General features: G+C 32.9%; 2 protein-coding genes and 1 long non-coding RNA gene across 12 annotated transcripts; 1 reads left to right on the plus strand and 2 right to left on the minus strand.

Annotated features, from left to right (window-relative positions):
- Positions 1-4,154: 4,154 nt before the first annotated feature.
- LOC121115227 (uncharacterized) lies at positions 4,155-78,848 on the minus strand. Of its 10 annotated transcripts, none has more exons than XR_011779449.1 (7): positions 78,787-78,848; positions 77,971-78,422; positions 77,452-77,723; positions 77,114-77,388; positions 76,733-77,062; positions 4,357-26,112; positions 4,155-4,299 (listed from the first exon to the last, which is right to left on the minus strand). It is a non-coding gene; the product is annotated as an uncharacterized lncRNA (long non-coding RNA). The 10 variants fall into 10 exon arrangements; XR_011779450.1 differs by having other exon boundaries at positions 78,777-78,844; XR_011779452.1 differs by lacking the exon at positions 78,787-78,848 and having other exon boundaries at positions 4,357-19,579; positions 19,636-26,112; positions 77,971-78,730.
- A 17,319-nt stretch (positions 78,849-96,167) lies between these two features.
- Cluap1 (clusterin associated protein 1) lies at positions 96,168-98,398 on the plus strand. Its single transcript, XM_040709426.2, is given in 7 exon segments — positions 96,168-96,389; positions 96,457-96,633; positions 96,693-96,923; positions 96,984-97,067; positions 97,069-97,318; positions 97,869-98,086; positions 98,141-98,398. Coding segments are annotated over 7 exon segments (1,287 nt in total). The 5' UTR covers positions 96,168-96,209; the 3' UTR covers positions 98,288-98,398.
- A 1,678-nt stretch (positions 98,399-100,076) lies between these two features.
- LOC121115231 (uncharacterized) lies at positions 100,077-102,670 on the minus strand. Its single transcript, XM_040709427.2, has 3 exons — positions 101,825-102,670; positions 101,019-101,578; positions 100,077-100,869 (listed from the first exon to the last, which is right to left on the minus strand). The coding sequence occupies exons 1-3, from the start codon at positions 102,365-102,367 to the stop codon at positions 100,305-100,307; spliced, it is 1,668 nt and encodes a 555-aa protein (XP_040565361.1). The 5' UTR covers positions 102,368-102,670; the 3' UTR covers positions 100,077-100,304.
- Positions 102,671-104,561: the final 1,891 nt, after the last annotated feature.

The following is a 104,561-nucleotide window of genomic DNA, read 5'->3' on the forward strand; positions in this document are numbered from 1 at the left end:
ATTATTATATCAATCATCCAAGAAAAAAACAATTATTGCATTATCTCATCTTCTTTTAAAATTAGTCATCTCATTTTTTGATTGCATCTTGTATAGTTTACTTAAACAGGTTACAACTTGTACATAACATAACGAGTGGTGCATTAAAATCTGAGCGCTTTGAATTTTAAACTTAAATAAGAGATAATTTATTAATTAACAATAAAATTATAACAAAATTAATTATGTAAAGAGATGTGTGTTTCAGCTCTCTTTATCATTAATGTAGCTGCAATTATGGGTTCTAGGGGCGGCGGAAGACCTGGCAACCACTGCAGATGTAGTCATCCATCATGGCGTCTCAGTGCTGGCGGACAGTCACTTTGAGGGCCTCTGTGTTTGGATGATGGACACTACAAGGCTTTCACTCGACATGCACCCAGAAGGTGTAGTCGAGGGGTCGGTATCAGGGCTGTATGGGAACCAAAAGTGTCAAAAAAGAGTTCAAAAGAATTCAAGAAACAAATTCAAAACTCATTTAAATGAGGTTTGTAACGGAGGAGATGAGTTTCTTTCATAGTTGGTGTCATAAGTGCCCCTTCAATCCTCAGAAGACACTTTTTGATAGCTCTCTGGACAGTCAGGTGTTAAACTCCGAGATATGTCGGATGGGGCCTCATGGACTTGAGGGGTTGTCATTGGTTGTTTTCTTTAACTCCTACGGACCAGTTTGACCTCTTCGATAGAGCCCTTCTACTTTTCTGACGTTCCAAACTTGCTGACGGCTTAGACTGTGGTCCTGGAGACGCCAGTGTCTATGAGTACGCGAATAGTAATTCGTCAATCACGTTTAAGTGTCATTTTCTCGACTTCTTCGTAATCTAGAGAGCTCACATTTATTTTTCTTTGTAACTTATTGCTTATGCTTTAATATATCGAAATATGAATTAATTTATATTACTCAATCTTTATTAAATATTGAATTAATTAGTGATCATATTTCAATGGACCACCCGGTATACACCAGAAATTATTCCTCTTTGAATACACTGATATTTCTCTTGTCAATGAATCAACTTGTATATTTTTTCTTCTCCGTTGTATCCTTTATTGTACAGATGACATTTAAATACACTCAATTGAATTAAATATAAATAATCAATTATATTGTCAAATTAATGGTAGTCTTACAACAACTTTACAATTAACCCGGACGTGTGTATTGTGCAAGAAAAGATAAATTTAAAAATAAATTTTGTTGTATACATGGCTTGGGATGTTCTTTTATGCTTACTTCCAGAAATATATCCGGTAAAAGTTGTCAATAATACATTGAGATGTATATTGGGAAAATAGTAAAAATATTTTGTTTTTTATGTCAAATGACTACGAATTGTATACAAACATATCATTGTTTTGTTAATAAGAATTTGAAATAAAAGTACTCCAATACATAAGCTATATTAATAAAGCAAAGTGTGTCTGTTTATAGGTATTAAAGTAAATAAAATAGTCACGAGGTGCACTGTGTATATTGATCTTTGATGTATGTCATTAAAATATTTTGAAAAAAATATATATATAAGGTGTAGTTGTATTAATAAATTGTTACAGGCATGTGCAAATATAATCAAACGTGTATAAAGAGTGCACTGTGTATCTCTGGCATATATCATATACATACTTTTTTATGTAAAAAATAACAACAACGTATTAATTTATTATTATTAACATTGTAAAGTATAAATTAGTGATTTTAGATCCTTATCTTCGTTATATCGTCTTTACTCTTTCCTACGGAAGTCTCCTTTGAGGAATACAAACTCTGGTATATAAAAAAGGATTAACTCTCGTAGGCGTTTTGTATTTAACTTACAGGGATCATTGGTTTGTTTGTTTTTGTTAGTGAGATTTAAGTACTCGTCAGTCATCCCATCATATAAAAAAAGCTTTCCCAGACTCTTATTATTAGTGATGGGGAAAATAAATTGAAATCGGAAATCGGAGAATCAAGTGCTCTTTCTAGAATCGGAATCGGTCGATTCAAATTCTTATTTACTATTTGACGAAGTTATTAAAACAAAAAAATAACCCCTCCAAAATTTAGTATTTTTGGTTTTTACAAGAAAGTAAAAAATTTGAAATTTGATGAAATTTTTCTAATTTTTTCCCAAAAACTAACTTTTTGTGAATAACTATAAATTTTTCATATTTTTCACCCATAAATTTAATATTTCAATTATTTTCTTCAATAAATGTAATATTAGAATTTTTTTTTTCTTTTAATTAACATTTTGTGAATAGGTATGTATCTTTTAAATTTTTCTCGTAAAAATATAAATCTTTTTTTTCAAAAAATAGAATATTAGAAAGTAAATTTTTTCCAATTTTTTTTTTTTTTTTTGTGAACAGTTGTGGATTTTGGAAATTTTTCTCCAAAAATTTAATTTTTTTTTAGATCTGTAATAGGTTTTAAAATTTTTTTTTGCAAAAATTAATTTAAAGTGAATTGTTGAAGATTTTTGGAGAAATTTTAGAATCAAATTATATAGTAAAAAAAAATTTCAAAAAAATTTCCACAAAATTCCAAAAACATAGCCCTTCCACCTAAATTATCATCCTGTTGACACCCCTTATAACAATATTGAATTTGTTAATTATTTATTATCATCCTTTCACTCATGAGGACAGAACACGTCAAAGGAATTGAGTAATTATTTGTGAGTGTGCTCACAAAAAACAGAAAGTAACACTGTATTTCTTGAAAAAATATCTTCAAATTTATTAAAGCAAAATTTGTATTTTAACTGAGGCCTAATTACTCCGGGAAAATCTGGGCATTATTTTATATCTGTAATCCCTACAGTCATTTTTGATCAAGAAATAAAAATGTAATTATATTAATGAAATCTTGCCGGCGTTTTGAATGTACCATTGAGCGTTTGTGTCATATTAAAAAAGAAAATTATGTCTAGATATAATAAAATTTATACTCTAATCACTCATCAGTACACTTAAGATTTTTGAGTGATTTTTTTGGCCGGAATGAGCAAAAAAAGAGCGGTTATTTTTGAAAAATGAGCACCCAAAATATCTAATTGAGCAATTTGTATTGAAAGAAAATAACAAGTTTTAAAAGAATATTTTTGATTAATTAGTGTTGCTTTATAATTTTCATAATTTATTCATAAAGTTAGCTATGTTATACATATTGACCATTCTAGATTTTTAAAAGATTTTCTTCCGTTAATTTTGGACTTCGATCAGTATTGGTAGTTTTAAGCATAATATCAGTAGTTGAGGGAAATTATCAGTTGGCGAGTTCTTCAGGAGTCTTGTTAGATGCAGGTATCTCATCATCACCACCACGTGCAACCTTTTGCATAAATGGAAGATCAGGGTTTTGCAACTTGGCGTGAAGTATTTCTCCTTTGTTGTAAGATTCAAAAGGGATTATTCAATAGTCAATTTTGGGCCAAATCCTCCCTTCCTCTAATTGGCTGTTGTCGGAATCTGGCTCCCTCGCCTATATCAGATCATATATTCACAGCCCTGATTTAATTTTATGCATATTTTACCTCCAAAAAGAAAGCCTAATGAAGGAGGGGGTTGTCTGGTAGATTCTCCCTCCAAGAATATCATCAAAAGCTGTTGTGTAATTTTAACTGTTGTTGTAACTACGATTGTAATAAATAATAATGGTCTTCAATTATATTTATCTAACTATAACCAGTTCCTACCAGGTGTAGGTCACAGTAACATTGGAGGCTTTCAGGTGAACTCATTTAAAAAAAAAAAAAAACTCTATGCTGTATAAAATATATATTAGGGATATTAGTAGTATTGATAATAAAAATTTATTCACTAATTTCTTTGTTAAATCTAATTTAATTTTTTCCACAAGCATCATTATAAGAAATAGAAGCAGGGACCATTCTTGTAGGCTAACTTATTAACTATGGAAGTTTGTTCAAGTTTCGCCAATGACTTGACTTGCAGATATCACCAGATCTAAAGGCAGTAGATTTCCCCTTACGTTCATTTCTCTACAACGGTGAAGATGAGTGCAAACGAGTATTTCTCTGGATTAGGATTATATCCCAATCAGATACTTTGACACAGTACTTCTTCTAATGATGGTAAAGGGATGTGCCAAATAATCGTAAGCAATTATTGCTGTTTGCCAAAGTATATTTACATTTTGCATTTAATCCACAATTATACGTATGTATAATTTAATATTGTCATTGTGAACTCATATATATATTCGGGTCTGTTGCAGTAACAGTTAGATGAGGATCATCACATCATTTTTTAGGCCTGGAATGTAACATTAGTACAGTTATGATAACATATACTAAAAAATTTCAAACAAACCTCGTCCCAGCTTCTTAGCAACTTCGAGCTTTCAGTCATATAACTTTTCTGGGAAATTGAAAAGTATGTAGTTATTTTTTGTAGGAATTTGAAATGACAAAATTCTTATAGAAAACAAAAATGTACACTAACTAGAGGGCAGAGACCATATATTTACAGGTACCATGTGAACCAATTTTTTCCACACATTCACAATGGCTATTAAAAAAACCTCTTATGATGTGGCAATGACAAACTTACCCTTATTAATATTTTTTTTCATTTCCGCTTAAACGCTGCTAGAAAATATTTTGTTCAATTTTTCCTTATATGATTCAACAAAGACTCAAGGCCAGGACTGATTTTTTCATTCTTTTCTCTTGGCGCATGGATTCATTGTTAAAAATTTCAATATTGCCCACAACCTGGAAATATATAACATAATTCTCAATGTAAACCCTCAGAGGAGGAACAGTCATCCTGTTAGATTCAATAATAGTTTTAAAATCCCCATAATCCAGTGAAATTGGTATTAGAACCTTGTCTAGTATCTGAACATGGCAACCTTTGAAGTGAGCGTTTCATTAATACGAAACCAAACCCTCTGTTGGAAATGACTTACTTGCACGTCGTTTGAAAATTTATCTCCTCAGCTCCAATAAAATCCAGTTTTATTACTTATGATTCATAGATTATAACACTTTTTTTGCCTAATGGCCAAGTGATCTTTATTACCAAATTAGTTGTGTAGAAAAATGCCGAAATGAGAAGAAATTTCACTATGCCCTCTATGTGAGCAACACATTAACATATATTAAATAATATTATCATTCTTATAGTTGTATAATTAGCCGCAAGATGACGCCACTCTCGATCATTCTATAAACAAGCTAATATAAGTAAACAATTATCATGCCCCATTATAACTTTTAATTGGTTTGAAAAACGTACCAGGAGGACACATTCAAGGCCAATCCTCTTAGAATCAATTTTAACATCAATCTTAAGATAAAATGTATTAGAAAACCTGTATTGAGTCAAAGATATTTCTCTAACCATGAGTTAGTTTCTTTGATTAAGTTTTTATCTAAAAAAAAATTACAGACAGATTAACTGGCATACTCTTCAAAAATATGATTTTTTTTTTCTTCATTTTAACCCTTAAAGAATGGAACATTCTTCATTATTCATTGAATCAATACATAAGTAATTTTCAGAATTGAGTTTCTAACAAAATTAAAAAACCTATACAGTCTCAATTATGTGAATCTTGAAAATCTGTAAGATTGGCGAAGCTATTTGAAAAGCCGGATATGAGGTGTTGAAGATTTGCTCGTAATATTTTATAGTAAAATTAGATAATGAAATACTCTAGATGTGTACGTCGAGAATTCATTTAATTTCCGGTTTTTCTTTTTCAAATACTCATTTTTAAGTTCCAGAATGTAAAAAAATTATAATAATTTAAGATTACTGGAATTGATTTACTTCTTTAATCAGTATTTTTTTCTGTCGCAAAAAGTTATTAAGAGTTCAAAAAATAATTACATCTGAAAGTTAACTGAATTGTCGAAAGTTGTTGGAACAGATGATATATTTACAAAAAATCTCATCAGTTCCACGAGGTACAAGAGTTTCATTGATTTTCATTGGTCAATTATGATTTTTTTGTAAAAATTTCATAATATGTGTTTGTGAATTGAAATAGGATTTCGTTCTCCTATTCTTTCTATCAATCATGATTTAGTATTTCGACGTTACACTGCAAAATTTATTAATTACTTCAATAAATCTTACTATACCACACCAAATTGGATTTTTTTGAATTACATATACTTTTAAAGTCCATAGATTATGTATGTTAAAACGTAGTGTTCTAGCACAAAAATATTTATACGAGGATTAAGTAGTTCCAACAAACGAATAACAAAAAAGGAATCGAAAATCAAATTATACACAAAGAATTTTAAGTGTATGAAGTATATTCGTATATGTTTTTTAAGTAGCAACCAAAAAAAAAGAGATGATTCATTTGAAGTGAAAGATTTAAGAGTGCATGGGATGAGGATAGTACAAAATTGAATATCCCATGGATAGGGGCATCTGCAGAGGAGGGATGTTGCCCTCCTCTGCAGATGCCACCCAATTAAGGAATGCCTGATTTTAACAAGAAAATTGAATTTTTCAAGTTTTTTTCCAAAAACCAAATTAATAATTTTAATTTTTTTTTTTCTAAAAGTTTAATTTTTTGTGAATAGCTATTGCTTTTTGAAATTTTTCTCGAAAAATTATAATATTTTAATTTTTTGCCAAAAAATCAAAAGAAGTGTCACTCTTAGAATTTAGTTTTTGAAATGCTTTCCCAAATGTTTAATTTTTCTAATAAATTTCCATAAAATATCAATTTTTTTTAATTTTGTAAAAATATTCCAAAAACAAAGCCCCCAGCCTAAAATATATATATAATCCTGTGGAACTCCCTGATGGTTGATGTAATTTTTGACTTTTTTAACAAAAATTACTAAAATATAAATATTATATTGACCAGTATAAATTTCAAATGCCCACAGTTAAATTACTTATAGATGCATAATAATTTTATCAAAACAACTCGACTTGTTGCATTTTAAGACAAAGAAATTGCAACTAGTACATATATCGCAATTTGTACACAACATATCGTGGGGCTGGAACAAGGTTATTACATATGACATTTTTTAATTTTTTGTTTGAATATGAAGGAGTGTTTTTATTTATCATATTTGACATACTTTTAACATTTTTCAAATAACAGCATTCCAACAATTCCATTTCCAAAACCAAGATGTTAGAAGTATGTCAGATATGATGTATAAAAACAATCTTTCATATATTAAAACAAAGAATTAAAAAATGTCACTTGTAACACTTTTGATCCAGGCCCACCATATATAAGAAGAATGATCTATGACTCAAGTTGGGAAAAAGAAAACATTAATGACGTCGACAGACTTCTATGGTATATTTTAATAATTATGTTCCAATTAATCAAGCCAACTCAACTTTTCCTTCTAAAAATCTAAATGTTGTGGGTAATCTTCAAGGGATTTGAATGTTTAATTTTTGACAAGTATGGGTAAAACCTGGGTCCCTCATGTATGTTGTGCATCTGTGCAAGAAATCTCACCAAATTGGCGGATAATGGTTCTCAGTATCCCCCAAGTAATTATAATAAATTAAAATGAAATTATTGCATTACGTATTTAATTAATGCATTTTAAGACGAAAAAATTGCAACTTGTAGAGGGTTGATCTTATCTAATGGTATGTACTTTATTATTTTTCAATTTGTCAAGAGAAAATTTAAACAAGAGGTTTTGTGAAGACATTTATTCAGCAAAATCATCTAAAAATAGTACTTGTCACAACTTTTAATTATTATGTGAGCCCTCAGCTCTATAATTGAATCAAAATGAGTCCTAAATCTCTTGCAGGCATGAACTACGTAGTCAGACTCGTGATTGGTCAACTTCTTGTCCATGGGAGCCTCCTTTGAGGAGTAGCACACACCCTCTCCTCCAAAGTGTCTAGATAGAGTAGTTCAAGGGGTTTTTGTATCTGGAGAGGAGGGAGGCCCCATGTTAAGGTACCAAAAGTGTAGAAAGTTTTCTTTCATGAAGGCTGGGTCTTAGCGAGGCGATAACACGGAGCTCCGCCTTGAATGCACAAAGTTGTCTACGATATTTTCTCTGGGTCTAAGTAGTACTTCCTTATCCATAATTTTGAATACGTCCCTGAGACGGTAAACAGTGGTACGGCTACATCCGAGCTTCTTGAATATGGCCATGAGGGACATGCCGCGTCAGAAAATCTTCAAAATTTCACTCCTTTGTCACTCCATTTTACTGGTTCTCGTTCGTTTCATATTTGATATAATCAAAACTTTATATGCGAAATTTTGAGTCACAAACCCTATCTTTCAGAGAGTTTGACAGCAATCGACGAATAAATTTCCAATTTATTAAAATTTAAATTAAGTGTAGAACTAAACAAGATAAACACTGTACAATTTGCATATACAAGTTGCAACCTGTACAGGATTGCCGAGTTAAATCGGACAAAATTCAAAAGTGCCTTTCTAAAATTGTAGACTAGATAGAAAGCTAAGCAATAAAACAACAATTATTTATCTGACCTTAATGTATTACTTTATTCAATATGACTGCCCTCAGTGGCAATTACTTTCTTGATCATAGCGCTGAAACACTTGATGTTCATTCTCCCCATGTGCAGCCGAGATCCTCACTCACTCCTTCTTTATGGCTGCATTCAGGTTATCCAGGCTGTTGTGGTACTATGAGCAGACCTACCTCTCCAACTTTCCCTAGAAGAAGTAATCCAACAGATTTCAATGGGGAGAGTTGGACAGCCACAGGTATTGGGAGCCAGAAATCGTACTAGTGGGTCCTGATAAACTCTTGGCTGATCTTGGACGTGTGGCGAAGGGCAGAGTCCTGTTGCCTCACGCAGGGCTCAGGGACGTTTGCCTGAACCCAAAGAAGCACAGCGGACCTCAAACACTCCACATACACAGTAGAATTGACCTTTTCTTCCTTATTGAAGAAGAATGGTGGCATGACCTTCCTTGTGCTAGTGATGATGCCTAAGACCATCAATTCTGGCACCATGTAGGGATCTTTCCTCATTTTTGAAAGTGGTGTAGATGTCAAAACCAGTGATTCTGGCATTTCCTGAGAGCTTGATGATAGCTACTGCTCCATGGTCTGCACGAGCGAGTTCGTTGCCAGTGGAGCCTTTGGTTTGCCCCATGACTCTAAGTCTTTATTTTGATAAAAAATCAGAAGAATGTTGACCTCTTAATTGAGTCACTCTGATGTGAACTCAGTGCAAGGATACAAGTGTTATTATCAATTGAATTTTGTCTGGATTTATCTGGGGAACCCTGTATATACATCGTAATTTGTACACAATAACCTACAAGTATATAAGAAGAAGGATCAATAACTCAAGTTGGGAGCCTAGGACCCTCATGTATGTTGTGTATCCATTGCAAAAATCTCAATATATTGCCAGATAATGGGTCTCCTAATTTTCCTTTTGCATACCCATTATATTGAAATAGCCTGCAATCCATATTTCCGATATTTACCTTTGTTGGCCAAAAATATCAGGAATTACAAAGAACTCAATACACTTTCCAAATTTGCGATAGGCTTACTTGTACCTCAGAATCAAATTATTTGAACATAACTATATACAATTTTAGCTTCAAGATTGAAGGGAAAGAATCTTCAGAAAAAAAGAAACTAAAATTACTTTGTACTTTCATTAAGATCAACGTGCATTTTTTAATTATCATCCTTTGTAATAGAGAAGATAATAAGCCCTATGAAGCCAAAATCCTTGACATAGGAATACAACAAACGGTTTCATTTTCTAAGGAAGAAATAAGGCAAAAGTCTTTTTGTTTTTGTTTTTCTCTCTCTTCCAAATTTATTCCTACCGAACGAGTCTTAACTCGTTGAGCGTCCTCCATTTCATATATATAAAATCTCTTGTAACTTACCCCGCACTTTATTGTCATTTGTGATTTGATTTTCATTTATTTAATTTTCTAAATGGAATCGAGTCCTACGGATCCCCCTCCATATAAAGATTCAAATGAATTATTTGTCAAAAATCGTAACAAGGTTAAAAGGGTTTACACTAAAGCATTGGCTATGAGGGAAAAAACATCAATGATATTTGAAAAAAAAAAAAAAAAATTGAATTAAACTTTTAAATGGGAAACTTTTGTCATCACTTTGACTGAAGTTAATAATGAAAGAGTTTATAACAACATAAACTTAAAACATGTAACGGTCTATGATGCAGCATTGTATTTTGGTTTTAATGAAGACAAAATCGCTGGAGGATAAGAACAGTATGGTTATGGATATGCCTCCATATTTCTTAATGAGTCTACTGATATTCGACCTTGGTTGATAGAATTGAATAAAGAATTCGCCACTGATGTGGAAGGACCGAATAAAAACTATATGTATGAAAATTAAAGGGATAGAAAATTTTGAAATTGACAGGAGAAAAAAAATGAAAATTAAGGCAATCAATCCATTTAAAAGATTTAAGGAAAGTGATTTGAAAGCATTGATAATTAAATTTGCAAACGTCCTGGACTCTTACTCTGAAGTAAATTCAGATGATCATGAAGCTGAAGAGATATACAAAAGTTATAAATCTGTTTGGAAAACTTCAAAATATATATTTGAAGTCCATGCCGACTCCTATAGCCTTCCTCAAATAATACCAGTTAATGAAAGCCGGATGAATTTAAGGTTTCCTGGTGTACGGCTCCAATGTCAAAATTGCTTTCAGTTTTATTATGTATTTCATATTTCCTTTTCCCTTGTTCTTACCTTCTTGTATTTTCTTTTATGTAATAAAGTACTGTATTTTACATAGTATAAATAGTCGTGTATTTTGTAAATAAATTAGAGTAGGGTTTTGTATTATAAAGAATACATATGATCAAATAAATATTGTAGTCTTATTCCTCCACGCCATTTCATCTTCTCATTTGTCTCTCGGTCATCCTGGACCTCTTCAACTATAAATAAGTTCGTGTCTCTCCCTCGTCAAGACACAACATTGGCGACGAGGATGGGATAACTAATTAGTGGTTTATCATCATTCTTAAATAGGTAAATACACCTCCTCTGGCGACGAGGATGGGATCAGGATCACGTGACCTCCCTGCTGTGGGATCGTCGGCGAAGCTAGCCCTGTTGGAGTTGGGTAGCCCTTTTTCGTCGATAGGGAGAACGCTCGTTCGTCTGTGGAAGACGGAGCAATATGGACTGTGCCTCAGTTTGGGCCTCGTGGAGGAAGGAAGAGAACCGTGGTCACTTACAACGAGTGAAGTGTGTGTCTGTGTCAGGGACCACATCATTAACAGTGGACTTAATCCTATGAAGTTTTGGTTTTCTGTTATTCTTACTCTCCTGTTCACATCATTGGTTAATGGATGTACAACGGTCTCTCCTCTGGATCATCCCGAGTTGGATGAGGGTACATCGAGCAAGATCGATATGTCTCCCAGGGACAAGCAGGGTGCTCGTGTCCCTAAAACCTCTATAAGGGTGAAGGTTATGTCTCTTTGGGACGAGCAGGGTGCTCGGGTCCTTAAAACCTCTATGAGGAGTATTGTTCTCCTTTCTCCGGTGCGCGTGCTGAGAGCACATCTATAGAGATAAAAATTTGATTTACAAGAACGAATGGTTTGTCCGCGCCTGGGCATGGATGGAGCGGATCTATAAGCTGCTATTCATGGAGCGGAACCTGTGTAAGCACCATCATGGATTTGGTGCTTGGGGGGTGATGTTATGTATTTCATATTTCCTTTCCCCTTGCTCTTATCTTCTTGTATTTTCTTTTATGTAATAAAGTACTGTATTTTACATAGTATAAATAGTCGTGTATTTTGTAAATAAATTAGAGTAGGGTTTTGTATTATAAAGAATACACATGATCTTATAAAAAGTGTAGTCTTATTCCTCCACGCCATTTCTTCTTCTCGTTTGTCTCTTGGTTATCCTGGATCTCTCCAACTATAAATAAGTTTGTGTCTCTCCCTCATCAAGACACAACAAGTTTGGACATGTAATGTCAACTGCAGCGAAAAAAGACTATAAATTAAAGAAAATGAAGCTGTATTAAACCAGAAAATTAAAGAAACCAATGATAATGAATGACGAGTCAAAAAAAAGGGAATACAACCGAAAAACCACAGGGAAATAATGGAACCATAATGGTTGAAAACGAAAACGATTTATGTTCCATGGAAAATAATCTTCCGAGCAAAGATTCAAAAAATAATGTCCAACCAAAAACAAAAAACCGAAGGAAACTATAAATAAAAGCACAACCAGGAAATAATATCTTTAGAGGATATAAACTACGCCGCTTCAACATCTGCAACGGATTGTGGAGAAGGAAATATAAATATAGGAGAGGAATCAGCCACAACCGAAGAAGATAAATCGAAGGAGCAGTATAAAAATGAAGAAAAGCTCCTGACTCCTGTCACTAAGACTGGAGTGGACCAAAGTAGAGAACAACTGATAAATTCCTAAAAAAAAAAATAGAAATTATCTTATTAATAAAACAAAAACAATATACTGCCGTTTAGAAAAAGACGAAAAGAACTATATCTGAATCCCAACCTTCCCCGAACCTTCCTCCAAGACAGCCACATAGAAAAGCATGACCATATCTATTTTATTTCACACAGACCAAGAATAATGTGGGGAGATTTCAACGTAAAGTTGAGAATGAAAAGAGATACAACTGGTAAGTTTGAAGCATCACCCCCACGCAACAAAAATATTATCCTCAATTATTAGATCTTTTGACTTTATGGATGTAGGATGTGAGATGAACAACGTAGGGCATACTTTCTTCCCCATTGACAAAAATTCTAAGCGGTTTCTTCTATAATAGATTTATTCCTGACGAAAGGATTCTTAAGCGAGGCGATAACATCATATAATGTAATCGACGTCAAGGTGTCTGACTACAAAGCTATCCAATTAACATTAACCCCTCAATCGAAGGAAACAAGAAATGTTAAACAATGGATACTTAATTCAAGTATTATGGATGATCCTGAAGTCAACAAAAACACTATTAACATAATTCATGACGTATCTTCAAAGATACAACACGGCAAGGATATATTTCTGCTTTTACAATCAACGCTGCAAAAAATCAAGAATATGTGCAGAAGGAAGGGATCTATTTTGTCTATAAGAAAGTGTGAGTGTATCAACAATATTGAAATAATTTCTAGAAGCCACATCAGCGATGAAGAGAAAAAGGTTAAGTTGGACCAAATATATAGAAAGAGGGATGTTATGCATAGAAAGAAATTAAGCAAGATAGACTATCTATCACATTCAAGATTGCAGTGTGTGTGACAAGAAAGAATCAGAAGTAAGGTTTAAAATATTTATCTAATGGATAAGAATGGCATAGCATTTAATGACCCGGAGTACATATGTAGAGAATTTTTCACTCCAAATTATACTCATTTTAAGAAAGAACGAAAGAAGTCAAATGCAGAAGATGCATGACGTGCACTGCCTCTTTTTGTGAGAGAATTAAGATGTGAACATGATGATGATTTAAGAATAGGAGAAGAAGATAAAAACCAAGTAGAGAAATGTTTAAAATGCGAAGAAATTAAGAATACCATAAAAAATGCCCAGCTTAATAAACCCCCTGGCCGTCTGACTTTAAGTTTGAATTTTATTCAAGGTACGTGGACCTTTTAACTCCAGTTCTGCTCTTTTTTTATGAAAAGGTGATGTCGTTCCAGAATTTGCATCGGAAAGACGGATAGTTTTAATTCCGAAGATAAGCAAGAACCTTGGACGGGTGAAAAATGACCGCCAATTAACCGAGCAAAATTGCATATAAAGATATTTTCATATGTATTGGCAAATAGAATAAAGAGTATTAATAACTCGTTTCTATATCCCTCTCAATATAATATTTCATTAATGGCATTAAACTTCGCTAAAGGGTTCGACACAGTGTCCCATGAATACATCATTCGAAGACTATAGGAAGGAATTGGGAGATCTAATTATTAGAATTGTGGGAATTACACTTACAAGGTCTCGCACACTGGTTGGGTTTGGAAATCAGGAAGCTTACTTTATGAATAAGGGAAGAGTAAGACAAGGTGACCCTGTGTCTGCCATTTTGTTAATCATAGGTATTTACAAAATTATACAAGAGAGATAAACAAGAAATTGTTGGACGAAATGGACGGGCTGGCTCCTTTTTCATTGACATGAACCTAAATATGTGGGACAAGATTAAAGCATGGAACATTTACGGCATCCCAACAATAATCCACCTAGTGAAGGTCACTAGGTGGTTTATTTATGTTCTTCAAGAAGAAGTCAAATGCACAAGATGCATGACGTGCACTGTCTCTTTTTGTGAGAGAATTAAGATGTGAACAACATATGACAAGAGAACAGCAAAAAAATTATATGAGATAGGGTTTTCCTTATTCCAGCTAAAGAAAAGAAGAGTATTTCATATGAGAGGCTGCACGGACCAATAAATACGGGAGGTTTATCTGTATTGAGTATCTCAGAGATGTGGAAGGTTTTGAATTTTTATTGGATAAGGAAAATGTAGGACAGTGAAGAGTGTTGGTGCAAACCCCTCAAATTTCCTTAGAGGAAAATTATTCTTATTTGTTAGAAAATCCTTGTGCCAGTTATGGGAGAATTATAAATTACTCGCTTCCTATTCTAAGCGCATGAAAGATCTATGCAAAGGAGCTAGAGATGTGACCCAGTTGCTTGAGTTATGTCTTGGTTGGGTCCCACCAATCAAAGGACGTCTGAGCCTCACGGAAGTGTAAACAATCACTGTAGAAATCGCAGCAGATGTTCTGGGTTCTAACCCACTAATAAATGAGATGGTGGAACATAATTTTCGCAAAATTAGGGAAATTTAGAGGTTTCCAAACACCTTTAGTACCTTTCCGGATGAAAGCTTCTATGATGTCTACTTTTGAAATTAATAGATGTTTTAAAAAGCCATCATGTCCCCTTTTCTTGGAAACCTGGAAAGGATATATATAAGTAAAGATGCAGCCGGTAGCATTAAACCTATAAAAAAAATATTTGCCAAGGGCTGAAAAATGGTTTAAGTATCACCTATTTTCAGAAACACTGGAGGTGGGTTCAAAGTTTTAGAAAGATCGGAGGGGTTTTTGTCATTTTTTGCAATTTAGTTAGTGAAACGACGGACCATCTCTTTTGCCAGTGTGAGATATTGAAGTATCTGTATGGGAGAGTTACACAGTTCTTGTTGGATACATTTAAGATCAAGACCGGGGATTATGAGTTTTTAGGTTATTATACTGGAAAAGAAGAATATTTTATTAACGCCATCATAACAAAGGAACAGTAAATTATGTATACGAACAGGGCCCAAGGAGGCATAACCCACTGAGGTGTTATCGCCTCTATCGAATTATATAGCAAGGTGTTAAAGGGGCTTAGATGGCTTATTTTCGTTTTGTTTTCAATAATTTATTTTTCAATCACTTTTTTTTATTTGGAAGTCTCAACATTCCGGTTAATAATGAAACACCATTTTATTCATATGGCCGCCGTCACTGGCCTTACAGTAGCCCATTCTGTCGACCCAATTTTTCAATACATTTTCGATTGTGTGAGCTTCAATAGCTGCAATGGCGAATCCAATTTCGTGTTTCAGATCGTCTCTGGATGGTTGGCGTAACATTTATCCTTGACGGTTCCCCACAAAAAATAGTCCAACGGAGTTAAATCGTAGCTACGAGGTGGCCAGTTGACGTTGCCGTTTCGGCTTATGATGCGATTGTCGAAGACAGTGCGCAAAATATCCACTGTAACTTTGGCTGTGTTGCACGTAGCGCCATCCTGTTGGAACCAAATGTCGTGGATGTATTCCTTTCCATTTGGGAAAACAAAAAATCTTCCAACATTGCCCGATAGCGCTCACCATTGACTGTAACGGCAGCTCCTTGCTCGTTTTCTCGTTTTTTCACTTTCGGCAAAAGCAGCAATGTTTTCGATTGAGCGTACTGGACGAACACCGGAACCAGTTTCACGCACACGCTTCAGAAATTTATCCACAAACTGCCTGGAAGGCGCTTTATTTCGACCAACGTAATTTTCTTGCAGTTTCGTTTGAAGACTCTGGAAGTAAGTCTTCAGTATTTCCCAATTTTCTTCGATCGTAAACTTAACCATTTCGTCAGCCAGATACCTTTTACAAAATATTAGGCACAATGAGAATGTTATTACAGCTGTCAGACGTCAAAAAAGTGGTAGTTCAAATGCAACCGCTAGATGGGCCACCCGTTATATTGGTCTAATTTCAAATATGTAACGTTACATGCTCTTAAAATTATTTTATAAATTATAACCTATATTAGTGTATAAAATGTGTTGTAAATAAAGCTATGCCGTTAGGCCAAGAAAAAAAAAGTTATAAAGGAGATCATCTTAAATATGACGGAAATGAGTAGGGTATATTTATTGGCTCTTCCTACACAAGCCTCAAAATTGTGTCAATGCACAACGGTTCAAAAATTGTCGGCGCTTAATATTGTGTCGTTTAAAATTTCGAGTAAATTAAATACAAAAAATCTTACTTTTTAATATCAGGTTGTTGTTGAAATAATATCAAGTACAACCTCATTCCAGACCCAATCATAAGTAAAATGTTGTTGATCGGTGCTGTTAAACCATCATAGCTTTAAAATTGGAGATAATATAAAAACACCCATTAAAGAGGTCAATTTTTATCAAAAAAGTATATATTATCATCTTTAACATTTATCATACAACGAGCAAAAAAAACAAAAAACCTTTAAGGTTAAGTATGTTTAAATCTATTTGAGCATAGAAAATCTCGTCTCTGTGGAGGCAACTGTACCAAGCAGAGTGTAGGCTATTCTGAGAGCTACCCAAAGATATATATTTAGCTCACATAGTATCTCATTTTTGACAAATAAGCAGTAACGAGGCAGTGAACATTTAACTGGTTCTCTAAACATCGGCCGTTGATGACATAATTAAGTAGAAATGCCCACTACTTATATTTGCATATACCTTAATAGAAAAGTGATCCCCAAGGTTCTAAGATAAAGTCCCTTTATATATTTTGCTGAGCCTTTCTAGCAAAAGGGGACCTCAAAACTGGAATCTATATGATTTCACAATTACATGAAAATATTTATGGAACATTTTTGCGTCTTGTAACTGATCATCTTATTCTAACTCAAAAGTAACAGTTAAAATTCACGAGAAAATAAGTATAAATACCTGTTGGAATCAAAACGAGAATTAAAGACAAACTTTGCAGTAATTTCTATCTTAGATATCATTGCTAGATACGGAGTGGGATTTGTGTTTATTTCCTCCCTCCACGGCTGATCATAGCTAATTCAATATAGCGTCATGGCAGCTAAGCTATTCTCATCCAGAACATTCTTCAAATAGTAAGAGAGAACCACGTGATTTAACCGTTTCTTTTATTTTTACATATCGGAAAGTCATATTTTATACAACTCTAATGATATACTCCATTGTCCTGAGGAATTATATCTGAAGGTTTACAAGAGTACACATAAACTACTCTTAAACGTTTCCAACAGTTGTTGATCGGTGCAATTGGCAGATAGCTTTAAAATTGGTAACATTTTAATGATATATAAAAAAGATCTTTTTTTACCCAAAAATGTTCTCATATCTGTTCATATTAAATCTGTAAAGCCAAAAGTGACATATATGACCTTAAATGTAGTAGATAACTGTTTTTAGGCCCTTCAGTAAAAGACAATAGAGCAATCACAACTAATATTTAACCAAAAAATAGGACCCTTTGATAATTTAATCTCCTTGTGCATTCTTTTTTGCAACATCCATTAAAAGCTAATAAGAAATTAATTTATTGATTAATTATAATAACCCTAGAGCAATTAATTAGAATCCCAATCATTAGTAATAGATAGTATGTGATGGAAAGCTTTTAAATAGATTAAACGTCTAGAAACGTCCTTGTTGTTGTTGAAGATGATGAGCATTTGATGCTTACATTTATATAACACTAAGTTGTATATAACTTTTTCTTTTTTGATTAGGATTTTTGATCATTTCAAGATAAACTGGTTTTTGTTTTGCTTTGACCAATTTCAGAAATATAAAACGTAATCATAGTCAATCGAACCATTTCTATCATATTTAAATCAATCTAGAGCTGAATTTTAGGTTTTTAGGTAGGGTATATCCAAATTTGAGGGCAATAACAGAAATTTAAAGGTTTAAAGATTAGAAAGCTCCAGTCTAGGATCAAAGTAAAATCCTCACCAGAAAACGTACTCTGACTTCAAATCCGTGTAAAATCCTGATTTTTTAATGCAGAATCTTTAAATTGGAATTACTTGAATATTACTAATGAAGAAATTAGTAATTGAAAAAAAAAAAAATTCCATTGAATTTGGATAATTAATATTGTCGTATGCATATTTAAAAAATGTCTGACGACACCTTCTAAATGCAAAATATAACTATCTCTCTCTCTCTGTACGTAATTTAACATATTAACATATATTGAAAAGAACACACTTTTAGCCATCAGAAAATTTTAGTTGGGTGTTTTGTTCCGAGTGTAACGTTAAAAGTTGTGGTAAGTATTAATTTATATATTTGGATTCTGGGTAACAAAAGGGACAATACGCAACTAGATATCGCCCTTACTTGAGCGGATTGGTGCGTCTTTTCAATGGCAACGCATCTGAAGGTCACCTGTAAGACCATTTATCGGATTTAAAAACTTATTGAGGATAGGGATACTTTCATCGAAAGCATGAATTGGGTGGAAAGTCAAAAATCTAAATCGTGCTATTAGGCCTTATATATCCAGATGCAAGCATCAAAGTTGGGATTGGCACCCTCCACAGTCACTAGGTATATACAAGAGAAGGGAAGTAAGTCCTTTGTGAAGCCGAAAAAGCCACTTATGACTCCAGCCATAAAAGAGATACCTCTCTGACGTTTTCCAGGACTACTTAACAGCCTTAATTAATATGCATGAGACCGGTAACATCGCACATTTAAAAAAATATATAACAATTTTTAAAAAATAAGCGGATATTTTTTGATGAGTGCCCACAACAAAATAAAACTTAAAAGGTCATAATCAAAAGAAACTAAATATTTAACTAATTTAGATCAAAGATATATTAATGAAGACAATATATACATAGTATATGATAACGAACAAAACCATCACAAAGGCATCATGCGAAAGTGTGTTAGTTACTTTAATATTTAATTGTAGCGTTATTAGCGTTGTCATACGCAAATTTTGTAAAAAAAATTACAGATTCTGTGTTCAAGCTAAAATTCAATCATTTCATTGGAATAAATCCTGTTGTACTCTGCCCACAATAGTTATCTATTTTATAAAGAATTGATCTACTGAAGGAAGAGTCATTAAATATTGATTCAGAAGTTTATTCAACCGCAAAAACTTTTATTCAACCTCCAATGAAGAAAAATAAACTTTGATTATCTTAATGATGGATAGAGAAGATGTTCGTAGAGATCATATTACCAGTAAAGAGGTTGGATACTTAAATCACCCACGCTTGTTATGAATGATGATCCTGCCGAGTTTGAGAGGAAAAAACTGCGTAAAATATTATCAAACTTTGAAACTTACAAAGGAATTATTAGTTTAAAGACTTTTTAGCGTTGTTAAAAAAGGTATTAGGACATGAAATATGTCAACTCACCCACACTAGGTTTGAATAATTGATTTTTGCAAGAAGTAACAACTGCTTAATTGTAGTAATAAATACTATAATATATTTTTCCAATTGTTGTTTTATTATCCAATGATGAGACAAAAACATATGTTGATATTACCCAAGATAAAAATAATATTATAAAGGAAGAGGCCCTGCCTTTTTGTAGTTGGCTATCTGAGTATATATATTTGATTTTCCCAAAGCTGTTACCATTACTATTTCATTGCTGAAGAATCGCTAGTGCATGGAAGACAAAAAGTAATACTGAGGATTTATTGTGAAGTGCAGTTCCTTGTTGTACTCGGAGAGGAACTAAGGATCAACATCGTAGTAATGCCTGTCTTTATCATTGTTAGATACTGAGTGGAATTTTTGTTAATTTTCTCTACCTCATAGATGCTTGCAGGCAATTTAATGAAACGCCATGAGAGCTAAGCTGCTCTCCTCTCATACATTCTTCAAATTGTCAGGTTGACCACATTAAATTTTAGTTGTTTTTTAACATATCGGCTGATAATATTATTTTCATCCATGTATATTACTTAATCAGTTCCTGCATTATTTTTTTATTATTTATTTTTTTAAGTTGGTTACCTCATACTTTAAATGAATGATTGCTTCATACGTTAAAATCAAGCAATTTAAAAAAAACGTTGGTATTTATAATATACTAGCGGGAGTACCTGACATTACTCACAGAGTACTAAGGCGTCTACAACAGAAAGACAGACAGACATTGATATATCAATATACAGGATAAGGATTTTATATCTGGAAAATTTAATTTGTATTAAAATGACTTTAATTTGGGCCTTTTAAGTTTTATTTTATTGAGTGCATTGATGAAAAAATATCCTATTATTTAGGTGGTACAGTACAATCATGAACAAACTTCGACTTCATTCAGATTCCTTATGAGTGTATAAAGGTAGAGTGTTTCTCTGCTCACAGAAGAGGATAAGTGACTATTAAAATAAATTTTCGTTTCTTTCCTTTTTGAGTCAGTTGTCGAGTTGGAGCACCTTGGAAGAAATACGATCGACGAATTATTCCACGCGTGCCACAAAGCAAAAGCCACCGCCAAACTCTCAGACTACCCCAGAAACACAGTCTGGAAGGTCTTTAAGAAGACAAAGACGGAAACACTGGGGCTGGATGGCAACCAACACCAAAGGTGATGTATCAATTTGTCATTCAATGGCTTCATTGAATAAAGAGGCTTCTGTATTTTAAGCAGAGATTTTCGCCATAGTACAAGGTGTAGAAGCTCTTCTAAAGTACGAAAAAAATACTGAACAAAGTAATAATCAGATCAGACTCCCAATCCGTAATTCCTGCAATCTTTAAAACACTTACTACTATGAATGAAGCTTTAAAATATAAAGAAACCATCATCAAAGGAATGAGTGAGAAAAATATACATCTAGAATTGTGCGGAAGACATTCTGACATTACAAGAAGTGAATTTGCAGACCATCTTGCGAAGATGGGTACTGAGAGCCAAAACTGGCATTATTTATAAGACCGTATCGTAGATTTTATTTTCAGCGAGCACCAATGGGCTTTATTTCTACTGATGATGAATATAATTGTAGATGCGATCAGGTTGTAGAAGGAATTCATCATGATCATAAAGTTGTTGATGACGTCCTTGTGGATGATGAAAATTTCGAATCACATGTTGAAAGTGCACGTAAAATATTATTAAGATGCAGAGAATATGGTATTAAGCTGAGTAAGGAGAATCTTCATTCGCACGTGAAGAAATATATTTTGTCGGGTATAAAATTTGTAAAGATGGGATAGCTTCGGATTGAAAGAAAAAAACTTAGTTCATATATTGGTTTAGCAAATCAACTTGCAGGCTTTTCATCAAAATTTAGCAAAGCAAGAAATGAATTTGCAGACCATCTTGCAAAAGAGAGGTATTGAGATCCACAACCAGTTTGCTATTAGGATGCCTCCAAGCTGAATAAAGAAGGTAATTCATAACTTCTTCTTTCAATATTGGTGTAACTAATATAAAAAAGATCAAAGTATGAAAAATACACATACTATGCTTTATAAGCTAAAGTCGAAGTGTACGTAGCGAGTCAATTCTACAAAGATAGACTCTGCGTGTTTATATAATGTACATATCTCTGAATAAAATAAACAATCTTAAGTATAAACTTAGATAGAGAACATCACGGCTTCATTGCAGACCCGACGTGATTCAATGACAAAAACACGTAATAGTTCCAAGATATCGCCGCAGGGAATTTCAAACTCAGCGACAATTTATTATCGCCCTTCACCATTCATAATTTCCAATCCTAAACGATGGTTTCGTCGAATTGAAATCCAATTTGAGCTCAGAGAAATAACGTCTACGATGACAAAATTTGCACTTTTGGCCTCAGCAATTCCCCTTGAAGCATTTGATCTTATTGCAGATCTCGAGACTAAGAACGATTACGTCGAAGCAAAAAATTTACTCTTCAAAAATTATGGATCGTCGGAAGAAGAAAGTATTCAAAGACTCAGTGATTTGTTTTCAGGAGAAGCTCAGGGTCTCTCTGCCATACAATTAGCGTCATTGGTGAGGGCATTATTGGATAATAAAGTTATCAAGGATACAATTAGATCGAGTATTCGTGAAATTACGGTCCGCACTGTTCATCCTTCTAAAAGAGCTCTAGCTAGGGCGAGTCATATTCAAGATCACAATGAGTTCACTAAGTTTTGTGACAGACTCATTTCATCTTCCCCAAATCTTCCTGTCTCGTCAGTGGAGGACACTTGAGAAGATTCCGAAGTCAATGGAGTGGCCAAAACATCTAATGATCACAGTATTAATAAGAAAAACACCTTTATTTATAAAAATCATCGCACATTTGGATCGAGGGCAAAAAATTGTATCTCCACCAGCACTTTCTTTAGCACGATGCCAAAAAAACTTGTAATTCCTCAGCTCTTTACGGCTGAGATAATTATTATTAGGAAAAAGCTGCTTTATGTGACAGACTATTTGAATTGGATTAATTTCTTGGTTGATTCAGGAACTCAAGTATCTGTACTACCTATAAGCCAATTTAAGACCATGTATGACAAATTACCCCAAGCTCCTTCATTGATAGGTTTAGGAGGAAAGTAAGTGAAAACCTTCGAAAAAATAAACCAGACCATTGATATATTGAAGAGTTATTTCAGAAAAAGGCATTCTACCTAACCCAGATCGTATTGAGACTCTCCAAAATACTACGGTCCCTACATCTGTCAAGTCTTAAGCATTTTTGTCAAAAACATACTCAATGTAAATACTCTACATTTGATAGAGAGGTCACTCCAATTCAAAAAGTAATTAAACATTTTCAGTGGGGGGTTGAAAGGTTTCATGTTTTATACTGACCATTAACCACTAACAACAGAACTATTTGTCCAAATTCCATCATCAACTCCAAGACAAGCTCGAGCATTTTTATTTATCTCTTAATTTACCTCTGATATGCAACACAATTAAGGTAAATGTAACGTCTCCGCAGACTTCCTATCACGAGAAGTATTTAGCATTTACGAAGAAAATAATCTCTAAAAAAATAGTAGAGCATCAATCCATACGTCATTTCCTTTCACATTTTACAAATCAGCCAATCAAGTCAAATCTTTTGGAAAATATGAAATTTTAGGCTTTGTCTACATATATTTAAGGTTGATAATTTTGGTAAGAATACAAAAGAGTGCGAGGAGAAGGAAAGAAATACTTATGGCATCATTGATTAAATAATATACATCTTCTTCTATCAAGAACGTTATCATTCCCGCCTTTATTATTCAATATTAATATAATATTAGATGCTGATAGTCGACAGAGAACTGAATAAAATGCCTAAATTAACGTCGTCTTCTCTCTGGATTTATGAAAATGGAGGCCCAGGAATTTGGAAAATACTAACCGGATGAGATACAGATGGCTTGTCGAATTTGTCGATATAAATGTGCTTTAGTCCTCTGTCTAGAATTACACGACATTCATTATCCTCATCTCATATCAAGAGTATGGATATTCATCTATAAAATCAAGTTAACGATGAATACATCAAGTCAGACTTTAACTTTGATCTAACAAAGATGCGTATTGCATGTAATATAACCTTATCCATTGCTAATCATTCCACGTTCAAAGAATTTATGGAGAAAGACACGGGTAAATTCTTCCCTTCCCGAGGAACCATCATTAATTAATGGAGGAAGTTGGTAATTATGTCATTTATAGAAATACCCCCATTGTAAATTGTGAAGTTCAGATAATTTTCAGCATGTTAAGAGTCATCCACGCCAAATTACGAAATAGAACTCTGAATTTTGTACCATCTAACAGTAAGTATTCATTTTTTTTTTAAATCTAATCATAAAATATGATTCTATTTTAGCTAAAATTATCAAGAATTATGATACACAACTCATTAAATGGCAAAAACAAGTGCTTATATGGTCACGACAACGTGAGTAGTAGCTTTGGATGGTTCGCAACTAGTTTGTCTGACATTAGTTTATTCACTTTAAGACTTGGGTATGATCATTAGGTTTTTCAATATTACATAGTCAATAAATATTACTTTTTTATCTCTTAAGGATTAGCTATAGTTGATAAGCCCCAAGAAATGGTGTTCAAAAAACTAATAAAAGGCAAAAACAACTGCTTAAATGGTCACAACAACGGGGGGGGAAATCTTTTTTGAATAAGGAGTAATATCGCCGGACATTACTACATAATTAGCTTTTGCTCTAAATCTTTAAGATGCATTTATTTCTAACTTTTTTCTATTTGTATATTTATTGTCTAATTTTATGATTTTGACATTTACTTTATTATTAATAATTAGTTAGATCTCATTTGTAGAGATATATCTATCCTGTGCAGAATTGTATATAGCAACTTCCACATGAAGAAGAGGTGTGATTATCTTTTTAATTAAACTCCACGTCTCGTTTGTGTTTTTCAACCTAAAGTTACGACATATTTAACTGGATTCCGGTGTTAGAACAAGAAAACATTATTTGGATCAGTCTATTATTTCAATATTCTGTATGTATATATAATTTATTGTTATTAGTTATATGATTTCAATTGTTTAATTTTGTATATTTAACATAAATGTATGATGGTTTATTTTTTATTATGTAGATTATATTTAATTAAAGCCTTCTTTTTTAAACTTGGAACTTCAAATATGGAGTGTGACGTTTTTAAATCTACTGTAACGGATAAAAACGTCTAAGTCAATTATACGTAGTATATCGTCATTAATCATTTTGCTAATAAATACTTTCGTTATACCCTTAAAAATCATAATAAAGTAGACAGCTGATAATCACATCAGTATTTTAAAAAATGATACCATAAGTCTTTCTCCCCCCTTCTCCTTGCACGCGTTTTTCTCTACAGAATTATCAACTTTACATATATTGTATATATATGCAATAGAGTTAGTGTGTGTGTGTATTTTATTATGTGAGCCCAAACTGGTAAACCTAGGAGGCTCAAATTTTTCATAGGTGCCTCTTTCGAACCTGGTTAGTGTTTTTGTAAAAATGGACAAAATCGAGTATGTAGCTGTCAATAAACCCTTTAAATATATTCAAACTATAGCAGACATATAAAGGCTTATTGTGTAAAATTTGACACGTAAAGTTAATCTCTTTGAGTGAAAAACTAAAACTTCTTCGTGAACAATTATTTTACAAGGAACAAAAACACAAAAACCGAGACTGATAAGCAATATATTGCGGTCTCGGTTCAACTTTGTCTGTTCCAGTTCTAGCGGTTCAAGAACCGGAACCGCTAGAATCATGGTAAATCACATTCATATTGAACCTAATGTTATTCCTAAGATACATCAACAAAACCAAATTTTAAAAATTTTATCCATAGCAATCAGATATTCTTGTTCAAATATTTGATTTATATTACATTTGGCTTCGATGTTAGTATATTTCTTCAATCCTATATCGACTTTCTCTTCCTTAATTGGTCATTATTGTCTCTCAAGAACTTTTAAAAGTAAGAAAAATAATCTATTTGAATATTCTCAATCTAAACTAAATTATCTTAACCAGACATGAGCAGATGTCAAAATATTGTACAAGTAAAATCCCTGAAAGCGGGGCGTCCGCAGGGGGTAGCCTAGCGGGGCGTTCGCAGGGGTAGTTTAGTGGTGCGTCCGGATAGAGTGGCCTAACAGGGTGTCCGCATGGGGTGGCCTGGAGGGGTTGTAGCCCCCCCCAAAAAAAAAAGGAATTTTGGTATTTTACTTGATTTTTTTTCTTTTTGTCCAATCTCTAAATTCGATTTAAGCACTCGCATGTATCCAGCCTCTCTTTCTTGGTCCCAATTAATGGAGAGCCTACTAAATAATATTATTTGTTTAAGTCATTTCAAACTTATTAGGCTATTTTAATAAAAATTACTATTGGTAAAATAAGAATGAGTGTTTTCGGAGGAAAATATAATAGAATATATAAGCCAATATTTCAAGGCAAATAAAGCTAGTGGACAACATGATATTAGCGGAAAGATTCTTATTTTGGCAAAAAAAGAAATAGTCCTATTGATAAAGAGCACATGTGAGAAAACAGTTTCTTTTGCCAAGACTGCATCCTCTAAAATTGATCAAACGATATTTTAAGGGCCTTTGAATATTTAATATAACTAAGTAAATTGTTTGGAAAATAGTTTCAAAAATCCACGCAGATCAAAGATGGAAGACAGTCATGATGGTTCATGAAGGCACTGAAAACAAATCGTTGACCTTTAGCTTTTATTCATCTGAGAAAGGCCTTAAGCTAACTTTTCTCTAACATGACACACAACCCTTGCCACTATTTATCTGATTTGGAACTTTATTTCAATGAGCCATCTTTCTCTTTCAGTTTCCTCGTGGAAGATAATTATATATTTTCATTGAATAGTTCACCAACGTAGGCAGTTTTTCTTTTTATTTAGAATCATAGCAAAGAACATAAGTATCCATTCCCATTTTTTTTTCTGAATAGTAACCTCATTATAAATGAAAAATCAGGTTCATATATTAGTTTATTTCGTTTTAGAAACATGCATCCAAAACCCTGTTTTTACGTTAAATTGGTTCCTTTAGTTCGTTAAGTGCAGCAATGAAAAATAGAGGTGACATGGGTCAGCCCTGACGACAACTTCTCTTTATTTTGATCTTCATCTTGGGGGGTCAAAGTTGATATTTTTAACACATGAAATGGTAAAACATCTAATTAAACTTGATAGAACTCCCTCAATTGGCTTTAAAAATTAAATAATTAATAGCTGCATTGAATACTAATTGATCCCAATGATACTTTCACTGAGTCAAAGTTTTCATGCTCAAAAAAAAATCAATTAAAATATTATTAAAATCAAATGGGACGTCTTTTCGTTCAGCGTACCGCTTTTGTTAGTAAGAGTATATTGCTCAATCATTCGTGAGTCATGTTGTAAATAAAATTCCAGGCCTTTTTATTTTAGACAAAATTAATATTATTATTTTTAGAAAAGGTCAATTCTTTTGTATCCTTTCAAATAAATTGTGTCCATATTTTGTCTTCATGTACTTATTTAAATTTTTTAAATATTTATATTCAGTGCGGAGCCTCAAATCTACATTCGAATTTGGGGCAAGATTGACTGTAAAACTCTTGAATACTGAAAAAATGCTTAGCTCTCAACAAGGGACTTCTGAAAAATGGAGTGACACGGAGAGATTCGTGGATCCAGTTTCACACCCAAAATAGTGCTTAGGAGCACATGAGAAAGTAAAAATGATTCTGACAGAGATAATGCAAAAAATAAGTTCTGAAACTTTCAATCAGTGTTACTAAACAAAGTTCTAGTAACATTGCTTTCAATCTCCTCAAGACTTTCACTTACAGTCCTCACTCAATGATAAATAAAATTTAATCTGGGAGGGCATAATTTTTTTGTCATACTTTACAGTTAGAAAAGTCTAATTTATCACTTGTTATTAAATGACTATTAATCAGTGATGAGATTAATTATGATTATGGTTTTAGCTAAAGAGTATTAATTATGTAACCGTAGTTCGCTCCAAACAGAGTGGGTCTAAAAACAGCATTTTAGAAATTGCTAATAGGAGGTAATGATAAATTTGTAATAAAAAATTTGTTAAAAAAATCAAAAAATTAAAATATGAAATTTTTTCAAACAAATTTTAACAAGTTACTTGCACACAAAGTGAAGCTGTATTTGATCCTTTAGCCATTAAAATTTTTCCACAATAGGGGGGACACTCCTCTAACTAAATTATTATTGTTACAATTTAAAATGAATTATATTAATTGTTGTCTAGCCATTCTTTAAATATGAGGTGAATAAACAAAAAATAAAACTTGAAAAAAATAATAAAAAAGAAAATCCCAAGTAATTTTTTGACTTCATTATCAAACAAATTAAATTTTTTAATTTTTTTTTGAAAAAATTTAATTTTAAAAAAATCAAAAAACCAAGCCCCACCTCAAAAAAATATAAAATAATAATAATTTATAATTATGTGGACGCCCTTCCTATGCCCTCTTAATTTTTTTTCATGGCTTTAAGTTTAATCAATAGCCAAAAATATTTTGTAATTGTTGGAACTAATGTTTCGTAAGAAAAATTTAGCAGTTTGTTCACCTAGCCTGCTATCGTTCGGCATCCTCAACCAGGAGCCTCCATAAAGATACAAGGTGTTTATATATATATACTTTTTTTTTAATTGGGATTTTATTAAAATTTAATACAATAATATAAGGATTAAAATATATGAAAAGGGATTGCGATAAAATTAATCATGAATAAACGTTATAGTTTAAAATTAACACCCTAGATCAAAGTACAACCCTTCAATATTAACATCTTATGTTTTTTACAGACTATATAAGATTATGCTAAGGTCTTCCACTACAAAATATGAGTACATAAAATATGCAACAACTATGTCTTAAATTTTCTTGTCCTCATCATCTTCTTCCTAAACATTTAAGGGTTGAGTAGAACTATCATGACCATTGTGGGAAAAATCGAGTAATGTCTGCAGCGTATTTCCATTCTCTATCCCTGTAATGGGGGATCCTTAAGGAAAAGGCTGCGTATCTTGCTGTAGGTGAAATGAAAATTTTCCTAAGAGAGTGAAAACTAATTGAACACTCGGAACTGAGGCACCCATCTATATATGCTTTAGCACTAACTAAAGCAAAGCAGACAGCCCTAGTTTCTGGGATCGCCTTTTCCTGCCCTTTGGACATTCCAAAACGAATGCAGGCAAACTAGTACTGGGGAAGGTAATCACTCAAATTAAAAAGATGAATATTCAAATCGAAGAAATATCGAAGACCAGATAATGCCGGGCATCTTGCAAATGCATGGAGGACTGGGTTAAAAAAATTTCCACAGTCTTTAGTTGAAGTAAATACAGGCCGTCGAAATTTGGAACTGAGATGTAAATTTATTATCTTCCTTGACAAAATTGAGGGACTTCATTATTACCTTTTCCCATTTTTGCGGCAGGTCAAGAAGATCAATATATGTTGATCTATTTTCTTTGCATATGTTCTAAGGGAGTCTAAAGTAACATCTTTAAATGCCAAGGTATAGGGGACGAAAGTAAAATTTCAATCCTCTTCTTCAACTGTCATTCCGAATTCCCTTCCACATGAATAGTTACATCATCGGTAAATATGTCTAAAATATGTTTTTTCTTTCCAAAATTAACTCCAAATACAGAGTACATGCGCCTAATATCCTGCGCAAATTCCTCAAATGCAGCACTTAAAAGAAGGGGACCCACCGGCCATCCCTGTCTGCAGCTCCTTTTAAGAAGAATTGGAGCACTTTCAAGACCATCCAATGTGATTGTTGAGGTCCCATTTAATAACAGTTCCCTCACTGGATTAAAAAACGAGTCGCAGTAATTGTTTTACAGAATGAAGGATTTGTCGATAATAAATAAAATCAAACGCCTTACTGAAATCAATTGCAATAATAGCACCGAACATATTATTCAAACCCAATTATTATATCGTACATTGAACATTGCGTGATATATCTGAAATCTTCCTATTTTTCAAAAGCCTTTCTGATGCGATCCTTTTGCTGAGAATCGGCTCTATTTGCATGGAAATAACACCCGAAAGGACCCTATATGATTCGTTTAACATCCCTTTCTTTGGTATTAATACAAATCGACCTTTAGAGACTGACTTTGACAATTCCCCGAATGTTTCCATAGATCTGCCCACTTTCAATAAGAAGGGAGTTATTTCTTCTCCAAAAGATTTAAAAAATACACCACCCCCACTCTATCGGGACCGGAGGCTTTATTAACTTTGAAAAATTTCTTAATATATTCATTTATATTAACGGATGTGAAAACTGGAGTATATATTCACTTTTTTCTGACTGAAATCTTCGTACCCCTTATACAAACTAAGGATTGGAAAGAATCGTGAAATGCACAATTATGTCCGCCGTTTTACATAAAGTATTTTCATTAGGTATAATTATGATTTTACTGTTATGTTTTCTTTTCTCTTCAAGTTTTTTATATGCTAAGCGTGGCTATTTTCTTTTAACACCTTTTTCTTGATATCATCTTCCGAAACTTCTGATATTCGATAAGTATTAACTAAATATGAAACGTAGCTTCCTAAAAAAGGGACCCATTACCTAAAATATAATCCACATCTTTTTGAAACTGCAATACTGCAGCCCTTGTATCTCTAAAATATTTAAATGATGATAATTTAATAATCCTATTAAACTTTTTAGTAGCATGTTAGGTAGAAACATTTGAATCAAAATAGTCGACTTTGTTGCAAGTGAGTGCAGGCAGATCAAACTTTTCCAGAATCTCACCCTGATAGAAACTGTTGACTGTTGATCTTCTTGTTACAGTCCACCACATTAACTTCACTGACTCCCGGAGCACCAAATGCAGCCCCCACCATTATCTTCAGCGGATGCTTGACAACTAAGATAAGGGGAACATCTAGCTTTTAGTTTTTAGTAGAATTTAGTACTATATCAATCAATTCTTCTACAAAAGTTGTAACTCCGCCATGTTTCCACTTTTGAGACTGGGAGTTTAACTTTTGCTACAAAGTATTTTGCATGATAGAGCAAGATATAAGCCGTAAGATGTCTTGAGTCTATTTTTTAGTTGTAGTTTATATTCTTCTAGATCCATGATCTACTTAGGGATCCTAAGACTTCTATTTACAGGAGTTGTGAAGAATTCTAAATTTATCATTTTATGATGGGAAGAAGGTTCAAATACATATAAAGCTTTCTCGGTCAAAAATAGAAAACGACTAGAGACCAGTGCAAGATCTATCCTCGACGACAGTATATTACTTCTCCATGAATATGAATCCCTTTCCTCATTCGATATCCTCATCACATCATACAGTTTTATCTCATGAATTAATTTCATTTATACAGAGATATTCGGATGTGGATGTGTGAAAGGTTTCTTATAAATATCAACATTAGGATTACAAATCAAAATTAAAGGGAGGTAATCATTTTTTCGGTTATTAATAATAGACTGAAAAAGGAGGTTGATTTCCTATTAGGTACATATACGTTGATAATTATAAAATCCGAGATATTAAAAGACATTTTAATCTTGTGCCACTCACTTTTATTGGAATAATGCTTTAAACATACCCAATTTCTGATTGACTTAGCCACAAATGTGATGATTCCTCTAAAGGGACTGAATCCAGTATACAAACAAATATAATTGGCAGAAAGGGATAAAGGACAGGAGTTAGTGCAAGTAGATTCTACTTTAGATCTGATATATGTCTGGTTTTAAAGAGATACTCTCTTCATCACTGCAGGTCTCCCGCCCCCATAGTATTAAGAGAGACCATTCTTCTCATATTTCGTTTAATATTATCTGACCTCCTTTTCTCGAAGAAGTGGTATAATTTGATCTGATCCTCCCTATCATTCAAAATACTTTTAGTCGACATGTTATGGGTTTTGAAAAGCCACTATGATACTGATAAACATAATTTTTTTTGCAGTTCAAGCGGAGTTTCCTTGCGATCAGGTGACAGCCCCGAGTCTGGAGTGGATCTCCTAGAAGAAGATCCTGACCTGCTTCTGGTAGCTATAGTCACTTATTTTAAAAGTTTTTTTTCTTTATTGGTGGTTTTGTCAGTTCCTCGGACACATCTTTCACCTTATTAGAAGGCAGAGTTTCAGATTCAATATCAGTCAAAGGGATATCCTTCTCACCCATTAGTGAAATAGAACATCCAGGAGACACATTTGCCGAAGACTCTTCGTCTATATTAGACACATCCTTTATCCATAATATCTTGTCCTTCTCCATTATTGTTCTCAGTTGTTTCAACCAAATGAACACAATTGCTCTCGGTATCCTTCATATTTAAATGTGCCCCTGGGATTTAGCATAAAATTTTAGATATTTTGAGGGGGGAAATGAAGGGTACGTGCATATATAAGTACATTGTCATTGCAATGTTTTCTCTTCAAGAATTTTCTCTACAGAATTATCATCTTAAGCATCTTGGAGTGCTGTCTTTTGATAGAGATGGATTTTTAAAAAAAGTTACGATTACTCTCCTTCTTATGATCAAGTCTTTGGCCGATGGTTGCACTGGTACGTGGACTTAGCGAATCCTGGAAAATGCATGTTTACTTTGATTTCGATACTGCCATGTCTATTGAAAATCTATTCAGTATCATAAAAGAAATAAAAAAAAGAGGAGTTTGTGGGTAGGGGGTATGGTCTCCGTTATGGGTCCATCAAATGTGGGACTGCGTAACACATTAGGAATCAATGAGGTTCTCCGTAGTTTTTGAATCCATCAGACACATCAAAGAAGATTTAAGTTTTTCATGATGTGCCCCACCTAATCAAACTCTTGAGAAACCATCTTTTGGATAAAGGGAACCAGTTACCTGATGGACCCCAAACCACAAAGAATGATTTTATAAAATTGACGGCATGAGATTACCAAGACCTAAAAATCACACACAAGATCAAGGATATCCATCTGCAATGTCATGGTAGTCAAAGACAGCGTGTTTTTCTGGGCACACAATTGTTATTTTTTTTTCTAGCAAAGAAGTCACAAACTGAGTTTATAAAAAACTGTAGATTCCTGGTGTGATGTCTTCAATAGTAGGAAGCCCATTAACGTTAAAACAAATTCCTGTTGATTTGGCGTCCATTTGGATAAACAAAAAGAGGTCTTCAATAAGATGAAGAAAACCATAAAGAATATCCGGGAATTTGTAAAGAAAAATCCTTTTTTTCATTTCCAGTATGGAATTTTGATTACCATATCATCTTTGAAAAAATTATTCGAAGATTTGACGATTATCATCTGGAATAAATTACATCTTTACTTTGAAGTTGAATCCGGATTATTTGGAAAACTTTTTATCATGTTTGAGGGACCTTGGAGTCTCCAATAATCCTCTAACTAGTGTGGATTGTATAAATCGATCCCGATTAGTTATCCTTGGCCAAACTGACAGGATCCATATAGAATCATCAGCAGTTCAAATTGAAGATAAAGAAAACGATAACTTCCTTGGTTGTTTCATTAAGGACTTGAAACAAGAAATGAGTAAGCCAACTATAGATTAGGAAGAATATGATGATGTTTTACTCTTAGCAGCTGAATTAGCCTTACATCATAATTTGAAACACAAAGTATCAACCGATTTTTTGTTCTCTGCCTTGGACTGTGGTATTAAAGGACTTGGTTACATAGCAGGATACCTGGCTAAAAAGTTTGAAGCTAAACACCCTAAATATGGATGCAGTACACGAGACCCTACCTTCTTGTAGATTTAACACCATGGATATCAACTTTATCCAGACGAGGGTTGACTAAGCTAGGCCCCTCATTTTTTACTAAAATAGAACAATTCGAGGCAATCTTTGAGACTTATCATGGACCAAAAATTTCAAATTAACCTAAAGTTATTGAGTCATGCATATCTATTCTCCAAATGTCACCTCCAAATTTCCTTAAGGATGTCATTATAAAATATGTTCGATCAAAAACCTTTATTAGAATTAAGGAACTAAATAATAGTCTAAATGTGTAAAGTCCCCGTTTTCAAGCCCAACCTTCTGATCCAAGGTTGTTAAGGAAAGCAGCATATACTTTAAAGAATACATGAAAAAATCCATTTGGCCCATTGCAATGAATGTGATAAAATCATTACCAATTTGGAAGGGGCATATCAAACTTTGTAAGGCATATCAAACTTTGTAAGGCATATCAAACATGCACAATTAACAGGGAGACCTTTATATCAATTATTTTGTATGTTAGTAACTATTTCAATTATTATATAAATGTATATTTTATAGATTTATAATATTAAAAAATTATAAAGTAACAGCTGCACAACGAACAAGTACCAAGATACGGATGAACGAAGTTATATGTCTAATCATTCGTCACAAAGGGCAATTTTCAAATCAATCTGCATAATTGAAAATATCAGTTTTCGATACTTTTTATCCGTTATGGAGAGTAAATACAGGGTGTCCACAATAAATTGGAACTACTTTAAACTTCATCCAGTTCCATAATGTGGATATTCGGGGTTAAATCATACTAATATAAAAGGTTGCATGAACAATAAACTATAACTTCCACCACAATTGTTTTGACAACAAACAATAGTCATCATGGAACAAGCAAGGAGAGAAGCCATGCTCGAATTGGCTCGCGCGAGACACAAGCCCTTTGCTATCTACAAGCTTCTTAACCACCCCAAGACCACGGTGTACCGGGTCTTCAATGCCTGGGAGGTTGAGGGGGAGGTTGAGGGGAAGGTCTGCCGCAAGGCCCACAACATGAGAAGTGACCGAATCCGCACTCCTCGCTTCCTTGAAGGCCTCCGGAAGTCCATCAAGGCTTCGCCGGGGACTTCCTTGTCCAGGTTGGCCAAGAACTGTGGAGTGAGCAAGCCGCTGGTCTCCAAGGCTGTGAATGAGGACCTCGGGTACAGGTAATACCGAATGGCCAAATAACACATCCTCACGGCATCCATGAAGGCCACCAGGCTCACCAACGGTAAGCGTCTCCTCAATGACCTGAAGAACCATGGAGAAAGAATAATCTTCTTCTCCGACGAGAAGAACTGGACTGTCGACAGAAGCTACAACGTCCAGAATGACAGGTGGCTTGCCAAGGAGAGAGAAGAGGTCCCTGCGATCTTCACCACAAAGTTCCCAGCCTCCGTGATGACCCAGGGTGTCATCTGCAGCACCGGTGAGGTGATGCATCCTTTCTTCTTCAATCCCAAGGAAAGGGTAAACGCGATAAGATACTGCTAAGTCATGGAGGAGTTTGTCATCCCCTGGATGAAAGATACGGCCACTGGGAGGGAGTTCATATTCCAACAAGACTCAGCGCCCGCACACATCGCCATGAGGACCACAAACCTCTTCAACTCCCACGACATCACTTTCTGGGATCGCAACACCTGGCCCTCCAACTCACCCGACCTCAATCTGTGTGATTACTACTGGTAGGGGAAGTTGGAGAGGGAGGTGTGCAAGGTCAGCCACAAGAGCATCACAGCCCTGAAGGGATCCATTACGAGGGAGTGAAATGCTGTCCATTCCGCGGAAGTCATCAGAGTATGCAAATCCTTTAGGGGCAGGATGGAGAAGATGGTGGGTGCTGAGGGAGGACATGTTGAATAAATTTATTGTTTAATATCATGTCTAACTTTTTCATATTAACAAATACACTACAAATTCCATTTTTATCAAGCAGGTTGAATTTTAAGATAGTTCCAATTTATCGTGATATGATCAAAAATGGAATTTGAGACTAATTTGAGTCAAACCAAAGCTGTTTCTATAACGATTGATGTGTGCTCTGACCGAAAGTTGAGTGGATATATTGGGGGAAAGAGTCTGAAGTAGGTTGCATAACGTAGTCACTCAAAGGGACTCAAAGTTTTATATCTAGAACTTTGAGTTAGTAACTCCAATGGATCTCAATCCAACTTTTGAGAACCATAACAAGTGAATTATAAGCTCCTTCAAAGAATAATATTTTTCAAAGAATATGATTATTACAACTCTAAGTATTATTTCAATCTAATTTAGAATGAGAATCCGGCTATAACTTCATTAATTTGTAAAACTAATATTAATATTAATTCCCTAGTCACAGTTAAACAATTTTGTCAATTAATTTATTGAATAAATGCAAGATTTTCAAATTGAAAATTTCAAGAAATTTTGAACAATTTCCTGGTATACTGCAAGATATATATAGTAGCCTTTTAATACTTTGACCACCCTTCACTAAAACCTAAATCCAAATACCTACATGATTGACTTCGAAAAGACTACCATCAAAGCATTCAACGAATTTTCCCCGTCAGGACAGGAACAGGATGCCTATTTCATATAGTGAAGAATTTGCACCGCCATATTGTCGATCTTGGTTTTAAAAAACAGTGTAACACTGATGCCGACTTCAACTCCAAGATTAAATGTTTTACATTATTAACCTTTCTTCCAATAGAGGCTGGCATCGATGGGTTCATCGATATATCAGATGACGATAGTTTGCCCCAGGATTAAATCTCCTACTTTGAGAATAACTACATTGGAGCTGAACAAGGTCGTCGGGATACTCTTCCAAGGATGCAACCCAATTTCCCATTTTATTGTGGAATGTATATGAAAGAAAATTAAATAATAATATTAGAAAAAACGTACAACAGCATAGATGTGATCCATCATTCTATTCAAAGTTCGTTTACCAATATGACGCTTAATTTGTGGAAAATAATTAATTGGTTACAAAACGAAGAATGTTTATCATAGAGAAAAAAAAGGATCTCGATCAGAGTCATGGGACGTAGAGAAAAATACATAAACTAATCATATAAAAAGATTACAAAATCCAAGTTCAAAATTATAATCCAGCCGAGAAGCTTAAATATTTAGAGAGCATTGCTTGGAATTTACATAACTTATAATTTGATGAAATATGATCGTATGTTTCAAAAGATATTTTAACTGCTGAATATGTGTGAATTCGTGTGCATCGTGTCAAAGGTCCATTAGAAGTCCCTTATACCGTTCCAGCGAAAGTCCTGTCCAGAAGTAGCCATACTTTCAAGATTGAATATTTATCTGGAAAAGTATGTGTCTATAGAAAGACTTAAAGCAGCTAACTCTGCTCCAAATACATTTATATTTAGCACCATGCTCGGCGCAAAGTACGCTAATTAATCCGAGCACGCTCCATATTTACCAGAATTAGGGCCGTGAGAGTGGGGTCAGAACATCCTTACTGACATTTTTCACAATAATATCTTTCCCGCTGTTTACTAAAGCTCATAAGTCGAGCTTTTCCTGGAAAGGGAATGTTGTAAAACAGGACCACCAACATCGAATTTCAATTTTTTAAATACAGATTCTGAATCAACACGCCAAAAAAACATAGAATCACAAGTTTTCATAAAAATACACGTTTGAAATCCCCGTGATAATCCCTAACTATGGCATTTATAAATAATTATTTATGAGAACAGGGTCAAGATCCTCTCTTCTTGGCTGTTTTAATCGCGTGGTAGTTTTATTCCCTCCTCCCTTATTTGACATTTCGTTTTGTCGATGTCGTTATTGAACTTATTTCTTCATTATTAGTTAGATAAAATGTAGGATAAGTTCTTCAATAATTAATATACGAGTATATCAAGTTATAGGTATATTTGAAGAGGGGAAAATTGTTGGGAAAACAATAATAATTATACGCAAACTCAACCTTTCATCTATTTATATATATATTGAACGTTAATGATTGTTTTTGTTTGTGTTATGTTATCTTCTCAAGTATTTTTAACCCTATTACCAAAAATTTCATGAACTCCTGTTTCAAAGAATAAATAGCTAGATAAAAAAGATAATAAAAGAAAAAGATGTGCAGACGAAGGATGCCAAAAAAACACCAAAGTAAGTGTTTAAAATGGGATATATGCCTATTTTTAAGCATGTAATTTTTAATTTCATACCAAACAGCTATTCTAAAATGTTCAAAATTATAAAATAAATCCTCATTAAAAGAATAAAATATTTTTTCTGATATGAAGTTGCTGTTATTCAAAGTACATATATGGTACATAATGTTTTAGCAAAACTACTGCATATATTTGTGAGATAATTAATTTTCCTTGTCCTTTGGGAAGATATAACACCAAAAATAAGATAAAAATTCAAATACTAAAAAAAAAAAAAAAAAAAAAAAATCGCCAAAAATGATTAAATAAATAAATTTCTTTGTGAAGGCCCCAAAATTGTAAAAAATACGTACTAAAAAATCACATTGATAATTTATTAATATATTGAGATCATTGACCTTTAAGGGGATATATGTTTTTTTTTATCTTATGAAGGTGATTTGTGGCATTTTTAGATAAAATACCATTTGTTGGCACTATAGGAAATCAATTGCAGAAAAGAAAGTAAAAAAGTCATTACACTAATCATGGAATAAAATCTGGAATAATCTCACATAATTTTTATTTCCACATGAGGGGACTATGAAAGGAATGGTTGGTTGAAAAAAAAAAGGAAAAGCTCAACCTCATTTTTTACTCCATTCCTTCAAGAGAGTAAGGAAAGAAAAACAAGTGTAAGATATGCCACTTTTACCTAGCGTATTCCTAGTAGAAATTCCTTGGATTGGGACTTTACCTCGGATTGGGTTCGATATTTTCCTTCTTGGTCGGTTAGATATTATCATTAACTAAAGACTATAATAGATAGATTCTGGAAAAGTAAAGAATGAGATGAGCAACGTCTTTTGATATTATTATTATGAACGTTGTTTAGATCTGTTTTTGTTGTGGCTGAGTTGTGTATGTTACTTGGTTGTACGTGTATTTTAGATTTTACTAAGTAATTTTAATCAATACATTTTGGTTTTAGCTCTTTTAATGTTTGAATACAATTTTTCATGAGATTTTTTTTTTGTGTGTTTTATGTTTCAAAGGAATACAAATAATATAAAACTAGAATGTTTATTTATTTTTTATTTACGCATTCCCTCTTAATTTATTTTTTCATGATGTTATGTATGTTTGATATATATTTTTCTGAAATATAATAACAAGCTAAGCCGCATCCATGATTTATCTCAAATCCCATACCCCAATGTAGGTATTATGCTTTCACATTTCCCAAGTACAATCTCCTTCTACAAATTGTAACTTAAGAAGAGTTAATTTTTACCAGCCAAATTCCCTCATTTTTCTTTTTCGAATAATAAGATTCCACAAGGACTCAAGGGAGAGCATATTTTTACTTCTTTCGTTCTTGATTGGCTTAAAATCGTCAACTGCCATATAAGCCTATTTGAAAAGTCTTGGAGATGTTCTAAGTACTTAATTTAATTATTCACAATAATTATACATAATGGTCATATGTTGTGGAGTGTATTGTAAAAATTAATCAGCCACAAATAAAAATTATGGATACCTTCAGGAAAAACATAAATAGAATGAAGCTGTGAATCAACGTCTCACCCCATTCTCAGACGTATCAATAACGAATCTGTCAGATTCTATACAATCAGGTGAAAATAAAAATAAATGGAAATTGTTGACAAACTCCATTGAAGGTAGAAATGCACAAAAAAACGTTTGCAGGTCTACACCTAGTGTTAGGAACTCTTTGAGAGGGAGTATTTCCGAATATCCATATGGTGTATAAAAAACTATAATCAAGGAAGATATACTACGAAAAAAATCATGGATACACTCTGAAAGAAAGCCAGAGCTCACATCCAACGTAGACACTCAATATGGAAGAACTAAAAACCTTAGACAATCAAAATTTGCTACGACAGAGCGAGAAAACAATCCTCAAATTGCTTTCGTTTTAACCATACAACTAAGATATGTAATAGGGAAAAGGTATCGATAAGAGAATATAAGGAATATTTATTAAATCAACTTAAAGGGGGCGACAAAATAAAGTGATCTACGACATCATACACCTAGGCTCTAAGTTAAAAAAATACAGACAATATTATCACTACTTCTGAAAATACAGGAATTTTCAAAAGACTAAGATTATCTGATCCGGAAGACACTCTTGTTCCCGTTTTGACACAAACAAAAAAAATGCAGACTTATGACTTAAGTACTCAAAAAAATATTTTAAGGAAATCAAAAACCAATAATGATGAAGAGACTAATATAGAGAGAAGTGCTCCTAAAACCATTACAATGTCTCATCCTACTGGGGAACCCAAACGATGTCTATAATACTGTAGAGGATTCCTCCTTAAGGTCTTTATCAATTTCGCTTTTTATCATGCGTGTTGTGATTATATTTTTAATTAGATATTTATTTACTAATTTGTAAGATACTATTTTTACTATTATGTATTATAGGTGAGGTTTTTTTTTTTGTTTTTCGTTTTCTTTTTAAGATAGTTTTACTCTAATATGAAGTGTTGTATTTTTATCTTGACCCTGAATCTGATGACAGGTTTATTCTTTTCCCTACAGCACCCCTGGTTGTGGTTGTTGGGGGTGAGAAAAATTTGATACTAGTGATAGATTGTTATATAAAATTGTAACCTATTATTTTAATTATATATTGGTATGTACACAACTCTTATGTTTGTGTCTGTGTTTATAAGTACGAGTAATAGTCTCCTTAAGCTAATTATTAAATCAATTTTTTTTATTATATATATGGAAAAAAATAATGATGAAGAGACTAATACAGAGAGAATGTGCTCCTGAAACTATTACAATTTACAGTGTCTCATCCTAGTAGGTACCCAAAACGATGTCTGTACTACTGTGAGGATTCCTCTTTAAGGTCTACAACTACAGAAGCTAATGAAAAAGTAGCTTCTGACTCAACAATAACTGATCCCTTTAATGAATCATCAACTCTCTCAAACTCAGAATCTAGTTACAATACGAACACCGAAACTGATTCCTTAGAAGACCCGGAGATGGCTCAAAAAAGAAATAATAAGGCCATAAATGAAGTGTTGATGACACCTTCTTGGCCAATAATTGTCAAAACACCTACAAGGAGTAACTCTTTACCTACGAGGAGAAAGAAAGCTCTAAAAAACTAAACTTAATAAGAAAAACCACAACAACCCCCTCTTAGTCCAATATGAAACTGTTATGTGTAGGTTATAATGAAGACTCGTTTACTTCTCGGAAAAGGGCGTCTTCGATATTCAATTATTTGAAATCTACAAGCTTTCCTGACATTGTAGCCTTACTGGATAACAGTAAGGGATTCAAAATAAAATTCTCATTTTTTTCCTCAGTCTTATTCTTTTTTTTTATCAGGTGCTATATCAAAAGCATCTCATCCATATCGAGGAGTTTTACTTTGAGTGAAAAAAATCTTTTTCACTTGTGTTTATAGTCAGATAGCAATGGTAATTACATAAAGGTAGACATTGACCTTTCAGCGAAGTCTTGAGAATTTTTGCAATATATGGCTCAAATAGGGACGAAGTTGACAAAATATAGTCTCTGGAATAAAAGAGTGAAACATCTTAATTTTAGTAGATCTAAATGGTATTCGACAAATTGAAAGGGAAACGTTTCATTATAACGGTTCACGAAATTTTAAAAATAAACACAACCTAGGGGGAGTTGTTTCCAAGTATTCTCTTGAAGACTCCTGTCTTTTTGATAAAAGAAATAATTCCTATACGACGTATTACAAGAAAAATAAATTAGGCGAACTAATGGGAAGCAGACTAGATTATATTCTTATCTCATCAAACTTAGTAAAGTTCCTCACGGAATTCAGAGCTCTTCCACCTTAAATCTTCGACCACTCAACAATTACGGCAAACTTTCATCTCTCTAAGCTAAAACTTAAAACATATTGGAAATTAAATGTATCACTCCTCGATGATAGCTCCACTCGTTACGAAATAGAAAAAGTTATTAACGAATGCAGGTACTTGCTTGACAATAAAATACTTTCCCGGGGTCAACCCTCCAACTTATAGAAGAAAAGTCAAAAAACATTTTCGTCGGCAAGGGTATAATCGCTGCATTCGAACAACGAAAGGAAATAAACCGTCTTCAAGAGTTAAAAAAGATGAGTGATGGTGGATTCGATATTCAAGAGGATATGGATAACATTATTCGAAATAAAAACGAAGGCAGAGCAATAAGATTTAAATCAGAGCTGATTTAAAAAAAAACATTAAGGGTCTAGTGCCCTTCTCTACCAAAGAAAAAAATATTCAATGTTCAAGGAAAATTATTGCTTAAAGACAGACGAATGGAGAGGTAACTCAAGACTCCACAAAAATGACTTAAGACATTTTGTCGTTTTACTCGAATCGTTATAGATGTAGCGACTGTAAAACAAGGTACCTCCCTCCTTTTGTTCAGATGGAGACAGTACCAAGAAGAGTTATCACTTGAGGATTTAGATGATGTTGGTAAGGATCAGCAGAAAAAAAATGATTGTAACGGGCTCGATTCCCCCATCTCATCCAAAAAATACAAAAATATTTAAAGAATTGTAAGAATAAATTTAAATACCAGGGTTATTGGGCTTGCAATTTAAATTTTATAACATTTTTGTTAAAAAAATATGCCCCATCTCAGAAGCTTCTCACCAAGAGATTTGGAACTTAGGTTCTATTCCAAAGTTTAGGAGTGAAGGGGTTTTAACTCCGGTACTACAGAAAGACAAAGACAACCTAATATAGCAAATTATAGACCGATAACGCTTCTTAATAACTCGTAGAAAAATTCTAACGGGAATTATCAACAATAAAATAGTCCAGGCACTTCCTTCAATTATACCAGAATCATGAAAGGAAGACGAGTAGAAGACATTCCAAGATGGATCCAAGACGATATCGATACAGATAAGGTGAATGGGAAGGACTTTTCAGTGATGCTGGTGCACTTTCAGAAGGTCTTTAACTCCGCCTCCCATAAATATATACTGTCGCAGCTAAAAAGATTAGGATTCTCCCTGAAAATGATTTATATGTTAGCAGCTATATTAAGATACTCTCCTACTAAACTTAGCTCATTGTGTGGGGAAGATTATTTCAATATAACTCGAGGATGTAAGCTAGGAGATCCTTTGTCTTTATCCCTTTTCCTTATAGCAATAGACTATTTACATGAAACTCTACGTTCTATCTCTAAAAATGAAATGCCAAATATGGCTCTATTTTACGCGAGTGACTTAACTTTTTACTGCACGGGATCTTTGAAGGAGATCACTTTGTATATGTGAGGAGTGTTTGGGACCCTGGAATCATTTTCAGAACCCTCGAATCTAGTGTTCAACACCAGCAAGACCGAATTTTTATCTTCACTGGAAGAACCTTTGAAGAGATGGTTTCCGTTATTGAAATTTTCTTGGAGTCTCAATAACAAAAGACGATGGAGCTATCAACATCAACGCAGAGAGATTCCTAGAATATATTAGATAGGGTTAAATATGGAATGCAGTCGCAATACCCCGAGTACTCCACTTACTTAGGACTTATTCAGAGAAAATTAAAGACAAAATACAGATCATCCAGGAACATTTATATGGGGTTCAAAACGTGCTCAAATTTCATCGTAGGCATGGGTCTAATAAATATAGAAACCGTGTGGAAATCTTTAAACTATACGTGGCTGATTAGTCTCCGAAGCTGTTCGGATTTTTTGGGCAAAATGCTTGAAAGACATTTATAAAAGGAATACGGGGTTTCCATTCAACGAAAGAATTTTCAGGGGTCCTGCTATACTGTTCAAGTCTTCAAGTATGATTTGTGCTTGCTGGAAGAAAATGACCTATTCATGGAAATCAATTGTGGACTCCGTTCTTCCTATGCTGGCTGTAGACGAACCATTGAACTGCAACTACAGGTTGAACACTAGAGATGAACTCTTCAAGGCATCAGGACTTTCAGCAATTAGACAATTATGGAACAAGTCCATATATCCCACACCAACGACCCTATTACATATTTAAAAAAATTAAGAAAATGATTAAGCTGCATTATACAAAGTTTCATTGCCCTCCCCCCCAATCCCGTTCTACATGGCGTTAGAAACCATAGGTATTTCAAGTGTCTGCAAGAAAGCCATCGAAAGCCAAATTGTGGCTTCTCCGGCTGATTTGGTGCGTAAACGCTTCCTTGGATTATGTTGTAAACTGTCGGAAGATGTTCTGAAAAACTCAATAAAAATATCATTTGCAACCCTTTCACGAACTCAAAGGAAAAGTGATACCGCTACAGGATGGCTACTTCTAGCCTTTTTACAAATAAATCGAGAGTCGAAGAAACAGAGAGAGACTGCATATTTTGTAAGTCCAGTTTAGAGACTACAAGATATCTGTTTTTGTGGTTAACATTGAGCACATGACCACTGAGTTTTGAGGAAATACTACAATTCTCAAATAAAAATTGGGGATTGGCTCGTAATGTCACCATCTAACATAGAATTCACTTCAAAATAGAATGCTTAATAACAAAGGTGTTATTTATCCTCTACACCGTAACAAGTAAGAACTCTTGCATACCTACTAGTCTGGACAGACTCCTCTTAAGATCCCACGAAGTGCTGGAGAGGTTCGAAAGGAATGGAATTGTCTTATAGTTTTTGTTTTTTGTTTTATTGTTGACCAGTTTTTCGTTAACATGTTATTATCTTTTTTCATTTACCTATGCTCTTTTTTTTTGTTTGTTTGTTTGTTTGAACGATGAACAACAAATGATTGTCACTAGTGTTAAATTAATTAATTAACATTATTTTGTAAGAAATTGCTAGGTGTTCCTTGGAATGTATAAATATATGAAATTGACGATTGCTGCTGGATTCAGAGTTTGTTTGGACTGTGTCGGAAGTTCTTGCATACTTTACACACAAAGTAACACTGACATTCCTTTATTTTGTTGAAGTAAATTCACAACAAGAACTTCTGAAAACATTCCCTCAACTATATACAGATCTTCTTATAAGAAAACTGGAGACTTTGAAAGACTATGTCATCCATTATCCTCCTATCCCAGTCGTCAACCCAACATCAGCTTTGTCAAAGAAGATATTGCAAAAGATGTGTATTGATGCTGCTGAGGTATTTGATAAGACAGGCTGGTAGAGAATATGCTTCGGAAAGTATCGTCTTGGGAAACAATCTCGTGCAAAAGAACTCAACTTATTGACCACAGAACAACTAAGTTACCAACTAATAATCTTGAAGCTGAAAGGCACTTGGCTGGCAAGCGAGTAGCAGTTGCCAAATACAGAAACAAGAATTTCACTGCCAAAGGAATTAGAAATGACTGTACTCTTCTGTTATCTAATTATTTGCGTAAAGATACAGGCAAAGGCTTCAAAGTTGTTTTTAAAGTACTAAATGATATGGAAAACAAATGGTAAAAATGAACAGAAGCAGCTTATTAATATCAGGATTGCTGAAAAAATCGAAATGGGTAATAAAAAGAGTCAGTACACACTAAAGTGTCTCCGGCTTTGCAAAGGATGGGGTGGCCCTGCAACTAGTGTTGAGCTTCACTAAATTCTCCACTCCTATCCTGACATGAAAGAGAAGAATGTACGAAATGAAATGATACACTATCGCGATACGCACAAGTCTGATGTTTTGGACAATCCAACTATGTTCAAGGTCAACAAGAACTTACAAAATTGTCTTATTCTAGTGCCCTATTACCAACAAACAGAGATGCTGAGGTAGCTATTGAATGTAATGTGGCAGAAGTTTGAACTTCAGATGATATGGTAATTGAAATTGGAAAGTACACTGTTACTCTTATCACTGAGGGTGAATGAACCACTGGTATATTGCTTCTTGTGAGAACAGGAATGATGATGACACATTCCAAATGGACCATCTTGTAAGAGTGAAAAAGGGTAACAATTTGACATGGAAACACCCTAGAAAACCAGACACTATAGATTTGCACTCAGCTTCTATTCTGGACTGTGATGTAGATGGTGAATGGGATGTTTCGAACAACCGATTTAATACATTTTAACTATGAAGTCATAATGGCATCAATTCTATGGTTGAGAAGGCATCACTTCAAGTGCTTGAATAAAAGTTCTTGATCAATCCAATTTTTCTACAAGTATTATGAACATTATTTTGTATTATTAGATATTATATACAACATAGTAACACTGATTCACATGTTATTTTCACAATAGCTATGCCTAATGACCAGTAATACTTGCAATTTGTGCTTATATAAATGCTAAAAAACATATTTAGAGCTGCAACTAGCTTACATCAGTCATACAAGTAATGAATTTTTAAACTGGGGGATGATTATTTTCGCAAACAGATCAAAAACTAACCGGTAATTAGTGGAAACATGGGTTGTAGTTGAACATTTTCCCAAAAATTTCTAAATATACAAGAGTTAGGACAAAACTAATGCTATATTTGGAATCCTTGGTTTATAATTAGTAGGAATAGTCATTTAACAACTTTTTAAGAGGTTTACAGCCGATTTCATCGAGGAATATAGTGACACGGTGAATTTTAGGGGAAATTATGGCTCGTTTCAGTTTTTTAGGGAGCAAACCGCCAAAAATGAAAAAATTTCATTATTTTTTTTTCACATTTGGCTCAATTGGACTAAAATACAACCAAAAAAAAAAAAAGACAGGCAGGCTGGTTTTGAAAATATGACCCAAAATTCACACAGTACTGCCTACCCCTAGTATAAGACATATTTTCGAAATATGTATGTTAATAAAAAGTATTTACTTCATTAATCATTAACATGATTCAGTAACTTTTAATCAAAATTGATTATTCCTGAAAAAGAAACTGCATATATTTCCCAGAAAAAATCATTCAAATCTTATAGGAGTCGATTTTGTTTCCGTCCTTATTATATACTGAAGACTGCAATTCCTTCCAGTTTAGTCTCGGTAAGGTATAGTTCAGTACGAAAAACTTATGAAGTTCGATCCTTGATGACTTAACTCAACTTTATTTCTTCTTTGAGGTATCAGCTCTAGTACTGACAGTCCTACGGATCGACAGTCTTAAGGAACAGCCGCAAAGACCGATAGGATCGGTTCTAAGACTGGACTGAACTTGACCGAACAAATAAGGACCAACACAACACTTCTTGTTAATATGTGATGTCTGTTATATGATTGGGGGAGGGGGATGGCTTATTGCTATAAAAAAGAGAACCTTCTACTATTAAAATAGCTTTAGTAAAAGGGAAACATTATAATTATATTTAACTTCATACATAATATTTATTTTATTATGCACTTTTTCAACAATTTACAACATAGATAGGCGTTTAGTTCAGAGGGGAAAGTTAACATCATGATAAATAATGAACAAAATAGAAAGAGCACTCGTAACAACCATTTTTCCTTTCTAATCCCTATGTTAATTTTTTTTAACAAGACTCGATCCTTAACTGTGACGGTCGCTATTCTTTAGCTCCTGATATTCTTTTTTGAACTATGAAATATTTACATCGTACAAGCCATTTTTGGTTTATATTTGTGCAGATTCTGGTTCAAGCCTTTATTCCAATGAGTACTCTAACTATTACATATATCAACATTCTTAATTGGCTAAGACTAAGCAGATTTCTTTCTCGTGTGGATGCAAAACTTTTTGAATCCAAATAAAAGAGATCCATGATCATATTGATAACGTTGCCGTGTGAACGGGTGCTAAATGTATGTATCATTACAGGATATATATTTGGCTAGAAAATTGCGCAGAGTATGTAAAAATCAGCACCATGTAAATTTAGAACAAACAACAACAACGGGTTTGTATACTATATTAGGGAAGACTGTATACAGTCGCAACAAAGAGCGGTTGGAACAATTCTCCCCTATTCTCGAACATCTTAAAAGCTACAACAATAAATTTACATTACAATTTTATATTACAATGCAAATTATTGTGGGGGGAAAAGCAACAGCTTTATGAACTTTAGTTCGAGATATTGAAACTAAAACGTCTTTTTAAGAGGGTAAAAATATTTTTTAATTTTAATTATTCTTCATTAGTTATCCTGTAAGTTAAATCTTTTGAATTATTGATTAACACAGGGGAACAATTAGGGGGGAAGGGGATTTTGTACAAATGAATTGAAGACAATAATCGAATTTATCTATAAGCGCCGAAAATGATCTCAGTTATTCTCTGTATGAATTCTGAAATATCTGGGATTACAGTAGTTCGAGACTATTATCGTTCATGGTCATTTTTTACCCTTAAAACAATCCCAAAACTAAAAGAATGGTAAAAAAAATTATGTAAAAGGGTTTTTTATAATAATAAATTGATTTTATTGATTATGTATCTTGTTCTGATCCCGATTTTTTTCCATTTTTGGGCTGAAAATGATGAAAAACGACGCTCTTCTTAACACCTTTTTAACTTCTAAATAACTAATATCATAGTTTATATTATAGAAAAACATTTAATGTATAATCTAAAAAAATATCTATTCCAAAATATGCATGTCCAAGGATTTTTGTTCCGTTTTGTTGTCATCCCATTTTTGAGAGGGCCTTTAGTCAACATTTTTCATAATATTCTTTTCGATTTCAATGCCAATTTTATGAGGGCATGCCTCGTAAAAGGAAGAACGAGGCAATCGAAGGAAGATACTTCTAACTTGATCATCCATCTCAAGTGATGTTCGAATTCGGATTCCGAATTCCAGGAGGGACGATGAAAGGACCAACAGACGAACGTTGCTTTAATACTATAGAAGATAACTCTCCAAAGAATCATCAGTGATACTCCCCATTTTTCATGAGCACACTCACACGTAGTTACTCAATGGATAGATGTCCACTCCTCAAGAATTAAAAAATAATAATAACAGATCGAGAAAAAGATAAAATATGAGGTCATGAGGAAGGGCGTACTTTAGTCTTTAGAGCTATACTTGTGTGAGCCTTTGCCCCACACACTCGATGCCTGCTAGATTATATTAATATGATTACTTTAAAAATCTTTTGATCATAACGAAAGTTTTACATTCAAACATACATACATAGATGAAGACAGATAAAACTTTGCTTTCTTAATATAAATATAATTACATTTTACATCAACCATGTTTTTAAGCCCGAGTAAGGCCTTGAAGAGGGTTATGAGAGTGAATTTCTCCGATCCATAATACTTAGAGCTGATCTATAATATCAATGTGCAATCTACTATAATACTCCTTTTTTATTTATTTTTTTTCAACTAAAATTTGATATTTTTTAACTGCTGCAAACAGTTGCAACAGTCACCGGTCTTCCCTATGTATACTTTTTCACCTACACTTCAGAAGGGGAGAAGATGCAAGACTATCAACATGCAAATGATTGCAAAAGTAATATGTACGCATAAATAAGTCTAAAACAACATTATGCAGCGTTTGATGCAAAGAAAAAACATTTATAACGATTTTAACTTCTATAAATGTATATAAACAGTTACCTCGAGGCCTGTACATCCACCGTAATGCAGTATAGTAAATACAAAACATACAAGCTGTCTTAAGCACCCCATACAAAATCTATACGTATCCAAATAAATGAGCTTTCTTAATTTTTTTACTCCATAAACTTAAAAACTTGATAATAATACTAAGTAATTTAAATTTTATAACTTTTTTATTTTATATGAAGTCTTCCTATAGTGAAAAATGGGTGAGCACTACTGTTGGTCTTCTTGATATTTGTGCCATGTACGAGTAATGTTTCCTTTAAGATAATCCAAATTTGGGTAAATAGTAGAATTTGACTCCACCAAAAGTAATACATAAATTTACTTCGTGTCTATTTTTTGCTGGCCTGGTTTTATTTGTAATTGGTCAACTGAAGAATGATTTTTTTTTCCTCAGCAGTTGTCATTATTATATAATTCCTGAGTAGTGAACATCATTTCCTAAATAGATTCAATAATATTCAAAACCTGATTGAACATTCCTGTGTACTGATAAAAGACGAGTAAGCTTGAGAATTTGTTGCAGAGTTATAGTTTTAAGTACTTGTTGGACTCAAAGTATAATTGAGGATCAATATTGGTGCAATTCTTGTAATATCTGGTTTATTTCCTTCTCCTCTCATCTCCTGTCACAAATCTACCTTGATCTAATGAAACGTCATGAACCTCATTCTTTCTCTCCTCAAAAACATTCTTCAAATGGGCAGGGTTACCATATTGATTTTCGGTTTCTTTTTTTAACATGCCCCAAATACACATATTTTCATAAGTAGCAATACATGAATAAAGGAATCAAGGAAACTACTTATTTGAACGAACAGATTTTCTGTCCTCTTTCATTCCTTTTGATTACCACTATTGATGCTATAGGGTATCGTTGGACTCCAATGATTCTCCAGAGGAGGAAAAGGCTTTTATCCACAGCCTTCCTCATTGTTCCCTCACTAGCATTCCTTTACTTAACTAGGCACCGCATTGAGAGGGTTGGGTCGGACTATATTTTTGTCTTCAAACTGGCAAGGCACAAAATAAATCTCCTTATGTTTTTTCCACCAAATGTTATAATTTTATAAAATATCGTAATAAAATAATTTGTAATCAAAATATGGTCGAAAACTACGAGAAAACAAATGGAACACAAACATGTTCTAAACAAATGCAGCCTGTGCAGCAATTGATATCTATATATCAGGAGGTCTGAGATTCTTCTACTTTTTGCTTTCTGCTCTGCCTTCATTTATAATAAAAAATATATATAAAATAAGACAATTTCAGCTTTACATGGAGATTCAATACGACTTATAAACGTAGAAAAAAAAATTACTCCCAAGTATTTTTTTTAACGAGCTCTTACGCAACTTGTAGTAGAACCTTCGACATAAATCAAAAGGCATAAATATTATTTTTGCAATAAAACTGAGTATCTATTATATCCCCGAACTAGAAAAAAACAAACAGTGAAACACACATTCTTAGGCAGATATATAAAAAACGGAATGTAATATTTACATTATATATTAATGATTGGACAATTTATCGGAATCAGCATCGGGAAAATAAGGTTGAATTTCCGATTCTTATGTATTATTAGTTATAAATATTGCCAAGAAAAAAGAAATGACAAAATGAGTTTAAAAATTTTGAAAATAGTAATAATGATCAAAATATGGTCGAAAACTAAGAGAAAACAAATTGAACACAAACATGTTCGAAGCACATGCAGTCGGTGCAGCAATTGTTATCAAAGTGCAATAAGTTTTGTAAATGTAATGCATGAGGTGTCATATCTGGGAACGTACCGAAGGTTTTTAAACGTGTACGATCATTGAAATGTATCGTTTTACCCGTTAAACTCGAAATTAGTGCTCTAACATTGCTCGACCTGCAAGTGATCAAGTGAACTTATTACGCTCTAACCAATGATTGTTTTAGGTAGGTAAAATACGATAACATTACTAATGGTATAAAACCATTAGTAATGTTATAAATAGTGTCGGAATAGGATGTAGAAGCGAAATCACCATTAGTTTTTTTTTATTAGAATCGTCACATCACTAACATATATATATATATACGTAATCAAATTCTAAGCTATCCCAACTAGTGTTGTGTCGGTCCTTATCTAGGACCGAGGACTGCAGTCCAGTCCCTTTTGTCGGTCCTTAGGAAAGGAAAAATGGTTCCTTTGTGACGTCATAACCCACATTTTATTCTTCTTAAATACTCAGTTGCTAGCCAATATTCAGAAGTTAAGGACGCACATACTTTGCATAATAAAATATTCATAAATTTATCATGTATAATTATTACTGGTCTTAGGAAGCTTATAAGTTACAATATTATTCTGAAAATGGAGTACTCAGCTAATGTTATAACTGGATAATCTGGAGAAGACCTACTAACATCGATGGAAATTATGGAAAACGTGAGTGCTTATTTTTTGTTCATTTATAAATAATCCACCATAAAAAGCTATTTGTATTTGTTTTTTTCTTGGCCCCTTTATCCATGAATTAATTTTTTTGAGGTAATAATTTATTTTATTTGTTGCCAAAAATATCCCAATTATTGAGCGTAATATAAAATAAGTTTAAACGTTGTTTTTTAATGTAGGATCATGAAGATAGGATAAAGAGTTCAATTAGTCAAGCTACATCTGTTAGCAATTCTAATGAACCCAGCACTAGCAGATCTGAATTTTCCTTTAATACTCATTACAATAAAAGAGTTTCTAAGATTTGAGGTAACGTCAAATCTATAGGCAATAAGTAGGTATGCAAGCACTATGGAACAAGCTTCAGTGTTAACAGCGCAACTTCAACAATATCAAGACATATAATGAATAAACATGGACATTCCCATTCATCACCACAACACAGAAATAATACACCATCGATGACACATGTTAAGCAGAAATCGTATACCACTGGATATCTTAAACATGTGGAACTAAGAGAACTTCTCGTTACCATGTAGGTAAAAGACTTCATAACACTTAGAACGGTTGAAAGTCCTTTTTTCATCAACTTTGTTAATGGACTAGACCCACAGTATACACTACCATCCACAAACTTTATTTCGGAAACATTATTATCAACTAAGTGGAAGAAAATCATATTGAGGTACTTATTTTTCAAACGTTTTATCTGAACATATACTTGCTTAAAATGAAATAGGTAATCAAATATTATATATCAGTTATGTTTACTAACCAAAGTTAAAACGTTTAATGAAAATAAAAAAATAATTTCTTCTCATCTCTACAACCTTTTAAGTAAATCATTCTGGATTGTATTGTGTATGTGTACAAATTCATGAAAACATTTTTTTAAAGAGTAAAGGAGCACATAACTTTTTATTTTTCAACGACTAATTAATTTTTTTATAATATTTTTTTTACAAATTTTGTTTATTTAGTTAACAAAAATATGACTTTTTTTTTCACTTTCATTTAATATATAAATTAGATTATGCAGGAAATGAACTCTTCCAAAGTAGTGGGTATCACTACTGATGGATGGACTAGTATTTCCGGAGTACCTTTGATCTCAGTAAATGCACATTTTTACATCAATGACGTAATTACTGAGAGAATACTACCATGTAAAGAGTTTTCTATCACCATACAGGAGAAGCAGTTCGTGTTTTTACTAAGGTTGGTTACGATTTTATGCTGTATAATATCTTTGAAAACTATACTAATTCAATTTCAGAATATATTAGGCAAATACGGAATATTTGATAAAGTTATTACTAGAACATCAAATAGTGCGGCCAATTTCAAGCTGGCTATTAAGAATATTAATAAAATTCATGGGGCTTTCATTGCTCATATACTCAATTTGGTTGCCCTGTATGGATTAAAAAATGCATCATTAATAAAAAACACAATGGATAAATTGAAAAAAAATTGTGAACGCAATCAGGAAAAGTCCGTCTAAGACTATCCACTTGGAAAAAATTATTGAAAATGACCTTGGAGATAGTTATAGACTGATTTCAAATTAAAACCCGCAATGGACACATTATGCTTCGAGGAATGACAGGTCATTTTGTCTTCCAATAAGTGAAGAATTATAAATGAGGTACTGCTTTTATTAAATTATGAAGCCACATAGACCATCAGTGTCTCAAAATATTCCGCCTCTAGTCTTGTCTTGCCTCTTTATAAAATGTTGTCAACTTCTCTTAATTCGGTGAAAAGGAAAAATCCTTTTAGTGAGGAAAGCATCATCTTCTTTAATGAGTTCATAATAAATTTGAGCAAGCGCATTTTATCTTTTTCATTTAAGTACTTTAAATTAATTATTGTATTATCTATCTTAGTGAATAGCGGTTGAAACGAAAGGGTCATGAATGAATTATTTTAGAGAAAACATGTAATAACCGACGATCGTCTACTGTATAAAAAAATATTTCCAAATTGTATAATCTTAATATTATTAGATCCTTTAGTTGGTATTGAATTATCGCCTAGTTATAATAAAATATACACATATGATATTAGAACGTATTAAATAAATACTATTTCAATATTTTATGAAAAAAAAAGGACTAACAAAAGACTATCTCAAGGACCGACAGTCCTAAGGAACCATTCCAAGGACCGATGGAACCAGTCCTAAGACTGGATTGGACCAAATAAATTGGTATGAACACAACACTAATCCCAGCCCAATTCGCCCTTCCTACTTTAAACCAAAGGCATGTGAGCATCCTTGTCAGTGTCCTTAACGACATTTTTGTTCAATATTTTAACTACAAAAGCATCGAAAACAATTGAACCATCAATACCAATATTGATATCGTGACATCACTAGTTTGGATCGAAATATCGATCCAAATCTGTAAAGAAAAAATAAATTAATACCAAACAGAGTCTCAACACTGATAACAACCTTGCAAGAACATTGGTAAGGCTAAATATTAATTAATTAATTAGTCACTGAATGAGTCAAAGTGGTAATGAATCTTTTTCGTATCTTTAAAACATAAAAAGAATACAGATTAATTAAATTAATTTCCAAAATGTCATTTCTTTTAATTAAGAAATAAATATTAATTAAAACAGATTTTCATTCTTTGGGTGTTTTTATTTTAATTCCTCAGTGGTATAATATGTATATAGGTATACAAAAAATTACTTGATCTTTCTTTGTAAAGAGTCAAGTATATGGCACAAGGGTTCATTCCTTAAATATATAAATCAAGAACAATATTCTTAGCAGATCGTCTGACTAGAGAGATGATGTCAGAAATGGACAGTGCTGGGCTTCCAATATGCAGAGAGAGGTAATAAATATCTCTTAGGAAGACTGACAGATCCTCAGAGAAAGCGCTAGACTAAATCATTGATGCAGCGGAAGCGACATTACCCCACGTATCTAAATGTTTCTCTTTACCTTTATTGTACTGGGTAATCTTGACACTTACATAATAAAATATGTTTAAAAATAATCCTATTTTAGATTAATATCATTTTTGGCATTCAATTGTTTGTTTTATCGATACTTTTTGTCCAAAAAATACCCAAAATCATCAAAAATGTCATTTTAGAAAAGACTCTAAGGCCGATGAGGCAGGGTATAGGACATACTTAGATCCCTAAAAATATGATTTTCGAGCTTCTCACATCTTAAAGCATAAGAAATAATGCGGAAACATATCCAAATTCAAAAAAGTATATTTTTGAATAGGTTTTAAGTTCATGCTCGAAATGCATCAGTGGACCCTGGAAATGACCACAAGAATAGATGACTTAACAATTCGGTGTATCCGGAAGAAAAAAAATGTGTTGTACGTTAAAAAAAATGGCCCATAACGGAATAGTAAATCTAGAATATGAGGAGTATAATACTAGCTTTGTGAAAGAACTTGGATTTGCAGTAGTCCTAATCCTGCTACTCTACTCTGTACTTCTTTTTGACAGCACTCACTATTTTAAGGAAAAAAGTCTTCCAGTGCACAAATTTCAAGTACACATACTTATTTATACCAAACTTCGAGTATATTATTGATATTTATGAGACGGAGAAAAACAACGCCATAAACTCGCATCGAAATCTCTATACCCCACAGCTATCGAAAAAATGAATGTAATTTAAGGTAATAGTGTTTTTCTAAATCGTTATTGCAGCACAAAACCACTACTGATTTGAGGACATCGACATTTTCTCAATCAAACAAGTGCTCATTTCTTAAAATTATCATTTAATATATAAATCAAGTGAACATTCTCAGCAGATTGACTGACTAGAGAGATAATGTCAGAAATGGACCGTGCTGGTGTTCCCATCAGTAGAGACAGGAGAAAAATATTTTTTAGGAAGACTGGGATATCCCCAGAGAAAGCGCTTGAATACCTCATAGATGCAACTGGAGTGGCAATACCATCATTAATATACTCACTAAATATAAGTGACTAAAGTCTCAACATGAGCGTCAAACATACATTTGGAAGTGCGAGGATTCCAAAAATGAAGTCAAAAGTAGAATATTTAAATTTCTTATCACATCAACTTTGATTTTAAAAATTTTATTACAAAAATTACATTGTCTCTGGCAAAACTGAGGACGGGCATTGAGAAGGCGTGGGAGGTAATGTTAGTCGACTACGTGATAACGATGCCCCATCCCTTTAGAGGTATTTCTCTCTTCTTCTTCCCTGCTCTCAGAAAGTTGGAAGGCGACGGGTGAATATTGACGACAATGGGCAATGCTGGTACCCGAGTTCTTTGTGAGATTTTTGAAATTTTTTTCCAAAAAATTTAACATTTGAAATATTTTGTGAACAGCTGTGGATTTTTTAAATTTTTTTTCAAAAAATTTAATTTTTAGAGAATAAAATACTTCTATACATAGACTTGTAAAATGTAAATATATTTTCGATCTTTTTAATATATATAGATTTTTATTTTTTTTTAGACTTTAGCTTTGTTTTGATTATTCATTTATTGTCCAATTTTATAGAAGGAACGTTTTGTTGAAAATGGATTGATTACTAACGTCATATATAGCAATTTTTCAACATGTTTGACTTTGGTTTAGAGAATTAATTTTAAACTAGAATGTTTATTAATATATATTTTTTTTAAATGTAACTTCTCTTTTGTAACAGAAATGAATAGATTAGTAATAATTAGAGTGGCGGTCATACAAGATAAAATTCGGAATATTGGTTTCGTTGATCCAACAAATTATCTAAGAGAACTTGTACACAGGATCGTATTTATGATATCTTGCAGGCGTATGCATGTATAAATAGAGTACTGCTTCTATTTGTTATTGGGCAAATATATCGTCGGGAAAAACGCTTCTTATAGGAGCGATCTACCATTTGAACTATCGAAGCGTGATAAAAGACACCTTTTCTACTATCTGAACGAAGTCAGTTTTCAAGAAAGTTTATCTTTTAAATCTTTAGACATGACCTAATGTTTATACGTATGTGAAAATATATTCTAGAAATCAATTACTTCGTATGAACTTATTGACCCTTTCAGGAAGTCTTTAACTAAAAATAAATCAGAAAAAATGTGTTTTATCTTTGTTAGGTTGAAACCCTTCATACCACCCTCGTAAGGGAAACAATAATTTTTGAAAAGGATAAAATGATCATTGAGCTAAGGAATGAATTAAAGAAGAGAACGTCGAAAAAATTGGACTTTTTGAAAAAAAAAGTCCAAGAAATCTAACAACTTTTTTTTTGTCACAACTTGTTAAGTGTTAATATGATAAAGATAGGAAATATGTTTTTAAATGCTTTTAACCCAAAGTTTTATGTTCTACAACTTTTATTTCAACATTTTTTTTTCTAGTTAAATTATGAGAGCCTCAATTTATTTGACATTAAAAAGTGCAATATTTGAAAATCACATTTTCAGAAGAAATACTGATCTGATTCTTTAAATTTTCCAAGAGTTCGGGTATAGAGAAACCTAAATCAAAGGTTGTCTGAGTAACAGTTTCCCTCAAAACCACTCTCTTCTTGGTTGAAGCATGATTTATTTTGTGTTGAAAGAATACATGTGTAAGATCTAGATTAGAATGTGGGACTAATTTTGTGTTATGACTAATTTTATTGTGATGTTTTCCGTCAGCCCGAAACGATAGCTTGTCAAAAACTTCAAACATGACGCAGAGGAATTAATGAAAATACCCCAAGGTGGCGTTACCTTCCGGTATAATGCAAATTATGACGTCGTTCAAAATACTCTATTTAAATATTCATTGAGAGGAAATGGTTAAGTTGTTTTTTAAGACGACAGTCAATTTATGATTTATATCGAGTCTCCTTTTGCTCCAAAAACAGGTATACAATTTTTTCTTTCTTCTGCAATTAATAAGATGAATTTTTCTAGTAAAAAATGCACCCCTACGCATGCTCTGGAGTTGAATAATAGAATTTATAACCTTACAAACATTTCAATATCAAATGATCCCAGATTTCAACAACAAATTTAATTTAAATTTATAAAATGTGAGATTGTTTATTATGATTTGCATTTTAAAAAAAGCCAGTGAAGTGTTTGTTATAATATGATATTAGCATGTAATCATCCTAGAATTTTAGGAGCTAATTACAATAATTTGAGTTATAATACGTATAAATAACATGTTCAAACATCAATTACCTTTATTATGATAGTTATGCAATATTTTAAGGTCATATAAAAGGTCAAAGGTCACAAAAAAGATAAACTTATTCTAAATTTTATTTTAGTTTGTTATAATGCGCTGCAATCAGGCAGTAGAAGTAGCAGTGGAATAGGTGTGCTTTCATTATAGAGGCGATATTATAAGGTTTCCTCTGAAATACTATGATACTATGTAGAAAAATAAAATTTTATAGACGGCTAATATTTATTTATTATTGTATGTATTCATTGTCAAATTTAAAATACAATTTATGTTAATTTTATAGCATGTCTTCCTTAATGCAAAATAAAATTTATCCACATTTTCATTGGTTTAATGCTTAACGTCATTATTAACCTTAAGACAAATAAGGCTTCACTACAGCTAAAGAAACGCATATACAAAGATCTCATATTATTCAAATCACGACATGGATAAGTATTTGGTCCTTAAGGTTCCCTCGACCTGAGATCTTGATTCAGCCAAGCATGTTAATAATGTTAATGTATGGACATTAGGTCATTGCATACCCAAAAACTGTAATAGCCAGATATTCAAATAATATAAATTTAATGACATATCAAATTTTACAGCAGGAAAGAAAGAAATTAAAGATTCGGCTAAAATGGCGGACTCATATCAAACTATGACAAAAATATGTATGTGATGGATAGCGATAGGGTCAAAGTACTTATTGAAACAAAGAAAAATATCATAAAAATTGGGAAAATTTATTTAATGTAATCAATATATCCATCTTTTGCCTTAATTGCCAGTTCCATCCTGATGCAAAACTTTGTGCAACTGTTTAATTTTTCTCATTATTTTCTAATTAAAGAATGCTATCAGTATCTATCAGGGAAAAGAAACAGAAAAATTACCCAAAATCTGTAGAAATCAAACTTTACTACTATCTATCATAAATTTATTAGTTTACTACCTTCGAAAGTCCCCATGGTGTTCAGGACGAAAAACACAGCCACCATGATGGTGACTCGCGTCTCGATAGCCCATAATGTTTTTAAGAATACAAAATGTTTGGCTCCTCCAGGATTTAGGAACTAACAACTTACAATTTACCACTCCGTTGTTGCCAAGATGGTGGAAGGGGAAATTTGTCGCTTAGCTTCTGCATTCTAATTGGCTGAGCTGAGTGACGTCACAAATATTGTATTTGCTCACCTTTTTTAAAATATTCATGAGATAATTACTATCCCGGTCTTGTAGAGGCATTGCATCGATTTCAAACTCTACTACTTGGTCACCATCATGATCGAATGATTCAAAACCCGTCTGTGGAGATGGAAAACTTTAAAAACTTGAAGAATATTTGATTCAGTCTATGGGTCCTCAGAAATTATCAGAGTTTGCTCCTCCACGACATCAATCAAATGCTAAGCAGCAATTGAATCACCCTACACCTCCCAGAATCAGGAGAACTTCAAATGAAGGACTAAGCAGCAATACTACAGCTATACTAATCAATTGGAGCAGTATTTTGACCAAGATGTCCTGGTCTGGATTGGCATTTAAGAATATTCTGATGACTTTGAATTGGTGGACAATTCAAATTCATCCCATTATTCCTCCAAAAAATGGGACAGCAACTACTGTGCGTCTGTTCCTCCCCTTATAAATGTGTATTGTATTAATACCAAATAAGCTAGACTACTATTAATTAGCTACCTTGTAATAGGTACATGGACGCAGATCCCAATGCTTCTTAGGAAAGATATGTCCGAATAACCATAAATTAAATGTATTTACACACTCTTTTTCAACTTCCTCACTTCCTATATTGAATTCAAATTTTGCACCAAAGGTTTCGTAAATCTAAATTAAGTAAATTATGTCTCAACCTTGAGAGTGCATTTAATCCTTGATTATTTATACAATTAAAGTAAAAAATGGCACCACGTAGAATTAATCAAGAATACTCAGGATTCAGTTTTGAAAGCACTTGCAGATCTTAAAAACACAACATTGAGCATCCGGAAAGCTGAAGTTAAATATAAAGTCTGAATATCTACTCTTGGTGATCGAGCGTCCTATATATTCGGACCACTTCAATTGAAAGCGGATGAGAATATGATTTTGATATATTTTAATGTGATGAAGAATATTTCCAGGATAAGTATAATACATTAACCTCACTGATCAACACTATGTCAGCATCAATTTCAACTGCTATCATGGAATTAAAATCGACTGAGAATAGGAAGAATAAGCTCTTGACTTATTCCAAGCTCACCAGGCAGTTAGCAGCCGCAGAAGGAAAGCTAATTTTGAAGTAATAGTCAAGAGTATTCCCACACAGATATAGACCACCCATATAATTTACAGGAAATTGATAAGTGAGCTTGGAGGATTCTTGAACAAATTCAAAGCATTGCCCCCGAAGTTGCAGTCATCTGACGATATTACAGTCATTGAGAGCAACTTAATTATTAATAATAATAAAAATTACAAAGACAAATGTTCGAACATGAAGGCGAACATTGCATCAATTACATCAGTCAACATATTGACATATTGACCTTTTTGTTAGATAAGCGCATAAAAGGGGTAAAGAAACATATGTAATTCAGAAATTGCATCTGTAATATCAGATGGTGCCCCAAACATGGATGGTCGTGATATTGGATTTGTAAGGCTTATGACAGAAGTAGTTGGTTACCCTATTTTATCGTTTCATTGCAATAAACAGAAAGAATTACTGTGTGCTAAAGTTGGGTTAGAGGCAAAACAAGTGTATTTTTGCAAGCAAGGAGCATGTATACCTGGGTATCTGAAAACGGTCAATCGTTGGATCCCGAGTTAACTCCCCTATCTTAGAATTCCCAACGCCAACCTCTGCAACTGAAGTGAAGTCGTTCCTTGGTCTTGTCCACTTTTACAATCACTTCTTCAAGGATATCTCTATCGTCGCAGTTCCTCTCCTTACGATAGCTGACAAATAAAAAAGCTAGAATGACTAACCTACTTGAAGAGTTTGGATTTGCAACCAGTGCCATAAAAGAAGGCAATGAAGATGTTGCTACCATATTTTCAACCATCATAAAAAATTAAACATCCGTTAAGGTAGTTCTAGACAGTTTAGGGTTTTAAGTTCCGGAATTGGGGAGAAGTAATCGCCACATGGAGTAGACATTGCAAAATTTGAGTTCATACTTCATAACATATTAGCTGACAATTGAAAACAAACTGGCGGCAGTGTATAAATATCAGACATCCAGATCTACAAAAATAATCTTTTCTGTGAGTTTAGATGAGAAGTTCATTTTCAGAGCGGATCCTATTTATTCCGAGATATTCCGATCTCATTGTCATGTCACCATGAATGGAGGTTGGGCTCGAATAAATGAGATTACAATGATTCATGATAGTTCCAAACTTGAGACATACCTCAATATAAATTAAAATGCCTGAAGCATATTGGGGAAAACTTATTTATTATGGGACTTAAAATCGGTCCTGTTCTACGTCTCCTCAATCTTATCGGTCCTTGAAAAACGTTCCTAATATAAAAGCAACGCCCTCTACAAGGCATTATTTTCACTTATATTATAGTAAAGTTTATCAATAGTATTAGTTTAGTATAAATTATAGTACCTTTCATATAATAATGACAAGATATTTTTTTAAATCCTAAATGAAAAATTTATTATTCTAATAAATATTGGTTCCTTAATGGTCTAGATTAATTGAAGATTGTGTAACTGGCAAGTATATATGATGACATTTTTAACCATAATCAATTTCTAGGGGAGGATTTTTAAGTAATATTAGAGCGCTTCCTTAAGGTTTAGGACAGGGCCAGAAGGAAAGTCAAAATATTGTAACCGATCCATCCCTATGTAAATATCTTATGATATACTTCATAAGTTGAATCGTTCCTTATATGTATGTATGTATGTATATACGGGTGGCTCGTATATATTAGTGCCTTCTTTTCTTATGTGATTAAGTGATAAATGGATTGAATTGGAGAATATGACGTCTTTATGAAACGTATATCTTTTTTTTTTTTTTTAAAAGTACATATATTATTCCGTCGAGTGACAGGGAAGTTGATGTGCCTTTCTTTTCTTGTATGATATTTTTTTCAAATTTTGTTCGTAAGAAACTATTATGTGGAAGAACGAACACCCTTACACATACTTAAACCCTGAGGTAGAGTATTTGTATTTAGAGGATGGATCCCAAAATACTGAAAAATGAATAATTGTTGGTAATTTTTTTTTTATTTGTATTATTAGACCCTCTACGAGGCATCATTCTCACTAATATTATAGTAAAGTATCTACTTCAGCTTACCAATTGAATTACTTAAGTAAAACTTATAGTACCTTTTCACTTCATAATTCAAGCCTAAATTAAGTATTTCAATTTCGATGCAGTCCGCCCTTAATGGGTTGGACTTAGAACCAAAACTCGTAGTCATATCATTTTTTAATGCCCCGTAATATACAGACAAAACACATTCATTCTGTTTAACTTTGTAACAATGTAAGAGCTATACTATGTGTCTAAATAATAATCAAGGACAAATCAGGAAGTGATGGAACAGACTGTGATTCCCTTGATCACTTAGGTGTCCAGGAGCCGCCCCTGGGTGTGGCAGCAGGACTATGTATCCTTCCATGTGTATCCAAAGAATATCCTTCCTGGCTTGATGAGAACTGCTACGACCTTGTCACTAAGGGCCAGTGGCTCCCTGCAGCCCGATCTTAATCTGATTGAAGAACTTTTCCCACTTCAGAGGCCGTGATTGAGGCTGGTGTATATATATCGAGTAAGCTTAAAAACAAATCACCTACAGTGACTTTTGTTTTTTATTTGAAATAAAAATATTAAGAATTACTTATTTAATGTTGTTCTTTGTGTATGTGTTGATTTCAAGTTGGAGCCATATATACCCAAGATATCTATATTAAAATAGCAAAGTTTATCTCTATGATTATCTGAGAAACAGTCACAGGGTGCACTATACCGGGAGTTGCATAAATACGCAGATTAATTTTTAAACGCTTATATCTCGAGGTTCCGTGACCGGAAATAAAAAATTCCAGCCCAAGTAACTCAGTAAATCTTTTGCCTTTATTTTTGTTTTTCTTACTCGCATCAAACAAAGTCGTTTACGATGAATGGGGAGGCCAAACGTCATATGGTTGCCACTCTCCTCCGCGCCGGTAGGTCTGTCTAGGATATAATCAACGACACTGGACTATCCAGGACTACTGTGTTCAAGGTCCAGAAGCTTGTCAAGGAGGGAAAAGATCTGAAGGAGGGTGTTCAGACCGGCAGACCACGGAAAATCAATGTGGATGAGGTGAAGGAGGCCTTTATGGCAACCCCAAAGACTTCCATGACAAATGCGGCTGAAGACATGAATGTTCATAAGGCCACCATTTCCAGGGCTGTAAAAGAAGTTGGTGGCCGATCTCTAAGGATGATTAAGAGGCCTTTATTGTGTCAACTTCAACGTGATAAGCTCCTAGAACGTTGTAAAGTCATGCTGAACGATATCAAGCATTTCCCCTGCTAGTCGCATCATCATTTTTTCAGATGAAAAGAATTTCACTGTTGATCCAGTGTTTAACAAGTCAAGTGAACGTGTGGTGGCCTTCAATGACAACAGGGACATGGTTGAGGAGCTTCGGACAATCACCACAGTCAAACATCTAGCATCTGTGATGATGTTTTGTGCCATTGCATCAAATGGGGCAAAAATGGATCTAATTTGGTTTCCGACATAAATCAGAGGCCTACTTGGAGATTTTGAAGGACAAGGTCCTTCCATAGGCCCTCAAGATCTCTAATGGGCCCCTTTACCTTCCAGCAGGATGGGGTGCCTGCCCATACCTCTGGAATGACTCAGGATTGGCTCGCTGCCAACATGCCATTTTAGAACAAAAACATTTGGCCACCTCAATCACCTAATTTGAATCCCCTTGACTACAGTGTGTGGTGGCAAATTGAGAAGAAGGCCTGTGCTACCCGCCTACCTGAATAAATTCTCTATTATATAATTCTCAAAAAAATACGTCATACGAATTTTATTACGCATTTAATTATTTGCCACAAATAGTCCGCGTATTTATGCAACTACCGGTATATAGTACACCCTGATGTATATCATATACCAATTCAGTATAAAGAACAAAAAAGGGAGTATAATATATGTGCAAGGAGCACAATGAATGAAATCTTGCAGGTGCTTAGTTCAACCCATACTTAAAAAGAAAAAAAGGGAAGACGACTGTTTATTAAAATTTAAATAAATGAATGTGGATTTAAATGATGTTTAGCAAAGTCTCTTCAAATCATTTTTCCTTTTTTTTCAACCAGTAAAATAATAATATTATTCTTTCACTCTTAAGGAAAGAAAGTACAAGTAATGAGTGAGTAGCTACGTATGAGTGTACTAATAAAAATAGGAGAGCAACACCAAAGATTTGTTAGGGAGTTATCTTCTACATTATTAAAGCAAAATTTGTATGCTAGTCGACACCTAATAACTCGGGGCAATGCCAGATACTACCACTAGTACACACTATAAAACTATCCAAGGAGTACTAGAGAAAATAATAGCGCAAGGCAATACAAACTATACAAAACAATACAAACTCAGGGCTATATTTTTTTAAAGAGAAGAGGGAAAATAAATAAGTTAGACGAGAGATTGGTCTTCTTTTAAGAATTGAAAGTGTAATTTCATGGATTCTTGAGGTAGTATCCATGACATACTTAATATATTATCAGTTCCTTAATAGTTCATCATATTTCACATGCATCAAAAAAAGAAATTATCTGGAAGAATGTTTTTTATCTATTGACTACTTTAAATTAATTAAGTAATTCATGTTTCACCTAAACGATGAAATGAAATAATTCATTGAATCAAAACTGGTTCAGATAGAGGTTGTCTGATTTTAAAATTGGATAGTTTATCCAGATGTTAATCAATCCATTCATCGACATAAATATGTCGATGAAATACTGGGATGTATGATGTACATATTTATGAAGTAAAAAAATAAATCGGGGTTTTCTCCTTTTCGTGATGTTTGTTCAAGATTGTATTTATATTGAGGCACGAAATATATAAAGAGATTAAGACATCAATAAATAAATAAAATTTAAGTTTTGTGATTAGGGATATTCCCTTGAAGAAAAATCTCAAGGAGTTGGGATCTACGGAAGGAGACTCATGTGTTTGTGTTGAGAAGAACCAGAATCTCACGTACACCTACTGAAGAGATGTCTATGGTTTATGTATATGTATATATTGCATAACCAAAAAATGCATTCCAAATAATTATTTAAAAAAAAGTTTTTGAGAACTCTGCATTGTGTAGGTTTGATCCTCGGAACATCAAAGTAGGAGTAATTATAGAGTAAAGTATGAGAATACATACATATTCTAAGGAAGAAGAAAACAAAGTTTTAAAACAACATTATTGTCATATAACCGCCATGTTTACAGAAAACCTAAAATGTTAAAGCGAAGGGAATTAATTTTTAATTTGATTTTAATACGACAAACTTAACCATAAAATAGCTTTCAACTACATATGGTGGAAGGATGTGTAACATTATTATAGCAACAATAAGTAAAGCTTTTCTTGTTGTTTACTTATCATTTTTTGTTGCAACAAATTTTAATTAACTTTTTAAATGACTATATGTCATCCCTACATTGTACATTAGGACAATCCTTTTTTTTTTTAAATGATTATTTCTTTATGAGCCAGATGATTTTGGTAGACATTTGAACTTTTATTATTAAAATATTATTTTATTTTTTAATCATTTGCAGAACTCTTGAATATCGATTTCAAACTTGCATTAATTTATGACAGAGGTTACATAACTCTTATATAATATCATTGTTTCTCAAATAAAAAGTCAAACTCAAATTGTTTTCTTTTGGAATAATGATGGAATTATGATCTTGCCTCATATTATGCTAGTTTGTTAATCCACGAGCCTTTTATAGTATGAATAAGACAGTCATGTCTAACGATAATTACTAACGGAGAAGTGATTAGCGATTCTTCTATTCGAATCGCTGCCGTGTATATTTATGTTCGTTTTTCTTATTATACCAATTTTATTACCTATTTTTTCTAAGGTTCGAATTCATTACATAGGAAGATTTTGTTGGTGTATGCATTGAAACTTTGGGGCATGATTACATCATTTTCCCAACAAAAACAATCATTTGATCGGTTCTATAGTAATACAAATTACATATTTAGATTAAAAGATTCCAAGGGAACTTCAATTTTAACCAAAAATAACAAAAACGACGTAAAAATCTGATTTATTTATATATATACATATAGGCAAAATATCCTTGAGGCAAAATGTTCTAATGCGAAATGGTTAACCTATCATCATTTGCGAGTATGACTAAGGAGTTTAACATTCTTGCCACGCCATTGAAGGCTATCTCGAAATAGCGAAGTGGGAGATAGTTGCGGAGTGTATAATGACCAAAGTGTTTGCAGAGGATACTTCTAGACAACCAAAAAAGGGTTAAGCGACAGGGAGCGGACGGTTTCTTAAATGTTTTAGCTGTGGCAAACTGGGCACAAGAAAAGGTCACCAAATAAGAAATTATACTGGTCAGTTCCCCCATGGATTCAACAAAGATCATAAGATAAACAAAGCTGCAACAAGTAAAGTCTCTTAATCAGGAAATGATGGCAGACTTAAAATTAAGCATTTTTCATCGTTAAGCAAATTACTTGGATCCAGCTCATCAAGACTTATGTGTCGTGATGAGTGTTCTTTTGAAGAAAAAGAAACAAATAATGATGGGCCCATAAAGATCCTACATAGAGGTAGAAGGTCGCTAAGAGTAAATATTGTTAATGTATATCTTATGACTGCTGCTTTAAATAGGCCATGACCTGAACAAATAAGTTAAACATTTGCAGTCTAAAAAACAAAAAAAGATTCCCTCCGATATATTCTTGAACTTACTTAAACTTCAGCTCAAGTCAAAAGAATCCTCAGCCCACAAAAGAAACATTTTCATTATGATAGAAAGGATGTTACAAAAGTTTTAGTTTTGAAGACGATGACAAAAACCCTCGAGCATTGGAGAAACTAACCCAAGCTCTAACTCGACAAATTTTGCGTAAATCATCCCTTAGAAATTATCAAATGTTATGCAAAAACGCGTACAGGAGTTCGAATCAAAGCTTTGAGCAAAAACAAGACAAAAAAAAATAATTTACATGAAAAAATGTGTCACCATGTCTTTACAATACATTTTAAACATTGCTCACACATACTTAATTTATTTGAATTAGTTCATAGATATTATTTAGATTTGACTTTAAATTCATACTCCTACCGAACTTGACCTCTGTATAAAATGATTCCCTAGATATCTTATTATAGATCTGAACATTTTAAATAAGTGGCTTGTTGTTATGTATTTCATATTTCCTTTCTTGTTTTTATCTTCTTGTATATTCGTTTATATATTAAAGTACTATGTTTTACGTATTATAAATAGTCTCGTCTTTTGTAAATATATTAGAGTATAGTTAGAATACACATGATTCTATAAACTGTGTAGTATTATTCCTCCACGTGAATTATTCTCCTCATGTCTCTCGGTCATCCTGGATCTCTCCACCTTATAAATAAGTTTGACTCTCTCGTTCGTCAAGACGCAACATTGGCGACGAGGATGGGATCAGGATCACGTGACCTCCCTGCTGTGGGATCGTCGGCAAAACTAGCCCTGTTGGAGTTGGGTAGCCCTTTTTCGTCGATGGGGAGAACGCTCGTTCGTCTGCGGAAGGCGGAGCAATATGGACTGTGCCTATGTTTGGGCCTCGTGGAGGAAGGAAGAGAACCTTGGTCACTTTCAAGAAGTGAAGTGTGTGTCCGGGTCAGGGACCACATAATTAAAAATGGATTTATTCCTACACAATTTTGGTTCTCTACTGTTCCTACTCTCCCGTTCACATCATTGGTTAATGGATGTGGAACGGTCTCTCTTCTGGATCATCCCGAGTTGGATGAGGGTACATCGAGCAAGATGTCTCCCAGGGACGAGCAGGGTGCTCGGGTCCTTAAAACCTCAACAAGGGTGAATGTTATTTCTCCCAGGGACGAGCAGGGTGCTCGGGTCCTTAAAACCTCAACAAGGGTGAATGTTATTTCTCCCAGGGACGAGCAAGGTGCTCGGGTCCTTAAAACCTTTATGAGGAGTATTGTCCTCCTTTCTCCAGTGCGCGTGCTGAGAGCACGGCACGTCTATGGAGATAAAGTTTTGCAGTACAAGGAAGAATGTTTTGTCCGCGCCTGGACATGGATGGAGCGGATCTATAGGCTGCTGTTCATGGAGAGGAACCTGTGTAAGCACCGCCATGGATTTGGTGCTTGGGGGGGTGATGTTATGTATTTAATATTTCCTTACATGTTCTTATCTTCTTGTATATTCGTTATGTATTACAGTACTATGTTTTACGTATTATAAATAGTCTCGTCTTTTGTAAATATATTAGAGTATAGTTAGAATACACATGATCTTATAAACAGTGTTACATTATTCCTCCACGTGAATTCTTCTCCTCGTGTCTCTCGGTCATCCTGGATCTCTCCACCTTATAAATAAGTTTGTGTCTCTCCCTCGTCAAGACGCAACACTTGTCTTCATACAAATTGCAAATGTCCAGTTTACAAGTAGCAAATATTACATTTTGAGTTAGATTTCTTGGAATCTTTGATTAAAATACAAGTACGGTAATACTGTATGCGTTTTTCATATATTTGTTACGTCATTAAAATGATCCTACTTACTTCGGTAAATTACAGAAGTCGTACCTTTATCATCCACTACCTTGATTCCGGATCTATAAAACTCCATGCCTTTATTTACTATCAGTTTTTCGATAAATCAATGGTAGAATTTGAATTATTACGCTAAAAAGGATTAGTATAACTACGGAAAATATGAAAGTTCATGATTTCAATTGAAATGTGGAACCTCAAAATATTTTTCCAAGGGGCTGAAACATTGCCGAGTATGTTTTTCTTCCTAATAACAACTTTTGATACGTAGCCATTCCCAAAATATAAAAAAGTAATATTTTTTAAGCCACACTATTATAGAAAACGTATAGAAATATATTTAAATAAGAAAATCCCTTATTTTAAAAACATGAATAAAATATAGAACGTAATTTTATTTGCCCTTTAAAATAATTAATTTTGCGGTTCAAATCATTATTTTTTTGTACGGCAAAAACTTTACAAGGAAATATTATTAATTCAAAATATGATTTATGTAGAATAAGTGAACATTTTTTTCTTTATTTTATTAACTAAAAACTTTTCTTCTTTGCATGTAAGAGACTTTCTCTGTCTAATTTTTAGATGATTTTAATTATTTTTCCCTAATAAAGGACTTATACTTAGAATTGTCGAAAAAGGGACTCCAGGCAGTGCCAATCACTCCAAACAGTAGCAGAGTGACAGCAGGCCATGAGTTCCATACCTAGAGATGTAAATAACATGACCTACTTTTGTATAAAAATAAACTAGAAAATGAACGTGATCACACTGACAATTAGAAGAATGTTTTGGAGGAGAGCAGCTTAGCTGTCAAGACGTTTCATTAGATAAATCAACCAGCAGATAACAAACAAATAAAATAAACATAAATCTAAATACATATCTAGTTTAAGACATTGATAGGACTTACACTTTTAAATCATGAGTGTTACTTTTAGTTTATCATTAAGCACACGCTCTTTGTACTTTGATTTTCTCTCCTCAAGAATTAAGGAATAAAAAAATAATATTCATATTGCAACTAATAAAGTCTTGCGCTAGTCGAAGTTCATATTTTTTTACAATTCTATCCATGCTCAGGCTCAAAACATTATTTGATGAAATTTAGTGATAATAACACAAGGCTACCTCAATAAAATATGAAATCCAATCGTATCAACTGACTACAAACACAACCTTACCTCACCAATACACAAACTTGTACTTTATTTTGTTATCCGCTAACAAATTGTCTACTTACTTTCCCTTAAGAGTGTTGTTTTTTTTGTTATGTTTTTTTTTTTTACATTGATGGATTGAATTCGAATGCGACCATGCTAAGCTGTGAAGGATGACTAACATTTAGTTGGGAAGAATTGGCTAACTATCAACTAATTGTTTGCTTTTCATTAGACTGTTTAAACGTTTTGCACATCTTGTCAGCTAGTACCGCTCAATAGGACTTTATACAATAATTATGACTAAAAGTATAATGAAATGAGAAAAATGTAATCTCAAAACAAAGTTTATATCACCAAAAAATGATGCCACGGAGTAATTTGAATTTTTCAACAGAAATTCCGACTTTCTCTGCTTGGCTTGGATTGGATAGAGGGCACCTTAGTGACCATTTCTGTACATAAAATAGTACATACACTCAAAGATATGATAATATTCAGTAATACCTTGAAGTATGAGTTTAATTTGTTCCTTGACCGGAGTTTGTAAGTGAAGACAATTTACCACCAAAAGAAAGAACTAAAAAATTAAAACATAAAGTGGCTCTCGCGTGCCGTCGTCAACTCTCGAACAGCTCGTATCCTTTAAAAAAACTCGTACGTTGTGTTACTCATATCTCAATGTATTATTGTATCTTACTTTATGTCCTTTGCCATTGTTAAGGTTCAGATGCAGACTGCTTGCTGGAGACTGAATATTTTAATATAATACAGTTTTTAAACCGAACTGTCAATAGAAATCCCTTGGTCGTCTATGTATTTATTTCTCTATGATATGTAGAGCGCGCGACCGTTGTTAAAAAATAAACTTAGAGCGCCTATGACAGCTGTACATGCGCAGGTTTGTTGTTTTGGCGGCTAGCCAGAGATGTTCAGCATCATTTTAAAAAAAATGGCATCGTTCAACGAAGTATTTATTCCACAACCGTTGAAAAGGCAGTGTCCTTGTTTGGTTTTTGTTATTTTTTTACTTTGATTGAACCAGTGTTTGCCCTAGAAGCTCACCGGACCTCAACCCCCATAGACTTATTTATATAAGTTGCAATTGAGCAACACACCAACAGATCCCCCTACAACACAAAATCCGAACGGATGTCCAGGGTCCAGGAGGAATTCTGTAATATGCCAAATGAGAATACCATCAAGTCCTGGCCCCGTTTCCGAGGTCGAGTCGAGACTGTTATTGACGCCAAAGGCAATTAAATTGAATAATAATTTATCAAAAAATATTCATCTTTCATTGGGCATTGGTTTTTATTAAAATCGTATTGTTAGTTTAAGAGAAAATCCTTTTTTTTTAATCGTGTTGGTTGTTAAATTGAGGTCGCACTCTGTATAAATTAGAACAACATTGAAATAAAGGATAAATACACAAAGAAACCTTTGTTAATAGGGTAATCAAATCCCAATCCCACAAACAGGATACGTTGATTTATCTGCAGAGACAATATCATAGATAAGCTTTTGTAATTATTATTTTCACAATACAAAAAAAAATTATTGTATCTCTCATTCAATAAATTAAAAAGAAATTCCCCCCCCCCTCCCCTTAATATTGCAACAAATGTTTGATACCCAATTTATTTGCTTTATCCAAAAAATAATTATTTTCCCAGAAATTCAATTGAAAAATAATTCGTAATATTCCATTGCTATTATCGGGAATTCATAGGAACTTTTGACAAAAAACAGTGTTAAACTGGAAATTATCAATGTTGAAGGCTGGACACAGAAACATTATAGGTAAAAAATAGGTATATTAGTATATAAAACAAACAAATTAATCGAAAAAATAGAAAAAATGTTACTAAAAAGTTGAATATGTGTTTTTGTTATCATTAGGACAAAGATGAATGTTTCGCAGACTTTATGGAGACAGCGGACTATATAGAGACGGTTTTGTCTCTATATTTTTGCTGTCTCGATATAGTCCGTTTTTGGTGTATATGCTGATAGCAGATTATTTAAATACAAGAACTAGTTCGAAGTCATCGTGATATTAGTTTATTTAGTTCTAGTGACGTTTCACCTTGTGACTCTTTTGCCCTGAGACTATATAAAGGGGGACTTACAGCAGAAGGAGGGAGGTGAGAGAAGTGAGCGAACTGCGTGGAAAGACATTTCATTCATTGTCATTTGGATGGATCTCTCCTCCGGAGTAATCGGATATATGGATCCGCATCCATCGATCCTTTGCGTTCCTAGGAATATCCCATTCACACGTTTTCTGATACTCTCTTCAAGGGATCTTGACTTTTAAGGCGAGATCCCATAAACAACTGCTTCACTCGGTGGATCTCGTTACCTTTAATGGAAGGATCGTTGATTGTGCAAGTCCTTCATCATGTCATGGTCTGTGATAGTGACTTCGGATCTCGCTAATCGTTGTCCTTATACATAAATTCCTCTAGATCTTCTACGGAATCATCGTATACTTCTACATATAAGAACTAAGGAGTTCCATAAAAATAATGAGGAACAGAGAGAGTTGTCATCCTCCATCCACACCTCCTTCTTTGAAATTCTTGAAAATCAATTCTGCTTCGTCTCCATAAGAAAACTATTCCATTTATAAGAGTCCTTCAGAGTCCTTGATGTATATAACGCAGAAATCACACATCTCTATCACATTTACATCAATTCTATTTATAAGTTGGACTTTTCTATGATGTGATAGACATTAACTGGGAAAATAGCACAGTGCAATTCAAATCCATGTTTGCAGTGGAGAAGGAGATCAGCTATGACAAAACGTATTTCGATAGGATTAATCATCTTTGGTTTGGAAAGGGAGCAAGAGTTGAAGCACATCAATTATTCCGCGTGTATTACGCACGTTCACAATTATGTGTGAATTTAATACAGTCAGTCGATGACGCGTATTTCATCAGGAATGTGATGGATACAAAGCTAGTCGCAAATCTTTTGTGTGTCCATCTCAATATGCCACCAAGACTAGCAGAGATGTGCGCAAATACAGTCAGGAATGGTGGATACATCGATGATGTTTCCGCTTTGTATGGAAAGTTTTTCGTACTATTCTTTACTTCGTAAGAATTAGAAAAGCCTGAAATAACCTGGACACTTCAATCTCACGCCTGATTGCTTTATTACAACTGAGCCTCTTTTGTCATTGGAAAACAAGTGCAAGATGATTTTAGAGTCGTTAAGATAATGTGCTTCTCTTTTCTCGATATTTTGGTCTACAATGCATATTCTATTCTATTATTACATATAAATAGTTATTTAGAACTGTAGAGTTCCACAAGAAGAAATAATTCCCCAATGAATTACCCAATGAGAAACAAAGAGTTATCAGTCCTGATGCACAGTTCCTTCGTTGAAACTCTTGAATCCTGGTCCTTCCAAAGTCAACTTTTTTTTTCGTCTCTTATTCTGACAAAAATATTTCATTGTTAAGAATCCTTCAGTTTCCTTGATGTATATAATGCAGAAATCCCTTGTGGAAAAAGTAGATGTCAATCTTAACTCTCAAAGAATATGCACCCTTTTCTCTCGATATTTTTGTCTGGAATACATATTATATTTTGCTGTTATCTGCATAAATAAATTTTGTCAACTGTTGAGTGCTATATGACCTCTTAACTTCTGTAGACTTATATCGGAAAACCTTAATATCATTGCAACTTCAAAACTTAGTTAGTCGTAATCAATTTCTAAAAACCTTATTGCGTATCCCTATATTGAAGTAATACCACCATGAAGATTTAGGATCTCCACACTAATAAAGATTATTAATAAATGTTTACCATTACAGTTCTTATATTTAATTATTAGTCATATTAAAAATACTCATTAATGACATAGATACAGACGTTCAAAATTAAAGGCTTATTTAATCCCAAGTATCTTCATTCTTTTCGTTTCTACCGTGCAAGGAATATCTAGAGCGAGATATTTTCTTATAGACCTATATATATATATATATATATATTTTATCTTTTTATACACAATGAAAACAAACCGAATACGTTTTTTTAACTACAGACTACTGCTACTCAATCTAATATCAGCCCGGGATCATCGATAAGGAGGAACGGTTTGAGTCCTTCCTCAGATCAGACCCTCTCTCCTCGAGGATTAAGTTTCACTAACAATGGGTCAGATCAGTGGTAGGAATTGAGAAAAGAAGATAAGAGAATGGAGTGTCCATTCAATAAATGTGGGCGAGCATTTATCTGTCCAAAGGATATGCTCGACCACATTAAAGCATAACACGATTCACAGGGCAAACCGAAGAAAAGACTCTGAGGATTCGAAGAATATTGTTATGTATTTAATATCTCCTTACATGTTTTTATCTTCTTCGTCTATTATAAGTACTGTGTTTTACGTGTTATAAATAGTATCGTCTTTTGTAAATATATTAGAGTATAGTTAGAATACACATGAGCATATAAACTGTGTAGCTTTATTCCTCCACGTCATTTCTTCTCCTCATTTCTCTCGGTCATCCTGGATCTCTCCTATTATAAATAAGCTTGTGTCTCTCCCTCGTCAAGACGCAACAAATATGGAAGCGGGAAGGAAGAGGCATTTCACTCAGCCTCCTTCATCCTGTTTCGATGGCCTTGAGAGCCGGGAAGCCCCAGAAAACATATTATATCTCAGAGGACTCAATAACATTTATAAAGGAAGAGGTTTTCTCGCCAGAGGTCCGTTTAGGACTTGCTTCCCTCGAATGCAATTTTCTTCTTCGTTATATGGCTTCCATAACCTTTTAAGAATTATTATGCAGCCATTTTTGGGCAGAAAAGAAAACTTTTCTGCCCAAAGGGAAAATTATAAGAAGTTGAAGGAATTGTACGAAAATTCGAGAGATGAGGGGGCATCGCGAGAGCAAGACTTGATTAAGCAAGCTATATCAACCAATAAAAGGATGCAAAAAGACCTTTGGTTCGCCTTCCAATTAAGCCAGAGGATCGAATCACTTGTGATGTTGGAGAGGCGAAAAAAGGTTTAGGGCAATGACAGGGAAATAGACGACCCAACACAAGTGGAGCTCTTCAATGGGAGAAAGGAGCTGTTGGCATAAATCCTTCCAAAGGAAAAATAATTTTCCCGGAAAACTGAACCTCCCAAAGCATTACCAGCATGGAAGAGAAGTGAGCAAAAGATACAAAGGGCCATCGGATAGGGGATTTGGATATAAAAGATTTTATAAAGGGAAATCATATCAACCAAAAAGTAATATTTAACATGTAGAATTTTCTGAACTGCTGATCACACTTATAATGATTTAATTGAAAATCGTTTGAACAATTTTGGATTTATTAGACCAACTAAACAAAAAAAATTGAAGTAATACAGCAGGTAAATCTATCCCTCTATTTGAATATTGCCAAAAAATATTTTATTCAAAAAATCATGGCACATAATGTAATTTATGAAGTTGAATGCAAGATTTGACAAATTTATCATTTGGTAAAAGCAAGCTTTAAGTAGACATTAAGACTTTCAAACAAGCAGAGTGATATAATTGCAATAAATTTTACCTATGATTTCATGGTTAGTCAGTCATTAGATTTCAAGCCTCATACAATAATTGCATAAAAATATTTAAGATATAAACTATAATGGTCATAGTAGACTATGATACACTTTTATAGGACATTATAAAAATCCTATACTGGTGCAGGGTTTACAAAATCACTAGCCCGACGTTCCGAGACAATTTACTTTTTCAGTTGGGCTACCTAAGAATATACCAGATACCTTAGCTTGTTATTAGGCAGCAGTTCATTTCCGGGTGATGATCACAAAGGGCACATGACTACACTATTTTATATTAACCTTGCACTAGGGGTTAAGAAAAGTATGACATTTTAAGATGCGACTCCTTTTGTGATTGCTACCTGAAAAGATTTGTTTATTTACCGAAGCTGTCATCATTATTCTTTTATTCTTGAAGAGGAAACAAGAAGTAAAAAATACTGAAGAATTGTTGTGTTGTGGAGTTAAAAGAGTAGGTCCGTGTTAGAATCGGAGTAGAATTGAGGATCAGCATCAAACTAATTTATCTATGTCATGACGTTTCATTAAATTAGCTTCGAGCAGCTATGAAATGAAGGAAATAAACACAAAGTCTACTCTGTATCTAATATGATATAGAAAGGAATTACTCGATGTCGATCCTCAATTCTACTCAGAGTCCAACTAGAAATTACACATATATACGTATACTTATTGTTCTCTCTTCCAAAATATAAAAATAATGGTAATAGCTTTGGGAAATAAAAACCCCTTTTCAGGTTGCAATATAAAAAAACTCTTCCTTTAACATAATTTTTTCATTTCTAATGATGCAACTGTTCCTCCCTCTACAACAATTGGCATTCTATAATTTCCCAAAAAATCCATTTAATGTTCTAATTTTTTTTGTGATGATAAAAGTTATATAAATATCAATTAAATTAAATGTGTTATCACTTGTATTAGAGCATTTAAAACAAAAGTAAATCCCTTCGGGGTGCCAATGCCTGGCAGAAGGGCGACTAAGCATTTTGAAATTTTACGATCCCTGTCATGAATGTATTTTTGTCTTGTTTTTTTACGTTTATTCTTACAAAAGTCAACTTTATGTAACATAATACATATATTGGTTTAAAATAACCCATGAACTATCTACAGGTATTATACAAAAATATTATTTGATCATAATAGTAACCTGAATCAAATTTGACATGGAACATTGAAATATTCATAATAAAAAAAGTCGAAACATATCAAATATAAATAAAGAACGTTGTACTTACCACAAAACAGTACCAATCCTCGTAAAATTTAATTTTACCTTAATTAGTTAAAAGATTAAGGCGAACACGCAACATTGCTTCCCCAAATTGAAATCTTCTCATTGGTACATTCATTATATTGAAAATAACTGTGATGTTTTTGGGATGTTTGTAAGCAGGACTACACCACCATTGATTTGAGTAAATACAAATTCACTATAAATCCAATTGCAGATTTTATTTACAGCCCATAGAAGCTTCCAATAACTCTTAATATTCAATAGGCAAGGAAGTGGCTGATCAAAAAAATTACAAATTGAGCTCCTAATTCAACAATATTCATCAAAATAACTTAAAGATAATAATTGTCAATACTAATCAATCAACATATTAGATGCTTACATAATACATATTAGCTCTTTGATCCTCAAATAGTGAACTCATGGAAACATATCATAAATGGCTCTATTCGTCATTAATATTATCTTCTTAAAAACTATTAAGTAATCGGTTGATTTAAGAACTTTTTCTTAGTAAGGTTTTCATTACAGAGCTTTCATAGGTTCAAATAAATTATGTAATCCATCTATGATATATTACAAAATTTGTAACAAGTAGATACTTGACTCCTCTTCAATAAGACGAATTAGTCCATACCCAACTAACTCTTGTTGAAGCTAAATTAATATATTTTAAAATAAGCACATTTTATATAGATGAATATGGTACTTCTAGATTACCTCAATACACGAGTACCTCAAAAACACATTAAACTGAAGAAATGTCATAGTTAGAAGAGACGAAACATTTCTACAATTCCTTCATTCCAAAATAGTCGATGATGTTCAACTTACTAGAGAGCATAGGCGTGAGATCCTTGCTCACAAGTCATTGAATATTTTCATCGAGACAGTTTCAGAATCCAGAGTCGAGTCCTCAGATTTCATTCGAGTTCATTTTAAGTCCATAATTATTATATAATTCATAACCATAGTTTCCAGATCTTTGCTGACTTCAGTAGAGTATAAATTAGTATTTACAATTCCAATATATAGATAATTCATCATACTTAATAGACATAGGCGGAGTTTGAAATTTATACTAGGGAGCCCAAGAGTTTGAAATTTGTACTAAAATGGCATATTTTTTTTATTTACATATAGATATATTAAATATTATGGATCAAAGGCCCAAGCCCCCTGGGCCTTCCTTCCTGCAAACTCTGCCTATGTGTTAGGGTGTTATGAAAAAATATATACCTCTTAGGAGAAATTGAATACATTGCGAGAAAACTTACGAAAAGAATCTTCTAAAATCCAATTAAGCCTGACAGTCTAAATCAAGTCACGAGTCTTAGCTTGTGAGATCAAGTCGAGTTGTCGCCTCTGCTGAAGACCATAGCTTAGGAAATCCTTGACTATTACTTTTAATGGATACTTTTCAATAGGATCAATTAATATGCGTTCGCTATTTATTAATCTCAAATTAAGGTGATTCCACAAGAATTCAAGACAACCACGAAGGAAAGAAAAGTGAACATTACCCGAATTTTCTTCTTTCCATACTACTCACATTATCAACGCATCTACTCGATAATCCGTTCAAAAAAAAATGTTTCCAACACATACTGACATTGGCTCGCCTCTCTGTTACTGTGACGAGACTGGTACGTACGACTTTTAGGCGTTCTTTTTCGCTTTCATACCTTGGACTAGGGAAGTTATCAATAGTCATTTTAAATTAATTTTTTTCGTTTCTAAATCTCTAATTTGACAATTTTGATTAATAAAAAAGGGTATTCAACTCAATAATTTCTTTATTCCAAGTTTAAGTATTTTTTTTAAAGAAAAAAATTAGAATTTTTTTTGTAGAAAATAATTTCCTGGATTTGTAGCAAATATTTTTAAAATTTATATTTTATTTTAAAGTCGAGAAGTATTGAATAAATCTTAATTAAATTCCATCGAATGGCTTATGAATAAAAAAAGGCTTGTTCAAGTCGTATTCCATGCAGGTATTTGTAGGGAATCTGGTCGTTTTGTAGTTTTAATATGATTTAGTTTACTTATATATACCAGCTTGAAGATCTTCTTTTTTGAAGGAGGCAAATCCCACTACTGCCACTAATTATAGCGTGTTGAAAAAGGTAAGGAGAATTAAAACACTGTGCTAAGATTGAGTCTTGCTGAAGAGGGGATTATATTTTCTCTCGTAGATCTTTAAAAGAAGATCTACAAGCTGGTATATATAGGTACATTAAATCATATTACAACTACAAAACGACTAGGGTCTACAGCAGGGGAAAGCAACCGTTGAAACATGGAGTGCAAAATTCAACATTTCTAATTAATGAGTGTGCCATTGTCAACAATAATGGTTAAAAACACACATAAACTACATGAATATGTTCTAATTTGCGCGTGTCATAAGTTGCCGATCCCTGGTCTACAGTCTCTTACAAACACCTGCATGGAATACTACTTGAACAATAGGGGAAGTAGTGTAACAAATGAAATAAAAAGTATGGTCATATGGATCCAGTAGGTATTTTAAGGGCTAAGGGATTTTTTCTAGATATTTCAGTCTGGACTGCGATTTGAAACCCTATATCAAATATTAAGATCAAATGCCAAAATTCAGACTGAAGACTCAGTCAAAATAGTATAGCAAAATATAAATTTATCAAAGAAGAGATAACACTACGCCCATAGAGAATTCCTTGTCTAAATCAACACTCATCAGGGATGATTGAGGCAAGGAATACTCTATAAAGTCTATACATAGAACAAACAATAATTTGTTTCCTGCCCTCTCACTCATCAACAGGGGCGTAGGGAGCCAATTCAAAAGTGGAAAACCGGAGGCAGTTTTATGAAAATAACCTTATATATTGAAAACAGGACTGCGGAGTGGGTACAAAAATGCCTGACTCCATCTCCAACACACATTATTATTTTTAAATAATATGTTTTATAGCCAATATAATTACTATTGAGTCATTTGAGTATATATACTTTAAATATAGTTTAATTTACAGGTTAGTGGATAATATAGGTTTGTCGGCTGAGCTGAGTGACGTCACATGCTGTTTTCACTCAAAAATTAAAATAATTAATTTAACATAAATTACAATTAATATAACAACGTGAATTGAGAATTTATCAAGGCGGTGGATGATATAACTCTATAATAGTCTGGTCAAGGAATCTCGACTCTTAAGGCGAGATCCAATGAACAAGTCTTATACTCGGTGGATCTCATTTCTTTAAATGGAAATATTGTTCATAGTGCAGGTACCTCTTCATATCAAGGTGACTAGTAACTTCTGATCTCGTTAATAATTGTCCTTTTACATTAATTACTTCAGATCTTCAACGGAATCATCGTATACTTCTACATATGAGAACTAAGGAGTTCCATAAAACGACAGAATAATCTACTGAGATATCCAGTGAGGAGCAGAGAGAGTTATCATCTTCCACAGACAGCTCCTTCTTTGAAATTATTGAAAGTCAACTCTGCTTCGTCTCCTACTCTAAGAAAACTATTCCATTAATAAGAGTCCTTCAGTTTCCTGGATGTATATAACGCAGAAATCACTCTTAGACTTAGACTTATGTTGAAATATCTGAATGTCATTTAAATTCCCAAACTTATTGAGTCGGCAATCCTTCTCTAAACAGCCAAATTGCTTGTCACCATATTGGAATATTACTCTTGCAAATATCTAGGATATCAACACCAATAAATAAATTATTAAATGTTTTCTATACTAGATAATTAAAAGTTGTTTTACTGAAAACAATGAAAAATGTATCAATATATAATAATACAATTGTTTTAGTATTGATTGAAAAAATAATAAAGTGTCAATGATATTCTTCAAAATTTACATTACATATTTATAAGTTCTCCGTTATTTTATTTTTTTATCTTATTGATTAATTCGGTTTTATTTTGGACATGCAAATGCTATTTTGTTATTGTTAATGGTGTATATCCCCTATCCAACGAAAATTGAAAAATATTTACAAATGATTAGATCCAGTTATTCAAACTTACAACTACATGCAACTAATAGCAATAGTTGTCTACCGTAGATAAACGTAGATAGTGTTCAACTATTTTTTTATTTTTCATACCTACAGTGATATAGTATGAAAATAAAATGTAATTACCCCTATATATAGTGCCAGGCGCAGTTTGCAAGTAGAAAATATCACATTTTGAGTTAGATTCCTTGTAAGATTATAGCAAAATACAAGTACGGGCTAGCGTTTTCCATTTACATTTTTCTCTGATGAAATTGGGTATTCAAAATTCTAAATAATGAACTATCACAGCTAGTGGCTATACTCTACCCAATATAATAATATATACTTTAGAAGTGTTTGGGAATTGTGATTGTATAGACTATAGAACACGTTTAAAATTTGTGAAGTAAACTTATAAATTAGTTAACTTAATAAGTTTCATAAACTAATAGTACTTAATACATATAATTTATAATCATTTAGAAAATGACTTTACTAATACTCAATTTAAGCCTTAGATTATAAATAAGTTTTGTATAAATAAATGGTAATAATTTTTGTAACCGAAGTCGGTACAAATTTTCTGACTCCAACAAAAATGGCACGGACTCCAAGGCCTGATTGAAACCACATTATCATAAAACTTTTCTTTCTAATGATCCCTCAAAAATTCGTTTGGTCAATGGCCTCTTGGTCCCCCTGTTATGGGAAGTAATTTAGGCGTGTTACTTAGATGCATTTGTTCATTGTTCTGTACTTCAAGTGGATTCAAGAATCTCATGTATATCTTATAACGGGATGTAATGCTCTAGAAAGCGTGAGGAGAAATATAAGGGTTTTAGTGTAGATTTGCATTGGAACAAGAAATATTTTTTTATTATTTATTAATAGAATTATTGCCACTGGTCCTTTTGGGGATTATAGAAGTTTGTGATTTTGACAGTAATTGTGAACTGTCGTGAAAGGACATTATGTGTGTTGACTTTTACTTTAAGAGAGGATCTTATTTTCATTGTGGTGTGTTTATATTTATATTTAATTTATTTTTATTTTAGGAACTGGTGTTTGTTTTAAGTCTTTTACATATATAAGTGTTCCCTTTGGGATTTTATTTTATTTATAACAATATGAGGATTGCATTTTTGATATGAAATATACCTCAACTTCTGTGGAATATGCTATACGCACGGGTTGCTGCATTAAATTGGAGTTTCCGTGCCCTTGAGGCGGCTTTATCGTCGTATATGCACCGGGCAATATCGAACTACAACTAGTTGAATAATATTTCCATAACTAACTACCAATAGATTGTTAGCCTTTTTTCTGTTTCTTTTCAGGGACAAGGTTGCGTGACACAATCTATGTAACCATGAGAAAAGCAGGAGCTTCATCTTCAGGCATCATGCAAATCACTCAGTGCATGAATACATTAATGGAGAAGTAAATGAGGATATGGTATTATCTGATGCACACAATATATAATAATATTCATATGTTGTTAGCTGTGTGTTTACAACATTGATATAGGGTTTAATATCATGTTAAATCGAGCATTAATATTATCTCTAAAGTGCATTTTTTATTTTTGTTCTTTTGAGTCTTCTAAATAACATATTTGTGCATAAAACATACCCTTAGAAATGCATTAAAATTTACAGATAAATAAGATAATATGAAATTGGGTCACTCAAACCAATATGGACGGTTGTGAGTCATGTTATATAAACAGTACATCAATCTAAACTGAAAATATTAAAAAGTCGCAACTTGATCATAATTTTTTATTTTTCAAAGTTGCTATCATTATTATTTAATTTTTGAGAAAGGGACATCTAGGTAAAAAGTAATCGCTTGTGCGTGTACACAGAGGGATATAACGTATACCCTAGAAAGCGGGAGAGGCTTTTACTAGTTGGCAATGTGAACATGCCTATTTATTTTGCAAAATATATATTATTATTATTTAATTATTGAAGACCTAACATCTAAGTAGAAAGTAATAACCAGTAAATGTACTCATGGAAGACAACTATGACAGTTTGCTCTGAAGTTAAGAGTGTAAGTTATTATTAAATATTATTATTTTTTTAATTTTCTAAAACCCACAACTGTTCACAAAAAATTTCAAAACTAACTTTCAAATAATAAATTTTTTGGAAAAACATTTTAAATTTTTCTCCAAAAAATTGACAAATTAAATTTTTGGAGAAAAATTTCAAAAATCCATAACTATTTACAAAAAATAAAATTTTTTTGAAAAAAAAATTGAAAAATTAAATTAAATTTCAAATATTACATTTTTTGAACAAAAAATGCAAGTATTAAATTTTCTAGTAAAAAGAAAAAATTCTTGAATTTAGGGAGGAGTACAGCCCCACCAGCCACAATGTTATATGCCCATTGCTTTAAACATAAAAAATTATTTAATGATGACGTATTCATAGGTGAAAAATTAATTTAGGAGGGGGAGGGCTTAAAAGATCACTTTCCATCGGAAAATTTGGGCTAAAATTTATATCCTTGGCAATCAAAACAGTGCTTACATGATGGTGGGGCATTAACATTACTGAAACGGAATCAATAAAACCAAAATAGCGCGTAATTGGTTTTTATCAGGACTATCAATATTCCCATTTTTAATCGCCTGGCAGGAATAAAAATCGTCAAATATGGATTGCTGTCTCTTTGCTGGTGTCCATCTATGACGCCCACTCAAACAATATTGAGTCAAAAATCCCAAAACTGTCATATAAGAATTTTAGTACAAAATCTTACCTTTCTAACGCCATCTAACGTAAACCGATTACACTTATACAACGTGAGATACACATTATTAAAGCCATCTATTGGAAGAAATATATATATTCCTTCTACTTTAACAAAAAAAAATAAGATATACTCTGCGATAGGAATAAAAATTTGCATGCGGCATAAGCAAAAACGTTAATAAATGATACTGTGACGTCATTTGTATTATCACTAAAAGCAACATTTTGACTGTACAAAAACATCCACATTTCTCCTCAAGCTAACAGACGCATTTTGCAACTTTGTTTTAATGTTTTAAGAACTCTCAACTCTCATGATAATCACCGACTTCCCAATACGTAATTGAAAGAGTAAGCACCTTCTATCAGTTTATTATAGGATCTATTAGTATTTCATCCATTGATATAACTTTTTCCTACTTCGTCCCGAAATAGTTTAAAAAAACAGAAATAAATTAGGAAGAAAAACAAAATTAATGAACATACAAGTTACATGATCAAAAAAAGGTCATTCACAGTAAGTAACATATAAAAAGCTTTTTCTAAAAACAAACACAAGAAATAGATAGAATTAACTATAAGATATTCTGTAAATAAAGATCAAAGTTATTTCAAATTAATTCTAAACAATCGTTACAAAGTTTTTATGGACATAACTGGAGGTGTATAAAAAAATGTCAAAGAAAGCGGAAGATACTTTTTGGAACTTGAACAAGGAACATGTTTTTTTAATATTCTAAAGCTACTCTTAGAATAATGAAATTTTTGAGAAGGGAATATTTAAGTATTCAGGGGCATGCGTACAATTATATTTGAGGGGTGTGAGCTCTTTTTTTGTTCTGAATTTTTGTGAAGAAAAATCCAAAAATAAAATTTTTTGGAAAAAAATTTCAAAAATAAATAGCTATTCACAAAAAAAAAAAATGGAAAAAAAATCCAAATATTACAAAATTAATAGTTATTTACAAAAAATTAAATTTTTTGAAAAAAAAAAAATCAAAAATTGGAATAAAAATATCAAATTTTTTGAAAAAAATTTCAAAAATCTTCAACTACTGTTAAAAAGTTAAATTGTTTAGAAAATTATCGAAAAAGTTAATTTTTTACAAAAAAAAATTACAATATTTGTTTGCTTTGCTCTGCTGCATTTCTAATTAGAAGCAAAAATTCCTTTTTTTTCGGCGGGGGGCTCCAGCACACCCGATACGGATAAATCTGCTGTATTTTTTAGGTTGCCCATTTTTTTTGTTCAGTCAGGCAAACTGAAGAGTGAATTTTTTTTTCCTAAGCTGTTTCTCATTTCTTAGGAATGAGCTTCCTTTTCTAACCACAAGGGTATACATTTTCCTTATCAACCACTAAAAAGGATGCTTGATATCGAAAGGCTCTTGAAACTATGGGTTTCTTCCATTCTTTAGGATTCAAAATCCTCACAGTAATAGGAAGATGGTTAATTGTCACATAGAATCACATAATAGGCATAAAATATAGACACACAAGACTGTAATATAATTTACTCCCGAGACAACAGGAGGGAAGCACGCGTGAAGGGTCGAAGCGAGCACAGAAAAATCTATGCTTGTGATAACTGATAAGTTAATGAAGTATGTTGATATATAATATACATATTTCATATTCACAAATACATGTAGACTTTCATGAACAATTGCCCCATCTTGATCCATAACTCTAGTACAACCCTTGATATAAATAGAGATATCACTATTTCTTTATGGCATTCTGATGAAAAAATGGATGCATATTATTGCTAATGATTCTTTTCAACGGAACCTAGCTGTAGCATTCCGTGATGCCTTCCCAATGCTTTGAAACCTGTGTATTATTTATATATAATTAATTAAGGTTTGAAGAATTGTTATTGTCTGATTGTTTACTATTTTGGTTTCTAATTTCTCAAAGCTGGAATACAACGGTAAAAATTCAAACAAATATATAACTAAAAAGAACTAGTACTCCCTCTATGATTATCCAAGGCAAAAAAGTGTCAAGGCGAAAACATCGCATGGCAAAACAGTAGAAGGCGAAAGTGTCATAAGACGAATACGTACAAGGCAAAAACGTAAAAGGCAAAAATGTTCCAGGCGAATCTTCCTAGAACTGTTGGACTCAGAGTAGAATTAAGGATCGACATCCGAGTAATTCTAGCAAATTTCCTTGTTTATTTCGATTTCATCGTCGTAGCTGTTTGCAGCTGATATAACAAAACGAGCTAATCTGCTCTTCTTCTCTAAATTGTCAGAGTTACCATGTTGATGTTTCGCTTTTTTTTTTTTTTTTTAAATACCCAAAATATCAATAATTAGTATCACTGTTTTTACCTAAGTGTAATAATTCCCTCTGAGTCTAACAAGGAGTTACTTTTATGCTTTGAAAAATAAACTGAAACACTGTTCAGACAACAAACTAGAAAAATCATGGCGCTCGTCTAAGGTTTTATTTTTTTAGTTCTAAAGCCATTAAATGGTTTCCCTTTATATACCAAAGAAAAGTTTTTCCATCCTCTAAACAATTATAATAATGATTCCTTGGAAGAAAAAATATTTAATATATATATTTATAGTAATTTATAAATATGATTGAGCACATCATACTTTCCATGATTGATTACTGAGTTTCTCATAAAACCACACTCAGAGCAATTCCCTAAACTATTTTATAACAAATAATAATATAATCATTAGAAACATTTACTGGATTTTCTCACTATCAAAGAATTGGCAGATGTACCAAAATATTAAGTGCTTACACAAAAATTACCATTTTGAATACTTTTTGATTTCATTTAGAAGAGAATGAATTGTAATGAATAATCTTGAGGATAAATATTTAGGGATCTTCTTTTGTTTTATGTCATACCATAGAATATAGTACTATAGCTTTGGATGTATCGGTCCCAAAATTATGACATCCCATCTTAAATTCCGTAAAAATGCAATAACCGTTCCATAGAACAATCATTGTTAAATGATGTCATCATAAATCAATCTTTTATTATTTTAATAAGCCTTATTTAGAGTTTAATTAGACCTAAAATAAGAACAATGGCAAAATATTCAAGTGTTTTAAAGATAATTAAAGGTGTAGTAAATTAATTCAAGTAATAAACTAAGATCCTGCATGATACCGAGTGGTGACCCAAAACTTCAAGAAAAGATAACTCAAAATCAAAAAGAATACTATATTTAACTATATTTTTTTTTTTTTTCAATAAAATCATTGCACTATATGTATAAACTTTAAACTAGTTTTGGTCCATCTTATTTAGTTTCCATGAATTGGGACCACTTGTCCGTTCAGACAGCATATTGACTGTATGAACCTGTCTTACAGAACAATTAGTCTGTCCCGGATGGTTGGACAAGTGTTAATGTAAAACTTTGATTTTGAGTAGGTTCCTCGTCGTGTTGATCTCTTTCTCTCACAAAAGATGTCGCTTTTTGATGCTACAGATGACGTAGATTTATCTCTTTCCTGTCCTTCCATGATGTATGCTACTTTATCTTTCTTTTGTAGAAGTCAGAGTCAGTTAAAAGGGTGATCACATGGAGGTTGTATAGATAGTGATTAATTAATACTCAATTATCTTTGTTGGACACCACAATCACTACTTTGAATAAATATTGATGACACTACTTGGTTTATGGCTTTGCTTCTGCCTATACTACCATTAAATATGAAATCTATTTTTATTTTTTAAAGTAGCAATTTGTTGACTTGATTATAAGCTTTCTTCCAAAAATACACGACATTTGATTCCCAATAAGTAATATGTAGGAATGAGAAAGCAATTGAAAAGTTCATTCAAATATATATACTCAAAAGTCCCCATAGATGAATGTAGTACAGTCAATGAAGAAAATGAATTGCTTAATTGTAAATATAGGTCATACTCAAGTAGAAGAACTAATTCAAGGATCAAAAACCATGAAATTATTTATTATTATATAAAAATGCAGAAGTTAATTTATCGTTATTATTTATCTGTAACCTATTTAAGATACTTTTTTGGGAGAAAAGACAGAGTAAAAGTATGCTTAAGCCTCTATGATCCTAATGGTGCATAAGTTTTTAAAATATAGTAATCATACATAATTTGTATTTTACTTAGTAAATATGCAAAAGTATTTGTCTTCAAATTTGTGTTTAATAATTTCAAAGCACTTAAAATATTTGTATCTTTGTAAAAAAAAAAAAAAAGAATATATATGATTATTGTGAAGCCCCATGAGAAACGTATTGCACAGGGCCAAATCCATGCAAATTAGAGTATGGATAAGGATAATAACTAAGTCAATGGCCGGTTTTAGAGTGAGTGGAACCCTTTTCTTTTTGAAAATTTGACATTAATTTCGGAGTCTTTTGGAATTTTTTAAAAATTTGTTTAGAAAATAATATTTGTAACCCTTTACATTATTACTTTCCTCAAATGTTCTTTTTTTAGGGGGAATTCAGTTGTAACCAGTGATAAAAATCCTGTATAGAATGGGCATGTTAAAAAAAGAAAAACTGAAAATCAACATGATAACCCTGGCAATTTGGAGGAGAGAAAGAATCATGTTCTTGAGGTTTCATTAGATCCACTACAATCAGCTGTGACAAGGGAGGAAGGAGAAAAGGAAATAAACATGGACATTTACTCGAATTAATCCTATGGCCATTTTCAATTCCACTCTAAAAAGGACTTACAATTATAACTTTGCAACAAATCCTCTGGGTTACACTTCGTCTTTTATGAGCACAGACGAATGTTCAATAAGGTTTTGAATATAATAGAACCTATTTAGGAAAGGATGTTCACTACTCAGGAATTAAATAATAATGACAACTGCTAAGGAAAAGAAAATTCATTCTTCAGATGACCAATTTCAAAATAACGGGCCAGCTAAGAAAATCACCGGATTTACATCTCTAGTTATAACATTACAGTATGTATAGAGAGTGATGTTTTGTTTTGTTTTTTTGTTTTTTTTGTAAGGAGAAGGAGGAAGCAAGACATATGATACAGCTGAATCAATATCTTTGTTAATATTAGCTGCCTGTTTTATAATATTTGAGGGCGAAAATAAGTTACTAATATAAAAAGGGTAACCTTTTACATTTAAAATAACATTACCGCAAGGGAAATATTATAATTGTATTTATATTTATTTCATTAAATATTTTTAAATCAAGGATGGTTGAGAATTCTTCTTTTAGAGGGAGATGTTAACAGACCATTCATTATTAAAAAAGAAAAAAGAGCACACGCATCAACTGTTTTTCATTTTCTAATCCCTATATTAAATTTTTTTTCTTTACACACATCCCATCCCCTCTTTAGCTATTCAACAAAATTTAGGTCTTGGAAAGCAGACCGTCTAAAATTCACCTTCATTATTGTTATCTAAGGCCTAAAATATGCGATTGAATCTTTAAAATGTTCAATCACAGTTGGTTTGTCCTTTAAAACCTTTTTTTTAAATCACGTTTTATGTTGAAATTTCGATTCTGAGACATATTTCCAAATGTAATAACTATATAGATGAAAGTTTAATGTAATAACGATGGATAAAAAATATTCAAGGATTTGAAAGATAAATTAATTATTTGTTCAGTTATCTTGAAAAAATACAGTAAATGAAGGATCACATATGGAAGCCATAAGTTATTTGATATTTATAAGATATTCTTTTTGCTTTGTTTTATAGCTTTATAAATAGAATAAATTTCTCTTAAGTTTGTAAAAAGTGATTAATATTAATGATCGCCATAATTATATTTCATTTCCAATTTTTTTTCCTGCAACCTTACATGGCTTGTTCATTCAATATTCTATGAGAAAATAAAAAGTGAAATCGAAAATATCAATCAAAATCAAACTTTTTAGATGTAATTAAAAGAAATTCTTTAGTTTTAAATAGAAATTGAAAGAAATATGATTTTTTTTTTTTTACTTGCAAACGTGATCCTTTATTTTACTGGACTTTTGTATAATTAGACACATTTTGTAGGAAATGTATTCAACATAACTTAATAAATAATTTATCTCTTCAATGCTGGAATGTTTTTTAATTTTTTGTTATTACCTTTAATTTTCATCTACCTATATATTTATTTATTTTAAAAAAAAGCTTTAAACGGCAAACCTACAACGTTTCATAACTTTAATGATTATTTTCGTGTTCTATGACTTATAGAACAATAAATGTGGGTTATATCCATTCTCAAAAACCCTGTTGCATACTGTTATTAAGGTATAAAAATATACCTTGCTTGGGCCTATATCCCTTATAACTGCCACTGACTGCGACTTATTTGTGTAAGATAACCGTTGGGCATCGAGACAGGTTAAAAACTGCACCCACCACTTCAAGTAACAGGGGCGTCCACAGGGGATGCATTTTTGCTTTTCACTAGAAAATTAAATATTTGAAAAAAAGATCAACAAATTTAATCTAATTTTTAATATTTTTTCCAAAAAATTTAATTCTTTGTCAATAACTATAGATTTAAAAAAAATTAATTTGTTGTGAACAACTGTGGATTTTTGAAAATGTTTTCCGAAAAATTTAAAATTTGAATTTTTTTTTACAAGATATTTAATTTTTGCTGAACAGCTATGTATTTTTGAACTTTTTTTCCAAAAAATTAATTTTTCGTGAACAACTGTGGATTTTTGAAATTTTTTCAAAATTAAATTATGATATAATATTTAAATTTTTTTTCCATGAAATTTATTATTTAAATTTTTTTTTCCAAGATCTTTAATTTTTTGTGAATTACTGTGTATTTTTGAATTTTTTTTCCAAACAAAATTAATTTTTTTGAACTGTGGATTTTAGAAATTTTTTCCAAGATATTTAATTTTTTGTGAACAGCTGTGTGTATTTTTGAATTCATAAAAAAAAAATTAAAAAAAAAAAAATTCAAAAAAATGTAATTTTTGTATTGTTTTTCAAAAATAAATCCAAAAACCAAACTCCCCCACCCGAAGAAAAATATATATATAATCCTGCGGATGCCCTAAACAATTTCCTATAGAATCGCATATGCTCGAATTCAAAGGGGTGTCAAGTATAAATTTCTGGTCTCAAGGCAGATTACTGCCTTTTTAAGAACCATAAAGTATATTCCTTATTTCTGAAGACTTTTTTTTATACAACCCTATACTATAAAATATGAGTTGAGGACTCATTTTTAACAACGAGCCTGTGTAGCTAAAGTGCATATGTTAATATGAACGGGAAATATCTACTATACAAAAAAAATTGAAAACTTTCAAAAATTTAATTTCAAATATTTAATTTTTTTTTCAAAAATCCGCAGCTATTCACGAAAAATTAATTTTTTTTTGAAAAAAAAATTCAAATATTACATTTTTTTCCTCTTATCGAGTAAAACTTTTTACTCCTGGTCAAAAAATTCTAGTAAAAATTCCTTAATTTAGGGGAGCCTACATCCCCTCCATCCCTCCCCCTGCGGACGCCCCTGTAACATTCAGGTGTTCCAAAAAAAGAGCCTGTTTCAACTGTCTCTTTTTATCTACTTTCATATAGATGTGAATTATTTTTTGCATTGATTCATATTTGGCGTAAAAAGTATGTATATATTTTAATAAATTTATTTATTGCCTGTCTATGAACATACAAAGATACTAGTGTTGGGTTTCAGTCTCAAATCCAATGTTCGATTTGGACCGATATAAAAAAAAATATCGGTTTAGATCGAATAACATGGGATATGGGATACATAACAGCGGATACGATTGCGATACTGGGTACAACATTTGTTGTGACAGTTAATGGCCATGGTTCAATTATAATTATGTGATAAACTATATAACTTCTCCACCGTTTCATCCAACATCGAATGGAAAAGCTGAAAGATTAGTTTAATCATTTAATCATTTGCAGAGGAATGAAAAGTTATTTTTGGAAAATAATATTGACAGAGGAATCAGAGTACAAATATATGTGACTAGGGGTTTGACATTATCAACAAGCAGGGAACTGCAGATGAAAATATTGATATCCACCCTATGTTAGAAAAATAAACCGAAAATTAACATTCACCCTGACGATTTGGAGAATGTCTGGGAGAAGAAAAGCTAAGCTGTCATGACGTTTTATTATATCAGATGTGAGCAGGTCAGAGAGGTTTGAAAACGAAGTAAACACAAATCCTACTCCGTATGTATTAAAAACGTAGGCAGGAATTACTTCAAAGTCGATCCTAAATTCTAATCTTACAAGGAGTTTTTATCATAACTTCCAAACCAAGGTTTGTATAGACATGAATGGTTATAATATTAATCCATTATCTTAATCAGTTTTTATAAAGGTTAAATGACTTACCAAATGTTAAAATTTGAGAAAAAGGAGTCAGTCCTGGATAATTTGTGTCCTAAAATGGTAATGCTCTTAATAAAGACATTAGAAGATTTGACTATATAGATTCTTGATATTACAATATTAAATTGCTATGTCCATTAATGATTGAAATCATATTGGGCTCTTTAATTATAAAATGGTTAAATTGTAAAGATTGAGTGAATCAAAAAGGAGAATAAATGCGCATTTTACAGGCAGCTGTCGTAGATAGGATTGCTTATGTTATGTTCAAGAACTCTACACAAGTTGACATATTAACAGGATATAAACAAGAAGAGCTCTAAGAGGTGATGTTTATTACAACCACCGACCTATATAATAACTAGTTGCACAACCTATTGAATAAAAAGGAAAAAAAGAGGGGCTGGTCTTTCAGCTGTTGATTACCACATAAATACTACAACTCCTATTATATCATAGATACAAAATAAAATATCAACTGACGGTTGACTGTCCTTTTCTTTCCCTATTGAGTATCCAGTTATTAGATAGGCCGGCGATTACAACGAATTAAAATTTTAAAGAAAGATGTATACATATATTTAAATATCCAACCAATAGCTGCTTAGTTAAATCTACGAGACAACAGCACCCTCGATGATTCTATAGTTGTTTGCATAAATGATATACGTGTCACTCATAGATAAGGATATGGGAGAAAATCGGTCCATAGATTGAGACCGAAAAACTCGGTATACAATTGTAAAACGATTAAATTTTGGTCAACGGTCTCAGATCAAGGTATGGATCGAAATATCAGTTCAAATCGTTCTTGAAAAAATACACTAAGAACGAACGGAAAGTTCGGACTTGGACCGAGTCTCAACACTAATTGATACATATATAATTCAATAAATATGTATCTTCGTAAATATTACGTATTATAGTTTGCAGAAGAATATGAGACAGTGCACAATGAATAAATTATATAATATGTAAATACAATATATGTACATTGCATTTGTGGCCCGTCAACACAAAAACAACTTCCAAATGTATTCCAAACTCAATTTATAATAAACAGAGAGAGTAACCAACCCTGAGGATTTGTTGCTAAGTTATAATTGTAGGTCCTTTCGGACTCTGAGTAGAATTGAAGATCGACATTACAATATTTATTGCCTATGTCCTTGTTTATCCCTCTCCCCTCCCCTCGTCATCGCTGCTTGTAGCTTATCTAATGGAACGTCATAACAGCTAAGCTGCTCTCTTCCGAAACGTTATTCAAATTGTCAGGATGACCACTTTAAACTTATGTTCCTTTTATTTTTACATACCCGCGGGATATTTATTATACATCGACAGTTACTACCAGTGGCTGATGTAGCATCAATTTCTTGAGACAAAGAGACTTTATAGCAGTAATTCATTTCTCATGTCGTTATCTTTATTTTATCACGCAACTTTGTCTCAAGAAATTATATTCCTGTTATTTTGTAAACGGGCATAGGTATAGAATAACTTATTACTTAGTTTCTTTATCAAAAAGAATAAATTATGAAATAGCCATGACGTATCAAACGAGAGAAGGGAATAGACAGCTAACAACAAATTAAATAGGGTATTTTTGTGTTAGCGCAGTAACGCCGTGTTCTCCCTCCAAAATCATAAGATAGGCAGCTAACAAGGGTCTTAATTCAGTTATACGGTATAACTGAATTAAGACCCTTGTCAGTCATACTCCTCCCTTCTCCTCGCGCTCTTACACAAATCCCATCTCTACTTATAATATTATATATGTGGGTAAGCCTTTTTCTATTTATGAAATAGCTTTGACGTCATTTAAGTCATTATTTTTATAATATTTTTTAAAAGAGCTTTCATATTTTCTACTTAATGTGTATTTTTGTCACGATTTTTTGAAATATAGGTATATTACATTATTATTTTTAAATACAAAAACTAAAATATAACATCATTCGCAAAATTATTGAAATTACAAGGGTCTTAAAGGTTAGAGGTGTCTTGCACATGATGTATAAGCGCAGATAGGTAGCTGTGAAGATTGAGATTTCATGCCCTTAAAAGTGACAGGAGAATAGCTTACAATTTAGCTCAGACATCATAATTAATCTGAAAATTGTGTACAACGTGTGCGGAAAATTGAAATTATAATGAAGGACTAATTTACAAAGGAAGTTGTGGTTTCCTTCAACAATACATTATTCCTTAAGGTAATTAATAATTATAATGCCATGATTAGGACTGTAAATCCTAAGCAGTTTTGGGGTAAGATTTTTGTAGTTGTGGGCAACTGGAACAGTGTATTTTATAAAGCTGTTATCATTACTCTTTTATTCTTGAGTGAATAAAATATAAGTATTGTGTGTAACCACGAGTGTGTGTGTGCTCATAAATGATGGAAGGTAACACTGAGGAGCTGTTGGTGAGTTATATAACATAAAACTGACCTTAACAAGGGTCTTAATTCAATAGTACCATATGTCTCGCTATCGCCTTCTCATCGCATTCTATTTTTCTTTCAAAAATGTCAACTCAAATAATAAGGGAGGAATTCTTATTATCTTACTGTTTCAATGCAGTATTTATAATGAAGCCGAAGTTCTTGAGTCTTGTACAATCATGTTGTGAGACTACTTATGCATTTCCACCCAATGTCACGCTCTCAGGCCTTATATAAAGTATGCGGCAGCGAATCTCGCAGTAATTGATTCCCGTGTACAATTTCGCCCAGATTTTCGAAAATAAAAGAGGCAGACAATTAAAAATTTTACTGCCTTATTGGGATGCCATTACCTATATAATTTCTCAAAAATGGTGTCCCCTTGCCACCAGCATGGCCTCGATCCTGGGGCAGAAGACCACGCACGTCTTCCTCACAAAGTCCTCGCTCATGTCCTCCCACTCCTTGTCCACTGCAGCCTTAAGGGAGAGAGGTCGCACAAGCCGCCTTCTTCTTAATGGCACCCCACATCCCATAGTCCAGGGGGTCCAAGTCCGTGCTTGATGACGGTCAAAAGTCATTTGACTAAAATCCCTTTACTTTTTTTTTTTTTTTTTTTTTTTTTTGAAAAAATAATTAAAAAATGATATTTCTAATAATCAATTTTTGGAATTTTTTTTAAAAATTCATAACTATTCACAAAATTTTTTTATTTTTTTTGGAAATAAAATTTCAAATATCAAATTTATTTTTTAAATTTCAAAAATTGGCCATCTTTCTCATGCTCTTCATTGGGCTCCTGCCTATCTTCTCCTTCACCGAATCCAAAAAGGCTGGAGACCTTATTTTGTTGAGTCTATCGCTGCCAGGACTCCTTACGAGGCTCAAGCCATCCTTTTTCAGCTTCTTCACCTTGTAAACGAGCCTCTACGAGCAGCCGACGATCTTGACAACTTCTGCCACCTTGACATCGGCGTCGAACAAGTTGGATATCCTTTTTCTTTGAACCTCCATTGTCGCTCTCAATCGTAATACGAATGTTGTTTTAAAAAAATTATAATTGTATTATAGAATTAGCTCATGTATCTTAAAATAGTTTAAAATAAAGGGTATTACCTCTAAACTAGTTTAAATCCTACTGCATGATTCGTTGCCGCACACTGTAATATTTCATATTCTAGAATCATAACTGTAGAAATGACAGATTTAGAATCACAATGCTCCAAATGGGAGCCACCCAACCTAGACGATCATAAAGGCCTCAAAATAAGGCACAAATGACGGTTTTTTATCTTAAATACTGAATAAGGAGACTAAATCTTTAGTATGTATGAAAAAGTCTAAAAATCATTTTGGTATCCAGAGACAAATTTTATAATTTTTTGTTATTCGACATAAAAGTAAACATAAAATATCCATTAAAACTTGTAAATATGAAAAAGTTCAAATTTTGAAGCTTAGTGTTATTTAATAGGTCTTTCACAGTGGAGGATCTATGATATATCTTAACTCTATTAGATGCCAAATCCATACAATGTACATAATATTTGAAGCAAAAATGCAAAAATTAATAAATATATGTACAAAGAGCTGGAGTTAAAAATATGAATTGCACATAATTCAATTATAAGTAAAGCTTGAAAATTATTACAAGTTTAAATGGATAAACATATATGCATTTAAAAGTTTACGTTTTGCATAATGCATTTTTTAGAGTGGTTGTACATATATATATGTAAGTTCGATACATAATTTACAAAATAAGTGAAAGATTTTCCAATCTTACTGCGACAGGTACGGAGAAAGAAGTTCATATTAGAACCTGCTTTCACAATCCTTCTCTTCGTGATTAGTTGTTAATACCATATATTATTATTTCAAAACATATTACACATATCCACGATGTCATTTCGTGATTTAAGAAATTTAACAGAAATGATGCGATCCCTTGGGTATCCGAGACTAATATCCTTGGAGAACTTTCGGAACCCAAACTTCCCTCTCGTTGCTGAAATACTCATATGGCTTGTACATCGTTTTGATCCTCAGTCAGATTTACCAACGGATCTGGATACAGAGCAGGTGATCCTCATGTTATAATCTTCAAAATAATATTATAAACGTGTTCATATTAATTGTCATTGATTAGGATAGAGTGATGTTTGTTCGTTCTGTCATTCAATTTATGGCAACAAAAGCTCAAGTTAAATTAAATTCGAAGAAACTATATCAAGCTGATGGTCATTCCGTCAAAGAAATCATCAAAATTACGACAATCCTTTACAAAGCCATAAATATCAATGATAGGAATGGAAATTTTGACAAGGTGAAGCATACTTTTTTTTGGCAAGGACTTTAAAAATAAATTATTATCTTCCATCAAAGGAAGAATTTTCAATCCCAACGTTGGACGTAGGGTCCAAATTATACGAACTAAAACAAACTCGAGAGCTTGGTTCACAAATTACAAAGACTGGAGCGAAGTTATATGACCTCCTGGGTAAGGAAATTCATCTACGAGAAAAAAGGATGCAGGTTCTTTCAAAGCAATTGGAAATAACTCAAGTTGAAAAGGGTTTGAAAGCCTGCGTAAAAGGTGTTGAAGACGATATTAAGGTTAGTAATCATTTACATTATAATTTCCAAAATTCAAGTTGATTTATATTTCATGAGTAGCAAACTAATCAAAATATTGAGAATGTGGCCTCAAATGAAGCAAACCTTGATACAAAGATTGAAAAAAAGTCTGTGGAATTAGAGAGAAATCAAAAAAAGACTTATTACTCTAAAGAAAGTACGTCCCGCATTCATGGATGAGTATGAAAAATTAGAAAAGGAGCTAAAAAAGTTGTACGAGGAGTACATTACTAAATTTCGATCATTGGCATATCTTGAACAACAACTTGAAGAATACGATCGGGTAGAGCAAGAGCAAATGGAGGAAAGACAAATTGCAACAAAGAAAATTCTAGAAAAAATGAAGAATGAAGAAAATTTAGCATCATTTGAAAGTAAAAAAAAAATATCTATGAACAATAGACTGTCCCATTTTTTGACCTCTTGAGCTGTGCCAAATGTAATTCCCTTTCCCTGCTTTAGCAAACATAGCATAGCAAAATTTAATCTTAGTTGTAGTGATAGTTGTTGGAACAAATTAGGAGGAACGTTATATTTTATAAGATAGAGAAATCGCAAATCATTGAGTATATCTTAGGGCCTTTAGATTATTAAGAGCGAAAAAATTGTTGGCAAAGTGCATAACATTTTCAACTAATAAGCCAAATACTAAAAAATGTAAAACGTACTATTTTTGACTCATAGTATCATATTTAAGACGGTACAAGAGGTCCAAAAATATCAAGTTTCGACCCAAAAATCCCATTTTTTCCAAACTAATATAGCTTCTACTACGCCAAAATAAGTTTTTTGATTTATTATTTAATTTGAAAAATATTAGCCAGAAAATGGGGCAGTCTAATTAATCCACTCGATTATAACTGCTTAGGATCAATAGTTATCCAATTCATTATCTTCATGTTTCCTCTCACTATGAACGCTTAGGAGACATAACATCTTCCGAAGATGAAGACGACATCGACGATGATGATGACGACATCCTTCCAAAAAATGGGTCAAACGGAGCACTTAAATCCACAAGTACTAATAGACCCAGTGGTCCAACAACAAGGAGAGTTTATGGATCCATGATATCTGGAGCTGCAGAGGATGATGGAGAAGACGATTCCCTTGGATCCGAGTCAGATATTCTCCTAGATGGAGTAAAATCAGTTTTTTCAAAATATATAGATATACACTAATTCATTCAATTCCAGGATGGTTTGGATGATTCAAATGAGGATGATTCAGATGAGCTAGAAATAAATGAACTTGCTTCAGAATCTTTGAGAAATCGCAAATCTGCAAAATTGAAACCATCTCTACAGAGGCTGCCCTCACGAGGTAGTGATGAAGATTTCTGAAAAAAAATGAGTCTTATAGCCAATAAAAAAAAACCGAAAAAAATATATGTACAAACCCAAAAAAAGATCCTGTCTCTGTTTAGCAGCTGAATAAATTCAATCAAATTTTCAAATCATACGGCGTAATTTGAAAGTACATAATGACTATCAATAATTAATTAAGTAATAACAATATGGAACAACATCATTTCTTACCGGGATTTTTGTATCGAAAACTACAAAAATAGACATTTTTAACTAAAACTTTGCTTTTGTGGTCAAACAAATGAATTTTTGCAAATCATTTTTTATTGCATTTTAAAGAGTAGCTGTCCTCGTCAAATATATGGGCTGAGTAGATTTTTGACTATTTTACTCTTGCTTATCATTTTGAAAAATTGCACAGAAAACCTCAGTAGATTCAAGTTTTGTACAACATATATTTAGTATTGGAATTCTTATGAAAACTTGTTTTAAACAAACATCTTGCATGGTGCTTGTACAGAAAAATAAGTCGTCTATGTTGTATGAATCTAAAAAGTAATCAAATTATATTTTAATATGAAACTCCATTTCTATTTTTCGGCGTTAATCCTTGTCCAAAAAAAATATCATAGATGATTTCCACAATTACTCATTAAGGCCTGGAAGCTACATTTTTCCAACTAGACACTTCAAAGTTAAGACCCAGTCTATCCTTTTATGTCTCATATTCTTGTAGAAAATAAGTTTTCACCAAGTGCCAAGGGTAAAGTATAAAGTGGAACAAAAATATAAAAGTCACGGATGCAGCAAAAGATACACTGATCTGCAAAAAAGGGGCTGATGTCCAGAGCAGAATGACAAAAAAATCAGCTCATCCGTTTGTTTTGAAGTCAGACAGATGAAACTGTATAATTGCATTACAGATTAAGCTTAATTCGTCAACATGAAGAAAATTAGTCAATGAATAGACACTTTACATGAATAATTATAGATAAAGGTCTTAAGTTTTTTTTTTTTTTTAATATCCTGTTCTGAACTGGAGAAAATTAGTTTATAAGTAAAAGAAAAAATTATCCTTTTCCCTACAGAAAAAAGGTAGATTTCTTATAAATTTATCATTTCAAATCATAATAATTTAAATTATAATGAAAAAAAAGAGTTCTTAAAAACTTTTGACAAAAATAAAAAAAATCCAAAAAATTAGAATCATCGTACAAAGATAAAACGGATTGGGTTTGTTTATGTTTTAATTATGAAACTAATACCATGGTATCGTCATGATAACAACATTTAACACTGGGTATTGTACAAAAGTTACTACCGGTATTTTGAAACTTATTCCACTAAAATTATAAAACAAAAACATCGTTAAGAACAACTAACATACACTCACAGGGGCGTACGTGGTGTTTTTTGTTTCGGTAGGGAAATAGCTCAGAATTTGAAGACAACTTTCGTTCATATTATGATTCATAGAGTAAAATTTTCTAAACTATAAGTTTTGGGGGATTCAGGTTTCTCAGGACAATTTGTTTATGATATGATGGCTCTACGAGTACGAGTTCCAATACTAATTTAGTCTAGTATCGTTTTTTAAGACTCAGTACCCAGGTACCATTACAGTTTCGGTATACCGAACAGCACAAAACGTTACGTATTAATATAAAAATTAAGTATACGTCAAAAAAACAAAACATTAGTAGACCACAAAAGCAACAAACTTTTTCAGTTTTTTTACGATGTTCATACTAAAACCTCTACATAAAAATGTTTGAATTTACTTAAAACATATATTATGTGTATTAGAAGAAATCAAAGCCAAATATATTATCAGTTATACACATGGTGTATTAATAGTATTTCAATTGTATTAATCGATCAGGTACTTTTAAGCAAAAAAGTGATTACATTGGATTAAAGCAGATACTTATATGGCAACGTATATATGTATATGTATAATATAAATTAAATACATAATATTCAACTAATAATGCAAATGGGTTAGGGTGGGGATAAAAACAGAGTGCGGACAATACATTGGCAACAAGTTAAGTTAAACATCTGGCAAAATTTGATTTGGGCCATGGGAACCTATTATTTCCGAATCACTTAAGAAATCGTCCGTGTCGTATTCATCATCCTCCTCATCGTCCTCACTTTTGAGTGTTATAGTATTGAGTTGGAATTCTTGTGGTGGGGCTTGATGTTGAAGGGCATTCTGAGCGATGACAATATTTGACTGGGCACCTTCGGGGGCTACAAATACAAAATTGTTCAGACTATTTTCTTGGGGAGGTGTGGAAGATGATGCTTGATTTAGTTTAGAGCCACCTTTCTGATGTGTTTTAATATGTTTTGACAAGTGATCACTTCGCATAAATTTTTTGTAGCACTCTGGGCAAGGAAAGCGTTTTTCTCCCGTATGAGTTCGTCTATGTCTTTGTAATTCATCAGATCGCGTAAATCGTTTTCCACAATGCATCCAATTGCATACAAAAGGTCGTTCTCCACTATGCCAACGGAGATGAGCTCGTAAATGTGATGTTTTACCATATACCTTGTTGCAATTCGTTATGTGGCAAATATGCTGCTTCTTCCTGGGTTTTCCGTCAGGATTCCTGGAAATTACAAATAATGCTGATATAAGTATTAAATATAATCTTTTTACATATTAAGAATGATGAATTAAGTTGCATAATATGTTAGTGGCATGCTATCATCAAGCAAATAAACTAAAAATCATATAAATCAAGACAATCATAATTACTTTCCACGTCCACGATCTCCGTCTTTACAGTTAGGACAGGTGCATGCAACCCGTTTTAATCGAGTTCTAGGCGCTTCTCCATCACTACCTCCATTACCACTTCGTCTTCCTGCGTTGGACCCACTGTTGGTTTGATTAATGGGTTTGGTATCATTTGTGGAACTATTATTTGTAATAAGAGTTTGAGATTGCTGTTGAACAGAAGCTGAGGCAGTAATTGTCTGGATGGATTGTTGTTGATGTGACCCATGCGTTTGAACTTGGGTATTTTGTCCTGCCATACTCGTAACTATAGCATTTGACAAACCTAATTCCTCAATAGTTGCTGAGGAGGGAATAGCATTTGCTATTTGGACAGCTTGTGGCTGAACCATAGGGATTTGAATTACATGCCACTTTGATGGATCATTTGGATCTTGCTGTAGAGCTTGTTGCGTTGTAGGAGCTATTTGGGGAGCAGCAATAACGTGTTGCGGAGTAGCATTTGCGATAGGTACATTACCGATACCCGGTATATGAACTGTAGCCTGACTTTGTTGTTGTATTGCGGCCGCAGGTATCTAAATAATAGAATAATACGTTATTAATTATCATACATATATAACTGAGATATTTATATTATGTCAAATTCATGAGCATGACCGTTTAGGATGTTGCATTTTTAAGATTGAAAAACGTATATATATATATATGTGTGTGAGGGAATAATTCAAATTTTTGATAAAATAGTTGCGTAGAAATACATATAATGAAGTTAGAAGTCATGAGAATAATTGACATATTTATATTAAGACAAAAGGCTGTACTTGGACAATCTGGCCATTGGCTGTCCGAAAGGAAATGACTTGGGATGTTTGAGGCGGGGGTTGGGACAGAATAACTTGTCCATTAGCCAAAACATGGACTTGCTGATACTGGGATTGGTTTTGAGGTGGGAATGTGGTAGTTGCAAGAGTGGGCTGTTCAGCTTGAACAGGCTGTTCCTGCTCAGATCCTGGTTCTACTTTGGGAGTGATGAGAGGAGTGTGATTAAGTAAAAGTGGCGGAGGGGCTTGCGTCAGGATCTGTACATTTTGCAACTGTCCATTGGGTCCGACAACCTGCGCAGTATAACTGGAGGGCTGAAGGATCTGTGTTGCAGCGGAAGGCATTTGAATGGGATAGAATGAGCCGGCAGGAGCCGTAGCACCAGGGAGTTGAACAGCCTGGACCATTTGGAGACGAGGGTGGGCCGGGCCCTGTGAGGAGGGAGGTGCTTGCGACGATTGTTGTTGCAAAAGGCGGATCCCGGAGGAGGAGGACGTAGGGGTTGAAGAAGAGGAGGCCCCCTGCATGACTTTAAGTTCCATTAGGCCCCACAAACAAAGGGATCGTCCTTCTTTCTCTTTCTTTCTTGATTTAAGTCCGCCCTTAATTCAACACTCCATGCAGATTCTGCAAGGGCTCACATACACACACACAAAAGCAGAAAGAGATGCTAACATAAAGCGAAGAAAACCTTTGACTCTTGTTAATAAGCTAAGATAGAAGTAGAAAGAGGAGGGAAAGAGGGAAAAAAGGAAGGGAAGAAAACTTAAAAAGAGGAGAGAGATGAGAAGCGAGCTGAGGGGAAGGGCAGTAGTTGTAGTAGTGGGGATGTACTACACACGCTCAATTATATTCACTTTCAATACGCGCGCTCATAATGCCACGACCACTTCTTTCCGGCTTTTTGATTATGTAGAGAAAGAGGAGCTCTTACTAAATATATATTAAGAGAAGCTCCACCATCTTGAGACCCCACTGTTCCGGCTAATACTCGTGTATAATAATAAATAACAAAGCGATCATGACATTCATATAAATTTTTTACAAGAGTTATTATTATATATTATGCAGGGGTAGATGGGATATTCAATCCGGATTCCGGTCAAATACACAACTCGATTATTGATGATCAAACTTTTGGGGGTATCAATATATTTATTAAAATATTTTTTGATTTTTTAAGAGTCATCTAAATGAATATATGTACCGGGAATTAGATGGAGCATGATTAGATAAAAAGGGGGAAGACGCCCTTAGAAGACACGAACACTCAACCCCCTTCTAAACTCTCCTCCTTTTTTATAACATTTTCTTATTTTATGAAATATTATTATGTGTCTGTGACTAGAAGGAACGTATAATAAATATATGTAAAAATGAGTAACGTTTTTTTTTAAATTTCCCTCCCACTGTGTGACACACACATCTAATGAAGGAAGCCCTCCTTTAATTTCTAATGATTACCGCCTATTTTTTCTATATATGTATTATTTTTTGTTTCTTAGGTTCTTTCCTTCTACAAGACTCGTCTGCTAAGTACTCTGCAAAGGTGAAAGAACAAAGATTGTTTTAAAAAAACCCAATTCATCCCCCATTCCGGTTATTTTTGTTGTGTATCATATCCCCATTTCTGTAAAGATTTTTTTCCTCCAAATAATCTCCTTTTCTCATTCCCAGAAAATGAAATAAATAAAAGGGCTTAATTGTATAATCGATTCTCATTGGTCTCATTAGAACGATTAACAATTTTCTATATAAATTATTTATTAATGAATTCAAAAGGATATTTATAATAATGAAAGTGATTGACTGAACGAGCCACTCTTCTTCACCGGCCGGGTCTAGTTATGAGCTTATTAAGAAAGAATGGACACCACCCATAAATATATTATATTATATAGTACATAATATATTGACCCACCCATTATTTGACGACGCACGGTTCTTTTCTCTGACAGGAGTGTTATTGTTTGTGCCCCCTCCTAGGAGTAGGAGGGGGAAGGGAGGGGAGAAGGAGGGAATTTCTTAAAATATTATTGTTTATAACGAGGTTGAGTGAGCCCAAATTTCTTACTTATGAGTCATTGCTGATTCATAGCCAGAACGGCATGGGATGTCTTATGTAATCCATGATTGAGATAGACTAATAATAGGAAACAAGGTTCGGAACAGCAAGAATAGACAAATATATTAGTTTGTCATAATAAATATAGCTGTGTTTACTGAATTTTCACGTGACGTCACAATTTTGATGTCGTCCATTTTGGAGGACTAAGCCTGCTTTTTCCCAACTTTTTTTGTCAGGGCACCTTTCAAAAGTGCATAAAATCTCAAAGTACCCTGTAAAATATGATTAAAAATGACACTACTTAGCCTAAATTCGAATATCCTGTTTATTTAGACGACTCAATAATGAACAAAGAACTATACGAACTGTAAACAGTAATAAATAAACTTCAACCTTTAAAACACAGCTTTAAAAAATGCTTCACAAACTTGTTAGACCGTCTAAGCGGTACAGCAACACAAGAACCCAAAATCAAGGCCAAGGTAACTCAAATGAAGTGCATGGATTAGGTGGAGGCTCAATTTCACAGTCAATCATCCCCAGTTCTTGTTTTTACAGTTTTCGCAGTAAAAAAATATGCTGTGCACTGCGGTCATGCCGACCTCAGTGGGATATTAATATGATACGTTATTGACAATGCGTACTTGAGACAGATTTTGAAGGTCAAG

The sequence above is a fragment of the Lepeophtheirus salmonis genome, chromosome 3 (assembly GCF_016086655.4).
Source record: "Lepeophtheirus salmonis chromosome 3, UVic_Lsal_1.4, whole genome shotgun sequence".
Taxonomy (NCBI): Eukaryota; Metazoa; Arthropoda; class Copepoda; order Siphonostomatoida; family Caligidae; genus Lepeophtheirus; species Lepeophtheirus salmonis.

What these genes read in the sequence shown, in the direction of transcription:
- LOC121115231 (XM_040709427.2), bottom strand. Translation starts at nt 102,367, where the DNA reads ATGGAACTTAAAGTCATGCAGGGGGCCTCCTCTTCTTCAACCCCTACG. An exon ending in CCAATGGCCAGATTGTCCAA is followed by an intron (nt 101,579 to 101,824) that starts GTACAGCCTTTT and finishes TCTATTATTTAG; the next exon opens with ATACCTGCGGCCGCAATACA. An exon ending in GGAGATCGTGGACGTGGAAA is followed by an intron (nt 100,870 to 101,018) that starts GTAATTATGATT and finishes TGTAATTTCCAG; the next exon opens with GAATCCTGACGGAAAACCCA.